This window comes from Pipistrellus kuhlii, unplaced genomic scaffold (assembly GCF_014108245.1).
Source record: "Pipistrellus kuhlii isolate mPipKuh1 unplaced genomic scaffold, mPipKuh1.p scaffold_m20_p_1, whole genome shotgun sequence".
In the NCBI taxonomy this organism is placed as follows: Eukaryota; Metazoa; Chordata; class Mammalia; order Chiroptera; family Vespertilionidae; genus Pipistrellus; species Pipistrellus kuhlii.
In genome coordinates this window covers 130,651,379-130,790,120 of record NW_023425404.1, presented here as the reverse complement: position 1 = coordinate 130,790,120, position 138,742 = coordinate 130,651,379, and the positions used below count along the sequence as shown (strand labels likewise).

At 42.2% G+C, this 138,742-nt stretch overlaps 1 protein-coding gene across 2 annotated transcripts; it reads left to right on the top strand.

The window, feature by feature from the left end:
- Window positions 1-44,359: 44,359 nt before the first annotated feature.
- On the top strand, window positions 44,360-123,862 carry SGMS2 (sphingomyelin synthase 2). Of its 2 annotated transcripts, none has more exons than XM_036409536.2 (7): window positions 44,360-44,550; window positions 75,779-75,887; window positions 105,839-106,512; window positions 110,169-110,286; window positions 116,530-116,683; window positions 117,881-118,047; window positions 119,504-123,862. In XM_036409536.2, exons 3-7 carry the CDS (start codon window positions 106,058-106,060, stop codon window positions 119,705-119,707), a joined length of 1,098 nt encoding a protein of 365 aa, XP_036265429.1. In that variant the 5' UTR covers window positions 44,360-44,550; window positions 75,779-75,887; window positions 105,839-106,057; the 3' UTR covers window positions 119,708-123,862. The 2 variants fall into 2 exon arrangements, with proteins under 2 accessions (XP_036265429.1, XP_045445127.1); XM_045589171.1 differs by lacking the exon at window positions 44,360-44,550 and adding an exon at window positions 44,630-44,908.
- Window positions 123,863-138,742: the final 14,880 nt, after the last annotated feature.

Here is a 138,742-nt window from a genome sequence, read left to right as displayed (position 1 = left end):
AAGAAAGCTTGGTGGCATGTTAGTATTGAAATAGGTTTCATGACCAAACAAAAACCCAAAATATTGTTCATCAAGAGACTATAACAATTTTAATTTTGTACACATCTGATAAAAGAGCCTCAAATATATAAAGCCAATAATAATAATATATAAAGCAATAGTTGATAGAATTACAGGAAGACATTAACATATAAAGGAGGATTTTGATATTGATTTACTCATTTTGTTCAATACATATGTTTGAGTGCTTTCATACTAGGAACGCTTCTACTTATTGACTGTGAATGAAACATAAAAATTTCAAGCTTTCAAAGTTTAGATTATAATGAAAGGAGAGAGAAAATATACAAAAAATACAATAAAATCAGGCAAACTGTCATGAATTCTGGGAGTATAAAATTGATTAGTTACTCCCATATACCCCCCAGCCCCAGAAATGGAGCAGAGGGAGAGAGGATAGAGTTCTTACCTCCTGAGATTGAGGAAGGAAATAGGACACAGCAGAGAGGAAAATAGCACAAAACCCAGAGCAGAAGTGGAGTTTGAATACTGCTTGCTCAATAATTTCCCAATTCAACATTCCCAAACTTGCCCAACAAAACTGGTACTGTCCAGATAGGAAATTCCTGAAATTATTGATGTCCAATAAACTACAGACCCTAAATTTTCCCCATCACTATGTAAGCTGGAGTGGACAATTACCACCAGATGGTGCCAAACTCTAGTGGGGACCCGGATGGGTTTGGCTAATGAAGCAACAGCCCCATGACTGTGCAGGCTCTCCTACTCAATGTATTCATCTCATACTGAAAGATAAGGGGGGGGGGGGGGGGGGGGGGGGAACAAAGACAAAAGTCTGCAAAGGAAGAAAAAGGACTTCATTATTTATTCTTTCTATGAAAGAATCTAAGTTATTAGAAATAGTGAGTTTGCCATAAGATCTATATGCAGAATTTAGTTGCACTTCTGTAAAATCTAAGTACTCAGAAAACAATTTCTATAACAACAAGCACATAGAAAACATAACTTAAAAAGAGATTTTATTTCAAATAAGATACCTAAAATCAAATTTAATATGTACAAAGCTGATTTAGAAAAAAAAACTATAATAATATAAAAGATACTCAGTGGTTGAGCATCGACCTATGAACCAGGAGGTCATGGTTTGATATGCCCAGGTTGAAGGCTCAATCCCTAGTTTTGGGCATGCAGGAGGCAGTCTCCATAATTATCTCTCATGATTGATGTTGCTATCTCTCTCTCCCTCTTCATTCCTCTCTGAAGTCAATAAATATTAGATAGATAGATAGATAGATAGATACTCAGAAGACCTAAGTAAATAGAGAATATGTTCATTTTTCTTAGTGAATTCTCCCCAAATTAATCTACAGAGCTACTATAATTCCATCAAACTATCAACAGAGGTTTTGTGACTGCTGATACTGTTTACTTTTACGAAAAACAAGAATATCCAAGGATCTCCTCAATATAAAGAGAGACTTGGCCAATTAGACATTGAAACTAATATGAAGCCATAATAATTGAAATAGTGTTGTTTCCACACAGAGAAAGCCAAGTGACCAATTGAATGAGAGAGCCCAGAAAGACCTAAGAACATATGGAAACTTGATATATGGCAAGGTGACTATGTTGATCAGTAAGGAAAGTACATTCTGAGATTAAATACATAGATGAGTTTCTACTGATAATTAATCAATAAGTAGGGAAGAAGGAAAAATTCTTTCTTACAGAAGAATCTCATGTAGAAAGAGTTATGGAGTAGAAAAATCACTATTTAGCAACCATCAAAGTAATAGCTGAGCCAGACAAAATTATTAATGGATGTCAAAACTATTGGGCTAAAATTTAATTATAAAGGGGAAAATATTAATAGTACTTTTAGAATGGGTAAAACTGAAAGGCATCATCTTAACCAAGTAATCAAAGTTGACATCACCATAATATGTTTCTTGAGCATTGCATTAAAAAGGGCACAACCTCGCCGAAACCGGTTTGGCTCAGTGGATGGAGCATCGGCCTGCAGACTAAAAGGTCCCAGGTTCGATTCTGGTCAAGGCATGTACCTTGGTTGCGGGCACATCTCCAGTGGGGGGTGTGCAGGGGGCAGCTGGTCGATGTTTCTCTCTCATCGACATTTCTAACTCTCTGTCCCTCTCAATTCCTCTCTGTGTAAAATCAATAAAATATATTAAAAAAAAAAAAGTACAAATGTGGCAAAATGATAAGAGTTGTTGAATCTGATGAAGGACATACAGAAAATTTTTATAATATTCTTTAAGAATTTTTGTGCTGTAAAATATTTTGAAATTAAAAATTTTAAAAATAGCAAGGAAATGATAAACTTAAAACAGTGGTTACCTCTTCGAGTGAGGGGAGGTCAGAGAATGGGAGAGGGAAGAAAACGTAGTACTGATTATGTTCTACTTCCTCAGTTAGATGATGGACATTCATATTATTACTTAGCTGTAACAACTATATATATATATATATATACATTATACGCATATTTTTGTACATATCAAATATTATATTTTAGATTATAATAAATGGAAAAACAAAGGAAAAAGATAAGGCAAGAGTCAGGTGTTTCTGGTGAGCCGTGTGTATGTATGAGCTGTGTGCCCTTGAGTATGTTTATTTTCCTCTCTGAGGTTTACTTTCCTCGCCTACAAAAATTGCATAAAAGATCTACAGTGCAGTTTTGTTGTAAAGTGCTTGGCAATAAGTGCTTATTATGTGGCAACTGCCGTTGTTGATTTTCTCTAATAGGGCAGAGATAAGGGGAGTATATCTACAGGGGTAGGGTTGATAAAAGTGACAGAAGTCCAGGATAGTCTCAGTGGTCAGTTGGTAAGGAAATTATCTAGGGAATAAAACTGAGCTAATGTTGGAAATCATCAAATAGTTAAAGATACAATGAGCCTTGTGTATTGTTTGCAATCTGCATTCCACAGTCAGGAAGTTAAGACTTGGGGGTGGAGGGAGGGGAGAGGATTGATAATAAATGAAAGATATAAAGTGAGCTGATAATTTACTAGATTGACTAGAGACTGAGTATGAAAGCACAGATAGCAGAGTAATGATTTTCCAGTACCAAATAAGGCAATCCTTCCTTTGCATCAAATGAAAAAATAATTATTTCATGATATATGTACACTTAATTTGGGCAAATTTCCTTACAGTTTACCTATTTTTTATATACCAAAAGTCTTAAGCAAATTGTAAAAGCAAACAAAACCACACACAATAAAGTAACAACAACAACAAAAAACACAAGCAAATATGCATTGAATAGACAGTTCACTCAAGAATAGCTCCACTGTGCCCTGTGCCCTGGCAAGTGCTGCTCAACGGTAGAGTGTAGGCATGCACTCTCTGACCTCTCTCTCCCTCCCTGCCTCCCTTCTCCCCTCCCTCCATCTCCCCTTCCTACTTTCTCTAAAAATCAATGGAAAGATTATCCTTGGGTGAAGACTAAATAAATAAATAAATAAATAAATAAATAGCTCTACTGTAAGAGATATTGGAGGAGCTATTATAAGCCAATCCATGATTGATTAAAGCTTTAATGTTTCAGTGTTAACAGCTTTATTAGTGCACACACAGCAGCTCATCTAAGCCCATCACACATGATGATAGTCTATAAAATTCTTAGAGTTATATGTACAAGAACTGGTAATCTAATCTTGTGTTGTTTTTACTTGTTGCTTAGCAGCTTTACCTCAGCTACTGTGTTCTCCAAAAATATAGTTGTATAGAGGAATTATAATAGCTAATCTAAATTTTCTAAGAAATGCAATTTTAAAGGAATTGGAGGATTTGGAGAGGATACTTACAGAGACATAGGACTGTTGGATTTGAATCAATATAACAAATTGATTATGAGGAGGCACTGGTAAAAGGAAAAGATTTTCAAGAGAAAGATAAAAAATCACTTGTGAAAAAACAAAAATCATATTTTCAAAGGCAGTTCAAAGAGTGATCATGCTACTCTTTTTATAATTCCCATGTTATAACAAAGGAGAAGGATGACTCAATTCGTTACTTATAGTTGTACCAAAGTTTCTTTGAAGAACCAATTTTATAATGAAATATTTTTAAAAAATAAACTACTACCACAAGATTTTAAATAAAAATATGGTGAATTTGAATAGAAGTATAACTCCTATTCTCTCCTGTATGCCTATTAAAATAACAATAATAACATTTAAAATATATAGACGTAACAACTCATGAACACAGACAACAGTATGGTGACTGCCACAGGGAATGGGGTTGGGGAGTGGGGGAAAGGTAAAGAAGGTAAAGGGGAGATAAATGTTTATGGAAGGAAAATTTACTTGGGGTGGTAAATATATAATACAGTATACAAATGATGTATTGTAGAATTGTACACCTGAAACCTGTATACTTTTGTTAACCAATGTCACTCCAATAAATTCAATTATATATATATATATATATATTAAAGGCCCGGTGAATGACATCCATGCACTGGGGAAATGGGGGGCTCCCCTCAGCCTGGCCTGCACCCTCTCACAGTCTGGGACCCCTTGGGGGATGTCCTCCTGCCGACTTAGGCCCCGACAGGAGGACAGCCCCTGAGGGGTCCTTAGTGCTGCTAAGGAGGTGAGAGAGGCTCCCACCACTACTGCTGCCTTTGCAACCATGAGCCCGGCTTCTGGCTGATTAGTGCTCCCCCTGTGGGAGCACACTGACCACCAGGGGGTAGCTCCTGTGTTAAGCATTTGTCCCCTGGCGGTCAGTGCTCATCATAGTGACCAGTGATCCTGCCATGCAGTAAATTTGCATATTAGCCTTTTATCATGTAGGACTAGAGGCCTGATGCAGGAAAATTCATGAAAGAGTAGGCCTTCCTTCCCCTTGCTGCCAGCCAGGACCTGGGCTGTTTCCCTCTGACCACCAGCAGGCACCCGGGTCCTGGGCTTCACTCTGGCCCTGGCTTCATCTGGAAGGACATTCGGAATGATGCCTGGAAGGATGTCTGGCCTAATTAGCATATTACTCTTTCATTTAAATATATATATATAATACATACACACAACAGCAACCAGAAAAGGGGATAGAAATAATATATTTTGAAGGATAGAAAGCTGGTGACTCAGGCAAGTAGAGGAAGCTGAACCTCAGTTTCTTCAGAATGAGGGAGGTTCTGCAAAGGCTCAAGAATTGGGTTTGCAGAAAAAGATTGTGAGGCAGAGATCTGGAATTAAGAGAATCATTTTAGAATCTGTATAAGAGACAGACTTCAAAGAGCTAGTGACGTTCCCTACCTAATTCTCAGACTTCACATTGATTTCTTGCAAACATGAATCAAAAAGATCCTGGGCTTAAGGACAGCAAGTACAGAAAAGCTCAAGGGCAGCACAGAGAAAAGAAGCTCATTTTTTAAAAATTATAACTATTCTGTTATATCCCATTATTGTAATTAAATTAACTTGTAGTCTGCATTTCTCAACAATTTTTAACCCATGACTGCATTGATAAACAAAACAAAAAAATCCCAGGTATTCTTTTGATATTATTCGAAAACTAGACAAAATTCATGCATGGGGGTGGGGTCGGGGTGGGGGTGGCATCCCTCAGCCCATCCTGGGACATTCCTCTCAAATCCAGGATTGCTGGCTCCCAACTGCTCGCCTGCTTGCCTTCCTTATTGCCCCTAACTGCTTCTGCCTGCCAGCCTGATCACCCCCTAACCACTGCCCTGCCAGCCTGATTGATGCCTAACTGCTCCCCTGCAGACCTGGTCACCACTAACTTCCCTCCCCTGCAGGACTGGGCCTCCTCAGGCCTGGTTGCCCCCAACCTCCCTTCTCTGTTGGCCTGGTCACCCCTAACTGCCCTCCCCTGCTGGCTTGATCACCCACAACTGCCCTCACTTGCAGGCCTGGCCCCTCCCAACTGTCCTCCCTGCTGGCCATCTTGTGGTGGCCATATTGTGTCCACATGGGGGCAGGATCTTTGACCACATGGGGGCAACCATATTGTGTATTGGAATGACAGTCAATCTGCATATTACTCTTTTATTAGCTAGGATAGAGGCCTGGTGCATGGGTGGGGGCCGGGTGGTTTTCCCTGAAGGTTGTTCCGGATCAGGGTGGGGGTTTCCTTGGGGTGTAAGGCAGCCTGGACGAGGGACATGTGGTGGTTTGCAGGCTGGCCACACACCGGTCAACCCAAGAGGAGTCCCTAGCATCTGGGCCTTATTTATCTTCTACATTTGAAACTTTGTAGCCTTGAGCAGAGGCCAGGACCATCCAGGAAGCTTGGCTTTCTCCATCGCTGGGGGAAACCCAAGCCTCCTGTCCTCTCCAGCTCTGTGGCTGCTGCCATTTTTGTTGGGATTTATTTATCTTCTATAATTGAATCTTTGTAGCCTTGAGCAAAGGCCTGAGTGGAACAGAGAGGGTGGGAAGCTGGCTTCCTTCATTGCAGGGAAATCCAAGCCTCCTGCTCATTCTGTGGCCACAGACATCTTGGTTAGGTTAATTTGCATACTTACTCCTGATTTGCTGGTGGGTGTGGCTTGTGGCCGTAGCAACAGTACAGTCAATTTGCATGTTTCTCTTTTATTAGTGTAGATTGGTATAAAGCAGACCTTGTGACTGAAAAAAATTTAAAGCAGTAAGACAAAATGCTGCTTTGTTTTCAAGCTGAACATGGCCCTCTCTTCCCTCACTCCAGACTTAGAAAAGAACATGTCTCTACATCCTTCTGAAGATAACAACATTCACTTTTTCTCAATTCATGGCTGATAATCTTAGAGTGTCTTCTTATTTCAATTAATCCAATTGAATGAGTTCAATCCCAATTCTTTTCTGCCTAGCTTTCAATCCCTGCCCTTCTCTCCCTGACCTCTGCCTATCTAACCTTATTTCCCATCACAACAGGCACCCTCTGCTCCAGTTAGATGGATTTCCTAGAACCACACATATACTGGGCCATGGCTGCTTTTATCTTAATACCTGGGCCCATCTCCTCTGTGCATGGCCAAGGCTTTCTTATCCTTCAAAATCTGCTTCAGGAATATTAAATATATTTCTTATCAAAATTCTATTTTATCATCTTTATAACTTTGTTTTTATGATTAAAACTTAAAATACTACTTAAGGAGGAAAAACTAAAAGACACCCTTTTGATCTTCTTGGGCAAAAGAAAAACTTAAACATGAACATCTGTTCAAATTCAAGAGACTATTATTGGCATCAATAGTAATTTTTACAATGTGATCTGCCAGTGGTTTTTGGGAGCATGATGGCACTCTCTATTAAAGAAGTTTTATCTTTTTAAAGCATTTAGTCCTAACAACATGAACACATATAATTTGTTTTGTTTTTATTGAGTTTATTGAGTTCATTGGGGTGACATTAGCTAACAAAACCATACAGGTTGCAAGTGTAGAACTCAACAGAACATTGTCTGCATACTGTATTGTGTGCTCATTGCCCAGAGCAAAGTCTCTTTTCATCCCCACTTAACCCTTCTTTCACCTCTCCACCTCCTCTGGTTGTCACCATACTGTTGTCTGTGTCTATTTGTTTTGTATATATTCTTAATCTCTTCACCTTTTTTACCCAGACCTCCAGTAACTTATCTTTGACAATGGAGCAAAGGTAGTATTTTTAACAAACAGTGCTGGACAACTGGTCATCCACATGCAAAAAATGAATCAGACACAGACCTTACAGCTGTCACCAAAATTAACTAAAAATAGATCATAGACTTAAATATAAAATGCAAAACTATAAAACTCCTAGAAGGTAAGATAGGAGAAGACCTAATTGACCCTGAGTCTGGAGATGCCTTTTTAGACACAACACCAAGGATACCATCTATGAAAGAAGTAAATGATAAGCTGGATGTCACGAATATTAAAAATGTGTGCTCTGTGAAAGGCAATGAGAAGACAGTCAATATATTCAGAGAAAATATTTGCAAAAGGCACACCTGAAAAAGGATAGTATACAAAACATACAAATAATTATTTTTCTTCTAGGGTTTTGGCACATTTACCAGTATATGTGGAAAAAAAAAACTTAGAAAACCATTTGATATGTCTAACACACACACACACACACACACACACACACACACACACACACAGTAAAGCATCTATCTTTAGCATCTGAAACATGAGCTACTGGATATAGCTATAGCTATAGATAGCACATCAGCTCCCAAACTGAAAGATTTCCTTATTTATCTCAAAATTGAAGTGGGAAATGCTAGTTGTGCAACATTAACTATCTTTCCTAAGGGAACACACAGCCAATGCTTAGACATGACATGTATTTTCACTATACACATAATCCTTTGCCAAACCCATTTGAAAAGCCATTTGTTTGGAAGGTGTAGTTGCAAGCAAGCAATTAGTTTGCAAGCAATCTAGTTTGCAGGCAAGCAACCTTCCAGTTCTGCAGTCAAAATTTGGAGCATATTTTCAACCCAAACTGGATCCCATATATAAAAAGATAACTGTGAACTAAACCTTACTAAAACAAACCCATAGTAACCACATAATCAAGATGAAAGGTTCACTGCTCAACTAGGTTAAAATTATATTTATATAAAAGAGCACAGACAATTTTTTCTATTATTTTATGGTCAAAATAAACCAACCAAACTGTTTAATTTCCTACCTTCTCTTCAATTAAAGATTTCTCTAGTATGTGGGGCAGTCTAGTGGTTGAGACTACAGGTTCTGGAGTCAGACTTCCTGTATTTAAATTGCACTTCCCACAATTTACTACTCTGCACGGGGCCAAGTTATCTAACGTTCTTAGGGCCTCAATTATACCTTCAATAAACCAGGAGAAGCAATACTACTAGTTTCATAGGGTTATTGTTAAGCAAGATTAATTAGAAAATGCAAGTACAATGTTTAGCACTGCATAGTAAACATTTGCTAGTTATTATTATCACTATCTCATGCTATTGTAATTTCTCATCGAAGTCTTCCAACTTAGAATATAAACTTGCCTTTAAGCAGGGATTAGGTCTGTCTTGCTCATGTCCCAGTCCTAGCACACTCTTCAGTGCGTAGCATGGACTCACTACAAATTTTATGGAAGAAGAGAAGGAGGGGAGGAAGGAAAGGAAAGTGGCGGAAGGGAAAGAAGGGAAGGGGGGGGTGGGGAAGAGAGGGAATAAGCTAAGAAGATAAAAGAAAAGGAAAAAAAACTGAAAATTTACAGTCAGAAATAGAAAACCAATAATAACATGCCTTGGCAGTAGAACTCGCCTATTAATTTCACAGGTAATGTGATAGTTCTTTTTTTTAAATCTACTTATTTAGTACTTTTGATAGATTGGTATATGTACAAGTCACAAGTTTTAAATAGCTTTTAAAACTTCATTCTACTCTTTCATTGAATTTTTTCAAGTCCCAAAGTTAATGCTTCTGGTTAACTTCCCCAAAATTTTAAATCATTTAGTTCATTTAGTTCACACAAACATTGCAAGTATGAGGAAAAATATAGAATGAAGCATAAGTTCATGTACACAGGCTAATTCAAAGTTTAGCTTCTTGATTTATTTACTCAAAGCATTACCATGAATAAGTATTGACCAAACAATTTGATAGTTTAATTTGTTAACTTAAAAGTTTTATAATTTTAACAAGAAGCAAAACTATTTCATTTAAGATGTACTTTTAAATTTTATAATAGATTATTTACTGGATAGTAAATTTATAATTAGTAATAAAAAAGAATGATAATGATGTAATAAAATATAAAAATAAATTTAAAACTGCTAATTATTTTGCTAAATTAACTAAGTCCAATTAATGTAAGTTTGGGTGGTCTAAATAATCTAGTTTGGGTGACTTGATTTTCCCTTAGTTAAATAGTCAAATTTTCTCTTAATTTTGTATCTGAGAAACTTATTACAAAGATACTTGTTTATACTTTGAAATGAGATATTATTCCAGTAATGTGAATTCCTATGGAACAAATATTTCTAAAAATATTTTTCAAATAGTGTCTCAAAATTCTGTGTTCTACTGATAGAATATTTTTATTCATGAAATTAACAATTTTTTATTTATATTCTTATGTGGGATGGTTCATTTTGAAACCACTCTAATTATCCATGTATTTATCTAACAAGTGGGATCAAAATTTTTGTGACAGTTTATTTTCCATGGAACAAATACAGTGTTTTACTACAAAAGAATACCCAAAAAATGTCTTTAATTCTGGTAGCTCTTACCCATGAGTTAAGAAAACAAACAGAAGAAAAACACAGGCTAGGATTATGGAAGAAAAAAGATTAGAGGGTAGTGTATATAATCTTAGGCAAAACTATATCCTAAACTAGTTACAAAAGTATGTCTTTTTGAAAATATCACACTCAGAACTATGATTCTAAACCCCTAATTTGACTTTGCTTTGCCTTTGAAGGCAGAGACTCCTTGAACTTTAAATAGCTTCTAAAACTTCTCTCAGCTCTTTCATTGAATTTTCAAGCCCCAAAGCCACTATTTGTTGGATTCTAAATAGCATTTGTAAGAGAGACCCCTCACTAACTATGCATTGCACATGTACTTGCCAACTAACATTGCTGGAGCCGATTTCTGTCCTAGTGACCAAAGCATAAGGCCATAATAAACCCAGTGGGTAGAACAAAGGCTCAGAGAGCAAAACTCCATTATCTTCAAAATCTCTATATTTCTCATGTTGAATTTCAAAATGTACAATACTAAATAAAAGTAGAAAGGAAGAAAAGGGAGAGAAACTTACTTTGAGGGGGTGTGCTTATAAAAGATTGGCAAATGCCTACATTAAGTCTTATAGGAAACCTAGGATATTAGATATTTATATAATGACTGCAAAAATGGAAAGAAAAAAAAAATAATCAGGTAAAGTTAAAAGAAATTTCAAAAAACAAATTGACCTGCATAAGTGGTTCTCTGCCCCAGTAGACAAAATAACTTGGGAAAAAATAAAAAAAAAAAAAAAAAAAATTTAAGTCACAACAATTTTCATTGATTAAAGTCAGTGGTCTCTACTAGATTGTAAATTCCATGAGGCTAAGATGAAATCATGTCTATGCTGCTTACCATTTTATGTCCACTGCCTCGTTCTGTGTCTTTCACATCAAAGTGTTTGTTGAGTGAGTGAAGGAATAAATGTACAAGTGAACAAAGAGTTGATGCAAGTGGGACAGGCTTTTTGTCTCACATGAAAAGAGTATACCCACCCAATGATCATCCCACAGCTGCTCCATCATGGTCACCGGCAAACAGCTATTCCAGACAATTCTACTGGAATGTTCTCTCCATTTAAAAAAAAAAATGTTTCTTTATTGTTATTACAGATAGCTCCCTTTTTTTCCCAGTGACCCCCCTCCACCCTGTACCCCCCTTCCTTCGCTGTTCTCTTCTTCTTGACCACACTCAACTACTGCCCTTGGCCTCTTCTCCTGGCTTTCTGGTTACACAAGCTGAGCTCTGAGAAATGCTCTGGCTTCTCAATCTTAGGAACCTGAATAGATAGACTTTTCTGAATACCGAATGGGCCATTGCCATGGCCTTCAGTTTTGCTTACTCCCTTAATGTTGTTGTTTCCCCAAAGCCTAAGAGGCAGAGCTGGTGTGTATTTAAGCTGAAACTAGAACCCAGGTCTTCTGATTCATGAGATATGATGTCATTTAAACTCTAGAGAGTTGCAGTTCTTGGACAGAAGGCTGAAGAAATTTGGCAATCTACTACTCAGAGTATTTTAATTCTCCTCTTTATTTCTCTGTGTGAGGGTATTTCCCTTTGGGCCAGGTCTAAGTGTGTGGCCCCTTTCCAACGTTTGCCTACATACATTGATGAAGTCAGCTTTGCATTTGCAACTTTACTCTATTTTGTTCTTTTTATTGAGTTCTCTGTCATTTTGTAGCCTTTATATCCTGAAAACAAAACAAAATAAAACAAAACACTTGAGCCATGCTAGAAATTATTTGGCAAGAGAGAAGATTATGGGGGTACAGAATCAATACTGCTATACAATAGTGGCAAAGATCCTCATAATCTATAGGTTAAAAGATGATAACAGGATGTGGGAGGAAAGGCCTAACAGCAAATATAAATCTTAGAAAGGTTTCCTCATGTAATATTTAGTCATTGGTTTGTGAATATATGCCCATTATAAAATACCTACTCACAGAAATAAAATTTGAAAGCTACTGCCTAACAAATTCATAAGCATCAAAATGAGTTTTTCGCTGAAACCGGTTTGGCTCAGTGGTAGAGCATCGGTCTGCCGACTGAAAGGTCCCAGGTTCGATTCTGGTCAAAAGCATGTACCTTGGTTGTGGACACATCCCCGGTAAGGGGTGTGCAAGAGGCAGCTGGTTGATGTTTCTCTCCTATCGACGTTTCTAGCTCTCTATCTCTCTCCCTTCCTCTCTGTAAAAAAATCAATAAAATATATTTTTTTAAAATGAGTTTTTCTTTCCATGTTCATTTTCTTCAAGCAGAACTATTATTAGTCGAAGTTGGTTGAGGAGGTAGACCTCTTGGCCCTTAAAAGTCAAGAGAATTAATATAACAAAACCATAGGAAAACTAAGGTCAAAGGTCACAAAAAGGACTCATCACATAAGTTATTTCTTACTATCTTAGTTTCCTCTTGGATAGTTCTCAAGAAAATAAAGCTAGAAGTATTTATTAGGAATATATAAGTAGACTCTGTTTACCCAGAAGTAAGTCCTCTAAGGCTATGACCAAAAAATAAGTGGTAATAGTCAACTCCAAATTATGTTTGTGTGTGTTTTTAAATTATTAAAATATTCAAACTCACCCAGCTAGTGTGGCTCAGTGCTTGAGCATCAATCCATGAAACCATCAGTTGGATTCCTAGGCAGGGTTGTGGGCTTGATCCCCAGTAGAGGGCGTGCAAGAGGCAGCCTATGGATGATGTTTCTCTCATTGTTTCTATCTCTCTATCCTTCCTCTCTCTCAAATCAATAAAAACATACTTATTAAAAAATATTCAAACTCTTCCTTACACATACACATGAGCATGTACATACACTTGTGTGTGTGCACACACACACATCACATTTCTAAGTTTACTATTTGAGATTTTTTTATAAATGTTAATTTTGTTGTGGTTGTTATTGTTAAAGATTTATATGCTGATACTATTTGCTATTTACCTGATATTAGGGTAAAAGTTTAAATTTTGTTTCAAAGAAACAACACTTCAGTGAATTAAAAATAACGAAGTTTATTTTTCTGTCATTTAACAATCCCATAGGGTGAATAAATGGGCTGCTGTGCTCCATAGAGTCATTCAGGGATCTGTGTACTCTCCATTTTTCTAACTTACTTCATTTGTCTTTCAGAACATCACACCCGGTATACCTCCAGTCCTTTTTGGGGAGGGCTAGTTCTCCTTCATCTGTATCACCTCTAACAGTTAGGGGGCAGGGTTCAGTCCTTGGATTGTTTCTTTTCTCTGCAGCACTCACTCTCTAGGTGATCTCCACCATTCCCATGGTGTTAAATAACATCCACATTGATGACTTATAAATGAATACTCTTAATCTGGATTCCTTTTCTGACCTTCAGACACATATTTTTACTGGTCACTTAACACTTCAGTTGAAATGTAATGGTCATTACAACTGTGTCCAAAACAGAGTTACAGATATTTCTCTTCAGACTCCCCTACAATCCTCCCAGTATAAATGAACAGCAACCCCATCTTCAAGTTCCTCAAACCAAAATCTTGTTTTTCTTGACTCTTTTTTATTCTCTGTCACCCCCCAATATCCAGTCTCTCAGCAAATCCTCTTGGCTCTCCACTTTCTACATACACCCAGAATGCAACAGCTCCTTGTTCGATTATTTTGTCTAGACCTGTAGTTGGTCTCATTTAGTTTCCTATAATGGCATAAGACCCAATCAGCATTTCCAATCTCCCTTCCGGCCTTATTTTTGTCCTTAGCAATTATTATTTCTAACAAACTATAGATTATATTTATTTACCGTTGTTATAGCCCATATGCGCTCAAGAGGGGCAGGGATTTTGGTCTGTCTATTCACTGGTGTATCCCAGCATTTAGAATGATGCTGGCATAGAGTGGATTCTCAGTAAACATTAGTTGCAAGAATGAATGAGTCTTGTCTCTCCAATGTTTTTATTATTTGCATGGTTGAGACTTGGTCTCAGAATGGTCCATGTTTAGCACCCCCAAGTTGGAAAGAGCACAAAGGAGTATACATGTAGTGTTTCAGGGTCTGAACCTGCAAATGGCTTCACATTTATACTCTATTAAGAACTTAGAAACCTAGCCATATCTAACTGTAGGGGGTTTGAAAATGGCACTCCCAGCTTGTAAGCCATGGGCCCACCTACAATGTTATAATTTAGAAGAAGGATGAAACCGAATTTGGTAAACAGCTAGCAGTCTCCACCTTACCTATTATTAACACAGCTTATTTTATCCAGAATGCAACTCAACCCACTTTGGAGTCCCAGAAGTAAATTACAGGCTGAAGATAGACCTGTTCAATAGTGTGAAAACCCAAGGGTATTACATAAACCACTGAGACCAGTTTGCTCATTAAAGTATGGCTCAGGCAAATCCTATTTGAAGGCTCTGCCAAGTCCCAGTTATTCGTACTAATTGCTTTATACAGACACTCCCTGGAACACGTGGACCATATCTTTACACTTTTATTACTGTATTGCTTAATGCAAACTGCAGATGTTGTGCAAAAATAATATTGAAAATGAAGGGGGGAAAGAAGTATGGGTTAAAACTGCAGAGATAGTAAAATAAAATAAATAAAACAAACTTATTTCTCAGTTTTCTATTCTTATCTCCTCAATTATTAGAACTCCTGAAATGAAAGAATGAATTAACTTTTATCCTTCTAATAGAATCTAGCAATTTATGAAATGACTTCCAGAGAACTGGATGATGTAGAAGTATGGGGCATGGAAAATCTACAATCCAAAGTCCAAGCATAGAGCTTTGCAGGAAACATAATCTCAAGTATTGAAACTAATCTGTATACTAGAAATCACATTACTGTGCTTTATCTAAAGTTTTTTAAAAATCTTAAATCCGTTTAAGCCCCATAAAATTAATAAATCAAAGTTAATTCTCACAGCGGGTAGAGTTTATGTTCTTATGCTTCAGGACATAAACTTACCACAAAAAAAAGCATTTGTTAATGAGGCCTACCTTTTCAGCAAATAAAAAGTATTAAGTACCTGAAAATAATCGTAGTTTATAGTAAAAAGGTTTACTATTGTTTCACTGAAAGAACTTACAACATTTTTTGGCAGCGAGTTTGTTCCTCTGCCAAAGTATCCAAAGAAACAATTGCAAGTCAACATCCTTTCCTCCAGTGTTCACTGTGTCCCATGAAGGGTGTTCAGATAAAGGCAGCTGGTAGGAGCATGCCATTTCACAGCTGTGAAGTGTCCCTTTTCCTTGTACTCTAGGATGGAATTACCTGGCTGGGTAGCTCAGTTGGTTAGAGCATCACTCCAATACACCAAATTTGCAGGTTCAATCCCCAATCATGGCACGTATAAGAAGCAACCAATGAATGCATAAGTGGAACAACAAATCAATCTCTCTCTCTCTCTCTCTCTCTCTCTCTCTCTCTCTCTCTCTCTCTCTCTCTCCAATAAATAAAAATTTAAAAATAAAATTGACCTCAATAGGCAATCAAGAATCAATACTATAACAGTGATAGTAATGAAGTATTGCCCTGGCTGGTATGTTCAGTGGTCAAAGCACCAGCTCAAAAATCAAAGGGTCACAGATTAGATTCCCTGTCAGGGCAGGTGTGGGAATCAACTGATCCATGTGTCTCTTTCACATGGATTTTTTTTCTCTGTCTCTCTTTGTCTCTATCCCTCCCCCCCCCCCCTCTAAAAAATCAATGGAAAAAAATATCTTCAGCTGAGGATTAATAACAACCAATAACAACAAAAATAGTAATGAAGTATTTATGTAACACTGAGTCTACAGTGGTTTTGTTTATATAACATCTTATGTTTAAACTGTCTAGTCTAGCTAGCTACATCCCTTCTCCATGGTCCAAGGCTGTGGAGATAAAGGTCTGGCTATGCTCTCTAGAGGCCAACTTCACAATCCAGTGGCAAACAGAAATTGAGAAGCATTTGTTCAACCCTCAGATTGTTCAGTTCTATGGATCTAGCCCCCATCTGCCAATGACTTTAGAATCATTTTTTTCTTCGAAGCCACTATCAAGTAGGTTATTGCTGTATTATGTTCCCACTTTTCTTAAGATTATGCAAACGAGACAGAAGGGAGTTATTGTTCTATGAAGTAAAGCACATAACAGCAAAATATTATTTCAGACTTACTGCCTTAGGACAGGAGGCTGTGGGTCATATTGAGCAGTATGCGGAGTTCATACATGCTGTGCTTTTCTAGCACATTTTTGTTCTCATTCTCAATGTTCTGAAACAATTAGTCCTTGCCTCTTCAGCCCATTCAGATTCATTCTGTTGCCATCATGGTTGTAATCTACAGCCTTTACTTAAAGCCAAGAATGCATCGCTCTTCTGACTTAATACATCTGTAAACAGTAGGTCATATAATTCATCTGGTAGTCTATAAATAATGCTTTTACCCAACAACTTTTTTTTTAATATTTGATAGTTAAACTCTTAAAAACATAACTTGAAATGGCAACTCTTTCCTCTAGTAATCTCTAAGGTTTCCCTGGTTCATTGGAGTTGAAGGTTTTGACACATAATTTCACATGAGCTTCCCACACGCCAAATATAAAAGAAAAACGAGTCACTTCTCAGATGAAATATAAAACCAGTTGAATTACGTACTTCCAAAAAGCACCTTTTGAGGCAGATTCCTCTTGGGATTATTACTAGAATTTTAATGTTTAAAGATCCTAGCCCAGGCTTTGCACATGTGGGCAGTGCAGCAGGCATTCTTTGGGATGTGAAAGATTTTGCAGCTTCCTACTTTTTTGGTGACTGTTTTCTAAAAATCATTCAGGAAAAAAAAAATTTAAGTTTAGGATAAGGGTCAGTGAGTGAGGTATGTGAAGTCCCCTCCTATTTCTTGAGCTAAGGAGTAGTAGGGCGCCGCTTACAAGATGTTCTGTTAGGGCAGGGGGGTGGGTGAACAGTTGCCTCCAGATTCTCTTTTCAGCAGGGATCCTCTCTGTCCACTAGCTCTGCCTTCATGGTTGTTTGCACCTGTGATCATGTCATCAGAGGCTTCAAGAATGTTTGCACCTATGATCAAGGCATATACAATAGTCATGCAGGAAAACATGAGGTGTTTTCCTGCATGACTATATGCCTTTCTCACAACCTTGATAGAGCTTTATCGCCAACATTGATAACCTACAAAATGTGTAATGAAATGTGACCCAGTTTCTCTGGCATTGCACCCAAGGTCACACTCCAATCCTTGTTCACCTTAAAGAATTACTGCTGAGTAACGCTGTCCTCAGGTCAGCAGCTGGGGTATGCACATCAACCCATCTACTCATGGCAGGTCGGCAATAAGCACACTCTTTCCTTAGAATCTAATCACAAACGCTCATCATGGCCTACAAAGCCCTGAGCTGGAGGACCCTGCCCACCTCCAACTTCAACTCAGACCCATCTCTGCCTCAGGCACACATGACAAGCACATGGCTTTTTTCAGTTCCTCAAAAGGGTCAAGCACCCTCCCACTCCCCGGCCCCACCACCGCCCCTAGCTCACACACACACACACACACACACACACACACACACACACACGACATTTGCTGTTCCTTCAGCTCAGGATATTTTCCGTCTCCCCAGCTCTCATCTCCCACTCTCATACATACAGGCACACACACACACTCCTTATTCTTTCTCTCTCTCTCTCTCTCTCTCTCTCTCTCTCTCTCTCTCTCTCTCTCTCTCTCTCTCTCTTTCTCTCTCTCCTCCACCCTTCAGCTCTCAGCTTAATATCATTTACAATGTCTCAAATTATCCTGTATTTCTCTTTTATATCATTATTTGAAAATGCATATTTATTTCTGTGACTTGGTTTTAAAGTATTTTCCCCTCACTAGGCTAATGACAAACTCCATCAAGATATTTGGGGTCTCTCACCATGGCAGTCCTGACAACTAGCACGTAGCTCAAGCTCAGTAAATAAACATTAGTGGCAAAAACAAACCTCACTTCCACACTGCTTGCCAGGAAGAAAGGTCTCAGAACATTGGCCAGCCATTTTCCAGATTCTAGGACCCTGCCCAAGGGCGAAGCTTTTCAACAGAACCAGGATGTGCCTTTTAATTGTCGCAGAGCTGGCTCATGTCCAGAGATTGCTAACCATCCCCGGTCGTTCAGCCATCCTTCAGAAGAACAACTAGCTCCTTCTTGGCCTGGTTCTCACAGGAGAAGGAGAGGTACAGGTGGCCACATAGATTGTCTACTTGCCCTCATTTTTTTCTAGACATCAACTTCCACTTGCAGTCAGAAGATATGAAAGCACTCCTATCGATAACCGCATGTCGGTTAGCCTGAACTCCAAGGAGACCACATCCTTTATCTGAGTGCCAAGTCCAATCCTTTATCTACAAGTTCTCTAACTAGGAGAGTTTAATGTGCTTGCCACTACCTTGTGGTAGCACAGCGATTGCCTCAAGCCCTCCTGAGGCAGCTATGGGGCGGACCGCTGTGCCCTCTCCACAGCTGTCATCTGACCTGTGCACAGCTGGCACCTGACCTGTAGCCACGCCAGAGACACCCGTTAGGCGGTTACAAATAAATGATTGTTAGAAATTCTTGCTCTAAGCCAGCTGACTTTACAGTTCTCGGGCCCTGCGTTAAGTGTGGTTCCCTTGCTGTTCCTAATAGGTCTTGGCCATACATAATTTATGGCTCCTATTTTTAAACGGTCCATGAGAAATCAATAAGGGTATAAACACACCCACCTGTGTAAACATCCCCACAGCGACTGTGCGATGCCGTGTGATTCCTCTCACAGAGGTAACTAGAAAGTTGATGTCCTTCTCCTGTCAGTCGTTTCGCTCAGCTGAAGGAACTGTTAACTAGTGTTGAGGAACAACACGCTACCCTGAGACTTATCACTTAGGATGAATCATTTAAAGCGGAGTTAGAACTCAGCAGCACTATAGCACAGGGGACATTTCAATGTATTTAAGGATGAATGGTGTGAAAATTATGTGGGAAAATTTTTCCAACCAGCAAATCTAACTACATTCCTACCATGCAAGTCACTTTTGGGTATTTATTGAAGTTGTTGACTAGATTATATGTATTTGGTAGTTTAACACTACAATGGTCCTAACATTGCTTAGTTAACGTAGGACCATGGTCAACCGTGTGAAGAGAACTCTCGGTAAAAGAAGGTAAATTTTTCTTTAATCTCTCCTGATCTCTTCAGGGCCTTTATAATTCCAAGGTGCCCTCTGACTCTAGGAGATGGAGTGCAGCATTTGACCAAAGAGCACTTTTCAGGGAGCATCTCTTGGGACTGGAGTTCTAAGGAACACCAGTTTGGGAAACATGAAGAGAATACTTTGGGTGGGAGATACTCTTTTGTTTGAATGTAGTTCTAGGATTTTTTTATTTTTATAATTTCTATACGCCAATCAAAATACACAGACATTTCTTACTTAGGTTTTATGGGGTTACCTATCTATTTAGGGGACCCAGGGGCTGAAGCTGGCACATACCCATGCAGTGTGAGATTGCTGGAACAGAGCAGGCCTTGAAGGACAGGTGGAACTTCAGGCAGTCATTTCGAATGAACTACTTTTGGCCTAAATTCATTCTGTTCCAGGAGGGAGTCAGAAACCCTAGAGAGTCTAGAGGTCAGTTATGATCCTAGAGCTTGTATAGGGATATTATCCCTACAGCTAAGCGGAATCACACACTGGTCGCTCCCAGAAGGATTTGGCCAGGAGTGTGGCTGGTGTGTACATGTACATGTGCATGCATAAGTGTAAGTTTACTTCAACCCATGGACTCTGGGGTCCCACCATTACTTCCATTTTACTTACCTGCCTGGTCCCTGAAGGCGCATGCGTTTCCCCGTCTAGGCTGCTGTAACCACGTGACAGCGCTATCAGTAAAAGATGTGGTGGCTTGACTCCCCTATGAACATTTCAGCACCGCGGCGGACAGTAATTTGGAAATAATAGGGAGTTAGGTCCTTGATGGCGAACACTTAAGAAACATATCTCTGGAAATGATTGGATGATTCGCCCCAAGTTAGTTACCATGACCTCCCTTCAAAATGAATTCCCATTCCTGGGCAGTGGCATATGTTTGCACACTAGCTCTGCCTACAGCATTCGAGTTCAGTAACATTTATAATGGGCCATATTACATCAGACCTGGCAGATCTGTCATTCTCTAACATATGCTGGGAAAAGGAGAAGGTAGGTTACCACATAATTTAAAATGTAATCTTTAAAAATTATTAAATAATGATCTGCAAGCCAGCTAAGTCTTTTCCTTAGGTTTTTATTTTTTTTTTCTTTGACATTTTTCATTGTTTTTGTTTTCTATACTAATAATGTTTCATTAATGTTCAGAAAGTAAACATTGTATGCTGACTTTCAAAGTATGTTTATAATATATCATTACGTATTCTTATATGCACTTGAGTGCAATAAAATGCATCCCTACCTACAGAGCTCTTAGTAGAGGTGTGACCACAAGAATTATTGTTCACTTTTTAAAAATATATATATTTTTATTGATTATCCACAGAGAGGAAGGAAGAGGGATAGAGAGTTAGAAAAGTTGATGAGAGAGAAACATTGACCAGCTGCCTCCTGCACACCCCCTACTGGGGATGTACCTGCATCCAATGTACATGCCCTTGACCAGAATTGAACCTGGGACCTTTCAGTCCGCAGACCTATGTTCTATCCACTGAGCCAACCAGTTTCAGCTGTTCATTTCTTTATAATTATGGTGACACAGGGTCTGGACAAAGATAACAGAAAGCTTTGTGATTCTCTTCTCACCTTCGCTTCTCAAGGAGTGTGGAGATAGGAACTTGCTCTCTTTACTCCTCCAGTTGAAATCAGGCCTTGCAGCTTTAAGCTGTGCAGTGAACACAACTGGTTGCACAAGCATTTTTCTAAGCAGAGTGAGGACTCTGGGATTCTGAGAGATCATAGGTTTGCGCAGAACAGGGCCACAGAAATGCTCTAACTGTACCTTCCTAGCTTCCCGTCTAGGCAGTCCTCCCTCTGAAAGGGCTGCTGGGGTAAGACCTGGGCAGCACACTGCCAGTAAATGACTAGCTCGCAAGGAAGTGCAGCACCCTCTCCCTTTGCAGAATCTGAAATGTGCCTTCCTCTCTCAGAGCAGGAAGCTGTGCTCACCGGTACTGCGGGGGAGAAGTCATCCCTTTAAATGTTTATCCATGAATGAAAAGCTCTGAGTTGGAAAGGGAGGGACAGAAAATTCTGCTTTTTGTTTTTGTTTTCATTATAAACCCAGCACTATTTTATTTGCTAACTACCGTATTTTTTGGACCATAAGACGCACTTTTTTCCCCCCAGAAGTGGGGGGAAAAAGTCCCTGCGTCTTATGGTCCAAATATAGCCTACACATATACTTTTAAAAAAAAGTTTTTTTACTTGCCCGGCTCTGTGTGGTCTCTGTGTGCTTGCCCGGCTCTAAAATGGTTCTAAATGCTGCTGTTTACTTTACAGGGTTGATTACATGTGTTTATGACTGTGATGTTGGGTTTTAATGCACATAAAATATTTTAGGACACTATTTGTTTCAGAATCTTTTTTTCTTCATTTCCCTTCTCTAAAAACTGGTGCGTCTTATGGTCCGGAGCGTCTTATGGTCCGAAAAATGCGGTAGGTATTTACTACTTTAATTTTTAAAAACATTGAAGTTCACCATTGAATGTTTGGGCTGCTGCCCCCTCCCTGCAGGCAAAGATTTCCTGAAAGAGCTGTCCACATAGCCTGTCTACTCTTTTTCATTTCCTGTGCAATACAGGATGTCCCCCCAAAAATATACACACACTTTAACAGCTGAGAGCTCAATTTAGAAACTGAAATGTATTTTAATAAATGCTGCCTTTATAATTATTGAAAGTGTGTGCATACATTTTTGGGAGTCACTTTATATATTTAAATGAGGTATAATGTGTAACTGACTTTTATCTAATACTAATGGCCCGGTACACAGAATTCATGTATATTAAAAGGGAATAAATTAGAGGAAATATTTTAATTTTGCTATTTGCCCTTTCTCTATAATAGAAGTGTCAGAGATGAAGAAAATTAGTAAAATGTATATGAAAATCTTCCTCCTGTCAGAGTCTAGGTTGTGCCGTGGGACCCAGAGTTAAGTCCCCACCCACCTGCGGCACCTCGAAATTGCTCGAGACCCAGACGCAGCCAGCCCCACCCTCATTAGGCGAGATCCAGGCCCAGCTGGCCCCATCCTTGTCAAGCCCCACCAGGCAGGGGGCCCAGCCTCAGGTTCCCTGTCAAGCCCTGCCTAGTAGGGGGCACAGCCTCACGTCCCCCAGAGCACCCTCAGGTCCCCTGGCCTGGCACCAGGGCAGGGGGCACAGCCTGAAGTCCCCTGACCTGCTTCCAGGGCCAGAATGCAGCCTGAAGTACCCTGTCAAGCCCCACTGGGTAGGGGGGTGAAGCCTCAGGTCCCTGCTGATTGCTTGTTAAAGTTTGTTACGGGAACTCAGCCTCCGCTGTGGATGTAGCTATCTTCTGTTACAGAAACCCCTGCCTCCAATGTAGGCGACACCATCTTTGTGATGGCGTGATGATCAATTTGCATATTCCCTCTTTATTAGATAGGATATACATATTATGTTTAAATGTTTGACTAGTAAAAGGCTTTCGTGAAAACAAAAACTCCCCTGCCCAGTTTACAATCCTGCTCCCCTACACCACTCCCGGGGAAACCACTTTCAATTTTAATACTGTCCACTAGTGATTATTTACATTATTAAATTATAGAATTATACTGCTATTTCTTGGTAAAAGTTAAACATTTTCTATGCACCTGTCTATTATAAAATTTAAAACATCATCACACAGATGGGTGCACGAGCATACCCACCCACACCACTTCCCCTTCCTTCTTCATCCTCTCGATATAACTGCGGGGGCCAAAAAATAATTTTTCTTCTCATCTTTCTAAGTTCTTCTGGCTGAGCTAATAATCCAGTTAGCAGAGACAGCAACAAGGGTAAATTCCCCAAATGTATTATGGATGTATGTGCAGGGGTTCCATAAGAATATTAGATCCAAGAAGACATTGGACAGTTGATGCTTATAGGCCATTAGAGGCCCGGTGCATGAAAATTCAGCCCAGCCTGCCCCCTCTCAGAGTCTGGTAGCCCTCAGGGGTAGGAGGTGACATCCCCATCACACCTCTGGTGCTGCCATTGCTGGCAGTACAAGCCTTGGCCGGTCCTGGTTACCTGCACCTTGGGTAGCCCTGGGTGGCTGGGGGACTGAAGGGACTGGAGGGCTCCATCCCTGGGGGTGGGCCAGCTGTGCCACGCACCTGCCACCTTGACAGAGCTGAGGAGACTGGGCACCATCATCTGTGGTTGTGGGCGCCACCATCTTTGAGGGTGTAGCAGTTAATTAGCATATTCCCTCATTGGCTTTGGGTGCCACCAGCTTTGTGAGGGTGTGACAGTCAACTAGCATATTCTCTCTTTATTAGATAGGATCCTGGACAGGGGTCTGGGATTTCAAAGGGAAAGAAGGCAATTTACAGGTAGATGAGAAGGACAAACATGTGGTAAACAAATTATTACCTGGGCCACCCAGAAGCAATGGAACACAGAAGGAACTGGAATTGCTAGACTTCTCTCCGTCTGCCACAATTAGGTTCTATTATGATGCTGCGTGATGCTCCCTTCCTTTAAGCAGGTTTTTCTATTTGAATTCTCATAGTCAAGTTAGGAGGAAGGGTCAAATATTCTTTTAAATCTTTTGTTTCTTAATAACCAGCTTGAAATCAATATAGCAAATGGAATATTTTGGGTTGGAAAAACTTTGGTCCTCCTCGTAGCCTTGTTTTAACTTTTAGCTAAGTCAGCAGTCCCATATATGACTATAACCAGTGAATACTCATTGTTCAACCCAAGTTGCATGCTAGGAATATTTCCTCTTCATATAACATTTTGTTTTTCCTGGAATTGAAACTGCCTTCACTTAACTTCCCATGTGCCTACCATTAATTTTTTTCCTACATGTTCCAGTAGATCTGTTGAACCTTTACCAATAATTTTTCCCAACCACTTGAAGACAGCAGCTATCTTCTGTTCCAGGTGGAAAGGTTGGTTGCCCTCTGGAGAGGCCTGGTGTCTGGCTCTCTCAGCACTATTCTGCTTTGTCAGAGCCACTTGTGTTAATCAGGGTGGAATAACTGGGTTGTAAACAGGTTCCCAAATGCATAAAAAAAACACACTGTCAATATTTATTTCTTGATTACTGCTATGGATTGAATTGTCTCTCTACATTCAAATGTTGAAACTCTAACCTCAATGTGACTATATTAGGAGATAGGGCTTTAGGAAGTAATTAAGATTAAATAAGGTCATAAGGGTAGGCCTTAATATAACAGGATTGGTGGCCTTATAAGAAGAAGAAGAAACGAGAAAGAGAGAGAGAAGAGAAGAAGAGAGGAGAGGAGAGGAGAGGAGAGGAGAGGAGAGGAGAGGAGAGGAGAGGGGAGGGGAGGGGAGGGGAGGGGAGGGGAGGAGAGGAGAGGAAGAAACCACCAGAGCAATACAGAAATCAGAAGAAACAGCAATAAGATTTTCCCTTTGGAGAAGGGAGAAAAAAACACAACTATGAAAGCATTCCTCTGCTTTTTTTCTGTCTGCCACCCAAGTTCTATTTGAACTTGACAATGCCAAACTAAACTTTTTTGCCTTGTTTGGAATGGCAAGGATTTTTCCATTCTTTTTTCCCCCCCAAACCACAGCAGTCCTCTTCTATTATAGCTGGTTTTCTTAAACTTTTCACTGTAATCCCATTGGATTTCTCCTCCCTTATTCTCTAAAGAATGTACGTTGAGCACATATTTCAGTGCCAAAAGGAAATTTTCATTGCATTTTTTAAAAATCACTGATTACTACTTAGTGAAGCTGGGATGCTCCCAGATCAAAAATGATTCAGACATATTTTCATTTGGTGGGAACTGTGCATCCATCCTTCTGTCTGTACTGTGGAAGAGACCCTAGGAGGCAGTCTGAAGAACTGACAAATTGCCTCACTAAATGGTGATTTCAATTTGCTTTATTTTATTGACTGTGTTCCCTCAACATTTCTGCAATTTTTGCTCATGCAAGAGAAGAACATTACAGTGATTGAGAGTGTAGCAGTTCTAAAGCCAGCTGCTTAGTTGAAATCCCAGCCTGACTACTTCTTAGCTGTGTGACCATGAGCTGTGTGACCACTTAAACTTTATTTCTCAGTTTCACCATCCTATTGGTATAAGACTGAGATATGCCCAGCACATTCTAAGTGCAATGTAAGTGCTGGCTACATCTATGGGCAAGGTATACAATTATTGCCGGGTATCAAGACTGACACCATCCTGCCCTGTAGAGCCTTCTAGCTGCAGGACTTAAGCAAATCACTTAACATAAGCCTTGGTTATTTGTCATCAAATATCTTTCTTAGAGGATCCTTATGGGAATCACATGAGCTATGACAAGAAAATTATTTAATTAGGGCATTATGAATATTAAATTCAGTGTGAGCTAATGTTGTCCAGAAAGTCAGGAAGGTAAGGAAACAGCCTAAGGCATGTACCCATTTTAGGGTGCTGTAGGAGTACCACTAGGCTACCTACATTGAGTCATGATAAATAAGGAGGAGCTAGCCAGAAAAAGAAGAAGGGAAAGAGAATTCCCAGAAGAGGAAACCAAAGAGCTTCACTGGTTTAAACAAACTAGAAGTTTAATGTAATTACGAATGGAATCTAGAAATGGAAAAATTTAAAAATGGAGTGGTAGGCCGAAACCAGTTTGGCTCAGTGGTAGAGCGTCGGTCTGCGGACTGAAAGGTCCCGAGTTCGATTCCGGTCAAAGGGCATGTACCTTGGTTGCGGGCACATCCCCAGTAGGGGGTGTGCAAGAGGCAGCTGGTAGATGTTTCTCTCTAAACATCGACGTTTCTAGCTCTCTCTATCTCTCTCCCTTCCTCTCTGTACAAAATCAATAAAATATATTTAAATAAATAAATAAAATAAAATAAAAATGGAGTGGTAGGCAGAAATTGAGTTATAGTAGACCTTTCCAGCTCTAGCTGCTCAGAGCTGTACTTGATTGTGAGAAATGCGAGAAACAGGAAGTCATGTAATGGACATAAGCAGGGGAATGATAAAACCAGAATGGCATTTTAGAAAGAGCCCAATGGCTGCAGAACTTGAACTGGAATGGAGGGGGCCCAGGCTGGATGCAGGACGCTGCTGCTGGTCCTCGGTTATAAACAAGGGCCGGGAGACCCAGACAGAGTTCTGACACGACGATGGAGAGAACTGGTGGCCTTCCTCAGTTCTGCTGCTTTGATGAGGGCTTCATGTCTTCACTTTGGAGTCTTCTTCCTTCCCATTCAGATGCCAATGTGACCATGTCTTTGGCTCACCTCCTCTCACCTACAGCAGCAAGGGGTATATTACTTGTCCTCCTGAAACTTCCCCAGACATCCTGCCCCGGGATGGGGGGGGGGAGGGTGGTGGGAGGGGGCAGGGAGAATTCACCATTGTCTGTTGGTTTGAGGGCTGATTGTCTTCCACAGAGAGCACAATTTTTTAAAAAATATATTTTATTGATTTTTTTACAGAGAAGAAGAGAGAGGGATAGAGAGTTAGAAACATCAATGAGAGAGAATCATCGATCAGCTGATCAGCTGCCTCTTGCATACTCCCTACTGGGGATGTGCCTGCAACCAAGGTACATGCCCTTGACCGTAATCAAACCTGGGACCTTTCAGTCCACAGGGCGATGCTGTATCCACTGAGCCAAACCGGTTTCAGCGAGAGCACAATTCTTAATCAAATATTGCTTGAGGCTTGTACCATTTGTTTTACAGGCTGCCATCTGGAGCTGCCCCTAGATATGTCTTGTAATCCGGTGCCTCTGAAACGTCAAGGATGGCAGTTCCCATCTAGAAGTTAATGTTTTACTTCACTGGGAAAAAGAACACAGGTACTTCTTCATAAAATAAAACAATGAGCGACAAGCTTCTTTACCACTTGACCATACCTCACCCACGTATTCCTTGGAAAGGACGTGGCTGTTGGTCAGCGGGGAGGGTGTCCATAAACTCTTTCATGGAGCCCAACCCACCATCATCAGAGTCCAGTGTGACTCATAATCCAATATTGAGATTGTGGGTTGTGATAAATGAACAGTAAGTGTCTTATTCAAATAAAAAAAAAAGAAATGCCATTTCATTGGCCTCTCTGTTTTTCTCCTAAGCCCTTATGGTATTTGGGGTGGAAGAAGTTTTGTGGATTTTTCTATTGTCATTTTTTGCTCAATAGAAGCCCTGATCAGAATAGCCTCAAACAAAAATGTAAGTAAACAAGGTGAATTTTGACAACGTTTTCCACATTTCACTACTTTTTGTGTTCCCAGTCTTCAAGCCTTTACCTAAGTCTCTTGAAAGCAGAAAAATGAATAAGCTAAATCACAATAATACTTTACCAGGAGTGTGTGTGTTTCACGGTAAGGTGGGCTTAGTCCCAGGGAAGCAAATGTGATCTCAGATTCAAAGGATCCGAGGGACTTGCTGAAAAACAATAATTTAGGATCATGAAATTAATAGGAAGAAGTGCAAGCCAGAACCGGTTCAGTTGAGATCAATGTCCAATCTGAGAGCCATTAACTTCCTTTCCTCCTCCCCTCTGAACACACCCTGTACAACTTGACCTTTTAACTTCACAAACCTTCCAGCAACTTGACGTCAGATCTTTAACAGCCACTACTGCAGTAAGCTTCAACCCCATGGTCTTTATACAAAAATCCCTTTGCCAAAATTGAATTAAATCGTGTCACTCAAAATTGTGCCAACTCCAAATAATAAACTTATAAATCTCTGTCTTGGAAAACAATGTAAGTACCTAAATCTCAAACCTACTCTTCAAATTCATTGAGACTTCAGTCTCTACCTCTTTTCTCAATCTCAGCCATTCCTAGTTTTAGGGCTTCTCTAATCTATCAATAACTTGAATGCCATTCTCTTATTTATTGAACTAAATTTTTTTTTCTTCGTTTTCTCTTTCTTTTTCCTCTATTGAACTAAATTTACTAAGTTTCTACTTTATGCTAGACATTGTTCTAGACTAAGTCATTCTCTTCCTTGGTTGTACGGTATATACAGGAATCATTCAGAGACCTTTTTTTTTTTTTTAATGTTTTCATAGATTTTTTTTTTTTTTTTTTTTTTTTTTTTTTTTAGCGAGAGAATGAAAAGGAGATGGGGAGAGAGAAACATGAGTCAGCTGCCTCCTACATGCCCCCTACTGGAGCCCACAACCCTGACTGGAAATAAAATGGTGGACCTCTCCATGGGTGCATGAGATGATGCTCAATGAACTGAGCCAGGGCCAGAGACCTTTAAGAAATGCTGTGCCTGATACCCACACAGAGATTCCAATTTAATTGGTTTACAGTGCATTTTAGGCATCAGGAATTTCAGAAGCTCCCCAGGTGATTCTAATCCACAGATAAGGTTAAGGATCACTGCTCCAGACACTGGAGATGCAGAAATGAACAAGATAAACAAGTCAGAGCTCCTATTATAACAAATTCTATACCTCCTCTTATTACCAGCTCTGGATTCTCTTGTCAGACGATCATTCTACTATATTTGCTCTTCCAGGTCTTGCTTCTAGATGAAACCATCTAACCCCTGTCTCTTCTCAAGCACCCAGAGGTCCTGGCACAGCTATATTAGACATAGAACTCTGCTGATTAGTTTCATTATAAATTTATGAGCTTCATTCTCAGCGTGGCTCTCATCATTGGCACAGTGTTACTTATCTTTTGCAGGCTTCCTTTCTCATTTCTGATATCAGATATTTCTGATAGAGTTTTTCCCTCTCTTAATACTCTCTAATAAGATCCTGCCTCTCTCTCTCAGCTGATAATTCAACCTCTAATTTAACAAAGAAAACAGCCGTCACAATAGTGAACAACCTTAGCACTCCTTCTTTCTGCCTTAACATTAAATATCTATTCTCTCTCTTATATCTTTAATTTATCTTTATGGCCAGATCCTCCTCTAGTTTCTATAAATATGCTCAAGCATCTGCCTATTAAACCTGCTTAGAATTGTCTATTTTGTCTCCTTTCTTTCACTGACATGTATTTTAAAAGAATTGTCTACACTTGCAGCTTCCACATCCATTTCTCCACTTAGTCTTTTTGAATTTTGATTTGATTTCCATTGCAATCACTCTACAGCTGTGCTTTTCAAATTTTCCATATCATAGCAACCAGAGAAAACTATTGTATTATATTACTAGAGGCCCGGTGCATGAAATTCATGGGGGGAACAGGTGTGTCCCTCAGCCCAGCCTGCACCCTCTTCAATCTAGGACCTTTCAAGGGATGTCTGACTGCCGGTTTAGGCCTGATCCCACTCGGGCAGTCAGACATCCCTCTCACAATCCAGGACTGCTATCTCCCAACTGCTCACCTGCCTGCCTTCCTGATTGCCCCTAACCACTTCTGCCTGCCAGCCTGATCACCCCCTAACCACTCCCCTATCAGCCTGATTGATGCCTAACTGCTCCCCTGCCAGCCTGATTGCCCGTAACTGCCCTCCCTTGCAGGCCTGGTCCCTCCCAACTGCCCTCCCTGGTGGCCTGATCATCCACAACTGCCCTCCCTTGTAGGCCTTATCCCTCTCAACTGTCCTCCCCTGCTGACCATCTTGTAGTGGCCATTTTGTGTCCATCTGGGGGCAGCCATCTTTGACCACTTGGGGGAAGCCATCTTGTGTGTTGGAATGATGGTCAATTTGCATGTTACTCTTTTATTAGTTAGGATTTGGCACCTTGTGGACAGCAATCAAGGTCACTCTAACCTCTCCTGACACATCAGGAACTTAAGGGGCTTATTCTTCAGCTCACCTGCAATCATTCATGTCTCACCATCTCCCTTGGATTTCCAGGTGGGAAGCTCTGCTCCACCAAAACTGCTCTGGCTAAGGACACCAGTGACCTCAGTGACAAATGCAGTGTTTACTTCTCTGTCCTCATCCGTTCTATATCAGAGTTTATTGATCATGGAGCTTCTTTATTTAAAATGATCACAGTTTGTTCAAGGTAATGTGCCATTTGGCAGCCAGGAAGTAGGTGGAGATAAGAAGAGCAGGCTACTTTCCGTTCACTGTCTGCTTTATTAAGGCCCAGTTGTTTATTAGTAAGAGAACTCGGCCATCAATAGGCAATGTTTGGGATCCATGGTGAGATGAGGTGGCCAGAGAAGGTCATTTGCTACAAGCAAAGAGCCCCAGACACTTAACTGACTAAGCAGTTGGTAAATTGCAATACTTAAGGATCATTTTTTTGTATTTATCCCCTATAATGTTTTCATAAATTAATTCTAAATAAGATCCTAGGCATGGATCATCTGCATTTTTCTGAGGAGAGGCCATTTCGAGAATGTTTGCATTACAAACCTTAGTATGGTTTTTGTCCTGTGTGTGGTTTAACTTGAGATTGTCCAAGTAAAACCTCATAACTGCTTCCTTTCTCTTCATGTTGGCTTTTCTTTTTCTCCTAATTGGCACTTACTAAAAGGTGAGGTTTGGCCTGACAAAAAGGGCATTTTTCCCCACCAAATAAGAGGAAACGAATGTTAACAACATGCCTACATTTAAGCTGTATAGTAGTTTGGAAGAGGTTTGAGAGCGTGACTGGTTAAGCTAAATTTTGAGGTCAATGATCTCTTCAATTTGCCTTATTATCATTATTTCCAACTGAGCTGCAGATGCTGAAGTTCACTGTCTTAGAAATACCTTATCATAAACCCACCTGTAATGGACTCCCAACACTGTGGGGATGGGATGGCTATTCTCCATTTGCCATTCTAGGTCCATTCTGACCCTACTCAGCCCTGTTCTGTAGGACACTGAATCCTTACCTCCACTATCATCTGGGCTTCCTGCCCCCATCAGCTTTGAGTTAGGGTAGTTGTCAGCAGGAAATCTGAGGGCAGGAGCAGAGAAGTCAGAATCATTGTTCTTCTCACTCTCTCCCCTCTTGCTGCATTCCTCCACCTAAGGCCATGGCTCCTTTCTGGCAGCCTCTTTTCCATAGTGCTAGTTTCCACCTGGCCCTGGAAACATCTTTCTTTTTTCCTTTCCCCCTTCAGGCCTAGAGGTAGAAATGACTTCCCAGTATCTTTGGGTGCTTTACCATTCTTGTATATGTGTGTGTATGTATGTATGTGTTGGGGGAGGGGGTGTTATTTGATAGTTATCATGGTATGCTGATCACTAAACTCTTTCATAGCCCACATAGAAAGAGTTCCAATTCAGAGTTCGGGTTCTGGAGAAGGGCTGCACACAAATGAAGAGACTTGAGACTTGAAGAAATTCAACTTGGTGATATGGGGGGTCAGGAGGTAGTCCAACTCTAGTGGGAGAACTACTCCCTGCTCTGGCCCTGCCATCCCCTTTTACTGAGGCTTTGGGGAAAACATCTTAGTCAACATAAACAGAAATTTACATGTAGCCCTTAGGCAGGAAATAACAGAAACTTACAAGGGACAAACAAGGTGGAGGCTGCTTCAGCTAACAATATCTCAACTAAAGGTTAAAGCAATTAAGGTTGTTGACCAGCTTTCCTGGCTTCCTGTCAACATCTCTTTTTTAGTGAAACTGATTTGTTTTCCAGCAGATACCATTCTTGTTCTATCTAGTACTAGTCTCTCTGACTAGACTCTTTATAAGTAGTCCCTTCATTAAACTCTTTTTAGTTAAACTCTGAGGGAGCATCCTTCTAGTTGTAGATGGGATCCTGTCCAATTCATGAATTGCTTAAGAAAACCAATTAGATCTTAAAAACAACAACAAAACACACACACACACACACACACACACACACACACACACACCTCTGAGTATGCCATCTTTTTCTGGCTAAGACTTTATCTATATGAGTAAATGAATGTATAGCCACATGCTTAAGGTCCAGCATTTCGGTAAAAATAATTACTATTATAATTCTATGTTTTCCTCTTAACTTTTTCCATTGATTTAGTGATCTACAACTTACACTATCTAGCATGTTTTAAAGGATGTTATCCTGGGGTTGAAGGGGCAGTGGGAAGAAGCCAACTTTTCACTGATAGACTCAATTAAAGTAGCTTCTAGCCGGGACCGGTTTGGCTCAATGGATAGAGCGTCGGCTTGGGGACTGAAGGGCCCCGGGTTTGATTCCGGTCAGGGGCGTGTACCTAGGTTGCAGGCATATCCCCAGTAGGGGGTGTGCAAGAGGCAGCTGATCGATGACTCTCTCTCATTGAAGTTTCTAACTCTCTATCTCTCTCCCTTCCTCTCTGTACAAAAATCAATAAAAATATAGTTTAAAAAAATAAAAATAAAGTGGCTTCTAAGCAGATTGACATATTGTCCATTAGTTGGATTGAAAACAAATGTGAAATATGTACATTATGTTTTAAGTTAATTCTAGGTGAAATCTGATCACATTATGAGAGTATAATTGTAATGCCCTTATTATATTTTCCCGACTGTATTAAGAATAGTTTGAAGACAGGGCTATATGCTACTCCTTTGTCTCCCTTATAAAATTCAGCACAAAGTAGGTAGCACTTGACAAAGTTTAAAGGATGGATGGACTCAATATGGGTGAAAAGCACAATTAATCAAATTCAGTTAGCACCATGTTGATAAGTAGAGAAACCTAGGGTAGTGGGGGGGGGGGGTCCAGGCCTGCAGGGGAGGGCAGTTAGGAGTGACCATGGGTGCAAGGGAGGACAGTTAGGGGTTACCAGGCCTCAGGGAGGACATTTAGGGGTGATCAGGCCTCAGGGGAGGACAGCTAGGGGCAACCAGGCTGGCAGGGGAAGGCAGTTAGGGGTAATCAGGCCGGCAGGGGAGTAGTTAGGCATTGATCAGGCTGGCAGGGGAGTGGTTAGGGGTGATCAGGCTGGCAGGCAGGCGAGCAGTTGGGAGCCAGCAGTCCTGGATTGTGAGAGGGATCCCAGATTGGAGACTGTGCAGGCTGGGCTGAGGGACAACCCCCCCTCCTCCCCATGCACTAATTTCATGCACTGGGCTTCTAGTATATATATAAAAGCCTAAGCGACCATTATGACCAGTCACTTGATGTACACTGACCACCAGGGGTCAGACCCTCAACAAGAAAGCTGCCCCATGGTGGTAAGTGCACTCCCACAGCCAACCTCCCGCGGTCCCTCCCCCTGGACTTGGGGAGACAGTCCCAATCAACCCTGACCACCAGCCAGGCCGAGGAACCCCACCCATGCATAAATTCCTGCACTGGGCCTCTAGTTTATTATAAATGGATAAAAAAGGTCAAGGGCAAGAGAATGAAGAATGTCAGGTTGGGTGAGTGCATGTTGGGGAGTGGTGTCAAGAAGTTATGTAGAAGACAATGAATCTTAAAAGCACAAAAGAAAATAGAAGATAATTTTAAAAATTATTATAGGCAAACATTTTCTGCTGAATCTTAAAACATTTGCTATTAAATACTGAATGCAGCCTAAGAAGTCATTTTAATTTAATTTAGGAGGAAGTTGTAAAAATATTAATGAGTTAATGTTATATGAAAGTGTTGTGGATTCTTTTCAGTAACAACATTATTATAATAGCGAGGAATTATGTATGTTGAGTTTGTAGACTGGCTATATAAAATATACTTTAATGGCCTCTGTCTGAAAACACACCTCAGATGAGAAGGGTCAAAGAAACTGAGAAGTCAAAGGTTTTCATCTATTACTTCTTATCTCCTATGCCTCTTCATCCCTAACTATATTTACCTACCAGGAAGCTGTAGAGATGATTGCTGTAGTATTTATTACATGTTTGATGCTGTTGACTAGATACTTTCATATAAAAAGCATAACACTGTACAACGATTACCTTCATTTTATTATAAAAACAGCATGGCAAACTTTGTACCTTTCTTATTAGACATTTTAGTTTGAACTAATGGCTGAAAAGTCAGGACTACAAAACATTAGCATGTCCTCCTACAGTATCATCCTTCTTCACATTTTAAATTAGAAAAAAAAACTGTTTTAATTTTCAATTCAAGCCCCATCCTTGTAAGAAGGGCCAGTTTGAGTAAGGTGATATAATCACCTACAGTGCCCTAATAAATTGTGTGGCAGAGGATGTGTGCGCAGGCACATTGGAATTGGAGCGAACCAGGGGAAACAATTGGAGAGGAAGCTAATGAAGAAAGTGAGTACAGCCTGGGACACTAGCAGGCTGTCCAGATGTGTCCTATAGGGTAGTCTCTTTCCTGGTATGGACACCAGCCTGTGAACTGTGGCCTCTAGTTTGTTTGGAAGGCTTAACATTCAATTGTGCTAAAATGGCAAGGTGACTGGCCTAGAGACCAACTCACAAGAATTACAGTCACAGAACACTTTAAACATCACTGCATAACTCTTCAGCTCATTGGTGAATTCTATTTCTCTAGACTAAATTCCATGTGGGACCAGCAACTATCAAAGAAGAAAGGAGGTTGGAGTGAGATGGTGGGGGATGACCTTCCCTGTTGAGAAGGATTCTGTCTTTCTGGGGAAGCTGTTTAAAGCTACTTAAGTTCCCTCTATCCTGTCCCACCCATAGACAGCCTTGAAATTTGTATAGTCTGTTCCAAAATGCCATAGTCCTTGACTGAAAATTATGGCTAATACTGTATTTCTTTAGGAAGGGTGTAATTTGCATATATATATATATATATATATATATATATGAATGAAAATCATATATATATATATATATATATATATATGAATGAAAATCATTACTTTTTCCAAATTTTTCTCAACACAAAAATAATCTCAGTTAATTAAATGGTATCTGGAACTCCTCCCCTAGATTCATGTGAGCCTCACATGATGATGATTCTTATGAAACTGGCAAGTTTGGGCAATGCTGCTCCAGGAAACTCTATATAGAAATTAAATCAGTGTTGTTATGCAGGCCTCCTTTTGCTACTGCTGAATTTTCCAAGTTGCCTGTTTCCACTACCCTCTCAGGACTTGATCTGCCATTTCCCATATGGACCCAACACAACCCTTTATGTGGATGCGAAGGTAATACAATAAAAATAATATCAATCTTAGCCAGTCAAGCATATACACAGAACCCCAGAGGTTAAACCAGCCCTTACTTTTGGTTCAATTATATTTCAATCCATCAGATTCCCCTTCCCCCACCCCTGCCGAATGATGGATATTTGATACTGCTCTCTCTAGCCCAGTCAGTTTACTCCCTTCCACTCCTGCTTGCCTATAGCTGTGTACTATCCTAACAGGCCATGATTTCCTCTCTTTATCCGTAGAGGTTAGTATTTTTTGGATCCTGAGGAGCAGAAATTCTCATAGTTGATGGCTCTCAGTGGAGCAGCTAATATAAAATGAGACCATTTCCACTAATATTAACTCCTCTTGACATATCTCCTGAACTTTCTTACTCTAAAAATGTATGTCTCCACTCCAGCCTTACACAAACCACTTACTATAATCTAGCTTTAGGAAAGGGTCAGGTTGTCAGATCTAGAAATGGTAAGGGGTGGGGTTATGAGGAAAACCATCCCCCACCTCAAATGCCTATTCCATCTCCATACACTTATTTCCATAATATTCTATAACTTATTTTCCCTGATCTCCCTGAATCTACCCATTGCTCCCTAACCCTTCTCATGCATCCTCTATAATATCTACTTTATGATAAAAACCCCTCCAATATGTTCAGTCATTACTTGGAATATCCTCCCCCACCTTTTTTTTGGGGGGGGGGGCTTAACTGAAATCTGGGAACATACCTTCTCTGCAGCCTGTCAAGGGTATCTGATTATATTCTGTACCTTGGAGTTAAGGTGAAGTCTGTGTCCCTTTGCTTTCTAGATTTCTGAACTAAGGTGATGCCTGGCTTTAGGGAAAGGCCCCACTCCTTTGAGGCCTTCATGTTGTCTATACCATCTTCTTCCTCTCCTTATCCCAATGTATAGTTGTTTGACAGTCTTTGACAGTTGATTCACAGTCTTCTCTATCTCTGGCCTGGCCATCATTCTGGTAACTTCAGCATCCCTGAGAATTGCTCTTCTGATACACTCAACTCTGAAGTGACATCTTTCTCTTTTCCTCCTTCCTTCCACTTCACTCACCCACTCACAGCCATGTTCCAAGGCCCTGCCATTGGCCCAGACTGCTGAGACACATAGTTCGCCACCCAATCTCTTATGCTTCCAAATTCTCCCACCCAGGATACCTCAGTGTCTAGGCCAATGGTCTTCGTACTCTTCTTTGGTCCATTGGCTTCATTCTCTCTTTTCTTCTCTCCCTGACTATCTTTTATTCCCAAGTCCACTGCTTTATTGACACTATTCCTTTGCCTAAGTATCCCACCCACCACTCTCATTCTCTGTGCCATGCCCAAGTGGGTGAGTGCTGCTGGAGAAAGGCACTGTGGTCCCAAATTCATTTAAGTCTTTAATGCCATCTGTCAGATTTATGAAGTTTCTTTAGTCAGTTCATGTTCTTACTCTCCAGGTGGCTACTTCAAACAGCTTCCATTCTTTGTAAAACCTCCCACCTGTTCCACTTTATTCTCAGTGGATGCTATCCCCTTGTGGTCAGCAACATGGGCCCTCAAACATGTCCACACCCTAGTCCCTGGAACCTGTGAATATATTACATTACAAAAGGACTTTGCAGATGTAATTAAAATTATGGACCTTAATATAGAAAGAGCGGCTTGGATTACCCAGGTGGGAGAATTTTAGTTATATGAATCTTTAAACACAGGTACGTTCCTCCAGCTGAGGCAGACAGGAAGCAGAAGAAGTCAGAGAGATTTCATATAAGAAGGATTCAGCACACTGTTGCTGGCTCTGGGACAGATGCCTCTAGCTAAGGGTGGCCCATAGCTGATAGCCAGTAGGGAAATAGAGGCTTCGGTTCTGCCACTGGAAGGAAGTAGATTCTGCTGACAACCTGAATGAGTTTGGAAGCTAGCTAGAACCTGCTGAGAAAAGCCTCACTAGCCTACACCCTGATGTCAGCTGTGTGAAACCCTGAACGGAGAAGCCAGCAAAGAAGCCTGTAGGAATTCTGACCTGCAGAACTTTGAGAGAATACATTTGTGTTGTTTTCAATTAGTACATTTTTAAAAACATATATTTTATTGATTTTTTACAGAGAGGGATAGATAGTTAGAAACATCGCTCAGCTGCCTCCTGCACACCTCTTACTGGGGATGTGCCCGAGACCAAGGTACATGCCCTTGACCGGAATCAAACCTGAGACCCTTCAGTTTGCAGGCCGATGCTCTATCCATTGAGCCAAACCAATTAGGGCATCAGTTAGTACGTGTTTGATTGTTTGTTACAGCAGCAATAAAAGAGTAATGCACTTCTTCTAACTCAGAGAAAAATGGAAGCATCAGAAGGAATGATTTCAACATTATGCAAGCAGTCTACAAATATAACTGCAACATTGCCATGCTTTTCCTTCTCCTCTCTCTGGCCATTTTCCCCCCATGTGTGTTCCATATACCATCTCCTCCTGACTTCTCCTGAGCCATGACTATCCACTATCGTCCCAATTGTCTCTCTCTTCATCGTCCTTACTGATTTCTTCCCATCAGCATTCAATCAATTGTAGAACATTTTTTATCACTACAGTACCCTGTGCCCATTAGCACTCCTCATTTCCCACCAACCCAAATTGTATTTTGTGAACTTATTCTGGTATTACGTTAGCAGAAGCCAATTCACTGGCCCCCTGCTGAGCTCTCCCATGGCCCACTCGATCAGGATTCTGCTCCACCACAGCAGAGCCAAACTCCCTCTGGTTAAGGCCAACGAAGACCTCCATGTCACCAAATCCACAGGACTTTTTCAGTCATCATTTTTCTTGCTTTCTCAGAAGCATTTGATAGAAATGGCCATTCCAAATTTCTCAAAACTCCTTTTTCTTGGTTTCCTTGACACTACGTTCTCCTGGTTTTCTTCCTATCTCTCTAGTTATATATTTTAATATCTTCATCATTCTCCTTTACCAAACCTATGATGTTGGGCTTTCCCTTGGACCTCTCCTCTTCTCTCTCTGTAACCTCATTTTTTTTTTTTTAATGGCTTCCTTATCACCCACATACTGATTATTCTCAAATTTATAACACTAGTTCATGCCTCTTTTCTGAGTTCCAGGCTAATACCATCAGCTTGACATCTCTATTTATTCATAACACTGTCAAACACATCATGTTTAAAACTCATCATCTTTCACCACAAACCTGTTCCTCTCTTGGCATTTCCTGTATTGCTTGGTAAAAGGCAGCACCATCCACCAAAGTGCTCAAGTAAGAAACAAAAAAAGTAGGAATTATTTTGGCTTCATTCCCATATCTAATTGATCTTCAAATGCTATCTATTATACTTGAAATCCATCCTCTCTGCTTCTTACTTTCCCATCACCACTCTCCTAACCTAGACCATTGCCATCTTGTACCTGGACTGCTGCAAAGCTTCCTGTTACTCTCTCTACACTCTCCCCATCTTGCTCTAGTACAGAAGTGTGGGCAATAACAATAATAATAAAATGTGTGATAGTTTACTTTCCTGAATACCCCCAAAATTTTTTATTTAATTAGAACATTTATTTAATTAAAAAAACTTTTTATTTAATTGCAGGCACATCCCCAGTAAGGGGGTGTGCAAGAGGCAGCTGATTGGTGTTTCTCTCTCATCAATGTTTCTAGCTCGCTCTCTCTCTCTCTCTCTCTCTCTCTCTCTTTCTCTCTATCTTTATCTCCCTTTCTCTCTGTAAAAAATTAATAAAATACATATTTTTAAAAATACAGGTTTCCTCCTCACACTCGGCCCTTCTATATTTCATGCCAAAAGGTACAACATAGTTTGGGTACAACTTATGTATAGTATACATAGTATAGCAGTACGAACTATAAAAAAAGATAGCCCAAGTGTTTTCTTTAATAAAATGTAAAAATATTATACTAAACTGCTCCCAAATTAATTATTTGGCTACCGGATTTCAGATTATGTTCTATTAAACACAGATGCACAAGCACATACATTTTTTGGGGGGCACACCATGGAGCCACTAATATAATAATTGTTAGGAAAGAGTACATGATATTGTGTTAATTAAAAAAAAAAAAATCAGAAGCCCTGGCTGAGTAGCTCAGTTGGTTAGAGTGTCAACCCAATACACCAAGATTATATAATAGGTTCAATCCCCAATCAGAGCACACATAAAAAGCAACCAATGCATGAATGAGTGAAACAACAAAAAACAATGTCTATTTCTAACTCTCCCCTTTCCTCCTCTCTCTCTAAATCAATCAATAAAAAATGTTTAAAAATCAGAATAAGAATCATATGTATGATGTTGAAATAATGTTAACCAGTAGAAATCTAAAGAATGCAGAAGAGACAACAAAATATTAACAGTGCCCCCTCCCCCCCCCCACACACACTTATTTTCCAATTGCTCTACAATATGGTACTATTGCCTTATGTTTTTTATAAATAATAACAGTTTTTAAACTAAAAAAGTAAGATTATTATTACATCAGTGTAGATGATACAATTTAGGGAATGATGGTCAAAAGTATGAACTCTGGGACCGGAAAGTCCTGATTTTATACCTTGAGGATGTCCCTTACTTGAGTGGGATATCGGGGTACTGGCAAACTCTTATCTTTGGTTATTGCATATGTGGAGGAGGGCATTATGAGTACCTACCTCAGAATGTCACTGAAAAGATTAAATGAGATAATATAGGGGAAATCTACTGGCACCGTCCCTGGCATACACAATGTACTCACTAAATGGTAGATCTTGGCTCATCGGATGGGCCTCCACAGGGCGAATATCTGAAACCCTGAATCCACAAGGTGAGCAGCCTTAATCTCTAGTTGTTCTGGGTGTTGTCTCTCCAACCAGACAGTAAGCACACCTATGGTATGTTCTCATTGTTTTACTACCTTCTAAGTTCCATTGTTGCTTGGGTTGTTGTTTTTATTATGAAAGTAGTGCAGACTCATTGAAAAGTAGTCAAGAAATACAGGTTTCCTGTTGAAACCAGTTTGGCTCAGTGGATAGAGCTTCAGCCTGCAGACTGAAAGGTCCCAGGTTTGATTCCGGTTAAGGGCATGTAGGGGGTGTGCAGGAGGCAGCTGACCGGTGTTTCTCTCGCATCGTTGTTTCTAGCTCTCTATCTCTATTCCTCTCCCTTCCTCTCTGTAAAAAATCAAAGAAATATATATATTTTTAAATACAGGTTTCCCCCTCACACTTGGCCCTTCTATATTTCATGCCAAGAGGTACTACATAGTTTGGGTATGTATTTTTCAGAGGGGAGTGGTATTTGTGTCACAAAAACAGGGTGTGTGTGTGTGTGTGTGGGGGTGTGTTTGTGTGTTTTCTTTCTGCTTATATTTTTTCACTTAACAAAGACAGTTTTCTAAGTCAGAGCCTATGGAACAATTTTATTTTCTTTAAATTGGCTACAGAGAATCCTATAACATAGAGTTACTTCACCATTGGTTTGTTCCTTAAGGCTTGTTCATGTGTTTATTTCACTCAGTAATTACATGCCAGGCATCCTGCTAAACCCTGGGAAAATTATAAATAATGCTGCAAGAAAATCCTTATGCAATTCTTTTTAAAGCAAACTTTCCCATTGTTGAGCCATATGTTTAGAAGATGTACATTATGTTCTTAGATAAACAACGTGGGCACAATATTTGTTGGCTGAGCGAATGACTTAGGTACATCCAGAATAGGAGTTAGTATAAAAGGAGATAGAGACTATAGATATAATATATATTTACATGTGCATATTATATATACATATATATATTCCTAACTTAGTATGTTTTATCAAACTAAATGAACATCCTTAAAACTTAACTTACAGTATGCAAAAATATAGTGGGGGAAAATGACAACACAACTAACAGTCCTTTCTCTCCCTTAGAGCATTCAGCATTATTATTTTGGAAGGTGACTAATCAGGGACTTAGTAAACTTTGATGCATTATAAGGACACAAAAAGGTTACAGTTAAAAAGAAAAGGAAAGAAATAAATTACCACTCTCTGTGCAATGGAAAAGTCACTATTTTTCAACATAGAAATTAAGATGAATAACTTACTTTCTCATATGTTGATAATGAGTAAAATGGAAAAACTTCACACAACACAATCACAATTATAGTTTTATTAGTGGCTCAGTGCATGGATTTGTGCACATTGGAAGAAAATGGGTTGGCGGGTAGAAATTGGGCAAGATGGCCAGACATGCCCTAGAGCCAACCTTCCACAGTCCCTCCCAGGCTTCTGTGCAGTGAGCGGGGTCCCTCCCGCACGTGGGGTTCCTTGGCCTGGCCTGTGGGGATCAGGCTGAAACTGGCTCTCTGACATCCCCGAGGGGTCCCGGAGTGAGGGAGGGTGCTCTGCAAAGTTGCTGTCATACAGGGTGTGGAAACGCAAATGCAAGTGTGTGTTAAAGCAGATTCTGGGCTGACAGTGCCCCAGCAACAACATAACCCACGGCCAAAGGTGGAATATGCAGCCTTGAGGTTCCCTCCTCTATGGTTTCATGGTGCATCACCAGAGGCCCACTGCTGCCAATTCATTGCAGCTCGGCAGCACTTGCATTGAACATCTGCCCCCTGGTGGTCAGTGTGTATCATATTGGAAGGTGGGACACTTGTCATATTAGCCTTTTACATATATAGGTATTTATTGGAGAATGTTTAAGTGGTATAATAAAATGACCTAATTATTTATTTTACAACTAGAGGCCCAGTGCATGAAATTTATCGGGGATAGGGGAGAATGTCATTCAGGCCAGCCTGCACCCTCTCCAATCTGGGACCCCTTGAGGGATGCCCAACTGCCCATTTAGGCCTGATCCCACAATCCAGGACTACTGGCTCCCAACTGCTCACCTGCCAGCTTGCCTGATTATCCCTAACCACTTCTGCCTGCCAGCTTGATCACCCCCTTACCACTTCCCTGCCAGCCTGATCAACGCCTAACTGCTCCCCTGCCAGTCCAATTACCTTTAACTGTCCTCCCCTGCTGGCCTGGTTACCCCTAAATGCCCTCCCCTGTAGGCCTAGTTGCCCCCAACTGCCATCCCCTGCAGGCCTTGTCACAATTGCCCTCCCTTGCAGGCCCAGTCACCTTAACTGCCCTCTCCTGTGTTGGCCTGGTCATCCCTAACTGCTCTTCCCTGCAGGCCCATTCCCCCTGCAGGCTTGATTGCCTTTAACTGTCCTCCCCTGCAGGCCTGATCACCCCTGACTACCCTCCCCTGCAGGCCTGATTCCTCCCAACTGCCCTCCTTTGCTGGCCTGGTCACATCCAACTGCCTTCCTTTGATGGTCTGGTTGCCCTTAACTGCTCTCCCTTGCAGGCCTGGTCCCTCCCAATTGCCCTCTCCTGCTGGCCATCTTGTGGCAGCCATCTTGTGTCTACATGGGGGCAGCCATCTTGTGTGTTGGAGTGATGGTCAATTTGTATATTACCTCTTTATTATATAGGATATGTAAACTGAGGCCCAAAAGTAACCACAAAATCAAAACTACACACAAAGCCTTCCAAACAAACAGAGAGCTTCCTGTGAGAGAGCTGCAGGATTTACAGACAGGATGCAGACAGGATGACAGGTTTTGCTTTGATATTTTTTTTTACTCTATCCATGTACTTAGGCCCAAAGCCCACAACATTATTTTTAAAGATCTGTAGAAAATCTTATTCAGACATAATGTCCAAATTTTGGGCCATAAAGTAGGAAGTCTGTGGGATGTTCATCTACAGTTTTCTGTGTCTGCACATTTGAATCTAGTTTCTGGGTGGTATAGACAGGACACCCACCCAAGCTTCTGCTTAGATGTATGATTGTCTGTAAAAATTGTTGGTTCAAATTTCCATTTACTTTGCATCCTAGCAAACCAATCCATTTGCTCTTGCCTTCTGGGCAAAATGCCTGGGCTTTGTAAAATCAAAAATGAACTCCTATTGAAAAGAGAAAATAGGCCCAATGAAAATAAATATCAATTGTTGGTGTTCTCTACTGAGTGCATTTTCCACAACAATGATATGGAACCTTTGGCTAATTTCAGGAGCATTTTCATTTGGGGGAGACTGCTCTCGGAACATCTCACGGTTGTCTGTTTCAGGACTGCCCTGGATGTTTTTATTCTGCTACCACTGTGTTTAATTGTCATGTAGACAAGTGATTATTTACCCCCATTACTTCTGCTCCAGGCATCCAGAGATGCCTTGGGATTGTTTTTGTTGATGATATGGAATCACCCATCAGCCAGTGTCAATCCTAAACATAATTACCCTGTTCCCCGGATAGAAATGAACAAAAAACATTTCTGTCCATTAAATTCAACAATGATTTGGCCAAATTCCCTCTGATTCATCGTAGTTGGAATTTCTGAGGCTGCCATCCTTTACTTTGAAAACTGCTCAGCAGGTGTATGACTAGCATCACCAAGCAACCATTTATTTTTTTTTTAAAGAAGGCAACACCCCTTCTAAAAACATAATCGCTGATCCGCTGAGCTCACCAAAGGAACCACACAGGATGGCCTTGTGCCCCCAAAGCTGCGGGGGAAGTGCAGTCAGTGTTCCCTTGAGCAGAGAAAGACTCTTCCAACTGTTTATTTTGGTTACGGTTTCCTTTATCATTAACGAGAAGTGAATCAATTAGCAGGACGCATGACACGGTGGTTAGTCACTGAAGGGAAAGTATTATTAGCTTCATTAACCCGGAGCACCCTTCCAGCTCGCACCTCGCGTGGCCGCTGGAGGGACTGATGATGACTAATCCTGCCAGGCCACGCGGCGAGGTTTGGACACTCACCTCTGACACTGAGGCCAGCCCCCTGGCTTCCACGTCCGGAAGCAGTTCCTGAATGAGGCGAGGTTGAGGGGGTGGGGAGGGGATTCCTCCCCAGCCGCACCCTCGAAAGTTACTGGGAGTGACACCTACCCAAACAACTTTCCCAGATCCCAGATGGATCTCCAGGTCCAGGAGGTCCGCTCGGGGCGCTCAGCCTGTGCGCGCAGAGCCAATGGGCCGGTGCAGCCAGGCCCCTCCTCCCCGCACCTTTAAAGGCCGGGGCCCGGGAGGGTGGGCCCGGGCTCTCTCCTTAAGAAGTCGCACCGGTTTGCCGAGCTCCGCTCAGCGCCTGCAGCCACCCCTGCGGGAGCCGGCGGCGCCGCCCGCGGCCGCGGTGAGTCAGTGCCGGGCGCGGAGGGGCGGGCGGGAATGAATGATGTCAGGGGCGCGCAGGGCGGGCGGAGCGGCGGGGGGAGCGGCCGGGCCGCGGTAAACAGGCAGCGCCGCGCCTCCGGGGCCCGGTGGGGCGGGGATTCCCCGCCCAGCGCGCACGGAGCCGCCCGCGCCCCGCCGCCGCTGCAGCGCCGCCCGGAGCGGCCCGGGGGCGGCGGCCGTGGGAGGGGAACCCGGGGAGCAGCTTCCCTCGCGCGAGAGGGCGAGACGCGGAGCAAACTTTCTAGCGGCTTCGGCGTGGAGGTGGCCGCGGCGGCTCGCAGACCCTCGGCGGGCGCTGGAGCCGGTGGCGGGTGCAGGTGAGGAGCGCGCGGAGGGGCCGGGGGCAGAGGAGGAGGAGGAGGAGGAGGATGGGGCGGGGAGGCGGACGGAGCGGAGACGTGGCTCGGGTTCGGCCCCTGCGCGCGCCGCCGCCCCGGGGCATCCTCGCCGGATTTTGCCGGCTGGAGGGAGGATGGATGCGAGGCTGGTTTGGTTTCTTTGATTGGAACGTTCAACTCATTCATTTGCACCCATGTCGGGTGACTCGGTCCTGGCGTGGAAAGGACACTTTCAACTATATATATATATATATCTATCTATCTCCAGAGTGACACTACGGAGGTCAAGGCTGGATTCAGAGGGTGAAGGAGGGACGGACTCTTTTTTCTTTTTCTTTTTTTGAGGCACTTGCTGATGATGTGTGGACAGTAAGGACCCTGCTCTGGGCAACCCACGCTGAAACCTTTCAGCGTTTGGCCCGGTCCCCTGAAGGAAAGGATTTGGTTTCTCAGCGCAGATAGGTGGAAGGGAACTGTCTCTCTTTTTGGGATGGGGATACTTGTTAGTAACCCGCGGCTACGTCTTGAAATAACTGGTGGCGAGTCCTGGAATCTGTTATGTGTCAGTCTTTGTCATTCTTCTGTTTTATCCTGCCTGCTCTGATAGGACCTTAAAATCGATTTTGACATGCATTTTAAATTGGCCTAGAGGTCTGTTTAGTGACTCTAGGTTAGGTGTGCATGTTGAATTTAAACTTCACTTTTCAAATCCTTGGCTCACCCCTCCTCCCCCATCTGTTAATGTGGGTTCTCAGTTAAACATTCTGATCTAGTAAAATGGGACTCTTAGGATTTCCGAGGACTTGAGGACTATAGAGCAAAGGAGCTATAATGTCCGGCACAAAGGAGACCTCCACAAATTACTTGTTTATGTATAAATAAAAGGATGTTCCAGCGGGCTCCGTTAATAACCAATTAAGTTCCACAAAATTTTCTACTTGTAAAGCCGGTAGACCGAGGTTGTGTGTGTGCAATCCTTTGGCAGGTTCCTAGGATGTCTGCTTTCTGAGTGTGTATACCAGGACGGTCAGCGTTTCCGCGTACATACCTGAAAGGTGTTTGGGTCCCACCTCGGGTTAAGGGAACTGCCATTTAGTGTTTAAACAAAGTCCGAGCAGTGGCTGGAAGTGAAAACCTGGAATGCGGAGGAAGGCTGCCTGTGTGGAAAACTCTCAAACTTTATTCTTCACCTTTAAAAAATATATAGAAGCTGTGCAAACTTCCTTTCTATAGCCTTCCCTTGTTCGATGACAGCCTTGCTTCCCAATAGTCTTCAGGTTGAAGAATTTTTTTTCTTCATGAGTTAATATTTAATTTGGTTTCTTTCGTTTCGTTTTTAAGTAAAGCTGGTTGACATAGGAACCTGGAGGTCTCCTGTCCTTAGTTTCTCTTCTCCCAGAATCTCATAAAAGCCCTGGGAAATGGTTGGAAGAAGCTTCAGCACCTGCTCAGGTTATTGAAAACACTTGTTCTTCCGATATCTACAACTTTCAGGGTCGAAAGTCACAGGTAGAGAGATCTGGAGCAGTGGCATCCAGAAGCCTGAGGTTAACTGGGGGGTCACTTACTTCCTGAAGTACTTTGAATGAGTTACTCAAACTCCCTGGGATTCTTGTAGGACTTTAAAAAAAAATTGCACAGGGAAAAATGGAAATAATCTTATCTCCATTAAAATAGACAATGGAGTACAAATAAGAACTTTTTCTTTTTAAAGAAGTGATACTTCGAAGTGAGATGTTTTTGTGTGTGTTTAAAGAACAATTACTAAGAATTCTAGACAGTTTCAAACTAAAGACAGTCAACCTATCCTTTTTTTAAAAAAATATTTTTATTTACTTTTAGAGAGGAAGAAGGGAGAGGGAGAAAGAGATAGAAGCATCAATGATGAGAGAGAATCATTGATAAGTTGCCTTCTGTACTCCCCGCATTGGGGATGGAACCCGCAAGGAGGGCATGTGTCCTGACCTGGAATCAAACTGGTTCATAGGTCGACATTCAATCACTGAGCCAGGCTGGCTGGTCAAATCTACCACCTATCTTATCCAGTTCTCTTATGGCGGAACTGAAAGATCTATCCGAAACTACTGCTGTCAGACATTTATTCAATCCATCCAGTCGGTGAACATTCAGTGGGCAGCTACCATTCCAGTCACTATGCTAGGTACCAGTGACTATGCTAGGCACTATTGATGCTAAGCGCACTCACTGTCCTTGGGGCTTACAGTCTACTAGAGAGAACCCTTAGGCTTTGGGTATGGAAGGAAAGGAAAGTGTCCAGGAGGAGGAGAGGGGTGGAGTTGGGAGGAAACTAGAAGTGATTACCTTATCTTGGGCTTTCCCCCACTTGATAATGAAAGTTCTAGCAGCTTTCTAATGGGTCTTGAAGTGGGGCTGTTAAATTGTTTAAGGGGCTGAACAATGTAAGTATGTCTGTCTTTACCCAGTTTATTATAAGCAAGTTTAGCCCTTAAGTTAAGAAATTTTTAACATTCTAGGGCAAACTTGTTTAAATGAGTTCTGAAGGATAAATTCAACTCAACCAAGATTTATTTATTGTGAGCAAAGCACTGTGGTAGACTTTTTAAAGAATAATCACTGTATGTGAATATTCCAATTCATTAGTGTTTCCCCATATTATAAGTAGTATGGTACTTATAGAAGTTTAAAAGTACAAGTTAAACAAATTAGCCACCACCCAGAAAATCACTAACCTCTATATTCTCAAATTCTCTTTTTTTACCCAATGAACATATAACACAAAGAGCTAATATGTATTGAGCTTACTATTAGGCAGGCAATATGCCAGTTGCTTTCTACACCAGAATCTCCTGTAATCCTCACTCTAGCCCTGTGAGGTGTAGATACTATGATTACCTTCTTTTCTTTGAAGAGAAAACTGATTTAGAGAAATTAAGTAACTTTACTGAAGTTACACAGCTAGAAAGTTATTCTCTACAAAACTGGGTTCATTCTCTACATACTACTTTGTAACTTACTTTTTCCCCCCACCCAAATATGGACATCTTTATATTACCAAAATACTCCTACAACATCATTTATAGTTTTCTATTATATATCTGCCTGTTGACAGTTCATTTGTTTCCAGTTTTCACTAATTCAGTTTTTAAAATTTTAGTTAATTTTTAAAGAGAGAAAGGAAGGGAGGGAAGGAGGGAGAAAGGTGGGAAACGGGTGGGGGAAGGAGAGAGAGATTTGTTGTTCCACTTATTTATGCATTCATTGGTTCATTCTTGTCTGCCTTCACCAGGATCCACCTGTACCTGTGGCGCTCTAACCGAGTGAGCTACCTGGCCAGGGCAGTTTTCACTATATTTAGCGACTCTGTATTAAATATCCTTCTCCCTGTATCTCTGGGCACATCTGTGATTATCGATATTTTAGTCATGTTGCATTTTTAAAAGTGATTTATAATTTAGCTGTCCTTTTAAAAATCATATTCAGAATTAGCAAGCTTTCTCCTTTTTAAAATGTAAGAGTTCCAATTTCTGTGTCTCTTTAGTGTTTCTAGTAAGATTTCAGCAATAGGATCAACATTCTCTTGTGCACAATAGGTCAATAGCTCATTACACAAGGGATTTATCTGATGGAAATGGAACACACAGGCTTTCTTAAAGAACTGTGTTTGTGTTATTGTTCTTAGCCTATAGAGCAGTGCTAATCGTGCCAAACAGTTCTCTAAAATAAACACCACTTCTTCAGCTTCCTGCCTTGGGTACTCAGGAGGATAGGTTAAAATTTTCAGATATTGCATTTAGCAGATTTATCACTACGTTTAAAATAAAATCCATACATTTTAAATAGGTCACCTTTTTTCCTTAAAAAGAAAAAAACTTTACACATTTGTGGTTTGATCTCTTGAAAAGTATGCTATTAGACATTTTGGGTTGATTTAATGAAATTATTAGCTAATTTTCATTGTAGGTATAAAGCATGTCTTCATCTAAATATTCTCAGGTTTGCCCCAGCTGGTTTGGCTCTGTGGCTGGAGAATCCTGGGTACAATTCCAGTCATGGGCACGTACTTTGGTTGCAGGCTCCTCCCCTGCCAATCAATGTGTTTCTCTCACATTGATGTTTCTCTCTGTCTTTCCTTTCTCTTCCACTCTCTCAAAAATCAATGGGAAAATGTCCTCAGGTGAGGATTAAAAAATAATAATAAAATAAATATTCTCAAGTTTTACTATAATATCATACCCTTTTACTACTCTGAGTCAAAAATTTTAATTTTGCTTTGGGTTTATTTTTCAATTTCCAGTGCTAGTTACTTTATTCTGATGGTTTTGATAAAGGATGCTGGAATATGAGTGGTGTCCAATTCAGCCTCTTTATACAGAAACCATATCAGTTAAATTTATTAATTTCTAACGACGACTTGTAATTGGAAGTAGAATTTAGAGTAACAGTTAATAGAATTAATGTGTAAATAGGATAATCCCTTATCTGCTGAGTGGTTTTTCCCTACTGCCAAACACTAATTTGATTACTTGTTTTCAATTCAAAATTCAACCTTACAATTCTGTGTCTTAGTTTGAGAGTTGCTTAAAACTTTCAAACCAAACATTTGAAAAAGAAGCATTAACTGGATTGAGGCCCTTGTATGTGGATCTTTTAAAAAAAATTTTTTTTTTTTTTTTTATTGATTTCAGAGAGGAAGGGAGAGGGAGAGAGAGGGAGAGAAGCATCAATGATGAGAGAGGATCATTGATGGGCTGCGCACCCCCCCCCCCACACACACACTTATTGGGGATTTGAGCACACAACTTGGCATGAGCCCTGATTGGAATCGAACCATGATCTCCTGGTTGATAGGTCGGTTAATGCTCAACCACTGAGCCACACCAGCCCGGTATATTTGTGTCTTTTCTTTCTGGGCCTGGCAGGCCTGGGCTGAGGATGTGCAGGGATACATTTCAGCTGTGGAAAGGGAGACGCCTGGATGTCAGGGCCAGCCTCGGGCAAAACTGAACAGGAGCTGAAATACCCACCTTCAGCATCCGCAGCTCTAAGTGTACCCGGCATTCCTGCCCACACCAAGGAAGGGCTGGCTCCATGATTACCTGAATAAAGGCAAATTACTGTCCAATCCAAACTGTGGAACTGGAGGTATCAGATCGATGGAAAATTGGGGAGTAAGCACCCATTCCTGCACTTTAATCACCTCTCTGAATTAAGATGATTAGAAATGCAAAACACATGATAAGAAATAAACTTTAAAAAAATATATATTTCATTGATTTTTTTACAGAGAGGAAGGGAGAGGGATAGAGAGCCAGAAACATCGATGAGAGAGAAACAGAAACATTGATGAGAGAGAAACATCGACCAGCTGCCTCCTGCACACCCCCTACTGGGGATGTGCCCGCAACCAATGTACATGCCCTTGACCGGAATCGAACCTGGTACCTTTCAGTCCACAGGCAGACGCTCTATCCACTAAGACAGACCGGTTTCGGCAGAAATAAACTTTTAAAAAAGATTTTCTTCTACAAATTGGGAGGGACTGAAGGGAGGTGTGGCCCAGAGGCGGGAAAGAAACAGCAGAAAGAAAGATGGGGCGATGCCAAGCGCAGATTCCTGGAGGGGTGCGTGTCCTCCCGGGGCCTGGGAAGTGGCCCCTCCTGCTGGAGCAGAGCCATGCTGTGTGACGCCCGAGGGCCTGGCGGGGAGTCAGGGCTGTCTCTGGCTGCTCCGCCAGTGACAGTCCGGGGAAGCCGCCTCTTCACACGCACCCCACTCACATGGGTTAAGGATTCTTCTCCTCCTCTGGGAACTGTTTTCATTGGGCAGTCTGCTCTACACCTAGATAACCTGCGAAGGAATGAGCTTTTTTATTTAGGGGTAGGGGAGAGGGTCAAAGAGTAAGTGGGTTTGGGTCATGGACTGCTTAACTCATTGGGGTGCCATGGAGGGGATACCATAGCACCCCATCTCCAAAGAGTTGTGGAGACCTTTCAGAAAAAGGCTGGCAGCCGAGGCTGGGAATGGAAGGTAAGCCTTTGAAACAGGGGCCAAATAGAGAGGCCAGACACTCAGGCTGGTTCTCCAGGCTTCCTCAAACCCAGGGCCAGAGACAGCGGAGGAAAATGGTGGTGGTTACCTAAAGGTAGGGCCTCTGAGCTAGGAGCTAGTGGAGATCCGATGAAATGCTGTCTTCATCTTCAGTCATGCAAAGTAGGAGTTGTGTTCTCTCCACTGTGGAGGTAGCAGCCCTGTAGAAAGGTTAGTGTACTCAAGGCTGCAGAGCCGGGTGGAGGTGGAGCAGGGATTTGAAGCCATAGCCGGCGGATTCTAATGGCCAAGATCCTTCATTGATTTCCGTAAGTTTCCACTGGTCTCATACCTCCATGGCAGGTTTGCAGGGATGTATTTTTCACACGGGATGGTATGTCTCCATCCTGTTTCCTGGAATGCTTCTCCGGTCCGTGCTGCCTAAAGGTCATGAAGTAATGCCACAGAGATGAATGCCTACTGGCTTCCTTAGGCCAGCCCGGACTTGAGTCCTAACACCGCCACTACTTAGCACTAGTGAGCTGGGACACCTTCCCCAGATGAAGCTCCATTTCCTGGGTGTAAAGTGGAAATAAAATCGTATTTACTTCATAAGATGAATGTATGGATGATAGGACTTTCTGTGGCTAAAACATGGAGAATAAGGCCTGACTCCTGTGAATATGGAGTTGCTTAGCTATTGTTATTGTTATTTTTTGCACACTAAGCTGCTCCTCTAACTTTGAAAACAAAGGGCTCAATCTTATTACCTAAGCAAATCAAATCATTACAATGTTTCTCATTAAGGTGGCTGACATATTTCTGGATTAGAATATCTGTTTGTCACATCTTGCCTTGTACTGGTAGGGTCCGGATCCTGTTCCACGCTCCCCTCCTCCTTTCCTTCTGGGTTAAAATGAAAATATGGAAGTTGATTGTACACTGCCGTTGAATCCAAGAACTTCGATGAGAAGTTTATGAGAACACTGTGAATGCTGGAAAGCTTTCAGAGAAGCAATACAATATGTCGGGCCTCTCAGCGGATGCTTGTTAGTGTCGCACAGACTCTGCTATCCTTGCAGAGCTCAGCCATCTGAGGAGTGTTGTACCATGAACACCACTGTCCCAGAAAATGCCGGGGCAGTTAAGAATCACAGACCCCTCTGTCCTCCCCAATGCTCTGCGTCTTTCTTTACGAGGCCCTGAGACGGTGTACGTACCACAGCTGCAGCTGCTTTTGTTTTCTGAGATTTGCATTTGTTCAGCGAATTGCTTAATCATCCATTTATTGCTACCCCAGTAGTTGCTACCGAACTTTCATAGCAACAAAGGGCATTGTTTATGTTAAATTATATATATACACCAGACTCGAGGCCCTTTGCGCGAAGATTCGTGCAATAGGCCTTCTTTCCCCTGGCTGCTGGCACCGGTCTACATATACACATATACATATATCTATGTATACACGTACATATGTATGTGTGTGTATACGTATATATAAAATATCATATCCTCTCTGATAGATTAGTTAGTGCTGAGAAATACATTCCCTTGGAATACAGCTTGATTGGCAAGTTATGGGCAGCAAACGGGAATATTTAAAATTTTACTTAACAAATACAGTGCTTATTATGTGTGAGGATTGGTTTTGAGCACTTAGAACTGTTAGTTATTTACTCCCCCTAAATCACTGTGGAGCAGATACTATGCCCATGTTAGGGTCCCTGTTTGAAACAGGTTAAATCACTCGCCTGTGATCACACACTAGACAGGTTCTAAAGCAGACTGTCTGGCTTGCAGCGTCCAACCACCACGCTATTGACCGTGGAATCTAGTAATGTATCTCACAGTTCGGGCCCTTTAATTTGTAGCTTTATCAAGGGAAAAATCACACCTGTTCAAACTCCTTATGATTGTCAAACTTCTTATGATTTGCTGCGTGGAGGATTACAACTAGGTCATATATTTCACTCTTGTTATTGAAAGTTATCGACGCTATGTTTTTAATATGGTATTGGCAAACATTTCTGTCTAAAAGCTTCTGAGTGTGCTATCAGGAAGGAGTGATGTATTCTCCCGTTGCACTGTTCAGCACCCTCAGCTCAGCAAGAAGATTTACGCCTACTATTCTAGCAGTATTTAATTTTTTTTTATTTTAGTTTTAGGGCTTTCACCTATTATAAATTAAAGTAGTTAACTAACCTTATTTGAGGAGAGTAGCTTGTATAATATGTGTGAAGTTTATATGGCTGTTTTCTCATCAACGATGGGAGACGGAAGACGGTGGTAGGCAGAATAATGGTCCCCAGAGTTGGTCACATCTTAGTCTCCAGCACATGACAAAGGGGGAAATAAAGTGGCAGTGGAATTAGGTTGCTAATCAGATGATGCTAAGATTGGAGACTCATGTGTTTTCTGAGCAATCACAAGCCAAGCATCCTTGGAAGTGGAAAAGGAAAGCAGAAGGGTCAGAACCAGAGAGTTGGTATCACTAGAAAAACTCAAACAGCCATTGCCGGCTCTGACGATAGAAGGGGGCATGAGCCAAGGCTTACACACAGTCTCTAGAAGCTGGAAAAGGCGAGAAAATGTCTCCTCTGGATTCCAGAAAGAATGCAGCCCCGCTGACACTTGGTGTTAGCTCAGTGGCCTGTTTGTACTTCTGACCTCCAGAACTGTGAAAAGATAAATTTGTTTTGTTTTAAGCCACTAAATTTGTAGTACAGGAGTTGTTACAGGAGTAATAGGAGATGAATACAGAGAGTAACTAGGGCAGTCTATGTTTTGATTTGTTCCTTATGCCAGCCCTGGGGAAGGGCTGCCTAATCTCATGGTATAGTTTCTACTCTCTTACTTCTCTGGTCTAGAAAGTTCTCAAGACGTGGCTTTGTGGGTGTAATGCCCTTCATGACTGACTCATTTACTTGCATTTTATCCCCATCAAGCCATTATTGGTTAATAACTTATTCTTTCCTGTCAATATTCCATAGCAAAATGAATGTGTCTTGGCTATGTACATGATCAAGCAAGTAACTTCCTTCACCAGTAATCTCCCAGCATTAAAATTTTTTTTTTCTTTATTGATTAAGTTATTACGTATGTATCCTTATCCCCCTATTGCTCTCCATCCCCCACTCATGCCCTCACCCTCTGGTGTCTGTGTCCATTGGTTAGGCTTATATGCATGCATACAATCCTTTGGTTGATCTCTCTCCCTTCCCCCCACCCTCCCCTGCCTTCCCTCTGAGTTTGACAATCTGATCGATACTTCTCTGTCTCTGGATCTGTTTTTGTTCATCAGTTTATGTTGTTCATTATAGTCCACCAGTGAGTGAGGTCATGTGATATTTATCTTTCTCTGACTGGCTTATTTCTCCAGTTCCATCCTTGCTGTTGCAAATGGTAAGAATTCCTTCTTTTTCCAGCAATCTTGATAAATTTAATAGATTCATGTTTTCTGTTGCATCCTTGTTAGTACAAAGCAGATATCCAGAGCTTATCTCTCCTGGGTGAACTGCTAAAATAGTTTCTGAGCTTACAAAGACCTGGCTCTGGAGCAGCTGCTGACCTGCCCCCAGGGAGTAACCATCCTATAAGAACCCATAGCAGTGGATTTCATACCAAAAAAAAAATTCTTTAGCCTCTGGGCAAGCCACCGTTGTCACAAACTTCTCAAGATAGTTGCCTTGGATTTCACAAACTTGGATTTGATTTTTTTAAATACCTGCACTGCACAAGATGGCTAAAACAGGGCCCAAGCCATCCTTAATTCTTTCTGAACCTAATTAATGCATTCAACACAGTTTTTTGAGCACTTGCTTTATGCTACTAGACATTATTTTTGATTCTAGGGATTCCGTCAAGGTTTCTACCTTAATGGAGATTGAGTTTATGTGTTGAGAGAGAGAAGGGAGTTGAAAGGGAGGTTGAGCAGATGATAAGTGAGTAAAACCAATAAACACAAGGTAAGTGCAGATTTGGACTTCTTTAAAGGAAAGGGTGATAAATCATGAAGTAGAGAGTGGGGAACCTCTAACAACACACCGTCAGGAAAGCTTTGCTGGCAGAGGTCAGACTTGCACTAAGTTGCGATGGATAAGTAGACCCAGCAGAGGGGAGAGCTTGTGCATCTGCCTGGGGAGGGAAAGTGCTTGCTCCCCCAGGGAGGGGGAGGGAGGCCAGTCTGGCTGCAGGGTCTGGCAGGGAGGGGTGAGAGAGGAGGTGGCGAGGCAGGCAGGACCAGGTTGGGAAGGGCTCGCAGACTCTGTAAGGAGTGTGAGTCTCATTCTCACTCACGGTGCAATGAGATGGCATTGCGAAGTGATCCCAGGAGGAGAGGGACATGATCTGAGTTATTGTACATTTGTAATGTCTAGTTTTGCTGCTGCTGGGGGGTGTAGAGAGGGATACGAGGAGAAGCAAGGAGAACAATTAGGAAACTCCTGGCAGCATTCTACAGGAGAAGTGGCGTGGCCGGGTGTAGAGGAGTGGTATTGGAGGTGGAGAGCAGTGGATGGGTTTGAGAGGTCTGGAGAGAGAATCAACAAGACTTAGGAGATAGGTTTGGATGGGTGACTTGAGAGAATAGGAGAAATCAAGCGGAACTCCTGTATTTCGGTGGGTGACCAGGGCCGTAGGGAAGAGAGTTCTGTTTTAGCCAGTGGTTAGTTGAGTTGCCTATTAGTCATCTTAATGGGGGTGGGTGTCCAATGGCCCTCGGTGATCGGGAGACCTACATTCAGGGACAAGATCAGGGCCAGAGTTGTGCCGGCACAGAAGTGGTGTATAAGGTTATAAGATCATGGGAAATCTAGAACCATCTAGGGAGATTTTGTAGGCAGAGCGGAGAGATAGGGATCAGGCCCGGAGGAATAACAGAGTTACTGATCAGGTCGGAGACCATGGAGTAACCAGTGAGGAGGAGGAAGACCAGAGAGCCGTGGTACCGATGTCAGCATTATCACGTGCTTAAAGCAAGGTGGAGTAATCGTTTCTGTTGTAAGACCACGAGGGGTTGAGTAAGATGAGAACACAGTGTCCGTTGGGTTTTGCAATGTGGAGGATTTCTCTAAGTGGCGATCTTGTCAGGCCATGCTGATGCTGAGAGGAGTGATTTTAAAGCACAAGCCACAGTGACCTCCAGCATCGCCGGTGGGGAACTTCCCTCCCTCCCTTCTCCACGTCACCTGCGGGGGAGGTGCCCCCTCTTCCTTCCAGAGTCCTTAGGCCCTTCACTGTCACTGGAGTCTATCCTATAAGATGATTTTTCTGTTGAAATTATTTTACTTATATATATATGTGGGGTTTTTTTTTTGTGTGTGTGTGTGTGTGTGTTTTTGTATTGCCTAGCATGATGCAAACATGTTTCTGAATTAATTAGCTGAGTATTCTCAAATACTACTGTTTGGCCTGTATTAGTTGCACCTGTGTTGTATGGGCAGAAGCCAAGCTTTCCTGCTGCCCGCCTGCTGCCCTCTGCCTTCTGCAGCCTGGGCCAAAGCTATAGGGCCAGAGCTGTGCCCCTCCCCTCCATCTCTTACCCCTGTTCCCGCCCTCCCCTCACCTGTTGTCAATGCTCGATTTGGAAGGTCCGCTTAGCTCTGGTCCCCTCAGACCCATACCTTCCTGGAAGTCACATGGGAAAACTTAAGAAAATCACTTTCATGTTTCAGAAACCTCGTCTCTTCCCACCCCTGCATTCTTTTGGTGAAGTCACTGCGGTTACTTCATACATTTCACCATTTTCAAAACTTGATTTTGCTCCATTGCATACCGAAATATCCTGAAGGCCTCGTAGCAACTGTCCTTAGCAACCTCCAAAGGGTTCTTTTTAGCAAGTTCTCTTCTTCCCTCCCCGCCCCCACTCCCCTTTGTAGTTATTTTCCCAGAAAGGCTGTATAGACCTGTTTTGTTTTGTTTTACTTCTGCATGAATATCGCTTTGTTTTCCACTTCGTTATCCTCCTGTTGCAATACCCCAATTATACCAGTTGCTGTGGAGCTATTAAGTGTATTGCTAATAATGGAGCTGACTAGTATTCCTTTAGGTGGAAGAATAGAAGCAAGAGGAGGATTTTAATTTTGTTTTTGTGCAAATGTATCCTGGTAGCAAAAATAACTAAGTGATACTAGAGACTGTGGTACAGAAATGGCTATATGGGGTCAGCTGATGTTTTTAGAAAGGATTGCTTTTCTTAATTAGAGAAAATATTTACTTAAGCTTCTGGTCCTATTAGAGATTAATTTCATATTTTAATCATGTACTATCTTTTAATATCCTTTGTTTAATAGGATGTTGCCTCATAGAGACAAAATGTTTTGTAGATTTCATCTTTTAAAATTCATTTTTTTAAAACTTTTTAAAAAAAATAATCTTCACTGCCCTGGCTGGTGTGGTTCAGTTGGTTGAGCATCATCTGGTGCACCTAAAGTGCCGGTTTGATTCCTGGTAAGGGCTCCGGTTGCAAGCTTGATTCCCATCGATGTTTCTCTCTCTCCCTCTCTCCCTTCCTCTCTCTTTCTCCTTCCTCTTTTCCTCCCCTTACCACCCTCTTTCTAAAATGAATAAAAAAAAACAACCAAGATTTAACTTATTTTTTTTTAAAAGACCACATTTAATAGAGTACTGAGGGAATGAAGTATTTTTATTTTAATCCACGTAACATTATATATAAATGTGGATATTAGCGAATTATATACATATATGTGTATATATTTTTTCCAACTAAACATAGTTTAGAACTTGACAAATATCTTGATGCTGTAGAAAGACACATAGTTGTTGTAGGCAAGTCAGAAGAATTGTCATCTTCCTGATCTCTTCACGTTCTATTTTCTCTAAGATGTGTTTCACTGTAATGATGCCTGACCTGGCTCCTCCCAAGAGGGCAGAAGCTATTGTATTTTCAGGGCAGCAATAAGGTACAAATGTTTGCTGTTTGACTTGAAATAACCCGCCCTATCTCTAGTTTGATTTCCCTCTGCCCGGTGTGCATCCCCCCTCTCACTCACACCCGTTTTCCCCTTGCATGTGGATGGTGTACATCCTAGAGGGCTCCATGGCCTCTTCTCTCAGTTAGCAGCTCCATTAGTGACGCACCTGAGAGGAGGCACAGCAGCCACTGGGATTAAGAAAGGAAAGGTCTTTTAAACTCTCGTACTTCATGAGTAAAAACTGTCATTTTGATAGTCCATCTTTCATGTAAAAAAATATGTCATTCTGATATTCAATCTTATATGTAAAAAATATTTTTCCCCCCATCTCGTTCCCCTTAATATCAAGGTTGTTATGGGGAATGTTAAGGAAACTCTAAAAATCCTACTAAAATGTTTATAGTTCACCATATATTTTGGTGAAAATTCTGACACCCCCTCTGGCACCCAGGGGACCTTGAAGTGGTTTTAAATGAAAGTAAGAATTAACAAATCGCTAGGATTGGAGACCATCTCTTGGGGTTAATGTCTAGAAAAGATCCTGGCCCACCTTTAGTACTTCAGGAGAAGAAAAGCTGGTGAAGAGGAAGGGCTTGGCAAGAATGAGCGAGCATCTGTTCTGTGCCAGGCTGGGTGTACTCCTGGACACAAACAGACCTGGCCCTCCCCTTCACGGAGCCCACCGCCCCGTGGGGAGACAGCCAGTTAAGAAAGGAAACCTGCACAGAACCACAACTTGTGAACGTGGATCAGATCTGAGAGAGCAAAAGATGGGGAGACCTATGTTAGACTGTGGTCAGGAAAGAACCTCTTTGAGGAAGGAACATTAAACTTGAGAAGAGAAGGATGAGAAGATGTAGTTGGAATCTAAAAAAAAAAAAAAACCCATGCTATTGGTGTTAAATATCAGGTGAGACTAGGTTAGGTAATTTGTCTGGGTAATTTAGCCAATTAGTAGCAAATACAAAGTGCACTGTGGATTCCTCCGTCAGTCTTTCTCAACATTTTGTTTTCACTGTTGTCTTTTTAGACAGGTTATCCTACCCCCTCCCACTCTGTTCCCACCCCCCAGCTACACTAATAAAAGAGAAATATGCAAGTTGACCATACCTCCTTGATACCCATCAGCCAATCAGGAGTGAATATGCAGATTTACCAAACAAAGATGGTGGGTTAATTTGCATACTCAGGCGCAGAGCGGCCGGCCAGGGAGGGACGCCTGCTATGAGGGGAAGTGTGGGGGCAGAGGGAGCTACAGGAGCGGGCAAGTCTTTGCTTCTGGCGGGGAGTGAAGATGTGCAGGCTTCTGGGCGGCCAGAAGTGAAGCCAGGGGAAGGAAGGCCTATTCTTGCACAGATCTTTGTGCAATGGGCCTCTAGTAAATTACAATCTCCTTTGGAAGATCACAGACCTTTTTTTGTTTTCAACCTTAGAGCACCAATTTTCACCATTGAGAGTGCATACTCTACCAGTTATTGTCTGTGGGACTTGTTTGGGCACAATCAGAAATAAACTTTTGTTGGCTTTACTCTAGTGTCCTTGGATCTTCAACTGGATTTTAAGTTCCTTGAGGCTGAGACCATCCGTTTCTAGTAGGGACAGCAGTAGTAATAGATGATGCCACTTGGATAGTACTTACCTAATCAGCCATTAGGTTGGGAGGGGTGGAATAAAAGTAAAGCATGAAAAAATCCATAAATAGTATTGTTAGTCTAATTTTACATTTAGAAACTAAGATTACTAGGAAGGTGGAAATTCATCAGTGTCTTTAATCCAATTTGGTGCCGCTTCCAGGACTCTCGGAAAGGACCAGGTTCAGGAAGGCAGTGATTGTCCGGAGGAGGAGCTTTGGGCGTATTGGTCATCCTGAAAGACGGGGCTGTGCGCAAAGTTGTAATCTTAGGAAGGTTAATTTGGCAGGCTCATCCCATACATTTCTGAAGCGCGATGACAATGTGACAAGGGATAAAAAGGAAAAAATCTGACTAATAATGGCTTCTTAATTTCAGAAGCAGCACAACATTTATTTGCAAAGATAACTGTGTAGGAACCAAGAAGAAAAGTAAACTAAAGATATAGAAGACTAATAACTTTTAAGAGAAGGAAATTAGGGGGGTGATAAAATGGTTCTTTATTGCTGAGATTCTACTATCATTAAGGTGGAGATTATACACATCTAAAGGCCCTGGGTTTATTAAGGATAATTCGTGTTATATATTTTAGGTTGGGAGGAATGCAGGAATGAATATATTTGGAGGAAACTATATTCTGGATCTTCTTCTTTGTATCTCTCTCTGTGTGTTAATATGTGTGTGAGAGAGCATTTAGATGAAGCTAGTTCTGGTTACTTGGCAAACAGTGATGGAAACTGGAGTAAAGAGTGCTTATCTTAATGAACTGTCTTTTAAATTTCAATTATGCATCAATGAATTTTAGAGGTAGGCCCAATTTGTCAAACAGTGGTTGCTTCCTTTTATTGTTTCTTCATCAATCATTAGTCACATATTCAGTGGTGTAATGTAAACTACATTTCCCTCTTTCTCTTAATCTTTCTTTTCTGTTGTATTGTTTTCCTTCTTAATAAACCACTTGCCTTTAGTAGGCAAGCATGGAGCAGAAAAGTTATGAAACATCAGCCAGAAGGATAACATTAATAAAAGTCCTTTCTAAATGGTTTAATAGAGCCGAAACCAGTTTGGCTCAGTGGTAGAGCATCGGTCTACGGACTGAAAGGTCCCGGGTTCGAATCCGGTCAAGGGCATGTACATTGGTTGCAGGCACATCCCCCGTAGGGGGTGTGCAGGAGGCAGCTGGTAGATTTTTCTCTCATTGATGTTTCTAGCTCTCTATCTCTCTCTCTCCCTCTCTGTAAAAAAAATCAATAAAATATATTATAAATAAATAAATAAATAAATAAATGATTTAATAGAAAACACAAAATAAAGGTAATATATGATGTTAGTTCCTAAATTTCATTTCTAATTTTTTTTTTTAAGAGAGTCAGGGAGGAAGGGGGAGAGAGAGAGAGAGAGAGAGAGAGAGAGAGATTGCCTCCCATACTCACCCCCACTAGACCAGGAATCGAACTCACAATCTTTTGGTGCTTGGGACAATGTTCCAACCAACTGAGCCACACTGGCCAGGGCGCATTTCTGTTCATTTTTGCCCCATTTGCACAAGCAGGTGAGCCCCTGCCCTACTCTGCCATCATCAAGGAAATGAGGCTAGATTTTCTTTGTTTTGTTTTAAACGATGTACTTGAAACATTTCTAAAATGCTATTTGTAAAACTATCTTAGGGTTGCATACATACTTTTTTTATGTAAGTAATTAATTGGGTATTTTTTTCATTCTAAGACTCCTTTGATACATAAACTGATAAAGAAGGAAAGATTGAAAAAATGCTTTTAAAAAAAATATTTTATTGATTTCAGAGAGGAAGGAAGCGAGTGGGGGGAAAAGAGGGAGGGAGGGAGAGAGAAAAAGAGAGAGAGAGAGAAAGAGAAAAAGAGAAAGAGAGAGAAACATCAGTGATGGGTGAGAATCGTTGATTGGCTGCCTCTTGCATGACCCCTACTGGGGATCGAGGCCACAACCCAGGCATGTGCCCTTGACCAGAATCGAACCTGGGACTCCTCAGTCCAAGGCTAATGCTCTATCCGTTGAGCCAACCAGCTAGGCGCAGGGGTCCTCAAACTTTTTAAAGTGGGGGCCAGATCACGGTCCCTCAGAGAGCTGGAGGGCCGGACTATACGAACTACTAATTCCTACTGTAACACCTCGGCTGCGCTCACTGCCCAAAAAACCTGGCGGGCCGGATCAGACTCCTCTGCGGGATTTTAGATTTTGGCCCCTTCTCTGATTGAGTTCGACACCCCTAATCTAGGGTGACAAAATAGTTTTTTAAAAATTATATTTTTATTGATTTCAGAGAGAAAAGGAGAGAGAGAGAGAGAGAAACATCAATGATGAGAATCCCTGATCTGCCTTCTCCATGCTCTTACTGGGGTCAAGCTCACAACCTGGGCATGTGCCCTGACCTGGAATCAAACTGTGACCTCCTGGTTCATAGGTCAGTGCACAACCACTGAGCCACACTGGCCAGGTGACAAAATGCTTTTTATGAATCACTTGTCCTAAAAAATATTTTTTATTTATATTTAAATGCGATTAGATTATATCCTAAAGAGAATTTGGGTTGACTCTTTAAACATAACCAGAATTTAATAAATATAGCTCTCTGATGTGCCAGCTTTATTATAAACTATTTGTTTATAAGCCATGAGTGTTCCTCATAGTTTCTAAATATCGTGTCTGAAAATGGACGTTGTGGAAGTAGTGTAGTGTCGGCGGTGGATTGCCATGGACACAGTTGCCAGTGAGAAGCAGAGTAAGCGGAGGGTGTGACTACAAGGGGGAAACTGGTGGTGGAGCTCTGAGATCTCGTCCCTGGCCACATCCCCTCTAAGGCTGCTTTCACGGAAAACGCTCCAACACCCAGTATGTCCCCTTTGGGCTAGGATTGAAGAGTAAGATGATTGTGCAGTGGAGTCCTGCTTTGCAAAAGGCGTTCAGGGTGACCAGCCAGTTTCCACGTGTAATTATGAACTACAGATATAATCCGCGGAAGCCCTCAGAAGGCTGTTGGAAATTGAGATGTTTTAATTTAAAACCACAGCATAATATGTACATGGAACTTTACAAATGGCAGAAAAGTATCTTTTGGGGTCCGGCCATTGTGTCTGTAGTCAGACTTCTGTCTTATTGGCAGATACATCTCGTGTTAGCTTCATCTTCTTAGCTCAGTGGTCGGCAAATTCATTAGTCAGCAGACCAAATTGTCAACAGTACGACGATTGAAATTTCTTTTGAGAGCCAAATTTTTTAAACTTAAACTTCTTCTAACACCACATCTTCAACATAGACTCGCCCAGGCCGTGGTATCTTGTGGAAGAGCCACACTCAAGGGGCCAAAGAGCCGCACGTGGCTTGAGAGCCGCAGTTTGCCTACTGACCACTGTCTGAGCTGATAGCAAGGCTCTTGGTTGCCTGAGGCACAGGCTTGGGAACCTGTCACCGAGGGGGCTCCTTGAAAGGGAGGCTTTGGCTGTGAGCATACTCCTCAGGGCTGCTGCAAAGATGTCATCTCGGAAGCAAAGCAAATGTTACGTGCAGTTGCATCGGGTACAAATGTGCAGACGGCACCTTGTGTAGGTCAATGCTAAGCCCCCTCCCTGTGTGTGCTTGTGCCGCATGCTGAATGAAGCCTCCGATTTCAGTGGGCATCGGATGTGCCCCACCATCTGGTATACAGAGCATCGCCTTCATGTCCGCTGGAAGGAATATGTACATAGAATACGAAAACCTATGGGGGCAGCGATGGGATTACAGATCTGAGCGTGTCACAGCACAAATAGGAGTGCTGCCTGGACCACAGATGGTGTTTTATCAACAGTGCTTGCTTAGCATGTTCTCTACATTTAGAAGCCTTAAGTGTTTTTGAATTACAAGGCGAATTCAGATCAATGGTTGTGCTTGAGCAAATTGTCGTGTGTGTGTGTGTTTTAATCCTCACCTAGGGAGTGAGGCTATTTTTATTTTTCCATTGATTTTCAGAGAGAGTGGGAGAGGGAGGGGGGAGAGAGAGAAACATTGATGTGAGAGAGACGCCAGTGAGGGTTTGGATGGAATCTGAAATCCTCTAGTGCACAGGCTGATGCTCTAGCCACTGAGTAACACCGGACAGGGCCATGGTCATTTGTTCTTAAAGGACATAACCGAGCGCTGTTTTGCCATTAATGTTTTGAGTGTTGCTTTACAGCTTACATCACAGTACTTGGAGTATCTGTCATTTTTATTTTTGAAAAAAAACGATTGCAATCTTAAATATGAGTGTGTTTCGAGGTAATTATGAGAAGTACTTTTTTTGTACTTTAATGGGCCTTATTTTTTTGGAGCAGTATTAGGTTTGTAGAAAAATTGAGCAGAAAGTACAGACCGTGATTTTATGCCAGTGGCTGTCTCATTTTGCATTTCCACCAGCAGTGAATTTCCACCAGAGTTCCTGTTGTTCTGCAGCCTCACCGACATTTGGTGGTGTCACTTTTCCAGAGTTTGGCCATTGTGACACGTGTACTGGTAGCTCATTGTTCTTTTAATTTGCACTTCCCTGTGACATATGATGTCAGGCATGTTTTCATAAGCTTCTTTGCCATCTTTATATCTCTGGTGAGCTTCTCGACGTTATGTCTGATAATAGCTGTAGGGTTTTTTTTGTAGATTTTCTTTTTTTCTTTTATCAAGTTGAGGTAATCTCCACCTTTTTTCTAGTTTACTAATAGTTTTTGTCATGAGTGGATGCTGAGTTTTATCAAATGCTTTTTCTGCATCTATTGATATGATCATGTGGGTTTTCTCCCTTAGCCTGTTGAGGTGATAGATTACAAAAATGGGGTTTTCAAGTGTTTAATCAGCCTTGCATATCTGGTACAAATCTCACTTAGTCATGGTGTCTAATTCTTATCAGACATTGTTGGATTCAGTTTGTTGATATTTTGTTGAGGGTTTTTGTATCTGTGTTCATGAGAGATATTGGTCTGTAGTTTTCTTGTAATTTTTTTTTTCTTCTGGTTTAATATTAGGGTAAGGCTGGCCTCATGGAGTGAATTAGGAAGTAGTCTCCCTGTTTTTATCTTTTGAAAGAGATTGTAGAGAACTAGTATAATTTCTTAAATGTTTAGTTGAATTCACCAGTGAACCCATCTGGGCCTGGTGCTTTCTATTTTGAAAGCTTATTAATTACTAGAGGCCTGGTGCATGGATTTGTGCACTGGTGGGGTCCCTCGGCCTGGACTGCCGAGGGGTCCCAGATATCCCCCAAGGGGGCCTGGATTGTGAGAGGGCACCCCACTAGTGTACAGTCAGGGCTGGGAAGGGACCACAGGAGGGCTCCAGGGCATGTCTGGCCTGTCTCACCCAAATGTCGGACATTTAGCATGTTAGGCTTTTATTATATAGGATTGATTCAATTTCTTTAATAGCTGTAGGATTATTCAGATGGCCTATTGTTTCTTGTGTGAGTTTTAACAGATTGGGTCTTTGAATGAATTGGTCTATTTCACCTATAGTTTCAATTTGTGGGCATAGAGATGTTCATAGTATTTCTTTATTAGCCTTTTATCACCCATGGGATCTGTAGTGATGTTCTCTTTTTATTTCTGATATTAGTAGTTTGTGTGTTTTTCTTTTTTTCTTAGTTAGCTTGCCTATTGATTTTATTGATCTTTTCTAAGAGCCAGCATTTGGTTCCATTGATTTTTCTCTGTTGCTTTCCTGTTTTCAATTTCATTGATCTGTGCTCTAACTTTGTATTATTATTTTTCTTCTACTTACTTTGTATTTAATTTGCTTTTATTTTTTAGTTTCCTAAGGTATATACTTAGATTATTGATTTTCTTTTCTAATATATGCATTCACTGCTATAAATTGCCCTCAAGCACTGCTTTTCCTGAACCCATAAATTTTGATAAGTTGCATTTTCATTTTTTATTTAGTTCAGATTGTTTTTAAATTTCTCTTGAGATTTCTTCATTGATCAGTGTATTACTGAGGAGTGTGTAATCTCCAGGTATTTTGGACTTTTCCAGCTATCTGATTTCTAGTTTAATTCTGTGTGGTCTCAATTGCATGATTTCCATTCTTTTAAATGTATTAAGGTGTGCTTTATGGTTCTGAATGTGGTCTGTCATAATGAAATTTCTTGTGAGCTTGAGAAGAATGTGTGTTCTGCTGTTTTTGGATGAAATAGTTTATAGATGTCAGTTCAGTGCAGTTGATTGATTGTGTTAGTGAGTTCTCCTGTGTCCCTGCTGACTTTCTGCTCACTGGGTCTGTTAAAGTGACTGTTTAGCCCTGGCCAAGGAGCTCATTTGGTTAGTGTGGTCCTGAGATGCGAAGGTTATGGGGTTGGTCACCGGTCAGGACATACAGAAGACTCAACCAGTGAATGCTTACATAAGTAGAGCAACAAATCGATGTCTCGCTCTCTCTTTCTCTCTCTCTCTCTCTCCTCTCACTTCCCCCCCCCCAAAAAAAAGTCAATACAATAAAAAAATGAAGTAACATGAAAAGTGAAACATGAATGTGTATATCCTCACTGGAAAGAACGCACATTTTGCATTTCCTTTATACATTCGTGTCTGTTTGTTTAGAAGTGTGATGGAAAACTGGGATTATTTACTACCTGTAAACCTTTCTACAGCCAAAACCGGTTTAGCTCAGTGGATAGAGCTTTGGCTTTCGGACTGAGGGGTCCCAGGTTTGATTCCAGTCAAGGGCATGTACCTTGGTTGTGGGCACATCCCCAGTAGGGGGTGTGCAGGAGGCAGCTCATTGATGTTTCTAACTCTGTCTCTCTCCTTTCCTCTCTGTAAAAAAATCAATAAAATTAAAAAAAAACACTTTTCTACAAGGATGAATAAGAATTCTACCTTAATTTCCCCTATAGCAAGCTTTAGACGCTTTAGGGAGTTGGGGAGGACCTCGGGGTTATTTTTCCATGTGCTGCTAAAGCGCACCCTTCTCTTAAAGGTGCCATATTCCGAGATCATGGTGGTATGGTAGCTATCCAAGGCCTGTGGGTTGTACTCTGAACACAAGAGAGTAGTATGGTTACGAATAATGGCATTCATAATGCTTACTCCTTAAACTGTTCCTGAGGCACAGCCTTTGACCACACATGGCTGAAAAGCTCAGAATGGAAGCATGGGGCTGCCTGTTCATTTGGTCACCATCATCACCCATTTTGTGACGGTCCAGTCCGTTAGACCCTGGAAGATGCCCTGGGCTCCACCAGCAGGAGCTCTGGTTTGAGGCTTGCTGCTCACCTCTGATCCCGGTCCCTGACATGTGTTCATCATTGCAAGCCTTTGGGGCGCTTTGCAACATCTTTCTTCGCTTTGCTCAAGGTTCAGTTGCACAAACTTCTAGTGTGCCCCTCATTTCACTTCCTTCTTTCTTCTTCCTCTTTCCCAGTTATTCTTGGTGCTAAAGTTCCTTTATTTAGACACCAAATAGCTCTTGGGAATCCTGAAGGTTAACTTCCTTGATTCTCACTTTGTTCTCTAAACATGACCCTTCCTCCAAGGCTTAAAAGAAGACCTCGATTAAAAGTTGCTGCTTTGTGATATAGAGAGTTATGCAAATAAGCCGGTATGTAATTTGTTTGAAGTTGCGTAGAAGGAAAGTTGGAAACCTGTTTGGTGAGGGTGTCTGATGTGGGTAATAACGGATAAGGTAAACCAAATAAAGTTTTTATAAGTAAGTACAAATTATTCCCTTTTGTAAAAACAAGTTTCTCATAATGGAAGCAAACTGCTGATAACTAGTGAGGAGGCTCGAGTAAACAGCCTCTTAGAAATCTTAAGACAATGAAAGATTAGGAGAGAAAAAATAAAAAATTGAGGAAATGGATGACAGAATCAAGAGACCTGAACAGCCAGAACCGGTTTGGCTCAGTGGATAGAGCTTCGGCCTGCGGACTGAAAGGTCCCAGGTTTGATTCTGGTCAAGGGCATGTACCTTGGTTGCGAGCACATCCCCAGTAGGGGGTGTGCAAGAGGCAGCTGATCGATGACTCTCTCTCATCGATGTTTCTAACTCTCTATCCCTCTGCTTCCTCTCTGTGAAAAATCAATTAAAAAAAAAAAGAACAGCTGGGAATCTACAAGAGACTTCTACATAAGGGCTGAAGTGTTAGCATGCGGTGGGGGGCTGTTTCTCTGTTTTCTGTGTCCATCACGGAAAACAACAGGTTCCTGAGTGGAGGAACTGCGGATTAAGAAAGAAAGAGACCAGAAGTAAAAATAGATTCATCAAGCTGGGCACTAGGTGGGAGCCATCTCTCTGATGGACAGGCAGCAAGCGACCTCCCAAGCCATACAGAAGGTTTACATTTATAGGGTCAAAGGAGCTTATTTGCATTCTTAACTAAGCCCTAGCGTTACTGGGTTTACATATCTAGACCCGCCCCTGCTGACACCTGGACAGAGGTAAGTCAAAAACTGAATACACCCTCAGCCCTAGGTCTCAGCTGACAATTTAAAGGATGTCCATGTGCCTTCTCTGGCCACACTCTACATTAGCATAAGTTTAGCTCGAGCTCAGTTACTCAGGGAGAAGCTAGTCTCCTCATTCTGTGAACTCTCTCTGGTGTGTACACTACAGGGTCCTTGGAGTTTTCCAGTGCTTATGTGTATCCTGAGGAGTTACCCTGTTTCTTACCAAATATCCCCTCCCCCTGACCGGAGGTGAACTCTCTCTGGAAGCCCTATTTCTAACATTCTCCACCTCCCAAATTGGTTTCTATCTTAATTCCTATTTATCCATGTCTAGTTTCATTTATATTTTCAAAGAGAATTTTATTTGAGCAAGAGTAATAATCCTAGTAAATATGTACATTTTAATTTTACAAACTATATAATTATGCTATTTTTACCCTGAGAGGCCAACCTTTCAGCTACCTGGTGCTACTTCACCACACATGGCATCGTGCTAAAAAGAAAACTTTTAAGTTTTCAGGCAGGACAGAGTATTTTTATTTGCTCGCCCCACACATAGTGACCAAGATGAAAAATGAGGTTTACGATTTTTATCCTTAGTACATAATGATATTAAATAGACTGTGTACTTATTGCAATAAACATTTTTTTAGAGGCTGTTAATATGGTAGTTGATACTTGAAAATTTGTGTTGGGAGTTCTCAACTCATCTTTTCTCTTTTACTTGTTAGTGATAATAACAACTCATGTTCATTTTAGAAAATTTTAAACCTGGAAAATGTAAATCATCTATGTATCTATCACCTGTTAACATTTTCATGTTGCATTATCTTTCCAGAATGTTTATGCTTACACATACAGCTTTAAGACACACACACACACACACACACACACACACACACACAGAAAACAAACAGAATAGCCCCTGGCCAGTATGGCTCAATGGTTGAGGTTGACCTATGAACCAGGAGGTCATGGTTCAATTCCTGGTCAGGGCACATGCCTGGGTTGCAGACTCAATCCCCAGTGCCAGGTGTGCAGGAGGCAGCAGATCAATGATTCTCTGTCATCACTGATGTTTCTGTCTCTCTCTCCCTCTCCCTTTCTCTATGAAATCAATAAAAATATATTTTAAAAATTAAAAAAAACAACAGAATAAATAGAGTCATACATATATTGTTTTGTACACCTGACTATATCATGAACTTGTCCCTGTCATTAGACAGAGTAAAGCAGTAGTTTCATATTCCATTGTATGGACACTTAAATAAATGGACACTACATCATTTTCAGTTTTTCACTGCTATTAATAGTGTCAGAGGCTCAGAGCTTCATGTTTGTTCACATTCTTAGTGTGCTTATAGACGTTATTATTAGAAATGTATTTACAATAGTGCTGGAGAGCCGCTTGATGATTTTTTGGGGCTGCCAGTTTAATATGCAAAACATAGAATCTCCCTTTTTTGATTGGTGTTTCTTTGTTCACCAACAAGAGTAAACACTTTCGCAATTTCAGTGTAAAGGTATAAAGGGGTTATTTCCTTTTGTTTCGGAAGGTCTGAAAGCATTTCATTTAGTTAAATAGTTATCTGAGTTTCACTGTTATGACAGTCACTCGAAGCAGTTTTAGGAGTCCGGGCGGAGCAATAACAACTTTGTGTCGAGAGAGAGAGAATTGGATCGGCAGTTGTTTCTTCATGGGAGACCCACAGAAAAACTGTGGAAAGCAGAGGTTGCCAGATGCAGGGCATTTTAATCTGCCGTTCAACCTTACTCTCTGGGCTTAAAAAAAAAAAAAATGCTATTTCTGGGATGTTTTGAATGCAACCTGTATTAGGCAGAGGAAAGTACAGAGTGAACTTTCAGGATATTTTAAATTTAAACGTCTATAATTAGAAAACACTGTTTGAGTTCTCATGATACTATTTTATCCTGAAATCATCCATCTAGATTAGTGGGTCATTCCTCCCACTCCGTTTTCTCCCTCCTCCTCTCTCCGATCTGCTTCTGAAAACCTTCAAGGCGTCCGTGGGCTTTGTAGTATTGAAGCCCTTCCCTCCCGCCCTCCTTTGTAAGATGGCTTCAGTGCCGCTCTCTTCCTGGTGAGGAGCTTACTGGGACTTCTCAGGAACATGGCTGGCTGTCCTGTCAAGAGGAAGCTGGAGTGTAGGCAGCTGTGTGCCAGGAAGACAGCAAAAAGCGAACAGATGTGGCCGCTTCCCTCGTGGAGTTTGCAGTCTGACAGAAGAGAGACAGGTTAAGCTTTACCCAATACTTGATTAGATGATTACAAGTGGCAGACTGTGATGATGGAGAAAACGTGTGGCAGCACGTGGAGCTGATGGAGGGTCTAATCCAGTGTGAGAGAATGGAGGCAGTGTCTTCTCTGAGGTCCTAAGACTTAGGAGGCGAGGTTTGTCCCTGGCGCACAGGGTTCACCTTTACGGGCACCTCTCACTCTCCTTCCTTGCCGAGTGCTACAGGCAGGGGCCTGTGAACTGCGCGTGAAGATACCTGCTTCTTCTCTCCTTGGTGGCTTTAGCGATACCCTGCAAGTATTGAAGTGAAAGTACAGTTGACTGTCAACTTTTAAGATGAACACTACTTCCTCAGAAGAAAAGTTATTTTAAAAATTAGCCTTCAGTGCAGCACACTTTGGCTGAGGGGATGAAAAAGGTGGACACATCGCTGGGACATCAGCTTGTCCACAGCCTGTGGACCAGCCAGGGTAGTTCCGCTGCATTGTGCCCTCCACATGCAGTCCGGGAACATCCGAAGGAACGAAGGTCCCTTTTTAGCTACGATTTGTTCTCTACTAACTAATCTTTAAAAAAAAAAAAAATTATCTGTTTTCCAACTTACAGTAGAATGTGCCTTCACCACAATTTGGAAGCTCCCCATTTAACCGTTAGGTAGAACCTGAAGTAACTATGACAAATGGGAGTACTTTTCTGAGCTGTTGTTCCCCCTGAGATGATTATGGCTGTTCCTTCGCCGGATAGTGACTCTCAAGTTCTTTAGACTTAAACACATCCTTGTGGGGGAAATCGCTTTTCTTTTTTTCTCTAAAAAAATTTTTTTTATTGATTTTAGAGAGGAAGGGAGAGGGAGAGAAAGATAGAAACATCAATGGTGAGAGAGAATCATCGATCGGCACACACCCCACTGGGGACCGAACCCGCAACCCAGGCATGTGCCCTTGAAGGGAATCAAACCTGGGGCCCTTCAGTCCGCAGGCTGACGCTCCATCCATTGAGCCAAACCAACCAGAGCGGGAAATCGCTTTTCAATGCGTCCGGTTTACTTGGTACGTGGCTGTACTATTGTCACTTCCTGCCTGTCCCACCAACGTGGAGCTGCCTCTCCTCAGCCTGTTGGAAGCAGGGCTGGGGAAATGGAAGTAAGGGCGGGTTTCTGGAGCCGTTGTTTCCCTGTCATCAGAGCTGCTTATGTGTGTCCCATTGCCTGGCTTCTTCCCGAAGAGACTCTAGAAACGTATGCTCTGGAATGTATCGAGGGGCACAGTGAACTGTCATGTAAGGTCTTATGGGCGTCTCTACCTGGTCTGTGCTGTTGCTCACTGTCTCTTCTGCACAGACCTGAAGGGACCACATTAGAGCGACATGAAGAAGAGCCGGTTCCCCCTCCCAACACGCACAGGGATGGACAGGCACACACTCTTTCTCAGAGTCTGGAAAAAGGAGTTGAGAGCCAAGGAGTCGTTTTGTAAGACTTGAGTACTAGTACGCCCTGTTACCCCCAGCCTGGTCTCTGTTTTAGTCAGCTGACTCACACGGATAACATACTGCATGCCAAGTGTTGTTTCTGAGCTTTGTATAAGTACTAACTCCTCCAGGGCTCTCAAAGACCCTCTGAAGTCAGTGCTGCTGTTATCCCTACGTATAGATGAGGAATCTGAGGCACAGGAGTCCTCCAGGAGCTGCGTGCGATGCTGGTTTTCAGAATCCTTGCTCCCAGCCCCTGAGCTTTGCTGCCTCGGCAGGGATTCCATCCCAGGATGGGGGGTGGGGGGGTGGGGGGGGAGACAGCCTCCAGTCACAGAAATAGCAGCCTCTTTTCGGCCATATGTGGTCAGGAACCCCGGCCTCTACTTCTGGCTCTCTGACCCTGCATTGTTCTTTGCACGGTCATATTTCATACGTTATATAATTCACTTTATTCTTTTCTGAAGTTATGCATAGTACATATACTTAAAGTTCATATAAATCATGAATGTCTGTGACACTTTTAAAAAAATGGGTCCTTTTTAAACATGACACAACATTAGAATGTATACAAAAAGAATCTTTGGACTAGTAAGCACAAGTTTGTGTCCTATTATGCATCCCCTTTTATATTTAAAGAAAGTTCTTTTAAAATATATTTTTATTGATTTCAGAGAGGAAGGGAGAGGAGGAGAGAGATAGAAGCATCGATGATGAGAGAGAATCATTAATCAACCGACTCCTGCACGCCCCCTATTGGGGATCAAGCCTGCAACCGGGCATGTGCCCTGAGTGGGAATTGAAACCAGCAACCTCTTTGTTCATGGGTCGACGCTTGACCATTGAGCCACACCGGCCAGGCAAGGGCACACGCTTTAAATATGACTAGATGAAAGTCACATTTAGCCATGTAACTGAATAAAATCTGTGAGCTGACAACATTATTAGCGTAATTAATACGATGTCATAAAAAATTATAATCGTCCACAGACTTAAGTTATGGCTCAAGAGCTGCTATCTGCTTTTTTATTTGGATTGTGCTTCCTACCTAAGGAACAGAATGTTTCTGTTTTATGAGCTACTTTTGACTTCAGCTCCTCCCAGTGTGATGCTCGGGGCTTGTGCCTATATATGGCCGTGTGTGTAGGTATCCGAAAAGCACTGGCCCTTGAGGATGTGGCTCCTTGAGAAATCTCTTTGTTAGTCCAGTTCTTACTTTATCAGGTATTTCTCTAAGCCGGTGATTCTCAAGCTCTTCCTTCTCCTGGCACACATTGCTAGCATTCTGTGGCACACCGAAACTATTGTGTGAGCACCTTCACTATTGAGGGCCACATGACTGGCCCCTTTGGTTCATTTACTACCTGACTGAATATACGCTACTTCTCCCTAATAGAATCCCCGTGCTGAGGAAGTGCCTTCCTTGTGGGGAACCTCTGAAGGGTTTCAAGCAGGAGAGTAGAGTTTTAGGAAGACTGCTGTGGACATTTGGGGGTGGGGTAAGGAAGAGATGGCTGTCATCCAGGGGAAACATGACAGTGGCTGGGAGCAGGATCAGGATCGGGGGCATGGGAGTGAAGTCGAGAGAGAGCGGAGTGAACGGCTCGAGTCACGTTCCAAGTGAAATAGGAAAAAATCCTCCAAGGGCGGGGGGGGGGGTATCCCTCCAACGGGCCAGACATGTCCCACGGAGAGTGCTGTCCGGTGTGTGAAATAGTAAACTACGCTGCTCACCTCTTGTGGTGGGCCTCACTGACTCGTGGCATTTTTGATCAGGAGAAATTTATTAAAGAGGATAATTCAGTGGTTTTACAGAGTTGTGTAACGATCACTGCCACTAATTTTATTTATTTTTTTATTTTTAAAAAAATATATTTTATTTTTATTTTATTTATTTATTTATTTTTTTTAGAGAGAAGAGGAGAGAGGGATAAAGAGTTAGAAACATCAATGAGATAGAATAATTGATCAGCTGCCTCTTGCACACCCCCTACTGGGGATGTGCCCGCAACCAAGGTACATGCCCTTGACGAGAATTGAACCTGGGACCTTTCAGTCCGCAGGCTGACACTCTGTCCACTGAGGCAAACCGGTTTCGGCACCGCCACTACTTTTAGAACATGTGCATCCCCCCACACACAAAAAGAGATCCATTAGCGTTCACTCCATTTCCCGCTACCCCCAGCACCTGGCAGCCACTAATCTACTTTCTGTTTCTGTGGATTTATCTGTTCTGCACCTTTCCCGTAAGTGTGGTCTTTTGACACTGGCTTCTTTCATTTAGCCTTGATGTTGCCAGGGTTCACCTACATTGAAGCATGTATCGCCCCTTCATTCCTTTTTCTGGCCAAAGAGTTCTCCGTGATAAGATGCGCCACATTTTGTACATCTGCTCACCAGTTGGTGCAGATTGGATTGTTTCCTCTTCTTGGCTGTGGGGAATAATGCTGCCATGAACGTTTTCGTACAGGTTTCTGTGTGGACGTCGGTTTGCGTTTTCCATGGGTATATTCCTAAGAGTGACACATCCATTCTTGAGTCTCTTGCAGCAGTTGAATATTTTTGGTGAAAATGGTATCTCGATAGAAAATCAGTGTCTGGTCGAAGATAGGTATTTATCCTAAGATTGTTAAACATAGATTTTTAGCAAAATTTGTAAGGTGGTTAAAAGATACATAGATCGCCAAAACTTGTTTGGCTCAGTGGATAGAGCATCAGCCTGCGGACTGAAAGGTCCCAGGTTCGATTCCAATCAAGGGCATGTACCTTGGTTGCGGGCACATCCCCAGTGGGATGTTTCTCTCTCATCGATGTTTCTAACTCTCTATCCCTCTCCCTTCCTCTCTGTAAAAAATCAATAAAATAGATACATAGATCAACTATCAGTTGTGTGTGTGTGTTTGTGTGTGTGTGTGTGTGTGTGTGTGTTGATCTCGGGCTGTGCACTTAGGATATTCATATGGTGGTTCTAGGAACTATAAAACCTGGACTTTGGCAGCATCTGTTTACTTCCACCCACAAGCCAGACTTTAGTTACTTAAAATCCATTAAAAGAGGAGAGGGGGCGATGAAGAGACAAGAGCACATAGGGTTTTTAGGACAGTGAAACTGCTCAGTATGATGCCATAATGATAGGTACATGTCATTGTAAATTTTCCCAACCTGGTAGAAAGTACACAACAAGAATGGGCCCTAATGTACAGTAAACTATGTGATACTGGACAATAATGCTGTGTCCGTGTAGGTTCCTCAGTTATAACAAAGATACCACTCTGTGGAGGGTGCTGATAAAGGAGGGGCTGTGCATGTGCAGGGGCCAGGGAACTAGGAGAAATCTCTGTGCTTTCTGCTCAGTGTTGCTGTAGATCTGAAATGGCTCTAAAAAACAAAGTCTACATTAAGAACTCACTAAACGATCACAGCAGCGGTGTGTATTTCTAAGGGAATCTTCCACCATTTGGTTTGAGGGCGGCAGATTGTACACCGGTAGTCTCCTGTTTGCCCTGTATGTAGCTGGTCCCTCTGCCTCTGCAAAGCCCTGGGTGGCCTGGCCTCTGCCCTCTGCCCTCTGCCCTCTGCCCTCTGCCTTTCTTTACTCCGTGATCATATCGCCTTTCTATTCTTTTACACCTGCTGGGCTCATTCTTGCTCAGGGCCTTTGAACCAGCTCCCTCCTCAGCCTGGAGTGCTGCTCTTCCACGACACCCCCACCCCCCTTTATCCTCTTAAGTAACATTCCCTCAGAGAGACCCCTTGACTGCGTGATCCTAAATCAGCCGCATCAGCCCTGGTCTTACTGGACTGACTTCTCTAGGTGACGCTTCCCACAATCTTCTTCTTTATCTGCTGGCTTGTTCCCATGTCAGAAGGTGAGCCTCGTGAGGGGAGGGACTGTGCCTGCCGGTACTGCTGCCCCTCCAAATAGGGTCTGTCGTGTAGTAAGATGTCCATGGGATGAACAGCCAAGTTGCTTTTCTCCTCCTGAGATGCTGGTCCTGTTAGAGTCAGCGTCTTCCTGGGGGCAATGTCAGATAGCTCTTGATTTCACCTCTACCCCCAGGAAACCAACAAAACATAACAGCAGAGCGTTATCGTTATTTAACCTCTCACTTTTTCCACCTTGTAGAGCTACCCTCCTCTGCCCCACACCACTCTTCGCTGAAAGGATCCGCTGCGAGGCAGTGCCACCTGCTGTGAGGACCAGGGTGGGATTCGCTTGGTGCCATCTGCAGACAGTAAGTTTGGGGCTCCCTGGCCCTGTATCATACATATAATTTGCATCAGTGGAAGGTTGGCTGCCTCCCAATTGTCCTTCGATACTGCCAAGATATTCTTTTATACCTACCTGGCTCATTCTTTTTTTTTTCTTTCTTTTTAACATATTTTTATTGATTTCAGGGAGGAAGGGAGAGGAGAGAGAGATGGAAACTTCAACTATGAGAGAATCATTGGTTGCCTCCTGAATGCCCCCCACCGGGGATCGAGCCCGCAGCCAAGGCATGCGCCCCCAACCAGAATTGAACCTGGGACCCTTCAGTCCACAGGCAGATGCTCTACCCATTGAGCCAAACAGGCCAGGGCAACCTGTCTCATTCTTGCTCAGGGCCCTTGAACCAGCTCCGCCTCAGCCTGGAGTGCTGTTCTTCCATGGAAACCCTCTCCCCCCATTATTATCCTCTTAAGTAACATTCCCCCAGAGAGACCCCTTGACTCAGTAACTGCCTTGGCTGTGCATTAAGAAAAGTTTGGTGTGCTTGGTCATGTGGCTCAGTGGTTGAGCATCAACCTATGAACCAGGAGGTCATGTTCGATTCCCGGTGGGGGCATATGCCCCAGTTTCAGGCTTGATTCCCAGTAGGGGGTATGCAGGAGGCAGCCCATCAGTGATTCTCATCATTGATGTTTCTATCTCTCCCTTCCTCTCTGAAATCAGTAAAAATGTATTTAAAAAAATAAAGTTTGTGGTACTAAAAATCTTCAAAGAAGCATCAATCAGCTCTGCAGCTATTCAGCAACTTTACTGCAATTATTACTAGCAAAGCTATGCTGCTTTATAGTTATTTAAACTAAGGTTAAAACAGAGTGGTAATTACATCCTTTCTATGTCCATTAAGGAGGAAGGAGGTTTTCTCTTTTTTCATTGACATTTGCAAGTCAACTCACTGTCTATACCAATTTGGATTTAATTTCAATGATAATTTTATTCTTGAAAATAAAAATATCAGTTGCATTTTTAATGCAAAACATTTTCTCTCCTCTACATATATTAGTATAAGCCCCTTATGACTGGAGTTCATTTGAGTCTTATGATAGCCATTCTTTTTCATCATTACTAAGTAGTGTGGTAAAAAAAAGACTTCAGTGCTAAGATGGACCCCAGGGCCTTATAATCCCAAATTAATGAAAAATAAATTTTTATGAACATTTAAGATAAGGTGACCAGATGTCAGTCCAAAAATCGGGACTTTTTAAAAATGCCACGGGATGTGGGACAAATTGTTAAAAATCAAGACTGTCCCGCCAAAAGCGGGATGTCTGGTTACCTTAATTTAAGAGTCACTGTTCAGCACTACATTCTAGAGGCTCATTTGTCTTCTGTAAAATTCAAAATAATTCTAGGACTGTTGCTGGGATTTGAATCCCTATATCAGGCCCATACTGGGAATGACAACCATTTTTAAATGTTTGACCCCAATGATATCTCTGCCTTTGTCTGGTAGTGTCTGTCCCGTTGAAGCTGGGCAAAGAAAAGAATTCATTTTTCCTTCAGACACATACTGAACGATTTCTGTGCTGGGCACTTTTTTTCAGTGTTGAGAACAAGGCAGTGAACAAAACAAACTCCTTGCTTTCATGGAGCTTTAAAGAAGCTCCCGGATGTCCTCAGCAAGTACGCGAGAGAAGGGAGGTGCAGGGAACGTGGCTCACTCCCAGCTGCCTTGGGGAACCCCCTTCAAGATGGCAGCCGGACCCAAGATGAAAAGATTATTAGAACCTGATTTGGAAAACAAGATAAATGCAACCTTATGCTCTAGATTAATCATTGCAACAATATAGAGACCTATTAAAACAACAAATAATAAGATGCCGGGTTGGGCTTAGGAAAAGAAGAGGAATTACTTGTCAAGTGTACTATTTTAATACATTTTTTTCAGGTGTGCAGATTCTGCCCAAATTCTGCCTCTGCCGTCCCCGCCCTGCTCCCACGGTCAGTGTCTAGCAGGCGTCTTCAAACTGCGGCCCGCAGAGGAGTCTGATCCGGCCCGCCAGGTTTTTTGGGCAGTGAGCACAGCCGAGGTGTTACAGTAGGAATTAGTAGTTCATATAGTCCGGCCCTCCAGCTCTCTGAGGGACCGTGATCTGGCCCCCACTTTTAAAAGTTTGAGGACCCCTGGAATGCATCCTGCCATTTCCCGATGCACAGACAAGCAAATGTGACTATGAATTTATATGGACCCCCAACATAAAGGAAAAGATAACAAGACATACCTCTCTGCCATGTATGTCTTCCTTCTAGACTCGGAGCGTTTATCATTAGTACTAAGAGAGCTTCCTCCTCCTTTTTTTGTTTTTCTCAGGAATTACAGAGTAGTCCATTGTATGGATGTACCACAATTTAAATAGTGACCTACTGATAGGCATTTGGGTTGTGGCCAGTCTTAACGCTGCAGTAAATAACTTTGCACATAGGTTATTCTGCATGTATGCAATGATATCTGTGTAAATTTTCAAAGTAGAATCACTAGTCATAAGGTTTGTGTATACTTTTGATCGATGTTATCAAATTGCCTCCCAGGTGGGGCTTTTCTCATTCTCAGCACTGCTAGGAGCTTGTGAGAGGAACTGTCCAGGGCCTGGACTTTTGCCAGTCCGGTAGGTTAAATGGGCTCAGGAGTTTCAATATAGGAATCCTGTTTGTTAGATTTTTCAGTGGTCCTTTTTTTTTTTTTTTAAAGAAGAAAATGCACAGAAAACTAAACAGGACTAGAATTCGGCTGTTTTTATTGTACAGGTGGACTACTAAAGGCCATCTTAAATCTTCTATTATGTAATTTAAAATAATGCTTGTTCATGTTAAAAATGCTCCATTTTAAAATCTAAAAACACAGGATAAAAATGCTTCTCAGGCTCATGATGTACCTAGGTGACCTGCTAGGAGAAAGTCCTTTGTCCTGTGGTTTGGTCCTGTATTATATAGAGAACTGAAATAGGACTGTGTGCAGAATGAGGTACCACAGCGGGCTTGAGACTGCTGTCCTTAGTTAGACAGGCCTGCTTGTAAGGCTGGCCCTTGGTTGGCATCTGGGAATTCAGATTTGAGGAGGGTTTCTACCATAATGTCTCTGTGCCTGAACTGTTTGTGCAGACAATAATATTTATGTTGAATATCTGCTTGCCTTCTGGGAGGCATTGGGATAAATGCCTGGCAGGTGCCTATGTGGCCAGCCCAATAACAACCCCAGGCACTGAGTCACTAATGAGCGTACCTGGCAGATAGCATTTCACAGGTGTTGTCACAGCTGTTGGGGAATTGAGTGGGAGTTGAGTCTGACCCTATGTGATTCCACTGGGAAAAGGCCCTTGGAAGCTCGCGGCTGGTCTTCTCCGGACATTGCTCCACGCGCCTTTTTCCTTTGCTGATGTTGCTTTGTGTCCTTTTGCTATAATAGCCACGAATGCAACCAAATGCTGGTCCTCTAAGTTTCAGTCCTAGTGATCCTGAACTGGAAGTGGTCTTGGGAACCCTGACACAGTCAGCGTTGCAAAGATTTAATATTCTGTCTGCAGTGTTAGTGGTGAGTGACACACAAAAAATTTAAGCATGCAATTAACTGACCGTTGGCAGTCTGTGTTCTGTTGTAAAATGTGTAATCCCTCAGGTTTCTGAGCAGTGACTTAGCATTTACATCTACAAATGGAGGCAACAAGAAGGCTGCCGGGTACTGAGGGTTTTATGCTTAGTGCCAAGTCCACAACTGGTCCTTTGATCTTTCCAATGTTCATATTCAGGCTTAAAAGTTTCTTGCTTTAATTTTCTATAATCTGATGGTTAGATAAATGCATTTGCTCAAATTCCTTTGGATTTGTAGCCACAGGATTTTAGTTAGGCAGTCTAATTTCTAATTCTGCTCTGATTCTAAAACTTACCTGCAAATAAATGATCCTAGAGCCGTGTATGGGCCTGGGTCCTTGCTCCTTTGAGGAGGACCTCTGCAGCCTCCCTCCCGATTTTTAACCACCACACGCTGGTGTGAGACTAGCTTGTTCCATGTCTCTGCCCATCCTACCAGTGCCCCTCCGACAAGTCTCCATGCTGCTGCTTCTGTATACTACTAGGTGTACCGGTTAATGTGGATTTTATAATCAAAGAAAACATGATAATTTCAAGAGAAACATCAAAAATGCTTTATTCAAAGTAACGTCCATCACTAGCTACACATTTCCCCCATCTTTCAGGTAACTTGTGGATACCATCTCAATAGAACTTTTCTTGTTTTGAGGCAAACCATTCAGAGACCCAATTTTCTATTTCTTCGTGCATTTTGAAGTGCTTCTCAGAAAGTGTGTGTGCCATTGTTTGAACAAGTGGTAATCTGAAGGAGCAAGGTCTGGTGAATACAGCGGTGGGTTAATACTTCCCAGGCAAGATCTTTTAATGTGTCTTTAACTGGTTTTGTAGTGTGTGATGGTGCGTAATCGTGAAGCAAAATTACTTTGCTGTGTCTTTGGCATATTCTGGTCATTTCACAATCAAAGTGTAGTTAAACTGATTATTTATTGTTGGTAGCACTTAGTATTAACTGTTTCACTTGGTTTTGGAAGCTCATAGTACACCACACCTTCCTGATCCCACCAAAGGTAGAGCATTGTCTTCTTTCTGAAGTGATTTGGCCTTGCAGCCAATGTTGATGCTTGACCCATGATTTTGTGCATTTGGGATTCTCAAAGTAAATCCACTTTTCATCACCAGTCACAATTAAATGCAAAAAAGTTTTTTGTGCTCTTGGAAGCTACATTTTACTGATGACTTTTTGGTTTTTCATTTGTCTTTTGTCAGTTGATGTGGCACCCTTTTTCCTTCCTTTAAAATCTTTCCCATTGCTTTGCTTGTAAATTATCAGAAATTGTTGGCTGAGCAATGTTTAATCTTTCTGCAAGTTGTTTCTGCATTTGACACACATCTTCATCCAATAATGCTTATAATTGTTCGTCTTTAAACTTTTAGTTGACCTGGATGTTCTTTGTCTTTCACATTGAAATCATCACTTTTAAAGCATTTAAACCAGCGTTCACAAGTATCTTGAGATGCAGCATGTTCACCATAAGCTTCCCAAAGTATCCGATAACTTTTTCTTCAAAATAAAGTAATTAAAACTTCTCGAAAATGCTCTTTTTTTTGGCATAAAATTTGGCATTTTAAGCTTAAAAATATCTATGATGTTAACACCTTCAGTAAATTTGACATATGAAAATTTGAAGCTTGTTGTCAATACAACAAAATTGTATACATATCAACTACATATATATCAATATATGTGTAACTCCATTTACTGAAAAAAAAAATTCACATTATTAATCGGTACATCTAGTATCTTTAGTTACAGGACTTCTGTTAGACTTCAGGCGATCCTCTGATGGTCGTTCCACAGTTAAATTTTGATGTGGTGATGGCATTGACCTACTCCACCATCTTGACTGGAAGTGTTCCTCTATTAGACTTTTAGTAGTATTTAATACAGGCATACTGGAACCCTTGTGTTAGGATAGATAGTGTTCATGAGGGGAAAAATTTTTTTTCTATATTACTTTGTATCCTTCAGCCTATAAGCATTACATAAATTTAGGATGTAGGACTTTCCCACTAAGATAAGGTAACATTTAGGCACACCTTTAGTTCTTTCTGTTTTGTCTTCAGCAGGCATGGGTGAAAAGGAGGACAAAGAGAAAACTCCAATATCTGATAAGTGTGTATGTGCTTGCTTTTGTTTAAACCACTTTTCCTCCTTTGAATATTTAATACATAGAAATGACTAAGAAAAATAGTGGAGCCCCAAAATGTTAGGGGAATAGCAATAACTGGTGGAGAATTTATATGGAATGCAAGCTTTTTTTTTAATTCTAGAGTGTTTTTTGTTGTTGTTGTTGTTGTTGTTGTTTTTTAATATTTTGATTTTTTTACAGAGAGGAAGAGAGAGGGATAGAGAGCTAGAAACATCAATGAGAGAGAAACATTGATCAGCTGCCTCTTGCACACCCCCTACTGGAGATGTTCATGCCCTTGACCGGAATGGAACCTGGGACCTTTCAGTCCACAGATCAATGCTCTATCCACTGAGCCAAACCATTTTCGGCATAGAGTGTTTTGTTTTAGATTGTTTTTTTTGTTTGTTTGTTTTTTTGGCTTCTACAGTGACTTAGGTGTGCGTGCTAATTTAAGCTTGAAAATAAAAGTTGGTGAAATGACCTTTGGCCAGCTGCAATATGTTTATACACTGAGTGGCCAGATTATTGTGATCTCTGAACACATAATAATTTGGCCACTTAGTGTATGTATGTGTATTTATATATGTATATATACACACACCCCTCCATTCTGAAGCTACTTAGATGTGGTCATCAATTACTTCTTATTATTTCCCACCCTCAAAGAGAGAGAGGGGGGGGGGGGGGGGGGGGGAGAGATGTGTATCATTGTTTTTCTGGCCTGAATGTGGCCTGCCAAATGAGTCAGCTCTCTAGTTGCCTGAAAATGTTATTTCTTGACTGAGGTCAAAAGTAGTGACTCAGTGCTGTTTGAGAATGTATTATATTAACTGAATTTATGAGAGAGAACCGAGTTTTATAGGCAGGTTACTTCTATGACACCACATAATTTTAGTTCTCTTCATATATAAGTCAAGTAATGATCTTTTGTCTTAAAGCTTTTCTTCAGAATTCAATGAGTACAGTAATGTAGCATATATTTCAGCTCTAGTGCCTTTTGGATTTGCCTGTCTTAAAAATAAACGAAGGAGCCTCTCTTAACAGGGAGTGATATGGGAAAGGACAGTGTCAAGGTTAAGCATGAAATCAACAGTCAAGGGCCGGGAGCAGGTCATGCTTAATAAATATCCGCTTTATGTCTGACTGTACCTGTGCCTTAGTCATCCTCCTCCTGCCAAACACAAAGAGGTTTCTAGGCAACAGGACTGACTCAGACACTAAACATCTCATTACAGTGAAATGTCCACCTGCAATATTTCCAGGAAATGCCCCTCTTATAAGTCACTGGAAAGTGGGATAAACATTCTCTCAGCCACTGAAGGCATCAGAGGAGCTAGAACCGGTAACCATGTGTTAGTAGGTGGGGCTGGCTAATATTTGGAAGGAAGGGCAAGCTGACTACAACCTGCTTGGTAACTATGGGGAGGAAGATTGGAGGCGGGCAGGCTGGAATCTCTTCCCAGGAGGACTCGTGGGGAAGAGAAATCCACTGCTCTTAGTAGAAAAAAATATTAGTACATTTTTAATTATAAAGCAGACCAAACTCTTGAAAAATCGATCTAGCATAGTAGCTAGGAACTTGAATGCTGGACTTGAATTTCTAAGTTTCACTTCCTCTTACCTCACCTGGTGCTGATAAGGGTACCTACCCCATAAAGTGATTATGCATATTAACGTTAGTATTTGGGAAGTCCAGTCTCTTATCAGAAACCTTGAGGGCAGTTGCCTCATATCCTCCAGGGAAATTCAAAAGGCCCTAGGTAACTCCCTAGGTGGTGGGGGCAGAATTGTGAGGAAATGAAGGAAAAGCCAAAGACAGGTAAGAACTTTTAAATGACTTGTCTATTCTTTTATGACTTTGAGAACTGTAATTATAGAAATTATAATTATAGCATCATTGAAGAAACCTCTCCAAAGGTTTTCAGCATTGTGTACTACAGTTAATTTCAAAATTATTAAAAGCCCTGGTCAGTGGTAAAAAAATAAGTACATGATACTATCTTATTCAATAACTATCGAGACTTCTTTATTGCCAAAATAATGGCCTCTTGACTTAAGGTTAACTTTTGGGTCTCTGTAAAAAGTAAGAAAAAAACTTGTTGAACTCTAAAATTTTGTGACATTCCTCGAAGCCACAATACATAGTGCTCCACTGAATTTGGCATTGAAGGTAGAATCCATGCTGTATATGCACTCTTATACCTTGAGTGACTTTCTATGAGTTTAGAATATCACTTTAGGAGAAATGCTTTCAAGTTTGGCTTGTTTTATAGAGAGCCTAGAGTTTCCCCATTAATTTAGATTCTCAATCTTTCATTGGAAATCTTTATTGTACTGATGAAAAGCTGTATTAATAATAATGAACAGACAACTTCTATTCAAAAATGGAAGAAGCCATAAGTAATGCCTCAGAGTTCTAACATATGACCAGCTGCTTTTCAGAAGTCATATAGCTCAGGAGTATGTGTCAGGTCTGGGATTAAACCTGGAATAGCCTGTTACCCAGAAAAAAAATAAACTTAAATGTAGGATTGCTGATCCATTACCAGAGACATCTAGGCTTGTTTTGATAGTGTAAATTGTCTGTCTTGAAACATTAATGCTAGCAGAATAGATTAACTCTAAATCAAGATCTAAAATTTCAGATCATTTGGGAAATTTTTTTTTTCAATTTTAAATATTTCAGAAAAGACCTTTTTAAACATCAAGTATTTTAAATATAGCTTGTGTTTAAACTAATCTGTATCATATTATTATCTAATTTTGAACCTGCATTCATATAATGGTCAATTGGTATCATAAAACATAATACTTTATTCTTTTATAGTCTTTGGTGTTGACCTCTGAGCTCACCCAGTAACTTTCTGTCAGCTAGTTACCTTGCATCTAATTAGCTATCTCTTATTCTAGGAGATATGACCTTTTACCTTCCACCTTATTGATTTTTTTAAATCTATTTTTTTAAGCCTGAGATGAGGAGCTGTTTATTAATACGGTATGTTATTTTATTGGCTCAGTCCTGGTGGGAAAGGAGGTTCTGCATGACATGAATATACTCCATTCAGATGCCTAAATAGTGAATGGAACCTAATGCCTGATTCTCCCATGAATTTATTTTCCTTTTCATGTGGCCTATTCCACAACATGATTTCTGACCATGAGAAATAAAGATACAAGATAAACGATGTTTTCTTATTGTAATATGCAAGTGAGTGATCATTTAACATAGTCCCTCATTTGAGAATTGCGAGAAAGGCAGAAGAAACTGAGGTCAAAGGAGATTGTTTTATTTTTCCCCTTTTATAAAAAAGTTAAATTTCTTGGGGTGACAATGGTTAATAAGATTATATAGGCTTCAAGTGTGCAATTCTGTGATAAATATATGGTGATGGAAGAAGGCTTGACTTTGGGTAGTGGATGCACAATACAATATACAGATTGCTTTAATTTTCATCAAGTGATAAAGTCTGAGTAAGAGCCTGTGTCTTAATAAAGACATTTCATGGTCAGAAATCATAGGGAGCTGTTGCCCATCAATTATCTACATCAAGCTAAATTAAAATACCCCAAATTTTTAAATCTTTGAGGGAATTGATTTCTCACATCCTAGAGCCAATCACATGGTAGTGTTTTGAGCACTAAGAGGAAATACCTAGAACTTCTGATGGTTGTAGTACACTCATTAATAAGATACCTTTCTTTAACTGTCTTTGGTGCGATCACTAACATATCTTTGCTTTCTTTCTATAGAGTTAGAAAGTTATAGTTCAGGGTGGGGCACATGTAGGTTTACAGTTGTTCATATGGGAAACAACACACTAATTAATAGTAAGAATAAACTCTGTGTTTCATGTACCCATAACTGTAAACCTACTTGGCCCTACCCTGTATATATTTGAATATGACAAAATATATTAGAAAGCCATCTTATAACAGGGTTGTGTTAGTGAGGAAACTGGAACCTGAGGTTGCTAAATGACTTATCCAGGGTTAGTCATGGTTTCTCTATGGCCAAATATACACGGAGTGGCCAGATTATGATGATATCTGAACACATAATAATCTGGCCACTCAGTGTATATCCTATATAATAAAAGGTTAATATGCAAATTGTCCCCTCGACCAGGAGTTAGACCAGCAGGCAGGCCAGCCAACCGCCCATGTCCCCTCCCCCTGGCCAGGCTGGCCGGACTCCACCCATGCATGAATTCATTGAGTGGCCAGATTATTATGTGTTCAGAGAACACAATAATCTGGCCACTCGGTGTAGATAAGGATGGTGGTCTGTTAGCGTCCGCTTCAGGGCCTTGGATTGACATCATTTGTTTTTAAACCTTTTGGCCCTGGAACTCAGATTTCAGCTGAGATTGTGGGTAAAAATAGAAAGCAAAATAGAGCTCTTCTAGTTGAAGCAAGATGGGGCCTGCAGACATGTCCATGGTCTTCCCGAGATACGTCACTGTAACGGACTTCTTATCACAACACAGGGAAAGGCCGTGGCCCTTCGCCCACCCCTCAGGTCTAACGTACCCTGGCCTTGTTCTACTTCTCTTGAGCATTCTTCCACCCCCCAGCCCTCCACCCCGCCCATATCTGAAAGTGAACATACTACATGGAAATGCTGGGGGCGGTGAGCTGACTCAGACTGGGAGTCACAGCTATAAAGGAAATGCCCGGTGTTCCCAGGTGGCTCAGAATGTTTTTACTGTGTGTCCAGAGGAAGCGGCAGGGGCACTCTGGCTGTGCAAATCTACTGGTCTCCAAGGTTGGTACTTTTTTTTTTAAATTATCTTTATTGTTGAAAGTATTACAGATGTCCGCTGTGGGTGTTGTTGTTGTTTTTCTTCGTTTATCCCCTCTTCCTGCAGCCATCCCTCCCAAGCCTTTGCCACACTTTTGTCTGTGTCCATGGGCTATGCATATAAGTTCCTTGATAATTACCCCTACGTTCCCTCAGAGATTCATCAGTCTGTTCATGGTTCTGTGTTTCTGGATCTATTTTGTTCATCAGTTTATTTTGTTCAGTAGCTTCCACATATGAGTGAGATCATATGATACTTACCTTTCTCTAACTGGCTTATTTCGCTTAGCATAGTATTCTCCAGTTCCATCCATGCTGTTGCAAATGGTAAGAGTTCCTTCTTTTTTGCCACTTGGTAGTATTCCATTGTATAGATGTACCACAGTTGTTGTTTTGTTGTTGTTGTTGTTTTTATCCACTCATCTGCTGATGGGCATTTAGGCTATTTCCAAATCTTAGCTATGGCAAATTGTGCTGCTATGAACATATGAATGCATCTTTCTGCTTGATATTTCAGATTTCTTAGGATATATTCTTAGAAGTGGGATTACTGGGTCAAATGGGAGTTCCATTTTTAATTTTTTGAGGAAATTCCATACTATTTTCCACAGTGGCTGCACCAGTCTGAATTCCTACCCTTTTTTCCACATCCACACCAACACTTGTCTTTTGTTGAATTTTTGATGATAGCCATTCTGACAGGTGCAAGATGATACCTCATTGTCATTTTAGTTTGCATCTCTTGAATGATTAGTGACTTAGAGCATTTTTTCATATGTCTCTTGGCCTTCTGTATATCCATTTTAGTCTTTTGCTTGTTTTTAAATTAGATTGTTTGTCTTTCTTTTGTTAAATTGTTTGAGTACATTACATATTTTTTTTTGGGGGGGGGGAAACCCTTATCGGTTGTATCATGGCAATATGTTCTCCCATGCAGTGGGCTTTTTTTTTTCACTTTGTTGATGGTTTCTTTTGCTCTGCATAAGCTTGTTATTTTGATGTAGTCCCATTTGTTTATTTTCTCCTTAGTTTCCTCTGCCCTAGAGATATATCAGTAAACATATTGCTATGAGAGATGTCTGAGATTTTACTGCCTTTAGTTTTTTCTAAGATGTTTATGGTTTTATGACTTAAATTTAGGTCTTTTTATCCATTTTGAGTTTATCCTTCTGTGTATTATGTAAATTGGTGGCCTAGTTTTCTCTTTTTTGCATGTACCCATCCAGTTTTCCTAACACCATTTATTGAAGGAGACTGTCTTGACTCCATTGTATGCTCTTGTCTTTGTCAATATTAATTGAACATAATGGCATGTGTTAATTTCTGGGGTTTCTGTTCTCTTCCATTGATCTATATGCCTGTTCTTATGCCAGTAACAGGTTGTTTTGATGCATTTGCTTTGTAATATAACTTGATATGTGGTATTATGACCCCTCCAATTTTGTTCTTTTTCCTCAAGATTGCTGCAGCTATTCAGTATCTTTTTTGGTTCCATATAAATTTTTGGAGTATTTGTTTTAGATCGGTGAAAGATTGCATTGACTGTATGGATGGCTTTGGAAGTATGGACATTTTAATGATGTTGATTTCTATCAACCTATGGACACACTAGTTTCTTCCATTTGTCTATATCTTTCTCTCTTCAAAGAAATGGATAAAGAGTAAGAATGGCAACAAATAAGTACCTATAAATAGTAACCTTAAATGTAAATGGATTAAATAGTCCAGTTAAAAGGCATAGAGTAGTTGAAAGAATAAGAAAACATGACCCATAGATATAATGCCTACAAGAAACTTAGAACAAATGACTCACACAGAATGAAAATGAAGAGATAGAAAATTTTTTTCCAGGCATATGGAAGTGAAAGAAAAAAAAAGATGGGGTAGCAATATTCATATCTGACAAAATAGACTTCACAGTGAAGGTCATAACAAGGGACAATGAAGGTTATTTCACAATACTGATGGGGATCAGTACAATAAGTGGATATAATTCTGGTAAGCATATATGCACCTAATACAGGAGCATCCAAATAAACAAAATCAGAAATAAGAGGTGAAGTAACACTGACCCCACAGAAATACAAAGGAACGTTTAAAAAAAAAAAAAAAAAAAACACCAAAAAGAAACAAACAACTATGAACAATTATATTTCAACAAGCTGGACAACATGGATGAAATGGACATAGTGCTAGAAAAATACAGTCTTCCAAAACTCAATCAGGAAGGATCAAAAAACTTGAATAGGCCCATAACTACTAATGGGATTGAAGCAGTAATTTAAAAAAATTACAGCAAACAAAAGCTCTGGTCCAGATGGCATCACAAGGGAGTTTTACCAAACATGGAAAGAACTAACACCTATCCTCTTCAAACTATTCCAGAAAATCCAAGAGGAAGGAACATTTCTAAGCTCTTTTTACGTGGCTAGCTTAACCTAATTCCAAAACCAGGCACTACAGAGAAAGACAACGACAGGCCAATATGCTTGATGAACGTAGATGCTAAAATCCTTAACAAAATATTAGCAAATTGCATACAGCAGTACTTTAAAAGCTCATACACAGTGGGCCAGTGGGCTTTATTCCAGGGATGCCAGGCTGGTACAATATTCGCAAGTCAATAATTGTGATACATCTCATAAACAAATTGGAAGACAAAAATCACATTGATGCAGAAAAAGCATCTGACAAAATCTAACACCCTTTTTTGATTAAAATTCTCAGCAAACTGTGAGGGATCATACCTCAATGTAATAAAGGCCGTATATGACAGACCTATAGTCAACATCATACTCAGTGGGCAAAAACCAAAACCATTTCCCCTAAGAACAGGAACAAAGCAGAGATGTCTGCTTTTACCAATATTATTCCATACTAGAGGCCTAGTGCATGAAATTTGTGCATGGAGAGGGATCTGGGGGTCCCTCAGCCAAGCCTGTACCATTTCACTATCTGTGAGATCTCAGGGATGATTGACTACATTTTTAAAAAATCACTCTGTACTTAATTTTCTTACTAACTCCTCCTCTTAAACTCCCCTCACTCTCCCATTCTGTTTCTTCTTTTTATTTAACCATTTTCCTGGCCTCACCCCATATTAGCATCCTTCTCTCTCCTGCTTTCTTTCCCTCCCTCCCTTTGAACCTCCTGCGGCCCCATTCCCCACTCCCTCCCTCCCACCTCCCTTCTCTCCCTTTATTCCCTGTGTCTGTCTCCTTCTTACTCCTCCCACCCTCCCTTTCCCTTATGAGCCTGAACCGTGCCTCCCTCCCTCCTTCCCTATTATCACCCCCCTCCCCCTCCCCCCTGACCTCCACCTCCCACCATGTTCACTGGTTTCTCTTTGAAACCTTCCCCTTTCCTCTCTGGGACCTGCTTCCAGACCTGCCTGAGTGCACTTTGATATTAAAGCTTCCTCCGTTCTGGGGGTGTTAACACCCAGGCCCAGCCAGGCCTTCAGTGCAACCCCCTCCCCCCTCCCCTGGCCTCCCATTCCCTGCCTGGGACGCTCCAACTTCTAGTCATCAAAGTACACTTAACGCACCACCAACCTAACCCTGGCCAGTGTCTTTGGGGTCCAGCCCTCAGGGACAAAAGCCGTCCCCTCCTTAGTATCTAAATCCACCCCAGTTGTGCCTTCCCTCACAGCGCGGGGGGCGCCTGGCCCAGCGAGGGTGGCCGAGGCCCCTGTGGCTCGGGCGCTGCTGCCACGGAACAGGAGCGCCTCTGCCCCGAAGGCCTTCAACCATCCACCCCTCCGTCCCAACAGCTCATGCTGGGGACCACCGCCATCCTCCCGCATCTGGGCCGGGCTCTGCGCCACCTGTGCCCTGCCCCTGGCCGGGTGCAGCTGCTCCGCCCTTCCCCCCCCCCCCCCCCCCCCCCCCCCCCGTGGTCGCCACCCTCTCCCCGCATTTCCTTCCCCTCTTCCGTTCCTGCGTCTTTTTCTTGTTCCCTTTCTGTATTTCTGTTTCTCCTGCATCCAGGCCTGCCTTCCTCTCCCTCTCCTTTCTTATCCCCTCCTATCGTATCCTATCCTACCCGGGGCCTTGCAGCTGACTGAGCAGAGGGCGGGGACGCAGCCTGCTGAATGGTCATTACGTGATGGTGTCCCAGAAAATTTGCATATTCCTCTACCATTAGTATATAGATAGTACTGGAAGTACTAGCTTCAGTGATCAGATAAGAAAAAATAAAAGGCATTCAATTGGAAAGGGGGAATTAAAACTCTTCAATATCATGTCATCATTATTCACAGATGGCATAGTTTTGTACAGAGAAAACCCTAAAAGACTCCACCCAAAAACTACTAAATTGAGTAAATGAATTTGGCAACAATAGCAGGATACAAGATTAACATCCAGAATGTATGGCATTTTTATACATCTCAGAAAGAGAAACTAAGAAAGCAATCCCATTTACTATTGCAACAAAAAAAATTAAGATACTTAGACTTAACTGAGGAGGCAAAAGACCTGTACTCCGAGGTGGGTTCTTCTGATTTAGGAGGGCTGCCCTACCCCTTTTCTTTGTATTTACTGTAAGAATTTGTCCTGAAGCTGTGTGCTTATTTGTAGATGCTTTCCCTAAAAAGTGGTAAAAGGACATTGAGTCAGAAATGACCAAAGTACCGAATGCTGGTCCTACTACTTAGTAACTGGTAAACTTAGTCAATTCACTTAACCTCTCTGCTTATCTGTACAATCTGACAGTAATGATCTCTACCTCATAGAGTTGTGGTGAAGCTTAAATGAGATAAAATATTTAGAATAGTGTTTGGGCAATAATAAATACTATGTCAGTGTTAACTGTAGCTCTTATTCTTAAGTTTAGACCATGTAAATATAAATCAGTAATAGAATACAAAGTCAACATTTTTTAAACACTTAAGTATTTCAATTGTGTATGTGTTTATAAGTACTTTTTCAAACAAAAGCTTTCTTAAAGTAATTACAAAGCCAGAAATATAATAATCAATTAGTTTCACTGTGCTGTGCCAGCTCAGCCAAGGGTTCGGCAAGCCTGAGGGAGGGCCGCCGAAGGATGAAGAAAAGACAGACAAAGAGAATAAGTTGGGTCTAAGTGGATCCCCTGTGCCTGGTTGGGGCCACAGAGAAAGATCCAGATGGCAAGCTGAGCCTTTATTTTATAGCCAGAGGTAAACAAGGTAGTGGTCACCATAGTTACAATGTTCTTGTGAGTTTCACTTGTTTTGGCAGCACTTGCTGCACCTCCCACAGCCCATTGGCTAGCCAGATAGGATCTAGGGGGCATCATAAGGTCAATTTAATTATGCAAAGAGGGCTGTGCCCTCTAAGGTGGGACTTGCTTGTGGCTTTGCCAACAGGCCAATCAGAGGCTTAACCTATAGCTGCTCCCAACACTTCACAATATAAATTAGACTTGTTAAAGATCCAGAGAAATTTTTACTTTTACCTGGTTATTATTCATGATCTTGTGTTATAGATAAGGCAAGTGGCACAAAGTAGTCAACCAACATTTTCTAAAAAAATTATTTGGTAGTTGATCTTCAAAAAAGTTATTTGGTGTCTTGATTGCACTTGAGTGAAAATCTCCAGAGTTAGCTGGCCAATTATCTGTTGAAAAACGGTAACAGTAGCATCCTTGATGGGTGTGTTTTATTTTTAGGAGTTGGTGCCACTTTCAGAATAAGATGAAGCCATTTTCTGTTCCTGTAACAACAGGAATCCAGAGCCTTCTTTAAGAGTTCCGGCTAGCTCTATTGTCCCTGTCTGTATCACACCCACAAATTAGCCAAATATCTAATGCAAATTGGAAAGGGCTTATGATTATTAAATGTACTGTTTAACTAATTCGGTGGATTTGCTTACTCTTGACAACCTCTGAACTAATGCCTGATTTGCATCTGTAGAACATCTATAAGGGATGTGTATAATAATGATGCATGAATATATAGGTTAAACGGCAAACATATAAATGAGTGACCAGGATTTGAAAATGTTGGGCATGAAGCCTAATATGTAAAGACCTAATAATAAAAGGGAACAGAAATTGATTAAATATGGCTGGAAGCACAAAAACCGAGCCTAGAAGGAAGGCAGAGGCCAGACCATGAAGGTCCTCGTAAGGGATGCCAGAAGGACACACCACTGCGAAGCAGTCTGGAGAAACAATAAGATAATCGGGAAAGGCGAGCTGGCAGGGTATTTGTTATTGTGAAATTTATGTTAATTTTGAACGGATGTAACAATGGCATTAAGGGTTGATTTTTTTTTTTAAGAGAGCCTTTATTTTAATGAGGCGTACTGACATATTTCCAGATGAAATATGATCTCTGGGATTGCTTCCAAAGGAAATCCAGGGTAGAGGAGAAATTAAAAAGATTTTTCCATGATAATCGTACCTGATGAGGTTGTTCACTGCCCTATTTTCTCTACTTTCAAGATAATGTTTGAAATATTCTATTATAAGTTGTTTTTTTAAGTCGAAATAAGCAATGGATTTTTGACCATGGGGAGAGATTTAAGGGCTTTCAGTAAGTCAATAAAGCAGAAAATGGACTGGAAACAAATAAAGCGAGAGAGGGAGGGAGTGCTGGTCAATACCTAAGCAGCCCGGGATTGTGGCGCTTCAGTTTCTCTGGTGCAGGAATGCTCATGGCTTGGCCTTCTCAGTAGACTGTTGGCTGTTTATTACCCATTTTTCTCTTCACACGATCACTCTGCACTCTAGCAGTGCAGCATCCTGACAGTGCCTGATGTTCCTAGGACTATGTGGGCTTTCTTTTCGCTAAATAAATAATGTTAATGTGTCTTTTCTGGTGGATGGATTTGATTTCTTGTGACTGTTGACATGTGTTTGGACTCATCCCTGTCCTCTGCAAGGAAGAGGTGTTTGTGAACTGAACTAAGCTCGAGAGAGCAAGAAGTACTAGACGGTCGATTAAAATGGACAGGACCTGGGGTGATTGTCCGGGGAGCGGACGGGGGAGTGTGAAGCTGAGGTGATAGCTGTGACTTTATTTACCTTGTGTCAGTGGTGGGGCAGTTTGCAGAGATAAGGAACCAAAGAGGAGGCGCCTGCCTGGTGGAGGGAAAGGACCGTGGCGGTTGGGGACATGAGTTGTAAGCACCTGCTTTTTCTGTTGTTAGGGCCACGAACCCTTCTCAAGCATATCCAACGCAGGGCAGGCAGGCTGCATGCAGCCCACCAGCCTGCCCATCGTGAGTTTGACATGCTTGCAATGGAATTCACTCTTCCTTTAAAGATACTCCAACCCATAATCCTTGAAATTCTGAAGATGTGCCCCTAAAATGCAGATATATGTTAGTCAGAATATCACTTTTGATCTTGTTCAGTACAAGCTTTGGGCCCCAATTTACTAATACAGATATTTTAGAAGCAAAAACAAGCCCCAGCCCCCGCCCCCCAGACCCCCCCCAAAATCCACAGAAAATAAATAACCTCTCATGTTCTATGCTGTTACTTTTAGTTTTTTAAACTATGGGTGTGTTGTTGTTTTTTTGTTGTTGTTGTTTTTTATAACATATCTATGTTTACAAGCCAATTTTAAGTAATTATTTATAGTCCAATACTTTTATTTGTGCAGGGCCATCAATGAAAATTAGATTCCATGGAATAAGATTAAATATGGAATTACCTCTTTTAGCTTCCTGGTACTAATTGGACATCGTGTTTCAAGTGTTTCCTGACTCTCCTTCACAGTGTTTTTAATCATCCCGCTAAGTCTGCCTCCCTCCACAGAAAACAGCTCCACCTGCAGCTGGCTCCCCGGAACAGACCAGTGCTAACCTGCATAGATAACTACTTCACTGCTTTTCTGTCCACTATTAAGTTTTGGAGCTTGGCGTTTTTAAAGGCTCTTTAAAAAATAAAGCTACTCTTAGTTTTTTGTGTTTTTTGTTTTGTTTTGTTTTTGAATTCTTTAAAGTATTACATATGTCTTCTTTTTCCTCAATTGATCCCTCCCCAGCCACTCCTACTCTCCAGGACAAACCCCCACCTCCCCTGTGTCTGTGTCCATTGGTTAGGCTAATATGCATGCATGCAAGTCCTTTGGTTGATCTCTTACCCCACACCATACCACACACACACACACACACACACACACACACACACTTCCCTGCCTTCTCTGAGGTTGGATGGTCTGTTCGGTGTTTCTTTGTCTCTGGATCTATTTTTGTTCATCAGTTTATGTTGATCATTATATTCCACAAATGAGTGAGATCGTATGTTTACCTTTTTCCAACTGGCTTATTTCGCTTAGCATAATGCTCTCCAGGTCCATCCATGCTGTTGCAAATGGTAAAAGTTTTTTCTTTTTTATACCTCAACATAATAAAAGCCTGTATGACATACCTACAGCCAACATCATACTCAGAGGGTAAGAACTAAAGCCATTTCCCCTAAGAACAGGAATAAGGCAGGAATGTCCACTTTGACCACTCCTGTTTGACATAGTACTAGAAGTGCTAGCCGTAGTGATCAGACAAGAAGAAGGCATAAAAGGCATCCAGACTGGAAAAGAAGAAGTAAAACTGTCCTTATTCACAGATGACATGATACTGTATATAAAAAACCCTAAAGACTCTATCAAAAAAACTACTAGACCTAATAAATGAGTGCTCTTAGTTTTAAATTTTTGTTTTTAGCCCTGGCCAGATGGCTCAGTTGGTTGGAGCATTGTCCCGTGCACTAAAAGGTTGTGTTCAATTCCCGGTCAGGACACATGCCTAGGCTGCGGGTTTGGTCCTCATTTGGGGCGTGTACAGGAGACTACTGATCCGTGTTTCTGTCACATTAATGGTTCTCTCTCTCTCTAAAAAAAATCCATCTGTATACCCTAGATTTATAAACTTCTTAAATGATACATAACCAGACCCCCTCCCCCCATTTTATATTCATTATTTGAATTTTCTTTTTAACTTTTACTCCTATCTGGTATATGGTTTTATTAAACTTCAAATACTTTTTCAGGCACTTCTCTAAAAGTTGTTACAAAAATTGTTTTCATGGCTCGTTGTTGTGTTGTTGTTTTTTTTGTTTTTGTTTGTTTTTAAGTGACTTCTGGTTGGAAAATGGGAAAGTTATTTAGTCAAAATTCTCTTGAGGATAGGAGCCAGCCTTCGTTTCTGTTACCTTCCTTGCTTAGCACTTGAGCCCACTCTGCCCAGGATGGAAGCCAGAAAAGGCGGTCTCCCACGTGGCTGTGCTCTCCTCTGCCTTCCCGCCCAGGCTTTCCCGGGCAGCACAGTTACTACATACTTACCCTCAAGGACTGCTTATCTTGAGTTCTGTCTTTTCATTAACCTCGTGTGGTTTTTAAAGTTTTCTATGTTGCTAGCTTCTATCCCACCTATTTAAGATAAAATGGTAAAATTTCTGCATTGAAATGGAATCCTGACACCTCATTAGATATTTGATATCTTCAGCTTTTCTGTCCCTACGTAATGTCTTTGTTTTTATTCTTCCTGTCTTCATAAGATTGCATCTTTAACCTTTTCTTAAAAACCTTATGTGGGTCAAACATTCCTTAGAGGACAGCACTGGGATGATCGGTGAAATAAAAGTCCATGATGACCAATATAATTAGAATATTGTACACAGATGTACATTACTTTGTTTACTGTACTTGGGTTTCAGCAGGTACTATGTCCTCGATAGTCCTTTGACTTGATGGTACTTTGATTTTCCCCAGGATAATGAGTATTCATTTAAAATGTTTGTATGGACTGTTACCTCATAAGGCTAGTTTGAATATCCCTCCTGTTTTTTTGTTGCCCCATCCTGCTTTATTTTTCTTCATGGCACTTAATCTTTTCATTATTATTGTTCCTGTTATATGCTAACAGAAAGTAAGCAAGAGGGAAGTGATTTTTTAAAAACTGTTGTATCCTTACAACAGTGCCCAGTTCAGAGTAGGTACTTACTAAATATTGTTGAGTGAATAATTGTCTGACTTTTTAGGCAGTTAAAATGAGAGCGTGGTGTTATTTTATTTTCCAGTACAAAAAAGGTAAATAACTGTTCCATGTAGTAGCCCCTTTCAAGCAACCATGTAATTTATTTATACATAACACAGTGTTTCCTCACTATTTTGCAACTTCATTCTCTCAACCAACATTGTGTGATGTTATTTTATTGTTTATAAACATAATGTGTGATGTTATTATATGTTTATAAACATATTTACAATGTAACAGTGAGCAATGAAAAATACTTTTGTAACAACTTTTAGAGAAGTGCCTGAAAAAGTATTTGAAGTTTAGTAAAACCATACACCAGATAGAAGTATTATAAAAGTAAAAAGGAAACTCAAGTCCCATCTTATTGGACAGTATGGTTTTAGTCTTAATAGGTCCAGAATAATTTGTCTGTAATTTCAAAATCTAAACTCTAAAAACAAAAGGCTCCTCCTTCCTCTCCTCCCTCCTCTCCCTGCATCCCTCTCCTCCCTCCCCTTCTTATCTTCCTCCCTCTCTCCCTCCCTCCCTCCCTCTTCTCCCTCCCCTCCTTATCTTCCTCCCTCTCTCCCTCCCTCCCTCTCCTCACTCCCCTCCTTATCTTCCTCCCTCTCTCCCTCCCTCGCTCCCCTCCCTTCTTTCCTTCCTTTCTTCCCTCCTTCCTTTAATAAACTTTAGTGTTAACACCCTTCTTGAACGGACCAAAATTTCTTTAGAGTCTTTATTCACCCAGTTTAATGTGAATATATCCCTATGTCTCATTCAGATCTATTAATGTTTGGTTATCTAGTGGCTCCCAAATCCAGTATGAGCTATGTGACCCAATATACCAAATATATGGTATATGCACCTACAATCTTTCTGAAGATTATATATCTAATCTTCAATCTACAATCTTTCTGAAGATTATATAATATATCTAATATATGTTATATGTACCTACAACTTTCCAAAGTTGTGAATTTTTAAATGCATCTTTTCAAAAAAAATTCAGATTAGTGAATTTGGAGAACAGTCTTTTCATGCTTATGCAGTATCTTTAAGATACATTCCTAGAAGTGATTCAAAGTAGGCAACAAATAGCTTTTGAAATTAGGAGTAACAATGCTAGTTTTTTTTTTTAAGTTTATTTTTTAATTTATTTCATAGAGGAATGGAGAGAGAGAGAGAGAGAGAGAGAGAGAGAGAGAGAGAGAGAGAGAGAGATCATTGCATTGATAAGAGAGAATCATTGATTGACTGCCTCCTATTAGGGATTGATCCCAAACTAGGGCATGTGCCCTTAACCTGAATGGATGGAACCTGGGACCCCTCTTCAGTCCGCAGGTTGACACTCTATTCACTGAGCCAAACCAGCTAGGGCAACAATACTATTTTAAAAAAAAAAAAAAAAAAAAAAAAAAAAGATATGAAATTAGAATTTGGAACACTCAGGATTGTAACTCAGTAATATTGTAATGGATTTTTGCAAACTGGATTAAGTTAATGTTTCCAATGATTTCTATGAATAGGGTCCATACTCTTGAATGTTGTACTTGACTTAACTAATCATTTGGTAATTTTAGCTTATATCCAAAGTTTTGTTATCACAGAGAGTAGAGGACAGAAACTGTTAGCTGGTAATGAATGAGTACAATAAGGCAAGAACCCACCACATATCAGGAAAAATGTTTTTAAAAATGCTCAAATGCACAAGCTTATTAAAACATCCTTGGTGCACAAAGATTACCAATATTCATAAAAGCTAGCTTAGGGATTTGCATTTTTGACTGAATCCTCTTTTCCATTAAATGCAATTTAGCCTGATTTTCTATTTGGCAGCTGGTTTTCTTCAGGAGAACACTGCCAAATAAGTGACTGGTTTTTAGTTTCTGACGTACTGAGTGCCACCTGTTATATGAAAATGGTTCATTATAAAGCAGTGCTCACTCCTTTCTCGCTCATAAACCCTGCAGAAAAGACATCACTCTTTTGCACAATTAAGTCTCTTCATGGAAGTTGACACTAAACAAAGACTTAATTGAATCGAATACATGTACTTCAGATTGGGCTGATACATCCAAATAGTTATTGGTTTATCGGGCTTCTTTCAGCAGCAGCAACAATACAGACTTTCCCAAAAACACAACAATCAAAACATACATTTTTTTTACTGCAGTTCATTGAGGCTGAGTTGAAAACATGAAATAGAGATTTCAGTTAACAAATACTTATGTGGCAGCATAGTAACAACTATACCTGGTTTCTGATATTTTTAGCTATAAATTAACACATTTAAAATGAACATTTAAAAAATAGGGACCATGCACAAATGTAGGAAGGGAAAAAAATCTCACCCTCCTACCACTTCGGCAGCCATTCTTAATATTTTTGTGAACTTGTGCGGACTTTTCTGTACATGCATTTTTTACATACTTCAAATTGTACAGAACACAAGACCTTTTTAAAACCAAAGTTCTCCCGGTGAACTCTGTCAGTACTTGTATAGTTAAGATAGCCATTAGTATTTTCCTGATTATAAGAATGTTTAATGTGGAAAATTAGAAAATGCAGTTGAGAATAAATAAAAAATAAAACTGCCCATAAATTCATCAAATGGTGTTAATAGTTGCTATATTTTTTCAGATTCTTTTTTATATGTGTAATATACATCTTTGCATCACTGAAATTATAACTGCTGTTTCCTTGTCGTTAAACCTTAAGCATAACTTTTAGAAACTATTTTAAAATGCTTTCATAAGCACATGCAAAGATGAATCCTTTTATCACAGAAGATTTGGAGAAAATAGGAAAGTACAAAAGAAAGTTAAAAAAAAATAACTTCTAAACCCTACCACCAGCATTAATATCTGATATTCTTTTGGTGTATTTATTTGGTCTCTTTTTAGTGCATATTTTTACATTTTTATGAAAATAAGAATACAGCCAAAACCGGTTTGGCTCAGTGGATAGAGCATCGGCCTGCAGACTGAAAGGTCCCAGGTTCGATTCCGGTACCTTGGGTGTGGGCACATCCCCAGTGGAAGGTGTGCAAGAGGCAACTGATCGATGATTCTCTTTCATCGATGTTTCTAACTCTCTATCCCTCTCTCTTCCTCTCTGTGAAAAATCAATAAAATATATATATTAAAAAATATATATATATATATATATATTTTTTTTTTTTTTTTAAGGAAGGAAGGAAGGAAGGAAAGAAGGAAGGAAGGAAGGAAGGAAGGAGGAAAGAAGGAAAGAAGGAAAGAAAGAGAAAGAAAGAAACCACTGGCATTCTCCCCACTCCCACCTTCCAGACATTCTCTAAGCCTTAGACAGATCAGGAATAGGGCTGGGGAAATGGGCAGGGGCAAGCATAGGCCAGCTTTTGGGAAAAGAGCGTGATGTGTCCCCATGGTACCCTTTAATTCTGAGAATTTGTGATTTTCAGTGTGTCCCAAAGGACACAGTAAGGATTATTTTAGATACGTATCCCCTAACCTTTGACCTCCTTCTAGCTTCACGGCCCCAGTCAGCCTGCCTGTCTGTCCTCCTTACCTACCTAATCCATCCACTCCATAATTCTAATTTATTTATCCTGTCTTCCCTGCTCACCCAGGGATTCATTCATTTGTTTATTCCTAAATTGTCTTTCCGTGAGACTCCACTGCTCTGTGAGGTTCCTCTCCCCCGTCTGCAGCGCTTCCCTTCCCTCGGGCCCAGGCTGCAGTGTTGTCTTTCCAAAATGCAACTCGGTCTGATTTGAATCTGACCGTGGGAATTCTCCAGCCACCAGTAAAAAGAGTAACAGCTAGAACATAGAAGCCACATTGTAGCACATCCTGTGGAACATTTTTCAAGTCAAATTTTGACTCAAACTTAGAAATCAGAAGCAGTTGATGTGGCTGAGGACTGCTTCCCCCCCTTCCCCCCCAATACGCTGGGCTCCTACAAAAACTCCTTCTTGGGAGATACTTCCAATCTCACAGGCATTGTTTTCACACTTACACAGCTAATATTTGCTCTGTGCAAACACGCATTCATTTTAGTGAGAATTAAACTGTCTACCTCGCCTGTTAAAGTGAGAAATAAAATAAAAGTCATCTTTTAATTTAACTCCTAGTAAATTTTGATGAGTTCCGTTAGAAAACTCACCTGGTTTTTTTTTTTTTTTTTTTTTTTTTGTCACTTTATATTACTTAGTTACAAATTTATTTTTGGGGCACAGTTTACACAAATCTTGTTAAGCAGTCCGCTCTTCGTTGGCCTTGGTCTTGTCTGTAGAAGCGTGTGTGATTTCAGAATCACTGCTGAAGAAGTGCTCAGCTGGTAAGGGATACGTGGGTCTGGATCGTAACAGAACATGGGGTAGTCCTTGATTTTCTAATTCTTTAGGAACCATTTATCTTGATGAGCTCTGTCTTCCTTTTAACAGCTTAAATGAACTATAACTTACTATTAAATTCATTTGTTTTAAAAGGGCACAATGCAATGATTTTTAGTAAATTTACCGAATTGTGCAGCCATCTTCACTAATTTTTTAAAACATTTCCATCACCCGAAAAGAAACTTCCAGCCTCGCCGAAACTGGTTTGGCTCAGTGGATAGAGCACCCGCCTGTGGACTGAAAGGTCTCAGGTTCGATTCCGGTCAAGGGCATGTACCTTGATTTTGGGCACATCCCCAGTAGTGGGTGTGCAAGAGGCAGCTATTGATGATTCTCTCTCATCAATGTTTCTAACTCTCTAACCCTCTCTCTTCCTCTCTGTAAAAAATTAAAAAGAAAAAAGAAAGAAAGAAAGAAAGAAACTTCCAGTCAATTTGCTCTTCATTCCCACCTGCCATCCTAGGTAACCACTATTGATAGGTATATCTTTCTCTTACAACAACTGGATACAGAACTGATATTGTCCAATCTACATTCACATGGGATATTTTTGGTCTATCCTCTACCCAAGCCTATCTCTCCCAAAGTTCAGAAAAGCAGTAACTGACTTTTCAGTTCCATTTTTGATATTAAGAAAATGTTTCCTGCAAAAACCAATTTGGCTCAGTGGTAGAGCATCAGCCTGCGGACTGAAATGTCCCAGGTTCGATTCCGGTCCAGGGCATGTACCTTGGTTGTGGGCACATCCCTAATGGGGGTGTGCAGGAGGCAGCTGGTCGATGATTCTTTCCATCAGTGTTTCTAGCTCTCTCTCCCTCTCCCTTCCTCTCTGTAAAAAATCAACAAAATATTAAAAAAATAAAATAAAATGTTTTCCATAACCTATTCTCAGAATAGTGTCACCAAGCTACTGCACAAGCCCGCCCCTTTCCCTAATTTAAATCTATCAGTTACCTACACAAGTGTGGGGTCTGCTGATTTTTCAAGGACTCTTCTCCATGTTACTTTTGTTGGGAAAGTATGTCACACACATGCTAGTATATACATGATTTTTTTTAGTAAGCATGTGTCTTCTTTTCAGGTTTTAAAAACACTGTAGTAAAAATGCTTAACAAATGTTGTGGGTACTTCTGCAATAGAATGCCTTGAATCCATTAAGAGTGTGTGTGTGTGTGTGTATGTGTGTGTGTGTGTGTGTGTTACATTACAGGCCCGGTGCATGAATAAATGCATGGATGGGCTCCAGCCAGGATGGCCAGGGAGAGGGGACATAGGCAGTTGGCTGGCCTGCCTGCTGGTCAAACTCCTGGTCAAGGGGACAATTTACATATTAGCCTTTTATTATATAGAATATACACTGAATGGCCAGATTATTATGTGTTCAGAGATCATCATAATCTGGCCACTCAGAGTATACTACTATTTCTACTACTGAAAACTTTCCCAAAAGTTTTTATTATCAAATGCCTTTTTGATTTCACTCAAGATGATATATTTTTACATGTATTTTATTACAATCATTTATTAATTCGAAACCTTCCTTGCATTTCTGGAATAAATCTTACCTATTTCTAAAAACAAACAAACAAAAAAAAAAACTCACCTTAACAAAACAATATCGGTGTACTTAAAGTTTCAGAGTTTTGCATTTGCCTTCCAAAGGAAAAATTAGTTTATAGAGATCTTCAGCTCTTTAATTATCCAGGTTAACTTCTAGTACAGGCGTCTTCAAACTGCGGCCCGTGGGCCACATGCGGCCCGCAGAGGAGTCTGATCCGGCCCGCCAGGTTTTTTGGGCAGTGAGCGCAGCCGAGGTGTTACAGTAGGAATTAGTAGTTCATATAGTCTGGCCCTCCAGCTCTCTGAGGGACCGTGATCTGGCCCCCACTTTAAAAAGTTTGAGGACCCCTGTCTAGTACTTCGCAGGGTAAGAGGCCTTGAGAGCCCTCCATCCGCCCTGTGCTCAGGTGTAGTGCCCTAAGCAAATGAGCTAATGGGATTGCCATCCATGGAGAGGAAGCACTGTGGCCTTTGTCACTTCCCCAGATACTTACTGGCAAGGCAGGGTGACCACAGGAATGAGTCTGTCGTAATCATCATCTCGATGACAAACAGTGGGCCGGGGATTGGCTGACACTTGCTGGTTGTGGTTAGTGTATTGAATCTTCCTAATGAAGTCCCAAGGAAAATATCAATCGAGCCACTAATGACGACAAATGGGTTCTGCACTCACAGAGTTGCTCTTACTCCCAGGAGTACAGAGCTCTTCAAGATTAATTATTTCAGTCATCCTCACCGTTGTCCCTTGAGGTGAGTGACAGAGCACTTCCTCTTTAAAAAAAAAAAAAAAAAGAAAGAAAAGAAAGGTGACTAATTGGATTTTCTTCTGTTCCACATTCTGTGTTCTAGAACTGGGTAGCCACCTTCTAAAGACCACCTGTGTGTCCAGGGGTGGCCCTGGGTTTAAAAATCACAGGCTTCTTTCCCATACAAATGCCAGGCTCGCATTTGGAACAGAATGTGGAACAGGAAAGCGGGGGACATTCGGGTGGCGTTTGGCAAGATGCGATGACTGGGATAGCCTAGAGTTGGCAAAACGAGACAGGTAATGGCTGCGTTGGTGCTTTGCTCCCTCCATTAGGGATAGTCCCCCGTGGTGTGGAAGGCTTGCTGTGGACCCTGCCTTCCTGAGGCACCTCCTTGTTATGTTTACTCTCCACACAGCCGTGGGCCAGGTTGCCACAGAGAGTGTCAGGGAGCCCCGTTTTGCAGAGGGACACGGCTTCTTTCTCATCCGACTCCCGTGTGCTAGCAGCGGGGATGTTCACAGGGACCAGAGTAAGGGACATGTCCAAGATGCTTCGTGCTCTCCCTCGGCGGCAACGTATGTCCTCCGTCCCTCGTGTCTCTGCCAGGCCCACCTTGCTCCGGCGTCTGCCTCCTCCGGACGGCCTGAGCCTCTCTGTGGAAACATCCCTTCGGGGGAGCAGGAGAGAGTAAAGCTGCCTTTGTCCTGGGACCACCTCGTTCCCTGCACAACGTGCCCTTCAGTCTCCCCAAAGAGTCTGGTCCCTTCGGTTAGACCGGGAGCCCTTTGGGTGGCTATTCAGGCCGGTGTCATTTCGTTGGTTTTTTTTCTTTTAACTCCCTTTAATTTGCCCCGGGTCCCCCGCACCACTGAGGCATCTGGGTGCACAGTCAACACTTGTGGTCACTCTGTTTACCATCCCCGGCTCCCAACAAACGTGGCCTGTACTTATTAACTGTGTCATTTTAACAACTTTTTTTTCCTCTCAGCAAATGAAGGCTTAGCTCTCACCGCTTTGAGTTTTTCCTCCTCCTTGATGTTTCCCTGAAGTTACCCTGAAAGAGAGGCCTCTAAAATGCAGAGGATTGTGCTTAAATTGTACAGTGTGCTCGGGCCGAGGACTAATTAGAAGGCTCGGGAGCCTCTTCAGGTGGCCGGGCCGCAGGCTGGCTAAATGCTGCTTTCCTAAATAGAGAACAGCTGGGCCGTGCGGCCGGCGCCTATAAAGAGGGGGAGCTGGTGCTCTGGCTGCGGAGCAGTCTCTGCTCTCCGAGCCCGTGGAGCTGCTGCTGAAGGCGCCCTGCCCTCCCCGGGGCCGGCGGGTGAGTGCCTGTGTCTGCTGTGAAGTTGTGCTGGCTGCGTCCAAATGTGACTACTTTGCCATGCCGGTTGTGGTGTGTGCTTTTATCCTGCAGGAAACAAGTGCGGTGTGTCACCTCAATGAGATAGCTCGGGCTTTGTGTCTCTAAGGCTTTGCATTATTTCGAAGGCTGTCCGCTTTCCTGGTGTATGGTGTGCGTCTCTGACTATAAAAGGGTGAACTGAGGCAGTGTCATTTAGTTCTCAAATATTCTGAAGTGGTTACTTAAAAAGATTACAGGGGTTTTTTGTGTGTGTGTGTGTTTTTTAATCTTTACCTGAGGATATGTATATTGACTTTTTGAGAGAGAAAGAGAGAGAGAGAGAAACATTGATTGGTTGCCCCCCGATGTGAGCCCCAACTAGGGATTGAATCTGCAAACCTACTAGGTGTGTGTGCTAACTGGGAATCGAACCCACAACCTTTTGGTGCATGGGTTGGGTCTCAAGAAGAGAACCAACCAACTGAGCCACGCAGCGAGAACAAGATTCCAGAGTTTTAAAAAGAAAATAGAAAGTTGACTGTTTGTCAAATGCAGAGGGTAAACAGTTATTCAGAGCATGTAATCATCACAGTGTTTTTTTTAAAAATATGTATTTATTGGTTTTTAAAATATATATATTTTTATTGATTTGAGAGAGAAAAGGAGAGTAAGAGAAAGATAGAAACATCAATGATGAGAGAGAATCATTGATTGGCTGCCTCCTGAACATCCCAACCTGGGCATGTGCCCTGACCGGGAATCAAACCGTGACCACTGAGCAACACCAACCAGGTTTGATTTTTTTTTTCTTTTCTTTTTTTTTTTTTTTTTTTTTTAGAGAGGAAGGGAGAGGGACAGAAAGATAGAAACATTGATGAGAGAGAAACTTCAATCCGCTGCCTCCTGCACGCAACCCAGGCATGTGCCCTGACTCAGAATGGAACTGGCCACCTCCTGGTTCAGGGGTCTGTGCTCCACCACTAGGCCACACCGGTGGCGGGGCATTCATCACAGTTGTTTATCCTGTCAGGGTCCTGGAAAAGATTCAGTCTTAGGAAGGAGTGATGTGATCGGGGGAGGTTCCAGCTTATTGTGACTTCATGGTTAGCAACAGGTGTCAGTGGCTGATGAAGTGGCTGCAGTCTTGGGTCCTGGCTTCTTTGTAAAGAAACTTAGAAAGAATTGATTATTAAAATGTTCCAATTTATACTGACATCAGCTGAAAAAGAGAAGAATTCTGAGACAAACCAATTCAGTACTTTATAAATCCATCTCGGCAGCTCGAACGATGTTCTGACGACACTACATCTGTAGAGCGAATGGCTTTGGTATTGGTTTCCGTGTCTTGATCGTGTTCTTTTCTGGGTGGTTGGCAGGTGGAGGGGCACGGTCTCTGACCGCAGTGTTGCTTTGTTCTCACAGGAGCCGCAGTGAGGTCTCAGGGGGAAGACGGTCGGCCTGCATCCCTGAACGGAGAGCTGCATGGGAGGCCCCGGCGTCTGGGGGCCGCTGTCTGCGTTTCACACCGGGAGACAGAATCGGTCGGAGAGCCCATGTTTATCCTGGAAGCAGAAGGATTAGAAAAACGTGTCTCCTGAGAACATTCCCGTCTCCTTCTGGATCTGAAGCCTGGGGGGAACAATGGATGTCATAGAGACAGCAAAGCTGGAAGAGCACATGGAAAACCAGACCAACGATCTGGCCAGCACGTACCCACGGCCCGCGGAGCCTGCCGAGGAAGAGGAGAAAAATGGCAACGGGAAACCCAAGAGCCTGTCCAATGGGCTGCGGAAGGGCACCAAGAAGTACCCGGACTACATCCAGATCTCCATGCCCACGGACTCCAGGAGCAAGTTCCCCCTGGAGTGGTGGAAAACGGGCATCGCCTTCGTGTACGCGCTCTTCAACCTCGTCCTGACCACCGTCATGATCACGGTCGTGCACGAGAGGGTGCCTCCCAAGGAGCTCAGCCCGCCGCTCCCAGACAAGTTCTTCGATTACATTGACCGGGTGAAGTGGGCGTTTTCTGTATCAGAAATAAATGGGATTATATTAGTTGGACTATGGATCACCCAGTGGCTTTTTCTGAGATACAAGTAAGTAGGTCTGACACGTTGGGGGTTGTTTGGGAGGGTGTTGGGGGGAAGGCACCATTGTACTGATGTGAGTAGATGTGTTACTCGGAATGACCTTTCTTGGTTTTATCTCATCAATTCAGTCTTATCCAGGCACTTGATGAAAGGAATCACTAGAAAGGCCCGCCACATTGGATAACAAGTTCACTACCCAATAAGCATTTATGTGCCTGGAAGTGACAGTTGTATAGGAAGGTGGTGGGTGACTCAGGGCTTGTGAATTTAAGGTGCAGTTCTGATTTCAGGCAACGCGGCACTATGGTATTTGTCTGATAAATCAAGAGCCGTGGAGAGTAGGAACATTCGCTTCATCATGCCTGAATTATTTCAGGCTCTTGACAGGTGAGGCCAGGGGCGTGTGGGGAGCTCTTCTCCCCATTACTCACAATGCGGTGACTGTATGAGACCGTAGACGGGAGCATGTGCTTTGAGGTTTACTTCTGTTCAGGAGTTCTCACATTTTGCACTTCTTTTCCATGGGCCTGTTGGCAATCCAGCCCCAAGAATCCGTCTCAGAAACTGGATTTAGAAGCGGGCCGTGCGGTTTTGGTTTTAGATTTCTAAAGCAAACGTCTGGTCTCCAGGGCGCCACAAAGGAGCTTTCAGTTCCCGGTTTCAGTCTCCCTGTTCGGGAATAGCAGAATCGGGAAGGCCTAAGCCAGGTGCTTGTGCTTTGAAGACACTTGAAAATAGGACATAGCTCTCAAGTGGTGGTTTCTTTCTTGTTAATTCCCTAAAAAAAGTAAAGCCCTTCTCTTTCCCTTCTCGCCTTATTCGTGTTCAGATATTTGTTCTCTGAGAAGATGCTAGTAATGAAACCACTAAAGTAAAAGTTTGGTCAAAACATTAGGCACAAACTGAGGCCTTTGAAAATGTAATGTATGCCGGTTTAATCAGTGCAATTCAAAAATTCAGAGGTCAGTAGGACTTCAATGCTGATGCCACAAGATCATTTTTAGAAGAGGCAATTTATGCTACAATATATTGTTCTTTCAGCTGGTTGTTGCTTTGAGGTTAGAAGAATGCAATCTATTTTTTGCTCAACAGTCTCCTACATGCAAGTTTGCAGTTTCAAAAACTTAGCCCACCAGCAAGTCATTCCTAAGCATTTTCCTTAAAGTGTGTCTGTTAATATGTTTCTTAATATGTGTAAGTAAAATAGCTGTCAGTTTTCTTTTACTTAGTAGAATTTTTTGCCGCTAAAATTGTCAGTAATGTCATGCTTATGCTAAAAGTGAACTATATTTGTTGAACTTTAGTGTATTTTTTAAATTTATCTTTATTATTGACAGTATTATTGACCCCTTCTACCCGGCCCCCATGTTGCCCCCCACCCCTCATAGGCCTTCGCAGCACTGAGCTTTAGCGTTTTTCTTTTCTGTGTCTGGACTTTACTCTGAATAGAAGAGAGACTGCTTGGGCCAAAGACCTGCTTTCTCCTTTAATTTAGAGCCAAGTGTATGCATATATTGTGTGAAAAGAAATTTTCTAGCTGCCAACCTGAGGCTCTTAATTTGTTTGAATCTTCACCTGATTGTTGCTGACTACCCCTCCATTATTACCTGAGATTTCACCATGTCAAAACTTGTGGTCACACAGCTGGCCACATATTTTAGTCGTACATACTGCTTTGGTCACAACCCATCATCGAAAAGATGCTGGGGAAATCACACTAATTTTTCTTTTCATTTTTGAGGTAGAATTGGAGCGTATGTTTTAGGAACTAGTGGAGTAATTTTTATAACCTGCTTTGAGTATCCCGGCTGAATGAGAAATCTTTCTTTCTCTCTCAAGCTCCTTCTTGGTTATGGGAAATGTCATTGGTAGTAGCTCCTTTCCTCGACAAGGCTGCAGAAGTGCATGCTTTACCTTCTTAGTTAGTTTTCTCTACAGCTGGACTCAGAATGCTGGAATGAGTATAATTGACTCATATAATTCCTGCTTATCACTTCCCCTTGTCTAGCACATGGAGCCCAGCTCAGACCTCTTTGGGGCCTGGGGTTGAATTAAAACGTGAATCATCTTTCACTCAACCACATGGAGAGACTCAGCTGTGTCTGTCCCCTGTCCCTTTCGGTGCTAAAAAAGGCAGAGCCTGAATAGCAAGCCTTTGAAAGCAGAGCCTTGCAATAAATACATACTTTCATCAACTCCTCGAGGTGGTGATCCTCTCTATTTTAGCCCCAGAAACCCTGGAATATTCTTAAAATAGGTACTGGAAATAAGCATCTAAAATTATATTTGTACATGATCCTTTAAATGAGAAGTCCCAGCATATATATATTTTTTTCAGACCTCAGTTTTGTAGAAAATTTAAAATATGTGCCCTGGCCCATGGGACTATGTTGGCCAATGTTCTCATGTTCTCTCTCTCTCTCTCTCTCTTTCTCTCTCTCTCTCTCACACACACCTACACACAATAAGCATGTCTGTCCTCGGGTTAGGATTAAAATATACATACATACATACATACATACATAAAAATATGCCACATGCATGAATCTGCCTGTTTGTCCAGAAGTCTGACCATTACCAGCTTTGGAAGTCTGAGAGCTCTGAAAAGGGGAGACCTGGAATAATAGAGTGTGTGTAATAGGGAAGTTCCAACTGGGAATTCTAGGGATCCCACCAGCCTCTTAATCCCCGGAGCCCAGAGTCTGTAGACCCACCCCCGAACTACACAACAGAAGAGGAGCTTCCATCTTCATTTTGATGCCCACTCCGTCCCTCTGCGGCTGTGGTACGAACAGTGCGCTCAGGGTCAGCCGCTGGGAACCACTGCCTCAGAGCGAGGACATGGATGGTGTAGGACGGGCTAATGTCAGTCAAGACAACAATCTCCGCCAAAAATTATGAAGTGGAAAAGGACTTGTGGTGCTTTTGTTTTGGATTTTTTTGTTTTTGTTTTGGAGTTTTTTTGTTTTTTGGGTTTTTTTTTTTTTTGCTTTTTTTGGTCAAGATTGAATAAGGGTAGACAAATCAGTTTATAACTTCATTATTAAATATTCTTACATGCACAAGGATACTCTGAACATCTTCATCATATTCTCAGAAAAATCTATAGTGCCGTCATAGACAAAATAGTTAATGCCCAGGTTGTCAAAATACTTCTGGATGGTCCCCAAATAAGCCTTGTTTCTTATATAACAGGTCTAATGAGTTGTCCCATTTCCCTGCGTGTCCAATTATGTAGCATGACCTGAGCTCATTACAGTTAATCCCCCGGGGCTGCGGGTGGCTTATACCTTTGATATGTTCTCGGGAGGGTTTTATTAATGCACTGAGTTGGCTGAAAACAGAGCGGCTCATTGAATTTTCCCTCAGACAGTGACTTTTTTTCAGAGAGGTGGTTTTCTAGAACCCTCAGTCCCCACAAACTCCACTCCTCTTGGGCCCAGCCCACCTGGGCTGACGACAGCAGGTGAAGCTGCGCTCGGCGCCTCTGAGGGATTGTGGGGAGGGGCGGCTCAGAAATGAGCTGTGAGACTGTGGTCTGTTAATGCCATTCTGCGTTACTTTTTATTCTGTTACACACTCTTTCCTATAACATTAGGGACAGAAACAGCGAGTAACCTTGTTTCCCCCCACCCCCACCCCCACCCCTCTGATTCCCTCAGGTCCATAGTGGGGCGCAGGTTCTTCTTTATCATCGGAACGTTGTACCTGTACCGCTGTGTCACCATGTACGTCACCACGCTGCCCGTGCCTGGCATGCACTTCCAGTGCGCTCCGAAGGTAAGCACCTCTGACTGAAAACACTTACTAAACACCTGCTCTCTGTTGCTGTCTTCAGAGCACTTTCACTTGTTAAGTGAAATATTGTATAGGACTGGAGGCATGCACCAGTGGGGTCCCTTGGTCCGGCCTGTGGGATCTGGCCGGAACCAGCTCTCCCGACATCCTCTGAAGGGTCCTGGATTACGAGAGGGCACAGGCCAGGCTGAGGGATGTGGAAGGTTGGCCAGCCCGGGAGGGACTGCACAGGAGGGCTCCAGGGCTCGTCCTGCCTGTCTCACTCAGTCCCCATCTGATCTGCCAGACCCCAGAAGCAAGCTAACCTACGGGTCAGAGCGTCTGCCCCCTGGTGGTCAGTGAACATCATAGCAGGCAGTTGAGCAGCCTTAGCATACCTTAGCTGACACATGTGTCAAACACAAGGCCCGCGGGCCAAATCCGTCCCGCTGTCATCACTGCACTCCGCTGCGTTTCCATCACAATGACAGTTTATGACTGTTCAGTAAACCATTCGGCCCGCGATTTAGGCTGGATTTTAGATTTTGGCCCCTTCTCTGATTGAGTTCGACACCCCTACGGCATGTTAAGCTTTGAATGACTGAACAACAGACGACTGGGCACTTAGCACATTAGGCTTTTATTACATAGGATATTTTCTGTTTTTCTCTAGATTTAGGGGTAAGAAAATTAAAATGTGTTCATAAAATGTGTATCTTCATACATAAAAAATTCATTTTCTGTTACCTCAAAGTTGCTGTTGGGAATTTGACTCCACTGTTGTACCTTTACTTACTGGCCTATGCATTCATTTTGCAAGTGCTCCGCTCCTGTTATGTTCCAGGCACTGTGTAGCAGCAGTGACTAAAACAGTTCTTCCCTTACAGCTTACATTCTATTGAGGGATGACAACGGATAAATGTATAAATTGTGCCCGGCCGGTGTGGCTCAGTGATTGAGCGTCACCCTATGCACCAAGGAATTGCAGTTTGATTCCTGGCAGAGTACATGCCCGGGTTTCAGGCTTGACCCCCCAGTGGGGGTATGCAGGAGGCAGCAGATCCTCTCTCATCAGTGTTTCTGTCTTTCTATCCTTCTCCCTTTCTCTCTCTCTCTCTCTCTCTCTCTCTCTCTCTCTCTCTCTCTCAAATCAATAAGAACATATTTTTTAAAGAACTGTATAACTTGTCACATGGTGATGAGCCAGGCGGCTATCAGATGCATGGTAAACCTGAATCCCAGTGAAAGGGACTGCGAGGGTAGGTGTTAGTTCGCAGAGGGGTCAGAAAGCCCCTTCAGTGAGAAAGCATCTGGGCAGCAATCACAGGAGGGAGAGAGCCTGTGGACGGGGTGAGAGCCCCAGGCCGAGGAAACAGCTCAGTCACGGCGCGTCAGAGAGAGAGAGAGAGAGAGAGAGAGAGAGAGAGAGAGAGAGAGAGAGAGAGAGAGAGAGAGAGAGCGCGCGCGCGAGAGGGAGAGAGAGAGAGAGAGAGAGAGAGAGAGCGCGCGCGCGCGCGCGAGGGAGAGAGGGGGAAGGCCATGCGGCTGATGGAACTGTGTAGATCAAGGTGGTGCAGCCACAGAGCCCATGGGGCCTCGTGGCCATCGCAGGCACTTGAACCATGGTCGTGGCAAGTGAGTAAGAAGTGAGGAGTCATTCCCTTTGGGACATGGTGAAGGTGGGGCCAGCTGGTTGTGCTAATCAGTAAGATACGGGTTTAAGAGAAAGCAGCCAAGGATGACCCCAGTTTTCAGCAGTTGGAAAGGCAGAGTGGCCTTTTGCGGAGACAGTCTGAGGCACTGAAGCTGCCTTAAGCAGGATTTACAGCTTCGCTAGGGAGAGTCCCTTCTCGAGAGAGATTTTAATCATCCCGGCCCCGGTGCACCCTGGTTTATAACAAAGGAGACTTACAAATCCTGCCTGTGCTCCCTGGACAAGGGGATGGAGTCTGACACCGGATTTCACTGGACACTAAGCAGAAGTCCAAGGTGGATGGAAAAACAGAGTTGTTGTGAAGCAGTCAACCATCTCCCGCCCCAAATATAGGTGTGGTTTGGAGAAGCTGTAATTTTCCAAAGCCGTCAAAGCAGAGAGTGTCTGTGATTAAAGCAGTGTACATATTGAATTTAAACATTGGCTGATTTTTTAGCGGAGCTAAATTAAGGCACAGGAGAAGTTCAGAAGCATAATAAACATTTCTAAGGGGTTCTTGCAATGTGGTAAATGGAGAAACGACCTCAGGGGAAAAAGGCAGGCATCCATCCTAGTGGGTGAGGTTTGCAGGGGTGATTACGGACAGACAGTGTCCTTGGTGGAGGAGCTGCCATTTCCAGAAGCCACGTTAGCAAACGTCGTCCTGGATAACCCGGCCACACAGACAGAGGGGGCTCTGGCGGCATCCTTACCAACCAGCCCCCACGCTCCTGGAGTCTGAGCAGGCGCTCTGTGCCCGACCTGTGACTCAGTGAGGCAAACATGGCAGCTCTGTTCGACAGAAACGATCGCTGTGTTAGACCAGGAATGAGAATTGCATCCCGCATGTGGTTACCGGGCTACTAGGTAATCTGCCTGCCTCCTTTGTTCCTGACTCTCTAGATTGAACACCCTTCAAGACTGTAGGCAATGGCAGAGCTGTGTGTACTGACACCACTTGCTGTGGGAGGATGTCAGGTCTCCTCGCTGAGGCCTAACCCAGCTCACTCCTCGCCAGCTGTGGCCGCCCCAGCAGCCATCACAGCTCTGGGTCCCTGGGGACATCGTGGCTCTCACGGTCTTCCTTCCAGCTGCCTTGCCCCACACCTACCCTCTGGTTTCCCTTAAGTCCTCTGTTTGTGATTTGCCTTAAGCCACCAGCCCAAGCTTTTGTTGGCAGTCACAAAACCTTTGTTCTGAAAAGTGTGTTTAAATAAATTGCACATGAGCTGAAACCGGTTTGGCTCAGTGGATAGAGCATTGGCCTTTGGACTGAAAGGTCCCGGACGGGTTCGATTCCAGTCAAGGGCATATATCTTGGTTGTGGGCACATCCCCAGTGGGGGGGGCGCAGGAGGCGGCTGGTCGATGCTTCTCTCGCATTGATATTTCTAACTCTCTATCCCTCTCCCTTCCTCTCTGTAAACAATCAATAAAATATATTTTTAAAAATAATAAATAGCGCATGAAATTATGTAGCTCGTTAAGCCTATGTGGCCACGTACAAGCATGCTGGGCTGGCACGGTTACAGCCCCAGCCCTGAGAAGCCCCCGGTCACCCTGGCTGCGGATGCCACTGCACTTACCTTTGCTGAAGGGACGTGTACAGGGGAAGGTTTCGGTTTGGCAGTCGTCAGGCTGGGCTCTCTTGAACCTTATTTATTTTTGTGGAAAACAGGATGTGGTGGTCACAGTTTGAGGAGTCCTGAAGGTCTCTGAGCCGCATCTGCTTTGGCTGTTATGATTGATGCTTCTCCTCTCAGATTTCTGCATCTTCAGTTCCATAGTCAGCAGTGCAGGCGTGGAGAATGTCCGGCCAGCAGGCCCAGATCGTTTGGTCTGGGCCTGCCAAGGCCTTAGCGGGGAGCTAATTAAGTGTTTGACCAAATACAGCAGGCGAACGCTTAAGTTGATAATGTTGTGTGGCCCGCCAGTGATGTGATAAATCTCCAAATGGTCCTTGGCAGAAAAAAGGTTCCCCACCCCTGCTGTGATGGCATAGAATAGTGTCTGAAAAATGAGGGAAGGAATAGGAACTGGGTTCTTTTTTCTTTTTCTTTTTTTTTCTTTTTAATATATTTTATTGATTTTTTACAGAGAGGAAGAGAGAGGGATAGAGAGTTAGAAACATGGATGAGAGAGCATCATCAATCAGCTGCCTCTTGCACAACCCTTACTGGGGATGTGCCCGCAGCCAAGGTACATGTCCTTGACGGGAATCGAACCCAGGACCCTTCAGTCCGCAGGCCGATGCTCTATCCACTGAGCCAAACTTGATTTGCGGAACTGGGTTCTTATGTGGTATGTGGCGGGGGTTCCAGTGAACTAGAAAAGAATTAGAACAGGAGGAGGAAACAATCCAGTATTTCCCTAATTGTCCCTCCTATTTCTCAGTATTCTTTCTACACTCTTTTTTTTTAAAACTTTTTGTTTGGAGGTTCTGTTTATTCTGGGTGTGATCTGACATCTAGGGGTGACACCCTGAGAGACCAAGGCCTGAGAGAGACGGCGAGGAGAGAGTGCCCCTCTCTGACCTGTGGAGGGCATTGCGTCAGGTGCTCTCAAGCTCCATTCACCAGAGTAGCTGAAAGAGAGAAGAGCATGTCTGCTTGTTTTGGCTCCTAGTTTGTATGTGCCTTGGGGTCATCTAGCCTGGAATGGCTCCAAGTGTTTCTGCTCTTAGAAAACTAGAGTATTGAGTTGGGATGAGTGAGTAAATAAAAAAAATAAAATTATTAGGTTTTGAAATAAAGAATAACGTGTCCTTTTAGACTGGGAGCAGAGCGTATGGACCTTATCTCATCTCAGAGTTGACAGTTGTTTGCACCAGCCGTGTGACAAATTCCTCAAGGGCTGTGGTTCGTCCGATGAGGCCCGTGGCCGGATCGTGTCCTCCACAGAGTTGCATGTGGCTGGTGGCACGTCTCGGAGCTGCACCTGAGTCGAGTCCTGAGTTGTCAGCTGTCCTGGAAGAGAGAGGGATAGACAGTTTAGAAACATCAATGAGAGAGAATCATCCATCAGCTGCCTCCTGCGCACCCCCCACTGGGGCTGTGCCTGCAACCAAGGTACATGCCCCTGACCGGAATCGAACCCGGGACCTATTGGTCCGCAGGCCGACGCTCTATCCACTGAGGCAAACTGGTTTTGGCCCTAAGCAAACTTTTGATGGTTAAATTTCTGCAAAACCCCTGTCTCCAGCCTGCCCTGTGATCCTGGTTGACGTCTTTTTCTCAGCCGCTAAGGATCGTGGTGTGGGCTTTTCCACAAGGTTCACCGAACACCGGAAAGCTCCCAGGCCCATCAGGTGGCTACCCCTGGAGAAAGGTTTAGGCTCCCGTTGTGGGTGTTTAGGCCAGCTCTCCTGCCCCAATTTCCACCGTCCTGGATGGGATGGGTTACCGCGTGCTTGAGGCTACCTTCATTTCCCTGCCCCTGGACTCTCTTCCCATCCTTCTCTCACGTCTCCCCCCCTTCACCGCCACACGTCCTCCTGGACTAGACTCCCCTGTCCTTCCCACCACACAGCCGAGCCGCCGCCGTGGAGAGCTGGCCGTGCTGTGCGGACGGCTGCCCGGAGGGTCGGCGTTGAGTCTAAAGGGCCTCCTGTCGTCCAGCTATTCCCTCAGGTCCCCAAAATAGTCATTAATGCTCTGCCTAAAATTCTCTTCTCATGTGCTGTTTCTCAGTCTTATTTCTGAGTACCACCCTTTATTTTTCTAAACCTAATCAGTTTATTCTAGATTGATCTTAAACCCTCCCTCTGGCCTCCCAGAATGTCAGTGTTTCACTTTTCCACCCTCACCGTAGGGAGCACCTCGGCCCACTCCGCCTCCTGGTAGGCTTATGTGTTAATGGCTACAAGCTTGACTGTTGCCTCAAACTCCTGCCCGGCCCATCACTGTTCCCCATACCATCGTGATGGCTTCTGTGTCCTTGCCCAAGGGAGCTCTTTCCTGGCCACAGGAAATACTTTTGGGGATATTTTGCCTGATCAGGGCTCCTCGTGTTTAAAGCTGTCAATACATCGCTAATCCATAATTTCCAAAATTATTTAAAGTGTTGCAGCTTCCCTTTTCGACTGTGTTTGATCAAATCTTAATTTAGCTATCTACACACTCAGACTGCCCACTTAACACAAGGTATGAACACACTGTTCAATATTAGTGAGGTGCTATTCAGCTAAATCAAATATTAACCATCGAAACCATGATACCTCCCGGCAAGGAGGGAAGAGCATAGCTTTGATCTTTTTTAGCACATAGCTGTGGTGAGATCATTGTTATTAATGTTTTTAAAAGCTTTGCTCAGGATACGGCATCGCCAAAATGTATTATTAGTAACGTATTGAATAATTAAAAACCTGTCACTAAAACTGGCCAATATAATGAATAAAAGCCAAGTTTGGGCACTTCCCCCGGGGATTCTTTTTTACTTTTTAAGTTAAAAAGAAAAGTCACAACCTGGTGACCTTTCCAAGCATCACATAAATTAGGCTGAATCACGATTTTATCAGCTTGTAAATTTTCCTCCCAATCTTCTTGGGTCACTCAGCTCAACGGAGACTCTCAGGCCAAAGTGCAGCGGATCCTGCGGCTGATCTCCGGGGGAGGGCTGTCCATAACGGGATCGCACATCCTGTGCGGAGACTTCCTCTTCAGCGGCCACACGGTTGTGCTGACATTGACGTATCTGTTCATTAAAGAATGTAAGTAACTCATCCCCACTTGATGGGTCATTGTAGTGGGAGGGATCGCTAGGCGCTGAATCTGGTGGGAGCCCTTATTCTGTTAGAATTGATAGAGGTGTGTGTGTGTGTGTGTGTGTGTGAGAGAGAGAGAGAGAGAGAGAAAGAGAGAGGGAGGGAGGGAGAGAGAGAGAGAGAGAGAGAGAGAGGGAGAGAGAGAGATAGAGAGAATTTGTTGTTCCACTTACTGATGCATCCATTGGTTGCTTCTTGTGTGTGCCCTGCCTGAGAATCAAACCCACAACCTTGGTGGGATGACGGCTCTAACCAGCTGAGCTACCCGGCCAGGGCTGGCTTGAGATCTTTTAAATTGTGTAAGTTTCCATAGAGCAAGGAAAGAATTACATTCTCCTCGTTCCAGTCTTTGAAGTAAAACGGCAAATCTGTTATCTTAATACAACTCAGCTTTAAAGTCAGCTCTCCACATCAACAGGACACTCCATGGTTATGCCCATGTCCTATGCAATTGGGGAAACAGTCACTTTCTAAATTATACATGTGCCGTCGTCCTGAGTAAGCAGTGGTCCCAGTGGTCTCTCGGAGCAGCCTACTTCTGGGATTCGATGCATCGTTTATGCATGCTTTGCTTTCCCGTCTTTTGACCAATTTGGACTCCTCCTCCTTTGTGCCGTGGCCGTGAGTGGGTTTGAATTCAGTCACATGGGCAGGTGAAAACGTGGGAGCAGGGCCACTTCAGAAGGCTCCCCCCCCCAGGCAGATACTGTCATTGGGCCTGGGTGCCTATAGAATCAGCCTGGCTCCTCGTACTCTGTGTCCTGCTGGTTGAGAAGACATCTTTTTAGCCTTGCTACCACACCAAGTCCATTGTCTCTGTTCACTGACAGCTGGGCTAGGGTCCCACAGACAGTGGAGTTATTAATATGTGTGTCATCCACTTTTACACCTGCTCCCTGTGGCATCCCCTCTCCCCTTCCTTCCTCCTCCTCCTCCCTCCTCCCTCCTCCTCCCTCCTCCTCCTCCTTCCTTCCTTCCTTCCTTCCTTCCTTCCTTCCCAAGCGAGCCCTGGGCTGTCCCAGCCACTCGTTTTGGGTTATTAGTTCCCACCTCTGGAGACTTGTCCTGCCTGAGGCCGGTAGGAGGGACAGGTCAGTAAGCTCCTCTCCGGGGACCTCATTCCTCCCGTTCTCTCCCGCGCAGACTCGCCCCGGCACTTCTGGTGGTACCACCTGGTCTGCTGGCTGCTGAGCGCCGCCGGGATCATCTGCATCCTCGTCGCTCACGAGCACTACACGGTCGACGTCATCGTTGCCTATTACATCACCACGCGGCTGTTCTGGTGGTACCATTCGATGGCCAACGAGAAGGTGAGAGCGCCGAGGCGGCCCTCGGATCAATAACCTCTTTCCGTGCCAGGGAGCCCCTTCGTACAGTGGGGTTTTGGTGGCTTCGTGGGAACAGCTGCCCAGGCGTGTGGTTAGCTCACTTTTCAGTTCTTGCACTTATAGCCATTATTGCGCCTTAAAATAAATAACGTCACAAGTGTAAATAACATTTAAGGACAAAAATGTATGACTAGAGAGCACAGTGTTATACTAATTCAACATCTGTAATTTATTGAGAATTAAAGAAGAGCACATGCTAAATGAAAATGCAGGCACGTGCCGAAACCGGTGTGGCTCAGTGGATAGAGCGTCGGCCTGCGGACTGAAAGGTCCCAGGTTCGATTCCGGTCAAGGGCATGTACCTTGGTTGCAGGCACATCCCCAGTGGGGATATGCAAGAGGCAGCTGATTGATGATTCTCTCTCATCGATGTCTCTAACTCTCTATCCCTCTCTCTTTCTCTCTGTAAAAAAATCAATAAAATATATATATTTTTTAAAGAATGCAAGCACCTTCTCTGTAGCAGCACTGAGGTGCAATCCGGCAAACCCTTGCCTTCAGAGAACTTAAGCTTGAGAACAACTTGGCAACTGTTTTGGGAAGCCAGGCAGATAGAGCCCCTGTGAATGAGCGGGGTTCGTGCCTCTTTGGGGGATGTGGTGCTCTCCGCCTTCTTTCTTGTTTGGTTTCTGCTGCATCCTGTTTGCAGATGCCCTTTTTTCTTCTCCCACACATTCTGAGAGCGCTCGCTCCAAGGCCACCTGATCTGGGAAGGCTTCCCGGGCTCCGCGCTCTGCCGCTAGTCCCCACATGGAATTGTTCCTCCCCTCCCTGTGCTTTCCTAGCCGTGGTGCGTGTCCAGCCGTTAGTCTGTGTGCCATGACCTACCCTGGGGCCGTCTTGCCATTTTGTCCGTGGCATGCAGCGTTTGGAGGGTTTGGGAGAGGTTGAAATGTGTCCTTCCCAAAGGCTCCAAGTCCAATTCCCAAGTAGAGGTGCCCGCTGATGAAGGCCCTCTCTGCGGGTCTGTCTCGCAGCTCTGTTTCCTGCTGGGTAGTCTCCTGTTGCCATCTTCCACTCAGGGGTCAGCTGACACCACAGAGCGCTCTTCTCCCTCTGCCATCCTCCCTGACCCACACATCCGACTACTCAGTTTCTGAAAACTGTTCCTCCTCGGTAACTGCCACCTGCATTCCTCAGGCCCCGTGGTGGCTGGAATTGCAGGCAGGCGATTGGCATGAGCCACAGGAGGGAAGACGGAGGGGCTGGGGAGGGTGGGACCAGGTCACATCTGAGTCGAGAGGAGGCGCGGACAGTGTGCCTTGGGGTCCGGGTGCTGCTACAGCAGTGACAGTTTAATGAACAGCGGGAAAGGGGGAGGGGGATCGGGATGCATGGAGAACGCGTCTCATTTTACTTTCCCCCCTGCCTTTTGCAGAACCTGAAGGTCTCTTCACAGACTAATTTCCTATCGCGTGCGTGGTGGTTCCCCATCTTCTATTTTTTTGAGAAAAACGTACAAGGCTCGATTCCTTGCTGCTTCTCCTGGCCGCTCTCCTGGCCTCCCGGCTGCTTTAAGTCTTCGTGCAAGAAGTACTCCCGGGTCCAGAAGATGGGGGAGGACAGCGAGAAATCTACCTGAGGAGCCGCACCACGGCTTCGGCTCTCACGCCAAAAGAGGTGTCGCTGTAACCAAAGGTATAGTTTTGTGTGTTTTTTTTTTTTTTTTTAATGTTAGGAGAACTGACTGGTCATTGAAGACGTGGACCAAATTTTGTGTAAATGGTTAGAAAGATGAACTGGTTTTTTATGCCTCCGGAGAAAGTCCTGTCCTGTGGCTCTTCCTCCGCGGGAGGCCAGCCCCGCTCCCCCGGGACTTCCTGGCGAGCTTGTGAAGCGGTGCCTCCAAAGAACACGCTGCCTTTCCTGCGTCTTTCTCCACCGAAGCGTTTTTTTTTCAGGATTTCTTTTCCTCCAACGTCAGAAGAACCTGCCAAGGTTTTCAATAAACTATCTGGGCGGATACAACTGCCGTGTCACTGGATAGCCTGATGTCGAGAGCGGATTTGAGCGTTGGGCCTCTCGAGGAGGGGGGGAGACGCAGGGGTTGTGAGTAAGCTTGGGGTGAACGTATTCCCCCCGCCCTCATCAGGGTCATCAGGGTCCGGTCCGCGGATACGTACTGCTGCTACCACCCGAGGTACTGTGTGTCATCTTCACTTTATTTATTTTTTAAACAGATCATTTTATTTAAAACGTTAAAAGAAATGTGATCTAAGTAAATATGGGAATATTTGGCACATCCCACAGAGTTTGCTTGGATGTAAATATTTAGTTTTCAGAGCTCCGTGAAGATGCACAGGGCACAGGGCTGTGTCTGCTCACAGCGGTCCACCTGTGTGCGCCCTGGCCTGCCGTCTGCCCGGTACATTTGCACCCGGTGCCCCAGCGCGGCAGACTGCCGGGCACAGGCTGAACAACGCGTGGGCAAACAGTTGCCCGTGCCACGTGGGGAACAAGCCTGCATCCTCTCCCCCCGGGTGAGGCCTGTTTCAGGGCTGCTCATTGGAACTCAGACATGCAATTGGTCACATTTCACTAGACCCACTTCTTCCTGGTTACAGTCTGCTTTATGGGAAAAGCAAGACGGGGTCCAAAAGTTTAATGAATGCATCCTTGCCTTTTTTGCAAGAGGCCCAGCTTCTTACAAAGAGGCCCAGCTTCTTGTAAACGGGGTGTTTATAGGAAGGAAGGACTAAGGAGACACACCACCATGGAGTCATTTTACTCTGACCCTGAAACCACACTACGGTGCTGCACTCGAACCTGCAGTTGGAATCCAGCTGTGAGTGTAGCTAGTCGATACAGGGGCCCGTCGTCGTTTCTAAAGTCCTCTCAGGTGATGCAAACAGAGAGGGACTGGATCGGACTTAACGCTGTCAGAGTTAGTGCATGGTTTCATGCTGTTGGGACTGCAGACAGTTCTTAATTTCTTACAACTCCTAAGACCTTAGGCAAAGATCTAAAGTTACACAGTCATCCCCACAAAGACAAGAGAGGGAAGACAGTTACATTGGCATTGAAGGTAAACATTTCCCACCACGGAGAAGGAAAAGCAAACAACAAAACAACAGAAACCACCCCTGAACGTGTCATGAACTAGTCAGCCCCTGATTGGATGTACAAAACAGACCTTTAAATTACTTGAGTGAAGCACAGAACAAACCTAAACGTGTTCAGGAAGGGTCACGATGCTTTGGTGCTAACATTCTCTGTGCTTCCGGTGTGGCGCCTGCCTTGTGTGCTAGAAGAATCACTAAAGGACACGTAGCTGAATGCAGCACCAGGAAGAAAGAGTCTCTCACCTGGTATTTAAAACAAGAAACAAAAACCCTTAAACCTTCTTGACAGGTTTTGAAACGCAAGAAGTTCTTCTTGGTATTTATCACTAAGCCAGTAAGAAACATAACCATACCTTGCCAGATGGTTAGCTGGAACCCCACATCATTTTCGCATACTAAGTAGGGGCACGAGTGAAAAAACAAGGTGTTCTGTGTGAAGACACGGAGATTAAATTCCTGCAGTCTGATTGTGAGGAAGAACATCTGGCTCGGAAGCCTGGGCCTGTCTCTCCTGACACCAGTCCATGGAGCCTCTGCTTTCAATGAGGCAACCCGGTCTGTCTGAGAGAGCCCCCTCTTCATCAAATTAAATTAGGGGACATATTTAAGCTTTTCAAATCCTGGTGCATTGGTTGCTGAGGCCCTCGAAATTGTAAAACTTGCATTTTAGCCAGGTAACTAGTTTTGTTTTTAAATAATGCCATCACCTTTTAAAGAACTTGTAAAAAAGCTTCTGACTTCGCCTGTGGGTACAGCTGCCCCGTGTTCCTTGCAGTGTGTGCCGTAGCTGTCTCTTAGACGCTGCGGAAGCTTGTGGTACCAGAATAAGGGTGGAGGGAAAATAATCAGGTTTCAAGGTGGGAAGGTGAGAATAGTGAATCTCATTTACATTTAGGGAAGCAAACTTGAGCTCTAACCCAACATGCCACTTTGGAATATGAAATGTGAACCATTACTAGACTTAGGGTGGTGATCATTTCACAGTATATAGAAATAGCAAATCATTATGTTGTGAACCTGAAATTAATACGTCCCTTATATCTCTGTTTTAAAAAAAAATTTTTTTTCGATCTTGTCTTTGAAACAATAAACTTCTGGAGCTCCTTTTCCTTGCTAATCAAGATATAACATCCTACCAATTATTCTTTTTGTGGACTAGTGCTCCTCTTGGAAGCTTTTCCTATAATTTAGTCCCTTGTGCAGTATCTATAACATATAATTCCGTTAAATTATACTACTTCTTTCCTAAATTCTTTGAAATGGAAATGAATTCCTCTCATTGTAATTTTGGAGCTCCTCCACTAGCTCTGGAAATAAAGCATTCTTCCTCAAATCCAATGGAAGTAATTTGGAATTTATAATTCACTGGCATCTTGGAAAACAAGTTTTGCTGTGGAAGGCTGTTTTGAGTAAGGGCGAGTCTAGTCTGCTTTATGGATGACTTTGCATTAGGTTCTTGGGCTGCATACCAGCGTCCCCTAGTGGAAATACGTTATATGACTCTGAACGCAAACCTGCCACTTTTTAAAGTGTATTTTCAAGTTTTTAAAAGGCGTATGTTTTTTATTTATTTTTTTGCCAATAATCTTGAAAGCATAATGCAAAAGGAATTATGTTAAAGGTATTTTAAACCTTTCCCAAAGGGAAAAATGTACTTATATCACAGGGAGTTGCAATTCTAATCTTTTGTCCATTTGATTGAAGAAAATTTGCAGGCCATTTTTACCTCTCACTGTCACAATCGTTAATGTCTCTCTTTATAACCGACACTTTGTTTACTTCAAAACACCAAGTTGGCTGCCTTTTTTTATTTTACATGTTAGATAGAACTCATGCAGTTTTCTTTTTTTATTGAAAGTTCACATCTTGTTCCTTGAATATTTTGAACATTTTTTTGAATTATTTTTTTATCGTTTATTTTTGTTTTGCACTGTAAAACCGATTAAAAATTTAAGCCCGTCTTAGCACAGGAAGTGAAAGAAGGAATTAAATGTGTGTGCATGTTTAAATCAAGCATATTAAAAGTAATATGCCATGTGTTGAAAGTTTTTCTGTTTGTATGTATAAAGATTCCTAGCATTTTTGTCTAATGTCATTGTGTTGCAATAATTTAACTCATTTGATTTACTTGCTAAAAATATTTTGTCTGTTAAGAAGTGCTCTTGACTTCAATACCTAAACACTGAAAATTGTGTCTAAGGTGCCCAAAGATAAGTTTTTCGATAGATTTACACCTTATAAGTTGGGATCTGTTTTGTTATTCGTTAATTTAACTATGCTGTGTTCTAAATGAATCATGAATGAGACTAGTTCTTTATTCTGGAATTATTTAAAATTGTCCTTTAAAAGAATAAGAGGAAGCTATAAATATAAGCTAATCTAGTTGCCAAGTTGGGATTCATTATTTAATTTACCTCTTATGCAATGATTAATGCTGCAAAATGTATGGTTATATTATGGTATGTTCTCAAAAGAAATATTACTGCGAGATTTGAGAGGTGTAGCCTATTGTCTTCTTTCAGAAACTTACTGTACTGTTCCAATGTGTTAAGTGCCTTGTTGTAAAGTAAAATTTTAAGCCTAGAATGCGTTATTTTCCTGACATATATTTTTCATTATGATATATACTGTATGTTATTATAATAGTTTTATTAAATGCTTATGTTTTAATCAAATATGTGAATTTCAGAAGCTCTTTTCTCCTACCCACCAGTACCTTAATCATTGGTCTATCATGGGATTTGAATTCAGGTCTTTTTTTTTTTTTAAAGAGGAAATTATCTTTGTTTAGAAGTATGTTTTCCATGCTTGTGCTTTTGTATTTGTAAAAACATTTCAGGAGGAATTTAGAAGTGTAACTATAGTTTGTACTTTAAAATGCCATTTTACATTTACATTTTAAGTGCCTAATTGTTAGTTAAAACTAATTTATGTTTTTATTCTAAAGACATATGTGTACTTGGTTTCTAGTCTCTTTGGCTTTGCTTTAAAAACACACACACACACAAAAAAAAAACACAAAAAAAAGCAAGAGCCTCTACTTCCTATTTACCCAATAAACCACCATGTCAGCAACAGTATTTTCAAAATCAGTACTACTATTTCTTTCAATTAAAAAAATTACTGTTTTCTTTAAAGACTTAAAAAGTTTAGTCCACAAGTGGATTATTTTTTTCAAGTACTGTTTTTAAAGTGAGCTGATAACTTAAACTGAGTGTTATTTTTCCTGCCCTTGGGTTTAAGGTGAAAAAAACAATTCAGCCCTGGCCAGGTAACTCGGTTAGTTGGAGTGTTGGTCCCCGCACGAAAAGGTTGTGAGTTTGATCTCTGGTCGGGTGTGTACGGGAGGCAGCTGGTTGGTGCTCCCCCACCCCCTGTCCTTTGTCTAAAAATCAATAAACTTATCATCGGGTGAGGATTAAAAAATAATAATTCATAACAACATGAGGTCATTCGTGGAGAAGAAAAGTCAGTTCCCTGCTCTATGATTTTGATTCTCGTTCACAAAGAGACAAAATCCTGTCAGTGAGAAAGAAATGTCACCCTCATCCCTTCCCAGAGGTGGCGCCAGGGTAATGTCCTCAGCTGAACCCCACAGGATGGGATCGTCATTGCAACAGCGGACTGGTGACTTGTTTTCGGGCCCTCTGATCGAAGATGAAGACCTGATGACCAAAGATAAATTGAGTTGAACCAAGGAACTAGGGTGAGATAATTAGAGTTCCAAGGCTAAGTTGTTGAATATAGTCCAGGTTAATTTGGATTATCTGGAAACAATAAGAGTAGAGATCAGAAGAGTCTTTTGCCACCTACACCCAGGCCTCGGGTGAAAAACTGGCCCCATCTTCCCTTTTGAGACTTCAGCACACCAGTTTTGCTGGCTACAGCCCCAAGAGCGTCCTTCTCAAGGAGCTGATGTGCTGTTGCACAGACCTTGACATCTAACATTTCATTTTCTTCTAGTAAAATACATGAGAATATCAAAAGCGTAACACCAGATCATTCACTGAAACAAGCACGGCTTATGCACCGTGTCCACAGGATGCACAGTTACTCCGTACATCGCCCGTGTGATGAGACAGGGCGGTTTACAGTTTTTAGGCTCCACCTACATTCTCTCATCTTCACGGAGCCCTGCGAGGCAGGCACAGAAGAAGTGGTGACCCCATTCTGTGAGATGAAAGCGTTCCTACTGTCAGAGCTGGGAGCCTGAGTTCTGTTTTCTCTGTTTGGCGGCCTCCCTGTCATAATTACTGGGGTTGCCACCCCCGTTTGTTAAAGGTGCTGTTGTTTGTTTGTTTGTTTGTTTGTTTGGGGAGTTGGTTCCCTTTCGGCCAGTTAGTTTGTTTAAAAGGGAGACTGATCCTTGGAACAAGTTCTTTTGTCAAATGCTACCGATTTTTCTTACAGTTGCAGTTTACATTTAAATAGAGTTTACATTTCAGAGGGGAGGAAAGTCACTGTTTCTGGTGCAAAACAGCATTGAAGGCAAAGGGACCCCCAGTGTTGGACTCACAAGTTTGTTCCAGTTGCAAGTATCACGTGTAGCATAGACCCAGTCGTGCGCTTGGCCTGGCACAGGTTAAAGGGGGAGCATCAAAGTGCATGGGCTGTATCTCTAAGTGACCCTCAGGACTTCCTCCCAAGGGGATGTCATAAAGGAGAGATGGGGTTGCCCTGCTTTCAAAGAGCAGCACAGCCCTGATGGAATGGCATGGAATTGGAGGTCAGTGTAGTCCTGATCCATTCTGGGCTCCCCAAAGGACCGCAGTGACGCCACAGGATTGTTTGATCCTGGCATGAACTGCTGAGTTTTCTGTTCTAAAAACTCTGGCCAAACCCATATGCGTGCGTGCTTCTGGCCAAGTTTCAGGGCACAGGCACACTTGACTTCAGTTGCCAGATACAAGCACTAATCTCTTTTTCTTTCTAAGCTCCTTAAACAATGTGTTTATGTGGGTAAAAGGAAAAGAAGCTGCCTACCCAAGGCACTGCTGATAGGTTTCCCCTGACCTGACATGCACAGCAGCCCTGCCAGCTGCGGCTCATACGCTCCATCCACAGGTGAGGGAACTCCAACAGAGGTAAATGCTGGGCAGGGGCCACACAGATGTGGACCCCAAGAACGCCCAGGCCCCTCGTCTGCTCTCTGCGCAGCGCGACAGGAGTCACCCACGTGCAAGGAACGCAAACAGAGAAGACGTACCGCCTCTGGAAGTCTTAGCCACCAGATTTGTGTTGAGAGCAAGGCCAAGGGGTGCTGGCCACTGAGCCTTCTGAGATCCTGTGGCCCACACGTAGCAGAATTCCTGTTTCCACGTGAACACCAGTCCTATCACCCATAAATATGTGCTTTTCCTCTTTATATTCTCATGCCTTGTAATTGATGCGTGATGTGTGGGCAAAACTGTTGTTCCCTTCATTCATCACATACCTGCCTGAGGCCATGGCAGAGGGTGGCAGAGGGACGCTGGGCCCAGGGCAACTAAACTCCCAGAGCCCACGCCCAACGTCTCCAGGAAGGAGATCTTTGCTGGGAGATGGCACTTGTGAACCTATTTTTTTATCTAGTCAGTTTCCTAGTTCATGGTTTGAAGACAATGTTTCTATCTGGCACAGGGGGAAAGACATCCCCTGATGTGTTAGGGAAATGACACGTTCTTAAACAATGAACATTTATTTCTCTCAGTCCAGGGAAGCCTGAGACCAGGGTGCCAGCATGGTCAGGCTCTGCGGAGGGCTCCCTTCCAGACTTCCTCACATCGGGGCTGGGGGTGGGAGTGGGGGTTGAGGGGTGGGGGAGGGGGGTCTCTAGTCTCTTACTCCTGTAAAGGATACAAATCTCATCATCTCATCGTGGACCTCTATCCTCACGACCTCACCTAAAATTAATTACATCCCAAAGATCACATCTTCTTATACCAGGGGTTAGGTGCCGCATCCATTTGCAGCAAGGGTTCAGGATCTGAAGAAGGGGCCGCGCACAAACGAAAACAAGAACTAGGAATTTAGGGGGGCCAGGCAGAAACTTCCCTCTCATAGAGAAGCTCTCTGAAACCCTGGACCTGTTAGCTTTTATTCAGTTTTAGATACACATCTTACCCTCAGTTAGGCATGGTAGTCCAGCAGCAGACAGACTATCTCAAAAGGTCAGTAAAAGATCAGTAAAGATTAACTTTGAGGTTATTAGGTCAGGAAATTGCTCCGAGCCACCGCTATCTCGACAGAATGATCGGTGCATAGTTTTTCGCCCGGCTACAGCTCGAGGTTCATCAGCCTTCTGAGTTCCTTGTTGCACTTGCAAAGTAGTGTTGACAATGGATGGCTCCCCGCAGTTAGGGTTTCACATATGGATTTTGGGGGCACACAAACACCTGGGTTTTTAAGTTTTACATAAGCACGTCTTTTTAAAGTACTATTGTACTTATAGTGCAGACTCAAGTGCTTGGGTTTCATGATTCTTCCTAATTAGAGCCCTACCTATGCAAGGCACTTCCCACTGCTCTCAACCACTAGCACCCTCTGCCCGGGACAGGCTGCTCTGTCTCTGTCCTCTGTTCCGCAGTGATCCGTCCTCTTCTGTGATGTGCTTCCCCATCCTGAATGTCACCTGTCTCCCCAAGAGACAACACGGGGGCCCTGTGCTCTCTGGGTTTGAATCTCAGTTCTTCTAGTTCTTCTACTTTTTAAAGAAGACCTTAAAAAGTTGTCTAACTTCTCTGTGCCTGAGCTTCTTTATCTGGAAGATAGAAATAATAATAGTCTGCATCCCATAGAGTTGTTAGAAGAACTAAATGAAAGATGTTGTTACAAGACACTCATTGAATAAGTGTTGGCCAAGTTCAGTTAACAAAAACTGTAGTATCATGGCTCTAGCCCTGAAATTATTAACATCCAAATCTTGCCTGTCCTGGGAGTTCAGCTAAAGTCTTATCTCCTGAAAGCTTTACCTTTTCTGAATTCCTCCCTAAAAAACACATACAATTGCCAAAAGGTGAGATACAATCACTACTTTAAGATTTAAAAAATATATCCTGTTTCCATACCAAATTAAAATTCCTTTAAAGAGGGTTGTCTTAATGTTCATTTCAGTGTCTAATAAAGTTCTTATCAACCAAAGGACTTGTATGCATGCATATATGCCTAACCAATGGACACAGACAACAGGGGGGTGAGGACATGAGTGGGGGGGAGAGGGGGGTTGGAGGAGTAAAAGGGGATAAGGACACATATATAATACTTTAATCAAGAAAATTTTTAAAAAGTTATCCCATAAAGATTACTCAGTAAATATTTACTGAATGAATGTTTTAAAATGACTTGTGTATTTGGATTATTAATAGAATTTTTGAAGATTCAATGGAAAGGAAATTGTCCACTATGCCACCAAATACTTTGCTTTAAAATAATTGAAGCATTTATCAAACCATCGTACGTTTATAACTTGAAAATTTTTCAGTAGCTACCACATATGTGTTTTAGTAAAAATAAATAAATTTTATATATATATATATATATATATATATATATATATATATATATATATGGATTGAAAAAGTCTGGGATGGAAAATTCAAAGATTGTGGACTTAGACCCAAGGTTTAATTCCTAAGCAGTTGCTTCCCAGCCATCCAGCCTTGGGCAGGTTACTTATCTGAGTCTATAAAGTGAGAGTGAAGAAACCAACTCCTAATGTCATGATGATGATCAGAGATAATGTATAGGAAAGAAGTGGGTACTTGCTGACTCAATAATAATAAAGTCTAATCTGCCTTTTAAGCAATTTAAAGAGTTTTTAAATTGTAAGAATTTAAGTGTTTTTATTATTATTATTATTATTATTATTGATTTTTTTACAGAGAGGGAGAGGGATAGAGAGTTAGAAACATCGATGAGAGAGAATCATCGATTAGCTGCCTACCGGGGCTGTGACCGCAACCAATATACATGCCCTTGACAGGAATCAAACCTGGGACCTTCCAGTTCGCAGGCTGACACTCTATCCACTGAGCCAAACCAGTTTTGGCTAAAAGTTTTTTTTAAATGAAGCTTTAAAAAAAAAAAAATACAAGATACAAATATTTGTCCTGTTGTACAGGTTTCTGGGTATCAGTTGATAACAATGTTAAGTGTTTATTTAAGCTTATGTTTCTAAACGCCCCCACATACCTTCCCCTGAATATCTTCCCCACAAATTTTTCATGCTAACTAGGTACATTATTTTATTGTATTTCTCCAAAAATATCCAGAAAAGTGAGCAATAAAATTAGTAGTGTGGAAATATTTTTTCTAAAAAAAAAAAAAAAAAAAAAAAAAAAAAAAGGACAGTTCATTTAATAAGGTAAACCCTGGCCCTGCCATCTATGACCATGGGATTAAAACTGATCATTTTATCCCAATCGTGAGTACTATCTTTCCTCCCCTCACCTTACCTTCTTCACTCAAGCCTTGTTCCTGGAGAACTCAGCATGACTCAGCACTTGCTGTTTCCTCTGTCTAGACTGCCCCCCTGCCCTCTCTCCCCCACCCCGTATTTGTAAGCATTCCATTAGTGATCATCCATCTATCCAAGACAAGTATTCCCTGAATACTTTATATAAGACAGCGCACACACACACACACACACACACACACACACACACACATAGCAATCTCTGCTGCCCTCTTGATGTGCCTCATTTCCTTCCTAGTACTTATCACGATATCACTATAGTATACATTTGTTCATCTGGTATCTGTCTTCTCTCACTAGAGATTAAGCTCCTTGAAGTACTAGTATTGTTATGCACTTCAAGGAGGGTTATTATCCTATCTAATAAAAGAGTAATATGCAAATTAACCATTCCGCCACACCCACAAGCCAATCAGGAGTGAATATGCAAATAAACCCAAGTAAGATGGCTACGGCCACAGAGAGCAGGAGGGAGGTTTGGGTTTTCCCAGCAATGAAGGAAGCCAGGCTTTCCACACATTCTAGCCTCTGCTTAAGGCTACAAAGTTTCAATTATAGAAGATACATAAATCCCAACAGAAATGGCTGCCTCCACAGAGCAAGCAGAAGGCTTGGCTCCGCTCCAGGCTACAAAGTTTCACTTGTAGAAGATAAATAAACCCCAGATACCAGGGCCTCCACTTGGGTCACCAGGGGACATGGCCAGCCTGCAAACCACCAGAGGCCCCTCACCCAGGCTGCCCCACACCCCAAGGGAACCCCACCCTGATCTGGGACACCCTTCAGGGCAAACCAGCCGGCCCCCACCCAGGCACCAGGCCTCTATCCTATCTAATAGAAGAGTAATATGCAGATTGACCATCACTCCTACACACAAGATGGCTGTCCCCATGTGGTCAAAGATCCTGCCCCCATGTGGACACAAGTTGGCCATCACAAGATGGTCAGCAGGGAGGACAGTTGAGAGGGACCAGACCTACAAGGAAGGACAGTGGGGGTGATCAAGCCTGCAGGGGAGGGTAGTTAGGGGTGACTAAGCTGGCAGAGGAGGGAAATTGGAGGCGACCAGGCGTGTAGGGAAGGGCAGTTGGGAGGAACCTGGCCTGCAGAAGATAGAACCAGGCCTGTAGGGGAGGGCAGTTAGGGGAAAATAGGCTGGCAGGGGAGTGGTTAGGAGGTACTCAGGCTGGCAGGCAAAAGTGGTTAGGGGCAATCAGGAAGGCAGGCAGGTGAGCAGTTGGGAGCCAGCAGTCTTGGATTGTGAGAGGGATATCCAACTGCCCATTTAGTAGGACATCCCTCAAGGGGTCCCAGATTAGAGAGGGCACAGCCTGGGCTGAGGGACCATCCCTCCTCCCCCACCCCCCGTGCACAAATTTCATGCACAGGGCCTCTGGTGTTCACATAATATTCTTAGTGCCAAGAACAACGCATGACACTCAGTAAATATTTATTAGATGATTTCAGACCATCGATTTTAATGAAACACGAGACAAATGTTTAAACAGGATGAGGGAAGCAGATCAATACTTAGTCACAAGGCGAGATTCTAAAAAACAAACAAACAAACAAAAAAAACACCGGTTAGTGAAAAGAGCAGGTTAGTGAACTAAAAGCATGATGCTATTGGAGGGAATGAGGGCCAGGTGGGGGAGGGAGGGAATCTATTAATATGTGAGCATTAAGAAATCTGAGAGGATAGATACCACACTTTTATGTTTTTAATCCTCACCTGAGGATATTTTCCATTGATTTTTAGAGAGAGTAGAAAGGGAGAGGGGGAGAGAAAGAAACATGGATGTGTCCCAATAAGGACCAGCGAACGAATCTTCAACCCAGGTACGTGCCCTTGACTGGGAATTGTACCCACAACTCTTTAGTGTGTGAGCCAACACTCTAACCTCTGAGCAACACCAGCCAGAGCTATATCATACTTTTAAATAGAGGCTATCTCTGAGGTATAAAAGCAGGTGTATGCCTGTTTGAGTGGGTGAGTATGTCTGTGTACTTTGTTTGATGTAGTAATAGCCTTAATACCAAAATTCTATGTTTTAATGTATTCTGCTAGAATAATCAAAACATATATATCACAGCATTATTTATAATAGAAAAGAAACAATGAAAAAAAAGACAGAAAGAAAAAAGAAAGGAAGAAATTAGCCTATGTGTCAACAACAGGATATTGGTTAGATAAAATTAGAAATATTTCTAAAGAATAAAGATTTTTTAAAATCCTGAAGTCAGCAAATAATGGCCTGCATGCTAAGTCTAATTGCTGCTGTGTTCTTTTCATAAATAAAGTTTTATTTAAATACTAGTGACCCAGTGCATGAAATTTGTGCACATTAAAAAGGGGATTAATTAGAGAAAATAATTTAATATTGCTAGTTGCCCTTTCTCTATAATAGAAGTGTCAGAGATGAAAGAAAATTAGTAAAATGTATATGAAAACCTTCCTCCTATCAGAGTTTGGGGGTCATCATGGGACCCAGAGTTAAGTCTGTACCCACCCACATGCACCTCAAAATAGCATGAGACCCAGACCTGGCTGCCCACCTCCCCATTGGGGTAGATCCGGATCAGGCCAGTTTCACCCTTGTCAAACCCTGCCAGGTGTGGGGCACAGCCTGAGACCCCCTGTCAAGCTCCATGGGAGCAGGGGATAGCATAGGTTCAGGTCCCTGTTGCTTGCTTGTTAAGGCTTCTTATGGGAACTTTTTGCTCATTAAGGCTCAGCTGTGGTGCAGCCATCTTTGTGATGCAGTGATGATCAATTAGCATATTCCCTCTTTATTAAATCGGATATAGCCATGCCCATCTAGATACATTGCATATGGCTCCTTTCCAACTCCTGTGGCAGAGCTGTATAGTTGTGATAAAGACCAAGTGGTCTGCAAAGTCTGAAATAATTACTATTTGACTCTTTACAGAAAAGGTTGTTGAACCCCTGGACTAGAATAAAGTAATTAAAAATGACTTGTAGAGAAAACTATGGAAAATGTTAATTATATATTTACTAGTGGTCTGATACATGAAATTTGTATATACATGGGGGAAGTGGGCGTCCCTCAGCCCAGCCTTCACCTTTTCCAATCTGGGACATCCCTCTCACAATCCTGGATCACTGGCTCCAACCATTCACCTTCCTGCTGGCCTTCTTGCCCCCTGTCCCCTCTCCCACCAGCCTGATCATCCTTAACTGCCTCTGCCTCAGCCCTGCCTCCATGGCTTTGTCTCCCAGTCTAATTAGCATATTACCCTTTTTTTAGTATAGATAGAGGCCTGGTGCACAGTTGGGGGCTGGCTGGTCTTGCCTGAAGGGGGTCCTGGATCAGGGTGGGGTTCTCCTAGGGGGCGGGGCTGGCCTGGGCGAGGGGCCTGGGGCAGTTTGCAGGCTAGCCACGTGCCCATTGGGATGGGGGTACCCACTGGGAACAGTGCTGGCCTGGGTGAGGGGCTGAGGGCTGTTTGCAGGCTCCATGCCCCCATTGGGATGAGAGTCCCTGCTAGAGGGCATGGCCATCCTGGGTGAGGGGCTAAGGGCCATCTGGGGGTGGTTTGCCCCCAGCTTTGTCCAGAAGGATGTCTGGAAGTTCTCCCAGTCTAATTAGCATATTACTCTTTTATTAGTATAGATTCACACACTTACTAAATACTAGTGCATAAAATTCGTGCATGGGGGAGGTTCCCTCAGCCCAGCCTGCACCCTCTCTAATCTGGCACTCCTCGGGGGATCTCAGGATCAGGCCTAAACTGGCAGGTGGACATCCCTCTCATAATCCTGGACCAGTGGCTCCTAACTGCTCACCTGCCTGCCTGTCCCTAACTGCCCTCCTGCTGGCCTGGTCACCCCCAGCTGTCCCCTCCTGCCAGCCTAGTCACCCCTAACTGCCCGCCCCCCCACCCCGCTGACATGGTTGCCCCTAACTGCCCCCCTGCCAGCCTGGTCATCCCATGCAGCCTGCTGTTCAGTCGTTTGGTCACCCCTCACTGACCCCTCCTGGCCTGGTTGGCCCAAGCAGCCTGTTCAGTCATCTGTTTGGTTGCGATGGTCACTTAGGCTTTTATGTATATAGATGTGAATGTTATAAATAGAAATATAACACTTATTAATAGAATATTACTTATATAGTTAAAAAAAAAAAAGAGTGGAATGATACATTCGGCAATGTTACAAATTACCTCTGAGTGGAAAAAGTAAAAAGTTGATTATTCCCTCCTTTGCAATTTCCTGCATTTTCAAATTTTCTATAAACACTATGTATTACTTACTATCATTAAAATCTAAGTGAAAATTTGACTTCTTAATGCCTGGTTTGCTTTGAGTCTGTTCTTGCTTAAAAGAAAGAATAGATAAACTTTCGATGGCCTTCCTATAATGTGATTTTTCTGAGACTTAGAAATGAGACTTCCTTATTAGGCAAAGGGCCAAGCATTCCTACTTGAACCAGAAGCAACAACCCTATTAGTTTTGTTTAGGTAACTGGCTTATGCTTTACTTTGTAAAAGTACACTTTTTTCATATTCTATTGACTAAGAATGTTATTAGTCAGGGACAAGTTCAAAGTCCTCACAATCCACTTAAGAGGGTGAGTATAAAGGATTAGAGGAATATTACAGTTCTTGTGTTACAACTCCCTCATTTTACCATCTGAAGAGAACAAGAGGCAGAAGGGTTTTCTAGACTGCTCTTCCCAAGAGAAACCCCAAGTAAACAACCTAACATTACATCTTAAATAATGAGAAAAAAAACACAAAGCAACCCTAAGTCAACAGAAGAAAGGAAATAATAAAAGTTAGAGCATAACTGAATGAAATAAAAACCAGGAAGACTATACGAAAAATTAATACAACAAATAGCTGGTTCTTTTAAAAGATTTAATAAAATTGACAAACTCCTGACTAGACTCACTAAGGAAAAAGAGAAAAGACTCACATAAGCAAAGTCAGAAATTAAAGAGAAGTTACCATAGACATCACAGATATACAAAGGATCATACGAGAATACTATGAAAGACTATATGCCACCAAATTCAATAATCTAGAATAAATGAATTGGTCCCTAGAAATATATAACCTTCCTAGACTGGGTTATGAAGAACTGAAAATCTAAATAGGTTGATCAGCAGTGAGGGAATTTAAACAAACCTCCCCCAAAAATAAAAGTCTAGGACCAGATGGCTTCACTAGTAAATTCTACCAAGCATTCAAAGAATATTTGATACTCATCCTCCTCAAACTTTTCTTAAAAATTGAAGAAGAGGCAATACTGCCTAAACACATTTTTAAAAATATATATTTTATTGATTTTGTACAGAGAGGAAGGGAGAGAGATAGAGAATTAGAAACATCGATGAGAGAGAGTCATCGATCAGCTGCCTCTTGCACACCCCCTACTGGGGATATGCCCGCAACCAAGGTACATGCCCTTGACCGGAATCGAACCCGGGACCTTTCAGTCCCCAAGCCGACGCTCTATCCACTGAGCCAAACTGGTTTCGGCCCTAAACACATTTTATAAGGCCAATATAACCCTGGTACCAAAATTGGCTGTATAAAGCACACAGAAAAAACACACACACACACACACACACACACACACACAAAAAAAAAAAAAAAAAAAAAAAAAAAAAAAAACACACACACACACACAAAAAAACTACAAACCAATATCTCTGATGAATACAGATACAAAAATCAAGTGAGGTTCATTCCAGGAGTACAAGGATGGTTCAGCATGTGCAAACAGAACAATGTAAACACCACATTAACAAAAGATAAAAATCATGTGATCATATCAATATATGTAGAAAAAGCATTTGATAAGATACAACATCCATTTATGATTAAAACACTCAATAAAATGCCAGTGTAGCTCAGTGATTGAGCATCAACCTATGAACCAGGAAGTCACAGCTCAATTCACAGTAATGGCATATGCCTGGGTTGCAGGCTCAGTCCCCAGTGTGTCTCATCATTGATTTTTCTATCTCTCTCTCCCTTTCCCTTCCCCTCTGAAATCAGTAAAAATTTAATAAAAAGGAAATATAAAGATCCTTAGACTATTTTTTAATAAAAAAGTAAAATGGGTATAGAAGGAAAGTACCTCAATATGATAAAGGCCAAATATACATATATATAAGCCCTCAGCCAACATTATACTCAATGATGAAAAACTAAAAGCTTTTCCCCTAAAATAAGGAATAAGACAATGATGCCCATTCTCAACACCCTCATTCAATATAGTTTTGGAAGTCTCAGCCAGAGCAATCAGGTAAGACAAATAAATAAAAGGCATCCAAATTGGGAATGAAAAGTAAAAGTGTCACTTTTTGCAAATGATATGATTCTGTATATAGAAAACCCTAAAAACTCCACCATAAAACTATAAAGATAGTATAGTTGCATGATACAAAATCACTGTACAAAAACACACTGCTTTCCTATATCCTAACAATGAAATTTCAGAAAAAAAACTTAAAAAACAATTTATTTTGCAATTGCAACAAAAAGAATAAAATACCTAGGAATAATCTTCACAAAGGAGGTGAAGGACCTATAGGTTCTGAAAACTACAAAGTGTTATTTTAAAAGATTGAAAAAAAGCACAATGAAATGAAAGATATTCCATGTTTGTGGATTAGAAGAATCAACAAAGTTAAAATGGCCACAAAGCAATATACAGATTTAGTGCAATCCCCATAAAAATCCCAAAAAGAAATATTTTAAAGAAACAAACAAAAAATCAGAAACCACAAAAGGCCATGAATAGCCAAAGCAATCCTGAGGGGAAAGAATGAAGCTGGGGGTATCATACTAACCTGACTTCAAGTTAAACTACAGAGCCACAATAAACAGCATGGCACTGACAGAAAAACAGACACAAAGACCTGTTCACAGCAGTGTTCATGATAGAAAAGAAAAGGGGGGAGGGGAGGAGAAGATAGAAAGAAAGAGAAAAAGACAGGAAGGAAAAAATTAGCCTATGTGTCAACAACAGGATATTGATAAGATAAATTAAGAGCCCAAAAATGAAACCATGTGCATATGGGCAAATAATTTTCGACAAAAGAGCCAAAAACACTCAGTGAAGAACAGAAAGCCTCCTCAATAATGGTCCTGGGAGAATTGGAAAGTCACAAGCAAAAGAATGAAACTAGAGCACAGTTAGTCCCCATGTACAAAAGTTAATTCAAAGTTAACCAAAGACCTAAATATAAGATCTGAAACATTAAAGTACATAAAAAAAACATAGGTACTAGACTTATGGATCTTGGTCATAGAGAACGTTTTGTGAATTTAACCCAAAATACAAAGAAAGTAAAGGCAAAAATAAATGAATGAGATAAAATCAAACTGAAAAGCTTCCGCACAGCAAAAGAAACTGCCAACAAAACAAAAGGTAACCCAACCAAATGGGAGATAATAGTTACAAACTACACTCCAACAAAGATTTAATATATAAAATATATAAAGAATTCATACAACTCAACACTAACCAAGCAATCCAATAAAAACACAAGCAGAGGCTTATTTTTATGTCTCAGTGTTTGAGCATCAATCCAAGAACCAAGAGGTCATGGTTGCATTCCAGGTCAGGGCACATGCCTGAGTTTCCAGCTCAATCCCCAGTAGGGGGTTTGGTGTGTAGGAGGCAATTAATAGGTGTTGTTTCTCTCTCATCAGTGTTTCTATCTATCCCTCCCCCTTCCTCTCTCTAAAAAATCAATAAAAGCATTAAAAACAACAACAACAACAACAGGCAGAGGACCACTCCCAAGAAGACATACAAATGCTAACAGATACATAAAAAGATATTCAACTTCACTAGATATTAGAGAAATGCTATCAACCGTCAAACCTCAGAGGGAAAGTAGGGGAGGGTGGAGTAAAGGGGAAAGATCAACCAAAGGACTTGTATGCATGCATATAAGCCTAACCAATGGACACAGACAACAGGGGGGTGAGGGCATGAGTGTGTGGGGGGAGACATTGGGGGTATAAGCACCCATATGTAATACCTTAATCAATAAAGAAAAACATTTAAAAAGCTATAATGAGATACCACCTCACACTTGTTAGAATGGCTACTATCAACAAGACAATCAATAACAAGCATTGGATAGGTTGTGGAGTAAAGGGAACCCTCACTCACTGATGGTGGGAATGTAGATTGGTACAACTACTATGGAAAGCAGTTTAGTGATTCCTCAATAAATTAAGAATAAAGTTACCATATAACCCAGTAATCCCTCTCCTGGGTATCTACCCTCAAAATTAAAAAAAAAACAATGACACATTTATTCACAAAGGTATACGCACACCCCTATGTTCACTGCAGCATTATTCATAGCAGCCAAGACATGGAGGCACCTAGTGTCCTTCGATAGAGGACTGAATAAAGAAGATGTGGTACACGTACACAATAGAATATTACTCAGCCATAAGAATGGATGAAATACTGGCATTTGCAATAACATGGATGGACCTTGGGAATATTATGTTAAGTAAAATGTCAATCAGAAAAAGCTAAGAACCATAGGATTTCACTCATATCTTATTTAATAAAAGAGTAATATGCAAATTAACCATACCTCTTATACACCCACCAGCCATGCCCACCAGCCAATCAGAGCAAGTATTCAAATTACCCACAACCAAGATGGCTGCTGCCACAGAGATCAGGAGGGGAGCTAGGGTTGCACCTGGCAATGGAAGAAGCCAAGCTTTCCACCTGCCCTAGCCTGCCTAAGCCTCCACTCAAGGCTACAAAGTTTCAATTATAGAAGGTAAACAAATCCAAACAGAAATAGCGGCAGCCACGGAAAAAGCAGAAGGCTTGGCTCTGCTCCAGGCTACAATTGTAGAAGGTAAATAAATTCAAGATACCAGGGCCTCTGCTTGGGTTGCCAGGGGGCATGGCTGGCCTGCAAACCACCACAGGCCCCTTGCTCAGGCCGCCCCATGTCCCAAGGGAACCCCCACCCTGATCCAGGACACCCTTCAGAGCAAACCAGCTGGACCCTACCCAGGTACCAGGCCTCTATCTTATCTAATAAAAGAGTAATATGCAAATTGACTATCACTCCAATACACAAGATTA

Bases quoted from the DNA above. Each gene is read 5' to 3' on its own strand.
- SGMS2 (XM_036409536.2), top strand. From the start codon at position 106,058: ATGGATGTCATAGAGACAGCAAAGCTGGAAGAGCACATGGAAAACCAG. The intron at 106,513-110,168 runs GTAAGTAGGTCT...TGATTCCCTCAG, and splicing joins TGGCTTTTTCTGAGATACAA to GTCCATAGTGGGGCGCAGGT. The intron at 110,287-116,529 runs GTAAGCACCTCT...TGGGTCACTCAG, and splicing joins ACTTCCAGTGCGCTCCGAAG to CTCAACGGAGACTCTCAGGC.